This window comes from Callionymus lyra, chromosome 6, assembly GCF_982586985.1.
Source record: "Callionymus lyra chromosome 6, fCalLyr1.hap1.1, whole genome shotgun sequence".
NCBI lineage: Eukaryota > Metazoa > Chordata > Actinopteri > Syngnathiformes > Callionymidae > Callionymus > Callionymus lyra.
This window is the reverse complement of record NC_141823.1, coordinates 11,634,906-11,771,256: the sequence shown is the minus strand read 5'-3', so window position 1 is coordinate 11,771,256 and position 136,351 is coordinate 11,634,906. Positions and strand designations below refer to the sequence as shown.

At 37.1% G+C, this 136,351-nt stretch overlaps 3 protein-coding genes across 4 annotated transcripts in view; all 3 read left to right on the top strand.

Annotated features, from left to right (window-relative positions):
* Positions 1-19,166, top strand: part of LOC148076368 (collagen and calcium-binding EGF domain-containing protein 1-like) — a 46,373-nt gene extending 27,207 nt beyond the window's left edge. The window contains exons 3-11 of the mRNA XM_087793812.1: positions 13,905-13,957; positions 14,713-14,847; positions 14,921-15,058; positions 15,127-15,254; positions 15,328-15,442; positions 16,248-16,387; positions 17,131-17,166; positions 17,323-17,358; positions 17,429-19,166. Of these exons, the coding sequence (XP_087649938.1) occupies positions 13,905-13,957; positions 14,713-14,847; positions 14,921-15,058; positions 15,127-15,254; positions 15,328-15,442; positions 16,248-16,387; positions 17,131-17,166; positions 17,323-17,358; positions 17,429-17,599 (952 nt within the window). The 3' untranslated portion in view covers positions 17,600-19,166. The remainder of the gene's footprint in view (positions 1-13,904; positions 13,958-14,712; positions 14,848-14,920; positions 15,059-15,126; positions 15,255-15,327; positions 15,443-16,247; positions 16,388-17,130; positions 17,167-17,322; positions 17,359-17,428) is intronic.
* A 35,409-nt stretch (positions 19,167-54,575) lies between these two features.
* On the top strand, positions 54,576-60,139 carry cyp1a (cytochrome P450, family 1, subfamily A). Its single transcript, XM_087793600.1, has 7 exons — positions 54,576-54,727; positions 54,992-55,875; positions 56,683-56,809; positions 56,890-56,979; positions 57,048-57,171; positions 58,225-58,311; positions 59,178-60,139. The coding sequence occupies exons 2-7, from the start codon at positions 55,036-55,038 to the stop codon at positions 59,473-59,475; spliced, it is 1,566 nt and encodes a 521-aa protein (XP_087649726.1). The 5' UTR covers positions 54,576-54,727; positions 54,992-55,035; the 3' UTR covers positions 59,476-60,139.
* A 36,606-nt stretch (positions 60,140-96,745) lies between these two features.
* cskl (c-src tyrosine kinase-like) lies at positions 96,746-134,392 on the top strand. Of its 2 annotated transcripts, XM_087793579.1 has the most exons (13): positions 96,746-96,928; positions 120,122-120,198; positions 122,143-122,256; positions 122,524-122,636; positions 125,684-125,903; positions 128,263-128,356; positions 129,424-129,489; positions 129,563-129,662; positions 129,733-129,823; positions 129,892-129,965; positions 131,050-131,245; positions 132,510-132,596; positions 132,737-134,392. In XM_087793579.1, exons 2-13 carry the CDS (start codon positions 120,184-120,186, stop codon positions 132,917-132,919), a joined length of 1,353 nt encoding a protein of 450 aa, XP_087649705.1. In that variant the 5' UTR covers positions 96,746-96,928; positions 120,122-120,183; the 3' UTR covers positions 132,920-134,392. The 2 variants fall into 2 exon arrangements, with proteins under 2 accessions (XP_087649705.1, XP_087649704.1); XM_087793578.1 differs by lacking the exon at positions 96,746-96,928 and having other exon boundaries at positions 120,088-120,198.
* The last annotated feature ends 1,959 nt before the right edge of the window (positions 134,393-136,351 follow it).

Sequence of the window (136,351 nt, the reverse complement as noted above, 5' to 3'; positions counted from 1 at the left end):
TGTAGATCGACCTGCAGATCAGTGCATCGTCTGCATAAATTCTGTCACAAACTGTGAGGTGTGCGAGTGAGAGTCTCAAGCAGAGCACAGGAGATACAATTGTACAATTTAAGAAAGAAAGTCCAAATCTCAAAACACAATTAGAGTCCACAATCCCACACATCAATAAGTAAGTAAATAAGTAAGTAATTTGTATTTATATAGCGCTTTTCTAGACCAGGGTCACCAAGCGCTTAAACAATAAAAAATCTAAAAAATCAAATATATACTGAAAAGATCAAGATAACACCGAGAAAAATACAGGTGTCCGCGAAATCAGGGAAAAGCCTGCACGAATAAGAAAGTCTTAAGATGTTTCTTGAAGGAGTCAGTAGATCAACAAACACAGAGAGAGAGGGAGATCGTTCCAAAGCTTAGGAGCAACAGTCTGGAAGGATTTCTCTCCTCTGGTCCTGAACCGTGTTCAGGAACCATCAGTAGATTCTGTTCCACAGACCTCAGAGCCCGAGCTGGGGTGTCAGGCTGGATCAGATCAGTGATGTAAGGAGGAGCCTGACCATGGATAGATCTGAAAGTAAGAACCAGAATTTTTAAGTTCATCCTAAAAGAAACTTGCAGCCAGTGAATAGATTTAAGTTTCAGAGAAATGTGAGTTCTTCTACTAGAGCGAGTCAGAATTCTCGCTGCAGAGTTTTGTATTAACTGCAGGCGAGACAGATCCTTCTTGTTTAGACACGAAAAATAGACTGTTGCAATAGTCCAGACGAGAAGACACAACATTGTGACAACATTTTCCTAAGTTAAGAGATTTTTTTCACTTGAATTAAAAAGTTTCTGGTCAGTTTTCTACAGTGTTGAATTGAGACATGTCTTTGTCAAATACAACACCCAATAAGAGTACGCAATCTCACACATGAATAAGACTACAAAATCTCATAGTTGAATAGTAGTAAACATCTCACACATGAATAGGAGTACACAATCTCACACATGAATAAGAGAACACAATCTTACACATGAACAGGAGTACACAATCTCAAACGGAATGTCCTAAAACCTAAAGATACACTAACTTCAGGAGCTTTAAAAAGCTCCTGAAGTCAACTGTATCTTCTCATCCTCAGTCATGGCCGGGATCAGGCAGGAGTCGTGGTGAGGGAGCTGTGGCTGAGGAGTTGAAGGACGGGTCCAGATCAACCTGCTTCCAGTGGAAGTGGTTCAGGCCTCATGTGCTCCCAGTCAAAGCGCCCTCTGTTAGTCCAGACCTCTGATGTGTCCCCTGAGGCCAGGACCTGGAAGTGGACTGGCAGAGCAAATAAACACAGAGGAGGTGCCTCGGCTCGCTCGCACAACACCTTCACATGTGTAAACTCACAAGAGTCGCACTCGCAACTATAAGGCAGCGCTAATAATGGAGCTGCTCTCACTCCCTCACACCTCTGGATCGTTGAGCTCTTTAATTTACACTTTCATGAGTCACAATAGAAGAAGTCAGTTGGTTACGCAATAATATAGGCAATCATTGACTCACACAAAGTCACAAAGAGGAACAACACAAAGTTAAAATCACTCACAACTGGAGAGAATTAAACAAAGCTAATCGAACATTCCATCATTATATAAGAATGTGGCGTTGAACCAGGAACCCTTTCATAATTGCTCTTATCAACAGTGTAATTCCTCCTCACACTTCCACAACCGCACAATCGCACAATCACACAATCGCACACCCCTCGACTTCTCTTCCTGATGAAAACAACATGCTGAAGATGTAACACGTATGAGGCACAAACACGAGAGGCATCTTTCAGAAGGACTGGCCCGACAATTACAAACTCTCACACACACACACCCACACAAATAAAAGCACACACCCACACAAATAAAAGCACACACCCACACAAATAATAGCACACACCCACACAAAATAATAGCACACACCCACACAAATAAAAGCACACAAATACACATATAGACGCACAAACACACACATACACCCATGCAAACATACATGTACGTACATACACACACATAGATACACTCATGCATACACTCAGATACACAGCACAAACATTAACACACACACCCGTGTACCTACACACGCGCACATATACGCACATCTGGGGGTTGGCAAACACACATATGCACATGCAAGCACACAAACAGACACATGTACCCACATACACATACACTTAAGCACATACCACACCCATGCATACACACACACACAAAAGAAAACACACTAATGCACACACATACACATAGACAAGCATGCACACAGATATGCACCAATAGACACATGAACACACACTCAGAAAAACGCAAATACACAGAGGAACACACACCAATAATACAGAAAAATGCACACGTAAACACAGACATACACAGAGAGAGAGAGAAACACAACCACATAAAAACACACAACCAAAAACACATACATACACTCAGAGAGAGAAACACAAGCACGTAAAAACAAAGACACAGAAACACACACACACACACACACACGGCAGGTCTGGTGTCCTGGCGTGTCAAGAGGCCGTTGACCTCCACTGAGCTCCACTTCCTGCTTCCCTCCCTGGACTCTCCCGAGAGGAAGAGCCTCAGATGGCAACAACCTCATCCTTGTCTTCAAACCATCCTCCTCCTGTCACTGCTGTCCTCCCTCTTTCTTCACTGCTGGCATTTCCTCTCAGTCTCGCCGTCCAGCTCTAGTTGCACTGAACACAGTTTTTCATTTTATACCAAATGACTCACAAACGTGTGTGTAACTCTTGCACAACAGCCTCTTAGTGAGTCTGTTGTTATTGTTGATTATCAACTTTAAATTAAGTCAAGAATATCTTTTGCTCCCAAGTCCTCTCTGGACAGTAGCTTTTCATCTGGTCGCCATATTGGATGAAACCAAATCTGCAATTCATCGTTCCCCTTTTACAGAGAAAGACAACGGAGCATTATAATAATAATTAATAATACTACAGGTCCTCACAAAGTAATACTAGAGAGCCTTGCAAATTGATACTATGGAGCCGCGCAGAGTAATACCATGGAGCCTCCAGGAGTAATACTACAGAGCCTAGCAGAGTAATACTACAGAGCCTCGTAGAGTAATACTATGGAGCCTAGCAAATTAATACTACAGAGCCTCGCAGAGTAATACTACAGAACCTCACAGAGTAATACTACAGAACCTTGTGGAGTAATAGTACAGAGCCTTGTAGAGTAATACTATGGAGCCTAGCAAAGTATTACTATAGAACCTTGCGGAGTAATACTACAGAGCCTTGTGTAGAGTAATACTATGGAGCCTAGCAAAGTAATACTACAGAACCTCGCAGAGTAATACTACAGAACCTCGCAGAGTAATACTACAGAACCTTGTGGAGTAATACTACAGAGCCTCGTAGAGTAATAGTATGGAGCCTAGCAAAGTATTACTATAGAACCTTGTGGAGTAATACTACAGAGCCTTGTAGAGTAATACTATGGAGCCTAGCAAAGTAATACTACAGAGCCTCGCAGAGTAATACTACAGAACCTTTTGGAGTAATACTACAGAGCCTCGTAGAGTAATACTATGGAGCCTAGCAAAGTAATACTACAGAGCCTCGCAGAGTAATACTACAGAACCTCGCAGAGTAATACTACAGAACCTTGTGGAGTAATACTACAGAGCCTCGCAGAGTAAAACTATGGAGCCTAGCAGAGTAATACTACAGAGCCCCGCAGAGTAATACTACAGAACCTCGCAGAGTAATACTACAGAACCTTGTGGAGTAATACTACAGAGCCTCGTAGAGTAATACTATGGAGCCTAGCAAAGTAATACTACAGAACCTCGCAGAGTAATACTACAGAACCTCGCAGAGTAATACTACAGAACCTTGTGGAGTAATACTACAGAGCCTCGTAGAGTAATAGTATGGAGCCTAGCAAAGTATTACTATAGAACCTTGTGGAGTAATACTACAGAGCCTTGTAGAGTAATACTATGGAGCCTAGCAAAGTAATACTACAGAGCCTCACAGAGTAATACTACAGAACCTTTTGGAGTAATACTACAGAGCCTCGTAGAGTAATACTATGGAGCCTAGCAAAGTAATACTACAGAGCCTCGCAGAGTAATACTACAGAACCTCGCAGAGTAATACTACAGAACCTTGTGGAGTAATACTACAGAGCCTCGCAGAGTAAAACTATGGAGCCTAGCAGAGTAATACTACAGAGCCCCGCAGAGTAATACTACAGAACCTCGCAGAGTAATACTACAGAACCTTGTGGAGTAATACTACAGAGCCTCGTAGAGTAATACTATGGAGCCTAGCAAAGTATTACTACAGAGCCTCGCAGAGTAATACTACAGAACCTTGTGGAGTAATACTATAGAGCCTTGCGGAGTGATACTACGGAGCTTCCCAGAGTAATACCATGGAGCCTCGTAAAGAGTAATACTATGGAGCCTCGCAGAGTAATACTACAGAACCTTTTGGAGTAATACTACAGAGCCTCGTAGAGTAATACTATGGAGCCTAGCAAAGTAATACTACAGAGCCTCGCAGAGTAATACTACAGAACCTCGCAGAGTAATACTACAGAACCTTGTGGAGTAATACTACAGAGCCTCGCAGAGTAAAACTATGGAGCCTAGCAGAGTAATACTACAGAGCCCCGCAGAGTAATACTACAGAACCTCGCAGAGTAATACTACAGAACCTTGTGGAGTAATACTACAGAGCCTCGTAGAGTAATACTATGGAGCCTAGCAAAGTATTACTACAGAGCCTCGCAGAGTAATACTACAGAACCTTGTGGAGTAATACTATAGAGCCTTGCGGAGTGATACTACGGAGCTTCCCAGAGTAATACCATGGAGCCTCGTAAAGAGTAATACTATGGAGCCTCACAGAGTAATACTATGGAGCCTCACAGAGTAATACTACAGGACGCCCTTAAGTTTCACTGACCAACGCAGACACGGAATGATCATATTTTTATATCTTGCGTTTGGAGGTCCATTCATGCATCGATGTTCATATCATCGTATAAAAAAGCTTCTGTCTAACAAGGACGAAATGTTAGAAGTAAAAATGTGAAGAAAAAAAACTTTCCACATACATCACAACCAATTCAACAGTTGTATTGTGTTGAAACACAAAACAGCGGGAATGTTAGTCGTCTTGTACTTGAAACGGTTGAGTGACTTGAACGTGAGCAGAGGCTGAGGAGTCGTCTGTGGAAACTCTCATTCATCTTTCCTGCTGCTCTCAGGGCCCCGGTACTGTCTGGGTCTGGGGTCTTGAAGGGGTTTTCCTCGGGTCCTCTAATGGATTTCCTGTCCTCGCAGTGCATTCCTGCCTGTGAGCGCGCTGATGAATCGCAGCGACACTGGGAAAGAAACCTTAATGGTGAGCATCTCTAGAAACCCCCCAGAAAGAAAAAGCTTGACTTAAGCACATAATGGTGAGTGTAAAGTGATCCAGTGCCAGGCCTGATCTGGTTCCTGTCTCGCCGCCTCTTCCACCCAGTCCACGCCGGTCCTCGTTGAGGCAGACGGAGCGGGGTCAAACAAGGGCCCGTCCAGTCGATGGTTGATGCTTGAGAAACCAAAATCACAGTCTGATACTGATGATGTTCTTGACAAATCATTGGATCTCAAAATGTAATATAACAGTTTAAATATGCATTTTGACTTCTTTGAAGATGACTGGTTGCTTATACATTGAGACGACCTTCATCCTTCCTGTGTGGAGTTTATAGGTTCTCCTGTTCCTTGCTTGGGTTTACTCTGGGTACTCAGGTTTTCTCCCACAGTAAAAAGAAAACACAAAATACAGGGGTATTAAGTATGTCGAGTGCCTGTATGGTTAGAACTTATTGATCTCTCAGGAAGTCTCCTTCTGGAATTTTTTTGTATTTTGATTTGTATACTGTATAGTTGTGTGTCTCTGTGACAGACTGGCAACTAGCTCAAGGTATCCCCCACCAAAGTGACTCCATTCTACCACGACCCTGAAAATGGAATCAGAGGTAGAAAATGAATGAATAAAAAACTTTTTAAGTAGCTTTCTTAGGTGGTGAAAGTAACAAGCAGACAACAATGTACGTAAGGAATGATTAACAATTTAATGAATAACACAAGTTCCAATGGTTCTGTGAAGATTCTCATTCATCCAGGTCATGGTTAACCATATGGTTCACCTTGATGGGTTTCAACCGACCAATCACTTGATACTTGTCTCCTAGCAGGATATAAATGGTAAATGGCTCTTACTTATATAGTTCTATGTTTATTCAGCAGCCAAAGCGCTTTACACTAAGTTACGCATTAACCTATTCAAACACACAATCACACACTGATGGCAGTAGGCTGCAACGCAGCGCGCCAGCTCAACCATCAGGAGCAATCAGGGTAAAGTGTCTTGCTCAGGGACACAACGCCACAATCTCGTCCGGAACGGGGATAGAACCCGCAACCTCTCAGACCACGAGTCAACCACTCTACCATCGGAACTATGACGCTCCTGGCTCGGATGAGCGGTGAAAACATCTTCTTAGAATCCTACACAGTCCAGTTAACTCCAAAAAACAAAAAGTCCAATATCTACAAAAGTTCCAAAAACCAAAGCATTCACCGATAAGGGGAATAAACAGGAAAAAAGGAGAAGAAAGGGGTACCTGGAAACAGAACAGAAAACACGGTATGCTTTGCTTAAACAAGCATTCAGACACACAAAGAAATGTACAAAAAATCTATCGGACAAGAATATCGGAGGTAGAGAATAAAAACAATGAACATCAGCTACAATTCTAGCGAAGGTTGTGGCACACAGGTCTGGACTCAGGTGGTCAAGTAGGTCCAACTGTGTGGAAGTGATAGATAAAATTAAACCAAAAAAAAAGGGAAGATGACATAATTATCCAAAACTTGGTCGTGTTAATAGTAAAAACTGATTTGTATTTAGTATTTCATATGTTTCCACTCCAAGTCATGCACCTTAACCTGTCTTGATCACCTCCAACTTTCCTGCTGCCCTCCGCATGTTCAAACCATCTTGAAAAATAACTTTTTTTAAGGTAACACATAGACAACGTCTTTCATCTTCTCTGATGAAACGATGCAAAAACGTATATTTTCCTGGACTTCTCATCTTCTCTACATGCTGAACTCATTGCCTCTGAAAGTATGTAAACCAAGTCAATCACGTCTTCCATTACGCCCAGAAGAAGCTTGCAAAGCCAGAGAACTCAAGAGAGATTAGGGGCTGCAGGTTGAGCCATAACATAGAACAGAGGGCGACGACGAATGCAGCTGCAAACTATACAATCTCAGCCACAACATCCTGAGTTTTTCGCTACAACGATGCTGATATGTGGACGTTTCCACAACCATCACGGTCAAATATCACGTCGCACCACATTGTTTGGCGCCTGTTTTTACGAACGCTGTTAGGAAAAGAGTCCAGATCGCTCACCTGAAGCCAACTCTGTAAAATAGGAGATGAAATATGTGCACTCCAACGTATGAGTCAGAAGCTGGACATGAATCTGAGTCGTCAGATGACACAGAAACATGTTCAGAAATCAAAGAATAACAAACAGTCATTAAATGGAAAAACGCGCGCTGTTGATAGTGTTTCGCAGACACATCAGTCAGGTTCGTACAGGCGACCTTGATTAAGTGAACTTCAGATCAGGACGTGTGTTGAAATAAAACAGTTGTTTTTGAGAAATATGACTTTTTACGATCACACAGATATCAAGAACAGAAGATCAACAATTTCCTTCCAGAATGTGCGAAACGACCGAGGAGAGTTTTGGGAAGACGTTCTTATCCAAGAGTACTCTTCAGTTCAAATTGTTAAGGATCAAAGTACAGAAACTGAAATGCAAGCAAGCATTATGTCATATTTCAAGTAAAAAAATATCTTAATTGACTTGAAGGATGGTTCATCCAAAATACAAACTTCACAAATGTTCTACTCGCCATCATGTCGACTAATGGTTGGGATTATTTTCAGAGTTAGCTACTAGGCCAGCTTCATCTTCGTCTAAAAAAGAAACACTTAAAAATATCCATACGTCACAATGATGCTCATCTATGATGTCCTTCTTACATTGAAGCCTCGAAATGTGGAATTGTTCCGAACATGATTAAATAAGTCTATATTTTAAGTTTTTGTTTTTACGCTAGGTGCTTAAATCGTACACACTGACACTTTGCCATGTGTTTGAATGAGGAAAAAACATAGGCAGGAACTGAGAGACTTTTTAAGTGTTTTTTTGGAACAAGGTGAAGATAAAGACAACTGAGTTTAAGTCTCTACATTAAAATGAACATATTTTTTTGTCTATAACCTCTAAAAAGAAACAGATTACTCTGAAAATAATCCCAACCCTTAGTCGACATGATGGTGAGAAGGTTGAACTTTGGGTAAACTTTCACTTTAATTAGGATCAAGATTAGATTATTATTATTGTTTTAAGATATTTTGATTTTAAAAATGAAGGCGGATTTATTTATTTATAATATACAAAATGTTTAGTTGGATGGACATATTGAAACATTTTCTGTAATTAAAAGACAAAACTAGAATAACGTCTTATTACAAGAGTCTAAAGTATTTTTTCTCTTAACTTTTACTGTATACATGCAATACATGCTTACTTTGGCTTTTAATTTCTTAAAACAAGTCTTGCCTAGACTTCAATTAATTACCTTTTTCTTCTATGAACAAGACTTAAATACTTTAGTTTTTAAGAGCAGGTATAGGTCTTACTATGGTGAAAGAACCAGTGGAGGGAGCTTCACTGTAAAGTGACGTGTGATTGAAAAGAAAGTGGATGAACTGATGGAGACAAATGAAAAGTTTATTAATAATGAATTTATATTTGTTATAACGGGTTTCCAGTTCAACATCAACAGTATTTATTGGACATTGTGGAATTTAAAGGCTGGAGGTCAAATAAGAACATAAAGTAACTACTTTAGATTTCCTTGATGATCAATCTTGTTTGATTGTTGGCTGAAAATGTTTAAAAAGCATTAGATTTATTTCCAGCTCCGACATTGATGTTGCTTTTGTTCGTTGCCCAGGGAAGTCATGGGAACACTCAAACAACACCTCCAGCATCTCATCCAGAGAAATGTTTCAGTTAAACATTTTATTGCACAGACGAATGTTTTGAAACTAAAATAGCATCAATGGAAACCAAAACCAGCAACTTTACGCAGAATTAGAATGAAAATCAAAACAAACTCAAATCAAACTCAGTGTAGCAGAGCTGATGGTTACCCAGGACTCAACCCGGAGTGGTCGTAACAGATCTTTATTTTTCCTGGAAAATAAAACTACATCAAATCCTACTGACTAATCCTATAAAAGATGTTAGTGCTCTGACTTGTTGGGCAAAGAAAGCGGCTCATTGGTTTATTTTCTTACTTGTGGCTTGTCCAATCAATGACAACTTTAATAACATCATTTTCTGTGACCGTGTCAATGAAGTTGTAAATGTACTTAAGACGATACACCATTAAGACGTATGCCGTGTCCCAAATCCCGCACTTCTGCACTTACAATTTATATTTTGAGTACACAAGTGCGTTCACACTGAGCAGTGTGCGTAAATTGGTGCCGTCTATAGAGCAGATACAGGTGTAAACGTCTCGAGAAAACACTTATTTTACCACAAAACAACACAACAACAATAATAACCCAATGAAACGTAGCTTAATAACTTGTTTCAATTGGCAAAAAGTTATGTCAAGGATCGGCGATATGGTTACAACGGCCGGTCAGCGTTAAAAGGTAGTAGAAGAAGAAGCAGTCGAGTCATTTCTGGTAAGTGTGTAGCGACAGTGTCTGATTTGAGACAGTACTACCCTGTTGAAATTTGAGACCTAGGCAGTGTCAAAAATCGCTAACTTACACTTAGTATTTTGAGTTTACAATTGCGTCCCAATTAGCAGTGTCTGAAAATGTAGTGTGTAATGAGCACTCAATTGGCGCACTCAAATCGCCAGAAGATTGAGTGTGGATACCGGCGAAAATGTCTCGAGAAAACACAAATTTTACCACAAAACAACACAACAACAATAATCACACAATGAAACGCAGCTTAATAACTTGTTTCAATTGGTGAAAATTGCTGTCAAGTGTCAGCGTTAAAAAGTAGTCGAAGAAGAAGCGTTTGATTTGAGACAGTACTGTCTGAAAATCTGAGCACTGGTCAAATATGTGCACTATCTTAATGTGTACTATAAACTAGTGCACTTGGAGAAGTGTGCGATGTAGGACACAGCCCAGTGCTGTGTCTCTGCTTTATTATTATAATTATTTATTTAAGACATATTCAAACAGACATATAGGACTTGATCACTACAACTGCTGTCAAAACTGCCATTTCAAATGCTAAAAAAGTACAAGGATAAAATGTGCAGATAAAAAAATGCACTCTCATTGTTTTTTCAAAAGGCTGCAGTGTGTGAGTTCTAAAAATATTCTCACGATCACATCTGTTAAAGGAAGCAAATCTTCCTCAAACATTTATGTGCGAAGCTTTGATTCTAAATCATTCCTGGTGCTGCTCGAGCTCAGACTCACGTGCTGCCACAGAACTGGACCTCTGTGGCGTCTCCTGGTAGCACTTGTTGTTGTTGTTGTCTCTCAGCGAGGCCAAAGGAAGCCATGTTGATCCTGGAAGAGCCCGGTTTGGAAAAGCACTCCGGTGAACGAGATAGAGATGGAAAAGGCAGAAACCTGGTCGTGGAGTGAAGGTCAGGCCAGAAGCATGTCGACCGTAAATGAGAGGAAGAGAGAGATTATGTCAACAGAGCCATTATGGCTACTGAGAGAATGGTGAGCGACGCATAAACAATAAATCGCCTTCAGAGTCCTAGGGAGTGATGAAGAACCACAGAAGAGGACTCCAGTTGATAAAGCGACCTGACTGACATTAAAAGGCTCGACTGGACTCACTCCCAAACCACACGTTGTCAGAAGTCTTGAAAATGGAATCTTTTATAACAACCGGCGGCTTCAAAGCCAAGAAAGATAGTTCATCTTTCCAAAAGTGCGTTGCAGTCGGCTGTTAAAACAAGTTTATTATTCAGACGCTTAAATGAGTCTCGGCATGAACGTGGTTTCTCCGAAACAGAACGGCAAAACTGTCAATCAAAATTGTGTTTATCTAGTTGGAAACTGACAGAAGCTTGAAGAAGGACGAGAAGTGACACTTTTAAGTTGGAAATGTTCAGAACTTTTTTTTACTTATTATTCACCGAGGCCACAGACTACCTCAGGTTTCAAATGTTGAAGTCTTCCTGTCCAAGATGCAGTAAGTCTCTCTTCATTACCATGTTACTTTATAAAGTTCTTCCCCTTCTGAAATCTGGGCAAACAAGAGGTTATGAGAGCGGAGTCCATTATGACGTAATAATGGCTTCACTCCTCCTCCAGTCAGCTGTAATCAGTTCAGTTTCAGTTTCAGTTTATTTTAAAACTGGCTTTCTTTATACAACGAGTTCCTTGGAGGTGGAGACCTCCGGGATTGGTGATGCGTGGTGAAAGACCTCCATGCTTGACTAATCACAGCCGAGGGGATGTGGTTATGGTAAATAAGATTTAATCTCAGATATGTTTGTCTCTGGGCAATAAATACATGGGCAGTGGTGGAGGTCGTTCACTTTGACCCAGAGACAAGACAAAGGGATACCTAAAACACATTTGTTTCCGGGCCAAAACACAAGGGTTGAAGAATTGAAAACATGCAAACTTTTCCCAAAAAGTTTTTGTTTCCCCTTGTTTTCCAATAAAAGTGATATTTCATAAAATTCTGACAATGTTATATTGTGAATAAATGTGTTTTTAGTCTATTTACGTAATAACTGGAGCCATTATGGTAGAAGAACAGACACTATTTGAGACTCAAACCTCAGAATCGCTACAAAAATGGGTCGCGACGTGTGAAGGATGTGCTTTTGGAAAGAGTATGTGTCCTGGGTCAGAGTTTAGAGACCATCGATCTTCGTAAGTATTCATTAATTATGATAGAAAATCAAGTCAATGGACAGAAGAAGAAGATCACATGAACTTGTCTTTAGTTTGATATGTTTCTGTCTTTTTCTGCTTCCCGTCAGTGGTGGGAACTTTGAGTGACCACTTGACAGCGGATGTTCACTTAGAAGAATTTAAGTTAATTTCCTATGAGAGCCGCACAGAGCTAACTTACATGTAGTAATACACTAGATACACTCAGGAAGATATTTATAATCATATTTCATAGAGGGTTAAACTTAATTTATCTATTCAATTAAAGCTGTGTGTTAAAGAAGATCCTGAAGTTGTATTTGCTGTAAGAAGTTATTGATGGAGTAAAAAGTCCCTGAATAATGTCACGTATTAAAGAGAAGTTAAAAGCTAAAGTCTAAGCAAGTACTTGAGTTTTTTTTTTCACGTAAGAACTCACTGATTAAATTTTACTTGAGCACAAAATGTTTTATTTCAAGATCATGCAGGACAAAAACAAGACTTGAATTGCTTGTAAAGCAATAATAATAATAATCAGTTAGTGTTTTTACCTCATTTGCAGAATGTTTTTACTTTAAACAAGTATTTCAGGCTTCACTTTAGTATTTTAATATCTTAAAATGAAAACCATTTTCTCGACTGTTTAGGTGAATTCAGCTCATTATTAAGTCAAAAAACATTTTTTTTATCTTAAAATAAACATTAAACGTTTGTTGCTGCAGTGAATGTTCAAGAACCAGGAGGAAACTAATAGTTCAACTAACAAAGACAAACATCTCCTGCGTAGATCTTCAGATAGGTAGATCTAATAATAAACGCTCTATGTCGGGGTCCAAACAAAAAACGCTGCCAACGTAGTTAAAACAGATCCGTATGTTCCGGATATTTTGGCTGTTTATGAGGACAAGTTGAACCAGGGTGAGGAAGAGGGCACGAGGGCCCCGGGGACACCAGAGCAGGAAAAAGATCAGATCTGAAAAAAAATGGAGAAAGAACCTTAAAGTATGTGAGAACACAGAGCTGCAAACTGTACCTGCAACTCTTATTTTTTACAATGTTGTTGCAGCTGGAAACAACATTTTGGTTTAGAAAAGCTGCGTCATGTCATTGAGTGTTGCTGCTTAAACGACCACCAGGGGGAGACATTTAACAGGTCGTCTGCTTGGACCCGCCTCCAGATTTTTTTTATTTAAGAATAATAAACTCAGTTTAAATTTAATTTAACAAGACATTTTAAATTTGCGTGCTTTCCACATCAAATAAACATTTTTTATATTTACAAATTTTGGATTAAATGTATGCAAAAGATAAAATACAACATAAAATCGAATCAAAACTTATTGTCATATATCTCTACATACAACATTAGTGGAGTAAAGATGAGAAAACATTCCAACAAAAAGTTCAAAATGAACAAGAGCAGCGAGATTTCTAGTGACATCACCGACCGAAAGTCTGGACATGGTGTAGTGAAATGTGACGAAGACAACAAGTTTGTTTCTTATTATTGGATGATGACTGTCCCTCACCCAGAGTAGCTGGGATCATCAGGCAAAACAGGAAATGCAACCTTGTAACTAAAATGAAATAAATAAAAAAAACTGAATCAAAAACAGTATTAATTGATTTAAGTTTATATAATATTCAGGGATTTTATTTTTTATTATATGTAGAAATCATCAAAAATTAAATTATAAACTATCTGAAAAAATTAAGCAAACATGTAACAAAGTCAAAATATATTCCATTTCCTGTAATACCTTGTTAAATCTAACTTATCCCTCCGTTTAAAATAACTTTTTTCTCAGGTGTTTGATGTCAAACAAGAACTCTTTTCACTCCTAAATGTGACATTTTTGATTCTTCTTTGTCTTTTAGGCGGAAATGCTGTGACGGCTTCAGGTTCGTGATGGGCCACTGCATCCCAGAAAGTAGGTGAACCAACTCTGAGCTCACGTGTTGAGCGTAGGAACCTTCTTGACAGTGTTTGAGTCTAAAAAGATCTGGTCAGACTTTATGAATCTTCACAAACACTGATATCTCTTCTGCACCGCGACACTAGAACCAGTAGAGGGCGGTGCTGTGGCAATATATTTGTAGACGAAACTCTTTCGATTTAAGCCATTGTTTACAATAATAAAGAAGTTTTTCTCCTCATAACGATTCAGTAGTTGCACAAAATTAGTCGTTTAGTTTAATAAGTGAATTTAACGTGATAATCATTCATTTTGGATAATGTTGAGGTATAAATGGATTAAATATGACCACCTTAAGAACAGAACATTTCTTATCTCCTAAGATTTGGACTAAACCTGTGAAAAGTGACTGTGATTATGTGAAGTCAAAATTAAAATATAAATCTGACTGATTAGTTCAACTAGTTCAAGTTAACACAAGTAAATCATATTAAAAATGTTCTACAGTTATTTTATGGTGTATATTTAAATAAAATACATTCTAAAAATGTACAATATTTATTTTTTATAAAGTCATGATTTCAATCTTGGTGTTGTGCGGCAGAGACATTCTCCCCTGATGTCTTTTGACGTATATGTGTAGATGTGTACTGACCACTGCGGATCAAAATCACTCAAACTGACTTAAATGCTACACTGACCTAAACTGACAATAAGATGCTGTTGCTAGGCTGTCGTCGTCGAACTCTAATGTGTGTTGTGTCGTTCAGGCGTGGACGTCTGCGCGGCGTCGCCGTGCGAGCAACAATGCACCGACAACTTTGGACGCGTGGTCTGCACGTGCTACACCGGCTATCGCTTCGACCGCGAGCGACATCGCAGCCACAAGTCGCCGTATTGTCTCGGTCAGTTCACTCGCTCCAACGTTTATCGCGTCTCGACCAACAGTTTCCACACGTGTCGCTCCTGCTCTCGCAGACATCGACGAGTGCGAACACCCGGACGTCAACATGTGCGACCACGAGTGCGTCAACACGGCCGGCAGCTTCCTGTGTCGCTGTCAGGGCGGCTACATACTGGCCCCGGACCAGCGCTCCTGCGTCCCCGTCCCCAACCGTAGGTCCCAAAAACACATGTTCCCTCACCAGACCACAGACCCGTCACGCGTGTGTTGTGACTTGCAGTGGGTTCGTCGGTGAAGTCGGACACGTTGATGAGCTCGGGTACCTGCTCGTTTACCTGTCAGGACTTTATGAGCATGAAGAACAGCCTCCTGCAGCTCAAACTGAGGCTGGGAAACGCTCAGAACCAGGTACAGCGTGTTCACCGTCCCATCAACACGTTTTATTACCTTTATCGTCTTGTTTTTTTCTTCTTCCTCGAAGGTACCGAACCTGGATAACAGCAGCAACAAACCCACGTCAGGGAGGACGGGAAAAGGTCCAGACAGTCCTTGTCTGCAAGGTTTACCTGGGCCTCCAGGGGCACCCGGGGTACCAGGTGATTTATTGTCTATGCTAGAAAAAAATGTGAAAAGGTGTAATTAGCATATTTGAGTTGAAAAACTAATTTATGAAGTAAGAATTATTATTAATTTTTTCAATAATGTAATTCCATCAATTTTATGTCCTGGCACGGTTGTATCAACATTTAAAAATGAATTAAAAGGCTATAAATAAAGAAATATTGAATTTAGAAAGAAATGTTTTTAATTATAGGAATTATTGTATCAAACCCTATGTATTTATTCGTATTCAAATCATGTATAATGTGAAAATAATTAAGCAAAGAAAATATATTTTTTTTATCTAATATTAAAAAAAAATGGTAAATTCTCTTACACATAAAGTTTTAATATTCCATTTCCAATAAAATATTGAAAATAAATCTTTAGAATCCAATTATTTTTTAATTAAAATGCTTTTAAATTCAATGTAAAAATGTTGGTATTCAAATTCAATTATTCATAAAAAACAAATTCACCCCAGAATCTAATAAATATTGAATGAAACTATTCATAAATCTAATTCATTGCTTAACAAAAAATAGTGGATCACATTAACAACACACACAATAGAATCTAGGTTATAGTTCATTTTTCAATCACTATTAATGAAATATAAATTTAGGTAATCTAAATATAAGAAACGACTTAGTGGGCAAACTTTGGCCCCCGGACCCTATTGTTTGTTTACACATTTGCATGTAGTCATAATATTTTGGCTTATTGTTGCTAGTGGTACACATCAGTCTGATTCCACGACAGTTTTCTCGACTTAAATTCATCAAGAATCGTGACCTGCAGGTCACCCTGGCGAGCCGGGAGAGAGAGGAGATCACGGGGACAGAGGACCACCGGGTCCTAAGGGACAGCGAGGAGACATGGGGCCGATGGGCCCCGAGCCAGACCTGAAGCACATCAAAAGAGGGCGCAGAGGGCCGGTGGTAAATTAAATCTTTGTTTTTTTAATTGTACTTTATTGTCACCATGTTAAATATTCTAGATGTGAAGATTTAATACTCAAAATATAAAAAAAGACAAACAGTTACGGTCAATAACAGAGTGACTGCTAGCTCTGCTACTAGCGAGCTAAGCTAACAAGGTTGCTATTCAATTTAAAAATGACTTAACTTTACATCAATATCAATGAATGTCAAAAGCTTTTCAACAATGGGTAACAGATTTAACAGATCAAAGAACCAGAAATAGCAACTAAATCATCAAATTGTCTTATTACTTTGGTGTGACTTAAAGAAACAATGTCTTTGTAATAGACTGTAGTCTACTTTTTACAAATATAGGTAAGTTTAAATGCTTTTTCTACGATGTGCAACAGATTAAACAGATCCTAGAACTGAAAATAGCAAACAAATGATCAAATTGTGTTGGAACTTGCCTGCTTAAGACCTTGGCTCCGGTAGGTTTAAGTAATTTCATTTTCTGTCTCTCGCGTGACTTAAAGAGTGTCTTTGTAATAGAGGGAACAAATCTTGATGTCGATTTAAGAAATGTTGTTTTGCGGCTTCAATTAAATCATTAAAATTGTTGAACATTTGCTTTTAAAATGTTTTTCTAAATCTTTAAAATGTTGAAATAGTTCTTAGTAAAAATGTATTTCACAGACGTTTATTTATGACACATTATTGAGAGCAAACGTCATCTTAACTCTTCAATTCCACGTTCACAGGGACCATCTGGAGCTCCAGGTAGAGACGGGTCAAAGGTCAGTCTTGTTTTCTTGTTTCTCCAAGCATCAAAAATGTATTTTATGAACTACATGACTACAGCGCCCTCTCGCGAATAAAAGGGTTACTGCACTTATAAGCTACATTTAAAAAAAGGAGACGAGTTAAAAAAAGATTGTTTTCATGTCTCACAGGGAGATCGAGGAGCTCCTGGACAGCAAGGCACACCCGTGAGTAGACCTCAGACGCACGACAGGTTAATGACAAACCTGATCTTTGATTGACACCTCTCCTCCTCAGGGGCCGCCCGGCTCCTTCGACTTCCTCCTCCTCATGATGGCCGACATCCGCAACGACATCATCGAGCTGCAGGAGAAGGTGTTCGGGGAGCGTCGGGGTCTCTCGCTGGACGGCCCTCACAACGGCGAGGAGGTGGACCTCGGGGAGTGGGGCTCCGGACAAGGATCCTGACCTCTTGACCTCTGTAGTCACGGCGGGACGGACCCCTGATGCTGCCGGTCACATGGCTCAGTGGATCCACTGGGAACTTCTGGGGACGTTACAAACCGAGAGCAGATCTCGGGGTCACCGCTGAGATCTTTCATGGTGCGTGCAGGACGTGGAGCGAGAGAAACTCTTGAGGTGGAACTTCTTCAAAAGATGAATTTATCGTCGACATCTCGCTCACGCATTGACAGTTTGCCTGCAGGGTTGCTGGTTCAAAGCCCCAGGATCTCAACTGTGAGGCGCCCGTGGAGCCACGAGCTCACAGTGAATTACTGCCAGCATCTCCACGAAGACAGTAAATCTGAATGTATCACAGACTTGGACATGTTCGCTCACTTAACTCTCGTTTTATGGAAGTATATCAATCACAGCAGAATATTGACAATTCAAATGTTGAAACTTTACATTGAGTATAAAAATTGTTGTATTTTGAAAAATATTTTTATTTAATTGATATATTGAAAGGTTGAATTTGTTATTCGTGTAGTAATTCAATTGAATATTTTCTGATTAGTTTTCTAAAAATCAATATTTTTCATACATAGACTTTTAAATTCAGTATTAAAATGTTGACTCTATAAAAAAAAATCATTATTTAATTCAATTATTCAATCAAAACAAATTCATCCTTTCAATACAGAAATAAAATAATTCAAACATTATTTTAATGCAAACATTTAAAATTATATACTTCCACACTTTTCCTGTATTTACATCAGAATATATTTTTATTAAAAGTGTAGATTTAGCGTGTTGGTGTCAGACACATGAGTGACTGTTGAGATTAAAGACATCAAATGATCGAAAACATGTGATTAAATGTCATCTAGAACTGTAACCATGGAGAAGAGCTCGACTTTTGGTTCGGGCACTGAGACAGTGCATACATCTGCCAAGGACACATATTCTACCTAGGATTCGCTTAACTGGGACACACAGAGACACACAACCATTCACACACACACCTATTAATTTAGAGTTCCCAATCACCCACTGTTTTTGTACTGTGGGAGGAAACTGGAGTACGCCGAGGAAACCGGCCAGTCGCTCTAACCGCGTCGCCACCGTGTGCCAAGATTGAATTAAAATGGTTATTGTGCGTAAAAAAGTGTTCATTCAGACTTGTGTCTCAGAGATCTGATGAAAACTTCGACATTAGTGATGTAAGATTTTCAGAATTCTATTTTTTTTAGTGATTCGGTAGTTTGTGATACTGTAGTAACAAGGATATATTTGTAGTATTGTCGAGTACTTGACTCTGGTGTTGCAGAATTTACAGACCACATGACTCTTGACGAAGTCGTAACTGCTTTCTGTAAGGAAATTACATTTGTTTTAGAACCAAAATATGTCCAAACATCAGCTTTAAAAGCTGCTGGAGTCGACTGTATCCTCTCGTCCTCAGTTATCGCCGGGATCTTGCTGGATTTCATTGTTACTCTACCTGCAGAGATCGTAATGACAGCTGCCATCTAGTGGTTGGGTGTATAATTGCAACACGAAAATGAACAAACGCCATGAATGCATGTCAATGTTAAATAAAAATAAATAAATAATTATTATGAACACTTTATTGAAATATCAATCATAAAATAACTATAACTACCTATAAGTATATCCAAAATATTATTTGGATATTTTTTCCACAATATTTTACTTAAATATTATATTCTAGACATTAAATTCATTTTTGAATAATTAAATTATTTTTGTATTGTAATTTTTGTTTTTTTATTGCTTAATTTTTTTTAAATATTTATATATTATTATACCAACTTATTATTATTGAATTTAAAACGCAACAGATGGAAATATTTTTAATTTAGATAATTTGTTTTTGAATTATTGGACCAAGATTATTAAAATCTGTGTGAAATCCTATATTATATTTAAATTATATTTTGAAAATATTCAAATTGATTTATGCAATAAAAAAAAGTTCAACCTTTCCATACACAACATATTTAAATCAATAATTGAATAAAAACAATGTAACTTTTCAACCTACAAACTATTGAATTGATTTGTTTAAAAAGATAAGGTTTCCACAATCTAAATGTAAAATCCCACATCAACATCCTGGTGGCACTGATCGCCCTCCATACAGGGTGCGCTGCAGCTCACATGCTCGGCTTCATTCTTGCATAACTTCAGGTCATTAAAAAAAAGTTTTTTTTCACACGCACAACTAAAGTAAATCACGGCGGCGTTTACGTGCGGAGCTGCTGCCCCTGGTCATTATCCTTCACACGGACTCCTGGAGGTTGCGTGGCGAGGTGTCATTATGAAAAGTGTAGGTGTCAGAGGTCAAGGGTCAGACGCCGTGGTACAAACAGCTAAGGGGATAATTGCAGGGGGGCCGAGGGGGGGGGGGTGAAGCGAGGGACCTGCCCGGACTCGAACCCTCCGCGGAGAAGCGTCCAGAATGTCAGAAATAACAAGTGTTCAAGTCGTCTGGACGTCCTTTCATCTTTATTGTGTGTCAGTGTGTGAGTTTGTACACCTGCTCGGAGGATGTTTGTGTACTCGTGTGCATCAACATTCACTTTAGTTTAGGTTTGCGTGACACACGTGTGAGTGCATGTGAGCGAGCGTGTGCATTAGTGTGAGACGTGTGTGTTAGTTTGTGTTGACTTGTGTCTCTCTCACTGTGTGTGTGTTATGATGTTGATGTTTGTGTCGGGCGGTGTGTGTTTATAATTGCGTGTTTGCAAACAGTATAATTTTGATGAAAATATGCAGAGTAAATCAAAGGTTGTGTGCAACGAGTTGTGTTGTTGTGCGACGAGGTGTTGCGTGTTAAACTCACATTAGAAACAATAAAATCACCAAGACACGTAGTTTGAGGTGAAGGTTAGTTCAAGGTCGGTTGTCAGTAAATCATCTTCTGACATTACGTGTGTGTGTGTGTGTGTGTGAGTCTGCACCGTGCATGCGTGTGTGTGTGTGTGTGTGTCTCTTGACAGGCTTCTCACCTCGCAGCTCCGCCTCCTGTCGTGCGCTCACTGCCCTAAAGAACAGTCGTCGCCCAGCAACCGTGAGGAAAAACAACTTGAAACAATTGAAGAACGGTGTCAGTGTGAGAGAGTGAGAGAGATTAGCTCATTTCCTTCAGCACTTCTCATGCGATTGGTGCGTCTCCTGCCGGCCTGTAGAGGGCAGCAGAGAGGGCTCTCTCACCTGAGATGAGAGGCCGAGTGAAAGAAGTTCTTTTCTCTTTTTGCACCTAGAATTTACTTCACTCATTTGTATTAAATGTAATTTTTAGAAAACAGCAAACAAATTATCAAATTGTGTGGGAACTTGCCTGCTTAGGACCTTGGCTCCGGTAGATTTAAGTGATTTTCAGTCTCTTTCAGTCTCACGTGTGACTTAAAGAAACAGTATCTTTGTAATACAGAGAACAAATCTTGATGTTGATTTAAGAAACGTTGTTTTGCGGCTTCGAATAAGTTAATGAAATTATTCTTTTTGCACCTACAATTTACTTCACTAATTTGTATTAAATGTATTTTTTAGGCGCCTGAAACTCAATTTTTTTAATTTAGAAAATACAAGTTTATTATATTAAATGATGGCACTATTCCCCGTAGGAATTCCAAAAATAATGTCAATAAAGACGTGTCTTTATTTTATTTATAATATTATTACGAAAAGTAACATTAAGTAAATCTACCCATCCATCCATCCATTTAAAAAATATCAAATTAAACTTAAATCAGCAAAAAATAGGATAAAGAAAGGATAGAAATTGAATTATTGAAATAAATAAGAGACGTTTTTCATTTGTTGGACTCACAGCAGCGAGTATAACTACGACCTAATTTGAAGCTCATTAAAATCAGGTTCATCCGTTTTCATTGAGAACTTTGATCATGTGTCCTCAGGCACGAGTGGAATTCCTGCGACGACTGACAGCTGCCAATCGTTTCGAAACATGAATAAGTCGCAGCTTCTGCCTGTTGTTCAGGCGTGAGAAGAGAGTCTTGAGCTCATTGACAAGAGTTTCTTCCAGACACAACATTGTTTATTACAACCAAGTTTAAAAAAGATTTTCCAATGATTCAATACTAAGTTTTAGAATTAATAGAAGTAGAATTTCGATGGTATCAAAAGTAGAAGCGTCAGTTTGAGAATAAAGAAGTATTGATTGATGTAGAATAAAGTTTTCCAAATGTTTTTTGTCTGTGCAAACACAATGTAAATCGTGTTTATTACACTGAAACTATAATAATCCAGATGAATGTAAACAACTTCAATCACGATCAAGAATTTGAAAACATTATTCATAACATTGATATAAATAAACAAAAGTGACATAATAATACTAGACTCACATGCTACTCACGTGACAAACATGATTGAACCCATGACACACAAGGAAGGCTGGAGGCTGAAATCAAGGTGACGCAGAAGGTCCAGAAAGGTACAACCAAGAATGAAGTACCCAAAGGTAAAGGCAGATGTTCAAGCCTGAAGCCTTGGAAACTTCTAAACAGAGATTTCCATTCTTGACCACCTGACTGCAGAAGATATCTAAGCCAGGCGACCAAACCGGCTGTTCTTCAATTAACCAGTCTGTAGTGTATCAACTCAAGAGCTCACCCACCAAGAGCTGGAGACAAGACTGGAAAGACCTAAGGGAGAGGAAGAAGAGTCACATAACAACGATGAACAGGTGGCTGGTAAGTCTTAGAAACAACCACACCAATCTCCATGATCAAGGTGCCGTCACAGTTGCAGACTACCAAGAAAAAGTCTGAGGTAGGAGGAACTGGACAGCACCAGGTTGGGACATGATCCATGCCTACTGTCTGAAGAGGCTGACCTCACTCCATGAATGTATAGCAGTATATCCAAGGGGTTCAAAAGTGAGTCAACTGGAATGAGAGCAAACTGGAATTAAACTGGAGTTCTAGGAAGTTCTGTTCAGGAACAGAAGAAGCTCCTTGGGAGGAGGAGCGAAACGTCTTCTTAGAACTCTACACAGTCCAGTTGACTCACTTTTGAACCTCTTGGATAACCATGACCTGGATGAATGAGAACCTTCATGGACGTATAGCAGTAAACATTCACAGACTGGTGAGAGATGGGACCCACTCAGGATGGCTGACTGTCCATAGAGTCCTGACCTAAAAAGATCACCTGCCGTTCCACGACATTGACTGTCAGGCATCGTAAGTGAACATATCCATCAACTTATGACACAGAAGGACATTGCTAAAAATACCAAGGGATCAAAACACTATCTTCTGGTTGATAGTAAGTAAGTAAGTAATGGTTATTTGTAAAGCGCCTTTCTAGACCAGGGTCACAAAGCGCTTTAACAATCAAAACAATACACAGTTAAAATATATACTTTAAAGATCAAGACCTGAAAACAAACACAGGAGTCACAGAAAAATAGGGAAAAAGCAAAAATAAAAATGTCTTAAGATGTTTCTTGAAGGAGTCAGTAGATCATCAAACACAGAGGGAGAGGAAGATCGTTCCAAAGCTTAGGAGCAACAGCCTGGAAGTATTTTTCTTCTCTAGTCCTGAAGTGTGTTCAGGAACCATCAGTAGATTCTGATCCACAGACCTCAGAGCCCGAGTTCGGGTGTAAGGCTGGATCAGATCACTGATGTAAGGAGGAGTCTGACCATGAATAGATCTGAAAGTAAGAACCAGAATTTTAAAATTGATCCTGAAAGAAACTGGCAGCCAGTGAAGAGTTTAAAGGATCGGGGAAATGTGAGTTCTTCTACTAGAGCAGGTCAGTACAGTTGCTTGAGACAACAAAAACCTGTGCACTGCCTGAATCCAGGAATTTCTGAAACTGTACAACACGATTCTTTGGCCCTCAGTGCAAACCAATTGAGGCAAAAGAAAACCACCCTCCAGGCCAACTAGGCACCAATAGCACAAGTCAGAGACAAGAGGGAGCGAGACATCCATAACTATTTTCAAGACCAGGAGCAATAACAGGGACATGGGAATGTCGTCCTGGTTGGACACAGAGAGAGAATCACACTCTCAGAAGACAGAATTGCAAATGTGGCGTAGAGATACAAATACTTTGGTGCACCACAGCCAAATGGCAACCACAAAGAGGCCACAAGGAAACATGAATCAACAAAATACCTCAGGCTAGAGGCAGATCAATGGCAGTGTGATTTCATTTCTGGCGTAAAGAGAAAGGAGATCGAGTCGTTGCTGTTGTCGAAACAAGAACAGCGTAATTGTTTTGGTTTTTGCCTACAGCATCGGACACCAAATAAAATGATAAAAACGAGAGACGCTATCGTAGCCCTGCCAGTCGAGGACGCTAAAATACTATATTTAATTTTACAAAAAAACTTTTGCAAATTTGTGTGTGTATCTACGAGGCACCACCTCATGAAAGTGTGCTCTGTGCAGTGAACGACATCATCATCACCTTCATCGCCAACATTACTGCATTTACAATCTAATTAAAGCTTTAAAGTCTTCAATGGTAACAATTATATTCACAATTAAGTGTTCATTGAACTCTTTCACTGTTTAAAATGTTGGTAAATTACATTATTAATGAAGCTAACCTGAACTTTACACCCATGATAAACAAGAGAAATCTGTATTATTATTGTTTAATATTATAACAACACTCTTGGATCCGCCATATTGAGCCTCCACTGACATTAGACCTGCCTCCTTTTTAAACTCAGACTTATGTCGTCAGAAACTGAGATGGTAAGTAAGTAATTTTTATTTATATAGCGCTTTTCTAGACCAGGGTCACCAAGCGCTTAAACAATCAAAACAATATTCAATAAAGTATAGTAGCATAGGTGGTGTCGTCATCTGCATAATATTCTAGGTTAGACTTAAAATAAACTCAATTTTCCTCCAGATCTTCTAGGATCTCCTAGGATCTTGACCCACTCTTAATAAGTGCTGATACTTTTTAATTGTGTGCTAAATACTGGGATGTGTGACGCCATCTCTCTGGTTTTGATTTGTTATAGATCTCGACTTAATATCTCAGCCTGACCACTTGAGATATTGCTTCAACTTTGGTTGGCTGAACAAAAAAATCTTCTTTAATTTGTGCTTCCAAAGTTGACAGAAGTTGGAGGAACATAATGTGACCTCGCGACACGTCAACTGTCACACGACGTGATTTTTTTTAGGTCACGTCAGAAAGGCGGAGAGACAGAGCAACGGTTTCCCGATAAATATTTAGAGGTTTCCAGGGCTCCATCAACACGGCATGCACAGGTAAATCACAGGTGTCCATCAAGACGACTCTGGAGCGCACACAGGCACAACCTACTATCCAACATACGAGCGCACAAGTACACACAACCCTCCCGCACGAAAACATGCCACGGAGCACCTGACAGGTGCAGGCGTGGTTTTGCAGCCAGACACGCTATCTTGACACGCTAACTCATTCTTTAATCTGTGTTACGTGCCTGAGGCCAAGTGCTAAGCACACTCGTTTACTCTCCGAAGCCTGCTTCCTCTTCCAGACCTGCTTCTGAGACACACCCTTCTCCCTCTGAAGGCCGACTTCTGTCACTCGGCTTCATAATGGAGTCGCTAAGAGGCCTGAGAATGGCTGCCGCCTGATGAGTAATGGAGTCATTAGCGGCGTCGAAAACATGCTACCATTCCCATCATCGCTGTCTGTTTTTCCGGCAGGTTTCCGATTACAAAGCGCCCGCTCGGTTTTTTCAGAGAGGATTGTGTTACAACTTTCGTCAGACGAGCCAATTGAAGTTTCTGCCAGTGGGCCATCAATTTGGGCATTCCCCCAAAATATCATTTTGAAATCACAGACTTACACGATCAGAGGTGGAACTGCTTAAGCCAATGAAAGGAACCTGAAAACCTTGGATTATTGTCAGAGTAATCTGTGTTTTCTGAAGCATCGGGCAGTAATGTCCATAGAAGTATCTGGTCCAACGCTCACTTTTATTCATCCAAAAAGAAACACTTAAAACATCAAAATACCTCCAGACTGCTCGTCTGTAACATCCCTCTTGCGACATGAGAAAAATGAAAACAAGTCTGTATTTTAAGCTCTTTCGTAACGGAAGATTCCAGGCTATCAGGTTAAATCTCACGTGAGCTCCAGGTTTACGGCTATGCCGGTGAGATTTGCCCTGATATCCTGTGAGCTTTAAATATAGATTAAAAAAAGGGGTTTGTGGTATCCCTTGTTGTCTCTGTGATAATTATTTTAATGTCATGTGAAAATTTTCTGTTTTAGGTTCACTTTACGTTTTTCATGAGATAATTTATTAATGTCATGTGAACATTTTATGTTTTAGGTTCACATTGTGTACGTCATATGATAATTTATGAATGTAATGTGAGCATCGCATGTTTAAAGTGGAGGTCATGCGATACTTATTTTAATGTCATGTGAGAATTTTACATTTTAGGTTCAATTATGTATGTCATGTGACCATATAACAATTTCATGTGTCCATTTTATGTTTTAGGTTCCCATTATGAATGTCATGTGACTATATACCAATGTCATGTGAGCATCTTATGTTTTAGGTTCAGTAAGGTAAGGTAAGGTATGTCATGTGACTTTATATCAATGTCATGTGACCATCTTATGTTTTAGGTTCAATTATGTATGTCAGGTGATCATTTACTAATGTCATGTGACCATCTGATGTTTTAGGTTCAATTGTGTATTTCATGTAAACATCAATCAATGCCATGTGACTATTTTATGTTACAGGTTCATATTATGTATGTCATGTGATCATTTATGAATGCAATGTCAGCATCACATGTGTAAAGTGGAGGTCATGTAATCATTTATTAATATCATGTGAACATTTTATGTTTTAGGTTCACAATTCGTATGTCATGTAGACATCAATCAATCTCATATGAATATTTTAAGTTTCAGGTTCACATTATGTATGTCATGTGATTATTTATCAGTGTCATGTGATCATTTATTAATGTCATGTGAACATTTAATGTTTTAGGTTCACAATGCATATGTAATTTAAACATCAATCAATGCCATGTGACTATTTTAAGTTTCAGGTTCACATTATGTTTGTCATCTGATCATCATCAGTGTCATGTGATCATTTTATGTTTATATGCAAATGATGGGTGTCATGTGAGCAGTATATTTCCATATAAATGATGTTGAAAGACATACTTCTGTTGAGTATGCTTTAAGCTTTAGTCTTTGAAGACCTGCACATGAAGTCACAACGACAAAACATCTCTATCAAGATTGAGTGAAGTTCACCTCGGTTAGCAACAGTTCATCCACGACGTCTCTCAACACCGCAGTGAACGTTCAGCTACACAACGACAATAATGTTGATGCATTATTCAGATTAGGGGAGATTTTCTTGCCGAACATCCTGTTTCAAAACATGCATTTATAATGTAAACAACACATGCATGGCTGGACCGACTCAACGAGCAAAACATCTGCCAACACAGACTTCTGACTTCACAGCGAAGTTTGCACTTGATTGGCATCGTCACGCCACAGCTCAATAGAAGTTTCCGAAAGGGAGGATTAATAGCAGCACGCTGTGTAAACTCCCTTGCCCAGAGGCGCTCGGGCTGCGTACACCTCGGCTTCCTCTCTGGTTTACAAGCTCTTCACATGCACACGGTGGAGGGTGAAAAACCGGACGAGCCAGTCTGCAGCTCCCTGGTCTCATCGGGAGAAGGTGCTGCCTTTTGTTGCGACGTTGCGTGAGGACAACTGCTTCTCCTTTTGAAAGCTCTTGAACTTTGACCCGGCCTGTGGCGCTGAATTTTTCACCACCTTCCTTTGAAAGTCTATCAATCACTTTCAAGTCATCTTTACCAAGATACCAAGTTACTTGGGTCTACTGAATATCAACATATATTAAAACGAAACATTTTTATTTTAATGTATCATGTCATAATAATGATGATAATTATTATTATATTAATAAAATGTATATTAAGAAATCTAATATGGATAAAACAACAATATTGGTGTTATTTTTATTTTTTTGTTATTTACTATCTTTAATATCATTTCAAAATTGTTGTTGATCCATTTTCCCATTTTTTTTTCTCTAAAATACAAGTTTTATTATGAAAAACTTTGAGCTTGTAAGTAAGTAAGTAAGTAATTTTTATTTGTATAGCGCTTTTCCAGACCAGGGTCACAAGGCGCTTAAACAATCAAAACAATATTCAATAACATATGTACTTTAAAGGTCAAGATAACACTGATAACCCAACAGGACTTCCAGGAAATCCCAAGTTTTGCATTTACATGCACTGGCTTTTACAAAGACATTATTTTATTATGAAATATAAAGAAAAACTGTAATTTTTCAAACATCATCAATCCTTAAGTAAATGCTGACGACACACGAGAACTAACAGTCTGGAAAAAACACTTATGCCAGATGTGATGAAAAGGCCTCCAACTAGATTATTTAATAATATGCATCAAAATAAACCGTCATCCTTATGAACCATTAGTGTTTGTCGTCCCTTCATCAAGTCTCTCTGTGCGTCTGCACACAGTCAACAACTTAATAAGCTCTTCTGAGTCCGTCTTGATTCATGATTTCAAATAAAGAATGTTCCGATGACATCTGTTGCTCCAGAGCCTGGTGTTAATCAAAACAAGTGCAAGTTGTAACATCTCCCGCCAATCATGTTGACGCTGCAGCAGTGTGTCATCGCCGCCTGTGAAGGTTTCGGAGGTTGTTGTGTTTTAAATATGAAACCTGTGTTGAACAGCCATTCACTTTGCCCACTGAAGCCAACAATGTGCCACGGAGATCGTATCATCCTTTAAGACGGGCCTGGCAACACTGAGACCTGGCAGTCGACGGGTTTGTTAAAACACATCCTGTCTTTCATAATGATCAGGACAAAAGAGATTTGGTTTATTTAAAAAAAAAAATATCATGATTACGATGACATAATATTTGTTTCGACAAAGAGACACATTGTTATATATTTTTAATTAAACTTGTTGGCGTAAAACCTGTTACTTGTTATGTAAAATTGTAAATTATGAACCCTGATCATGAATTGTACATGTGTATCAAGATTGTAAGACTAGCATTATTTTATTTTTTTATTTTTTCAATTTTTTTATTTTTTTAATTTTTTTTTAGAATCCATTATTATTGGTAAATATGAACCATTAATGTAACAAATAGCATGCATTTTAAATGAGAATCATGAATTGTAAATGTGTATCATGGATTGTAAATGAGTATCATCTTCTTAAGTGTACGATTAATGGTAAAAGTGTACCATTATCGTAATAAATACTATGGATTGTAAATTTGAACCATGAATTGTAAATGTGTATCATGGATTGTAAATGAGCATCATCTTTTTAAGTGTACGATTAATGGTAAAAGTGTACCATTATCGTAATAAATACTATGGATTGTAAATTTGAACCATGAATTGTAAATGTGTATCATGGATTGTAAATAAGTATCATTATTTTAAGTGTAAGATTAATGGTAAATGTGTACCATTAATGTAACAAATAGCATGCATTTTAAATGAGAATCATGAATTGTAAATGTGTATCATGGATTGTAAATGAGTATCATCTTTTTAAGTGTACGATTAATGGTAAAAGTGTACCATTATCGTAATAAATACTATGGATTGTAAATTTGAACCATGAATTGTAAATGTGTATCATGGATTGTAAATAAGTATCATTATTTTAAGTGTAAGATTAATGGTAAATGTGTACCATTAATGTAACAAATAGCATGCATTTTAAATGAGAATCATGAATTGTAAATGTGTATCATGGATTGTAAATGAGTATCATCTTTTTAAGTGTACGATTAATGGTAAAAGTGTACCATTATCGTAATAAATACTATGGATTGTAAATTTGAACCATGAATTGTAAATGTGTATCATGGATTGTAAATGTGTATCATGGATTGTAAATGAGTATCATCTTTTTAAGTGTACGATTAATGGTAAAAGTGTACCATTATCGTAATAAATACCATGGATTGTAAATTTGAACCATGAATTGTAAATGTGTATCATGGATTGTAAATAAGTATCATCATTTTAAGTGTAAGATTAATGGTAAATGTGTACCATTAATGTAACAAATAGCATGCATTTTAAATGAGAATCATGAATTGTAAATGTGTATCATGGATTGTAAATGAGTATCATCGTTTTAAGTGTACGATTAATGGTAAAAGTGTACCATTATCGTAATAAATACCATGGATTGTAAATTTGAACCATGAATTGTAAATGTGTATCATAGATTGTAAATGTGTATCATGGATTGTAAATGAATATCATCTTTTTAAGTGTACGATTAATGGTAAAAGTGTACCATTATCGTAATAAATACCATGGATTGTAAATTTGAACCATGAATTGTAAATGTGTATCATGGATTGTAAATGTGTATCATGGATTGTAAATGAATATCATCTTTTTAAGTGTACGATTAATGGTAAAAGTGTACCATTATCGTAATAAATACTATGGATTGTAAATTTGAACCATGAATTGTAAATGTGTATCATGGATTGTAAATAAGTATCATCATTTTAAGTGTAAGATTAATGGTACATGTGTACCATTAATGTAACAAATAGAATGCATTTTAAATGAGAATCATGAATTGTAAATGTGTATCAAGGATTGTAAATGAGTATCATCTTTTTAAGTGTACGATTAATGGTAAAAGTGTACCATTATCGTAATAAATACCATGGATTGTAAATTTGAACCATGAATTGTAAATGTGTATCGTGGATAGTAAATAAGTATCATCATTTTAAGTGTAAGATTAATGGTAAATGTGTACCATTAATGTAACAAATAGCATGCATTTTAAATGAGAATCATGAATTGTAAATGTGTATCATGGATTGTAAATGAGTATCATCTTTTTAAGTGTACGATTAATGGTAAAAGTGTACCATTATCGTAATAAATACCATGGATTGTAAATTTGAACCATGAATTGTAAATGTGTATCATGGATTGTAAATGAGTATCATCATTTTAAGTGTACGATTATTGGTAAATGTGTACCATCATTGTAATAAGTATCATGCATTGTAAATGACAATCATGAATTGTAAATGTATATCGTGGATTGTAAATGAGTATCATCTTTTTAAGTGTACGATTAATGGTAAAAGTGTACCAGTATCGTAATAAATACCCTGGATTGTAAATTTGAACCATGAATTGTAAATGTGTATCATGGATTGTAAATGAGTATCATCATTTTAAGTGTATGATTATTGGTAAATGTGTACCATTATTGTAATAAATATCATGCATTGTAAATGTGCATCATGATTGTTAGTCTATCATTATTGGTAAATGTGTATCATTAATGTAACAAATATCATGCATTGTAAATGAGAATCATGTATTATAAATGTGTATTATGGATTGTAAATGAGTATCGTCATTTTAAATGTACGATTCATGGTAAATGTGTACCATTATTGGAAAAAATCTTATAGATTTTAAATGAGTAACACAAGGTGAAAAATAATGAATAGTTAATGAGTGTCATAAATCGCTATGTCATAGTTTATCACAGATTGTTAATGTGTGTACTCAATTATAAATGTGTTGCATGAATTGTGAATGTGTATCATTATTTTAAATAAGTATAATAAATTGTAATGAGTATCATTATTGTATGTGTACCATAAATTGTAAATATGTAGCATTAACGGTAAATGTGTACCAGGATTGATATAAATGTCATGAATTGTAATCGAGTATCAACCATTGTAAATGTATATCACAAATTATAAATGTTTATCATAAATGTGAACCATTATTGGTAAATGTGTCCCATTATTGTAAAAAATACATATATTGTTCATAGGAATCCAGAATTGTAAATGTGTATCACAAATTATCTATTGTGATTGTAATTGTAGCATTAATTGTAAATTAAAAATATTATATAATTAATTAATAATATATTTGATTATGAATTTGTATCAATAATTAAAAATGTGTTTTATTGATAGTAAACATGTAACATAGAAATGTGTAATAATAGTGTAAATAAAAATCATGGATTGTAAATAAGTATCATGATTGTAAGTTTAGTATTAATTGTTAATGTCTTTCATGGATTCTAAATGAGAAACATGATTGAAAGTGTTGCATTTATAGTAAATGTGTCATTATTGTAAATGAATATCATGAATTGTAAGTGTAGTGTCATGTATTGTAAGTGTAGCATTAATTGTAAATGTGTATCATGGATTGTAAATGAGTATCATGATTGTAAGAGTAGTATTCATTGTAAATGTGTATCATGATTGTAAATTAGTATAATGATTGTAAGAGTGGTATTAATTGTAAATGTGTATCATGATTGTAAATGAGTATCATGATTGTAAGAGTAGCATTAATTGTAAATGTGTATTATGATTGTAAATTAGTATAATGATTATAATAGTAGTATTAATTGTAAATGTGTATCATGGATTGTAAATGAGTATCATGATTGTAAGAGCAGTATTCATTGTAAATGTGTATCATGATTGTAAATTAGTATAATGATTGTAAGAGTGGTATTAATTGTAAATGTGTATCATGGATTGTATATGTGTATCATGATTATAAATGTGTATCATGATTGTGAATGTGTATCATGATTGTAAGTGTAGTATTAATTGTAAATGTGTATCATGATTGTAAATGAGTATCACAATTGTAAGTGTAGTATTAATTGTAAATGTGTATCATGGATTTTAATTTTAGTATTAATCGTAAATGAGTATCATGATTGTAAGTTTAGTTTTAATTGTACATGAGTATCATGATTGTAAGTGAAGCATTAATTTGCAAAGTATCATGATTGAAAGTGTAGTATTAATTGTAAATGTGTATCATGGATTGTAAACGTGTATCATGATTGTAAGTGTAGCATTATTGTAAATGTGTATCATGGATTGTAAATGTGAATCATGATTGTAAATGTGTATCATGATTGTAAGTGTAGTATTAATTGTAAATGTGTATCATGATTGTAAGTGTAGCATTATTGTAAATTTGTATCATGGATTGTAAATGTGAATCATGATTGTAAATGTGTATCATGATTGTAAGTGTAGTATTAATTGTAAATGTCTATCATGATTGTAAGTGTAGCATTAATTTTCAAAGTGTCATGATTGAAAGTGTAGTAATAATTGTAAATGTGTATCATGGATTGTAAATGTGTATCATGATTGTTCCTGGTTGAGCAGTGACTTCATCATGACTTCACTTCTTACTCACACTAATAAAGGTCGTAGCTCACAGCATTAAAGAGCAAATCTAAGTGCATGTTTGCTACACTTAACGTTACGAGCCCCGACTGATGCTGTAATGAGCGTCTCATAAAGACTTGTGTGGTAAACATGTTAACACACACGCGTGCTGACACACACACTACACAAAGCGCTGGTCTGGTCCAAGCACACCGGGGGGGCTGGCACGGCGCTGGTTTCGATAAAAGTGGACTTTCCAAGTGGCCAGGCTTGAAAAAGAAAGGACTGATAATTCAATTAGAGTTTGGCAGCAGTGGTGGCGTTAGGAAGAGACTCTGAGCGTAACAAAGCTCTTGCTTTGACAGCAGCTGGTAGAAGAGTGACCTGCTGTGAACTTATGTGCAGCTCAGTCAGCAACTGTGAGGGACACACAGAGAGAGACAGATGTCCATCTACTGCACTTCTACTGGTACTAGTACTAGTATTACTTAAGTTATTACCAACCTGTCTGCTGGAAGAAACAATACAACAGTTCTTGCCTCGCCTGATGACTTTTATTATGTGATCATAATAAATCATTCAAGACTTATTTATGTTGTTAATTAACAAAGCTGAACATTTGGAATCCATGTTGAGAGAAAGGGTGAGAAGCTCGGTCGTCCTGGAGAGACTCAGAGTAGAGCTGCTGTTAAGAAGAGTCAGTCAAGGTGTCTTTGACGATTCAACTGATATCTTAACTAAACTAAACAGCAGTTTTCAACTGTAACCAAACAATTTTCAACTGAACTCAAACATTTTTTAACTATAATCAACAAATCTTAAACTGCAATTGAACAATTTTCAACTGTAATCAAACAATTTCCAACTATAATTTAACAATTTTCAACTGAAATCAAACAATTTTCTACTATAATTAAACAGTTTTCAACTATAATCTAACAATTTCCAACTACAATCAAACAATTTTCAACTGAAATCAAACAATGTTCAACTATAATCAAACAATTTTCAACTTTAACAAACAATTTTCAACTACAATCAAACAATTTCCAACTATAATCAAACATTTTCAACTTTAACAAACAATTTTCAACTACAATCAAACAATTTTCAACTACAATCAAAGAATTTTTAACTGAAATCAAACAATTTTCAACTATAATAAAACAATTTTCAACTTAAACAAACAATTTTCAACTACAATCAAACAATTTTCAACTATAATTTAACAATTTTCAACTACAATCAAACAATTTTCAACTACAATCAAAGAATTTTTAACTGAAATCAAACAATTTTCAACTATAATAAAACAATTTTCAACTAAAACAAACAATTTTCAACTACAATCAAACAATTTTCAACTATAATTTAACAATTTTCAACTACAATCAAACAATTTTCAACTACAATCAAAGAGTTTTTAACTGAAATCAAACAATTTTCAACTATAATAAAACAATTTTCAACTTAAACAAACAATTTTTAACTGTTATCAAACCATTTTCTACCGACCCAGTACATGCTGGCCTGGAAACGAGTCGGGGATCCTGGACTAAGAAGCTCGGGAGAGGAAAGTCTTGACCTCCCTGCTGAGGCTTCAACCCATCTCTGGATACATGAGCAGAATAAAGAACATTTAAATAAAGGAAAGTAAAAATCAAGCTTCAATCAAGTAACAACAAATTGCAACCTATACTTACAAAGAGAAAGAAAACCTCTACTGGCAGATTTCTAGTGTTCAATGTACTTCTTGTGTGTAAAGGCTGGTGTGCGTGCGAGTGTTTGTCTGCAGGGACTCCAGGTGGGAGAATCAACCGGGAAAACTTTCCCCACATAAAACTACTCCACACTTCAAGGGATTTTTTTGTTCTTCATCTTTCCGATTCATCCTCACAATTTTTTCCCCCGACACAGTTTTAGTTTTACCTTTATGAAAGATAATTATTGTTATTGTTATTGAAAGTTCTCAGGACCTCACGCTGTCGCCGTGTCACGAGAAGCCGCTCAATAAAAAAAGCCCAACGTGTAATTATGGCGGCGTCGGTATTCACCTTCCTGATGTATGTTTCATTCATTATTCCGCCGACATTTTTTTCTCTCTTGCATAACTGTGAATCATCCCGCATTCCTGGTGACTCAGATTTCTGAAGCCCTCTCCTGAGAACCGCCGATATATCGCATCAATGAAAACGCTGAGGGGATAGTTTGTCGCTGTCAATCAAAAGAACGACCGCGAAAAGTGTTGAAAAACTGCGTTTTTTTTGACGCACTGTAGTTGCAAATCGAACAAAAAGTTTGTCTTTCGTGTCCGTCTTCATTTGCAGGTGACATTCCTGAAGTTGCAGCAACAAAGCGGAGCGTAACCACAACAAAAGCACTTAATATCACCATGTCCGCGGGCAGGCTAGCTCTGACTTAGCACATATTGTTTGGACGAGTCATGCCAATACCACAGCCCCGCTGGAAGATGACATAAAACCAGTTGGTTTCGGCGAGCGGCGCCGCTCTGGCTTGTCGTCGGTCACTGTCGTGAAAAGTTAAAATGGTTCAGGACTCGTGAGTCGACAGAAGAGCCGCGTGACGAGAGCGGCTCCTCGCAGTTGACAGGCTGACAGAAGTGTTATTCACAAAAAAGAGATTTCATTCATGGGCTCTTGGGTGTGTCGCCTGGATGTTTTGTCGACGGCGTTCAAGGCTGACGAGAACACAGAATGAATGTGTGAAACATGAATGGGAACTTTTTGAAGCTGATGTTGATGTGAATTACTGCAGAGAACATGTCATTTTTCTGTTATAATGCAATTGTTTATTCATTGTTTCGATCTCAGCTTGTCCTTGACGTCAGTTTTGGTTCATTTATCATTTATTTAAAAACATTTTTAGATAAACAATGGTATACTTTCAGTCTAACTCACGTACGATTGAAGTATTTTCAACTGAAATCTAACAATTTTTAACTGTAATCAAACAATTTTCAACTTCAATTAAACAATCTGTAAATGCATTGAAACAATTTTGAACTACTATCAAACAATTTTCAACTTTAATCAAACAATTTTCAACTGTAATCAAACATTTTTAACTTTAATTTAACAATTTTTAACTTTAATGAAACTATTTGCAAATGAATCAAACAATTTTGAACTACTATCAAATTATTTTCAACTGTATTCAAACAATTTTCAACTTTAATCAAACTATTTTCAACTGTAATCAAACCATTTTTAACTTTAATTAAACAATTTTCAACTTTATTAATCAAATTCCAACTTGAATTAAACAATTTTCAGATTTAATCAAACTATTTTCTACTTTAATTAAACTATTTTCAACTGTAATCAAACATTTTTAATTTTAATTTAACAATTTTTAACTTAAATGAAACTATTTGCAAATGAATCAAACAATTTTGAAGTACTATCAAATTATTTTCAACTGTATTCAAACAATTTTCAACTTTAATCAAACTATTTTCAACTGTAATCAAACCATTTTTAACTTTAATTAAACAATTTTCAACTTTATCAATCAAATTCCAACTTTAATCAAACAATCTTCAACTGTATTCAAACCATTTTCAACTTTAATTAAACAATTTTCAAATTTAATCAAACAATTTTCTACTTTAATTAAACTATTTTCAACTATAATCAAATACTTTTTAACTGTAATTAAATAAGTTTCAATTTAAATCAAATAATTTTCAAATGTAATCAAACCATTTTCAACTGTAAACAACCCACATATCTCTAATTTGTATCCTTTTTTATTTAATCTGTAGACTTTAGTCCGGTCATCCCTTCATCTTCTTCCTTTTAATCCAAAATCCAGACAAACTAATACAGAATATCTTCTCACTTGTGATTTACCCCCGAGGACCCTCCACTGTCACGGCCATCATTTGATAGATGTGTCAACAACGGTGGCTGGCAAGTGAAAAACAAATGAATAAACTCAGTGCAGAGTATGTTCTATACTTTATGTTCTATAAAAGTTCATTGAAAACTCCATCATCCCCAGGATCCAAACCTGGATACTGACCACACCAAGAATCCTCCCTGCATCCAGGGATGGATAAATATTATTTGTATATGCTAGCTCAACCTGTTCGCTAATGATATCTAGTCACTGGACCAGTGTCAGCTCATCCTTTCAGAACCCTGCTGAAGGTGAGTAATGATAATAAAAAGCAGATATGAAGTTTCATGTGCTCATAAAGATCAAAGGAGACGCTGCGGCGCGATAACCCGAGGCGCAGCAGTGACATATTAGCCATGTTGCTTCAGATTTTGCCGGGGTTATGATCGGCCATAAATCAACGATCCGAGAACTGGCTTCGGATCAAATCGGAAAAAGAAGTCTAGCGAGGTTAATGGCTCGCTGGCACGTCGCCGTGCAACCTTGGTTTGTGTGAACGCTGTGTTCTGCTGAGCCTTTCGTCGTCTCGTATACGTCTCTGCGAAAACACCAGGATCTGCTGCTTTTTACAGCTAAAGCAATAGAAACTAGTCACGTTTGTGTTGTTTACAAGACACACACTTCCCAGAGAAGGGTGGATGACAGGCAGCCCTGCAGTGATTGAAATTTATTTAAGCCCAGCTACACCCATTTGCAACAATTACGCTCTCTCTCTCTCCGTCTCTCTCTCTCTCTCTCTCTCATTCTCACACACTCTCTCCGGCGAACATTCCTTCCTGCAGTCGTACCTGCCGCGTGCAGCGACCGGTGTGTGTCAGGTGTGGTCGCTGCAGTTGTCGTGATCTCCGTGACGTTCCCCATATCATGATCACCATCTATATAATCTGTTGTTGTGTGAGACCAGCTGACACGCTGCTGGATTACTACCTTCACACACATGCACCTCTAACTCCCCCTCCGGACCCTGCACTACACTGCTCTCTCCATTCTTTCCTCCCTCCTTTTTCCCTCCTTCTCGTATGGACTATATCAGTTTATTTTCGTGTCTAAACAAGAAGAAGCTGTGTCGCCTGCACTTAATACAAAACTCTGCAGTGAGAATTGTTACCTGCTCTAGTAGAAGAACTCACATTTTACCGATCCTTTAAACACTGTATCGGCTGCCAGTTTCTTTCAGTATCAACTTTAAAATTCTGGTTCTTACTTTCAGATCTATTCATGGTCAGACTCCTCCTTACATCAGTGATCTGATCCAGACTTACACCCCAGCTCGGGCTCTGAGGTCTGTGGATCAGAATCTACTGAACACATTTCAGGACCAGAGGAGAGAAATCCTTCCAGACTGTTGCTCCTAAGCTTTGGAACGATCTTCCTCTCCTTCTGTGTTTGATGATCTACTGACTCCTTCAAGAAACATCTTATGACATTTTTATTTGTCCTTTTTTCCTAATTGTCTTGTGGCTGTTGTGTTTCTCACCATGTTGTGTTGACCTTAGCATGTATTTTAACTGTGTATTGTTTTGCTTTGTAAAGCGCTTTGTGACCCTGGTTAAAAAAAAAGCGCTTTACAGATAATACTTACTCACTTACTTCTCCCTACCTGTTGTTCACAGAAGAAGATATTCCGCACTCAGTCTGGTCCTGCTCGAGGTTTCTGCCTGTTAAAAAGACGTTTTTCCTTTTCCTGTCGTGCATGTAACTTTTTAAAACTAGTTTTTCCATCTCTCACACAGTGTTTTTTTAATTGTTTTAAATTACTCTGTTATAAAAATCAAATTGAAACTTCGCCGTCAACGACTACTTTCTCCGATTCACTTTTGCTTTTGATCTTTTACGACGACGACAAATATCGTTTGATTCCGTCGGCTGCCACGCAACAGCTGTCAAACCCTGGGTTATTAAGTCATAAAGTCTGAGGTCGCTGCAGGAGAATCACCAGCTGGCTGAGATTATTTTCTCTTGTATTCATGTAAGGGGAAGTTTTGCCTTCAGGTTTTTGGCCAAACAGGTTCTTCCTCCTCGCAGCTAGATAAACACGGATTTAGGTCAAATAGTCGTATTAAAATAACAAAGAAGATAAATGTAATGTCAGCAGTGATTGATACGTACAATATTTTTTTTCTGGCTATATCCCTTTCTTCTTGATGCATTAAAGCAGGAGTTTCCTTACATTTCCAGCACCACAGACATTATATTGAAGAAGGAAACATAAAAAAAACAGATTTTATTTCACTAACTTTGACTATCTTCCAGGTTTATTTTGGGGTGTAAAGTTGACTGGAACAAGAGTCACGTGCTAATGTCACCGGCCCCCCAGAATCAAGCTCACTGCAGTTCCCATTCCAACGACCTCATGCCATCATCCCACTTGCGACACCATTTGGAATAACAATAAGCAACCCTGCACCTGAAAAACCATCAGGCTCCTCACATTCTGTTGGCATGTGTCTTCGACTGAGTCCTTCTAAAGATCCGACTTGTGACCCGGTGCTGTGAGAATCCACCTGCATCTCAACGCTCCGAAGAAAGAGGGTACCTTCCTGACTTGTAGACCTGATGTGGGTCGTAAAGAAGTCCCTAAAAATGGATGCACTTCCTGTGTCAGCTTTGGAAATTCCTACTCCCACGGTTGAGGCTGGACCAGTTCTACACCGCCATTGTTAGGTACATATTAATGATGGGTTGTTTGGTGTTTACTACGACTAGTACTCTTGTGTAACGCTGACGTTGCTTCCTGCTATGAGATGTTGGAAAATGATCCTAATGTTTTTTTTTTCTACTTAAACCACTGAACATTAGTCGACGGTACATTTGTAACTGTCGCAAAAGAAAGTTGTCATCAATCACATTTTTATGTCAATTTTGGAGGAACAAATTACATTTATTTAGAATTATATATATATATGTACATGTATGTTGACCAACCACCTGAGCTAATATTTAACAACACAACACACTATGAACTTTGTTCTTACATGACTTTACTTTGTTGACTTGCACTGACTGAATAATAATTCGAGTCACTGAATTACAACAATTCATTAAACTAATGCAGCCAAATCAGCTGATTTGATTGACATCTCTCTGATACAATTATATATGTATGTGCCTGGACGTAATGGGTGGATCTTAGGATAGAGAAAGCAGCTCATTGGTTCATTTCCCAACTTGTGGTCCAATCAGCTGGACCTTCTCTAGCATTGTTTTCTGTGACCATGTGGTGTCAATACATTTGTAAATATACTTATATTAAGAATAAACTAGCACAGTCAAAGGTCAACAGACAAACGGTCTCAACTCTCTGGACATAAAACACATTTTAAAGTTGAGGGTTAGTGTCATAAAAATGCCTCTGACTGGCTGTCAATCAAGTGATAGGATGATATCTACCCACAATACCTTTGATCCACCGGTAGATCAGGATCAATCATCGTATCGATCGCCCCTGATTTCCTGGAACTCACTGTGGAAACTTTGCTCCTCACGAAACCATTTTATCGCCATCTTGCATAAAAGAAGGTCACGTTGCGAAACAGAGGGTCCGATGTTTGACAGACGGACGGCAGTGAAACACACGCCGCCGCCCGAGCGCAGGAGTCGTGCTCGCGCCTCACTGATCCCACCAGGTAGTGCGAGGATGATCACCTGACGACAGAAAGGACTGATTAAGAAGATAAAGTTTGGCACACGATACACTCGCAGCTCACGTAAGAATTTGTGCCGCGACACGCGATAACTCACCTCAGAGAGCAGCGCTCCGGATTATAACTCAGATTAGGTTCATAAAGCCGGATTAAAGTGAGAATCATAAGAATGAAAATGAGTCTTAAACTGAAAAATAAAGGTTTCAGGGACTCGTCTTGTTTTGATATTTGCTTCATTTCTTTGACAACTTTCATTGTGATTCTCAGCCTCACATCTTGCAACACAGTTTTAAGAGCTGCCACAAGTAAGAACATGAACGAGGGAAGTGAACAGATGAAGCAATTTTCTCAAAGCAAAATCAAACACTGTGTGGCTTTAGTAGTTTTATTGGTTCACTGGCTCAGCTGGACCTTCAAATACATTGTTTTCTGTGACCGTCTAGTGTCAATAAAGTTGTAAATTTACTTGTATTACACAGAATTAAATACAAAAGTCAAAGGTCAACAGACTGAAATGTTATATTTTGTAGGGATGTTGACTTCATGAGCACTTGTAGAGGATTCTTATAATCTTACAATCAACACAAACATCAATTGAATTATTCATTATTGTTGTTTTACTTTCAGTATGATGATGGACGACTGCAAGCAAGTGTCACACGTCTATGACTATGACATTTTTTAATAATAATTTACTTTGTTTTTATAGTAAAAACAAATGTTCTTGTTGAATACATGGAAATGAAAAAGCTACAAAGTAAAAGTTTTATGACAGAAAGACATGCAATTACAATTTAGGCATTCTTATAAAAAAGTATTTAGCAATCTTAAGCAATATTAATCAACCTTTACATTAAACTATATTCTATTACCAAACTTAATATATTGTCATTGTATCTTAACTGTAAAGTGGTTCATTTATTTATCTCTTTTTCAAAATAAAATAAATGCAATTTTAATCCAATCCTAGATGTTCTGAGTAACGTTTCACACATAATCAAATTGTAGCATTGTTTAGTGGTTTACATTCCAATTAAAAAAGCCAAAGTTCAATGAAAAGGTGATCTATGTATGACTTGCGTGCAGGTTCTAAAAGCGCTGAAGTTTGTTTTGATAAAGAAGGGTGAGCGACACGTCCCTCTGCTCGTTCTGTCCACAACCTTGCGACCCTTGGCTCTGTACGAGCAAACACAGTCTGCACGCAATGCACAATGATTAACCCGCAGATCCACTATTGAGGGAGCGATCACTCAGCAGCCAGAAAAACCCAAAACACTTCCCCAAGTGCAGAACCAACTTTGACCGTGACCCTTGAGCAAAACTCTCAAAGCTGACTCATGACACTTTTATTTATCCAAGATCAGTTGGAAAAAATAAATGTATTCTTGTAGTGCTTTGAATTTAACATGAAAAATGTATTTTAAGAAAAATGTTTTTCAAGTCTTGACAGTATTAAATAATTGTTTATTTATTTGATGGATGTTCAGTACTACTACAACTTCAACCACTACTAATACTACTAATTTCGCTTACATTTTACTTCTTATGCTCCTACTACCAGTATTATGACAATAAGTACTTCTGGAAAGTATTGTTTACTACCACTTACACTGCAGCTACTTCCACTACTGCTATTACCACCACTACTACTACAGCTACTGCTACCACTACTACCACCACTACTACTACTACTTCTACTACTACTACTACTACTACTACTACTACTTCAACTACTACTACTACTACTAATAGAAGTACTAGTCTTGCTTGTATTGTCAAGATTCTGCTACTTCTACCATTACTATAAATACAACTAGCTATAGAAAATATATATATATTTACTACAGCTACTTCTACTACTAGAACTACTACTACTGCTACCAACACTAGTACTAGTACCTACTATCTACTACTAATTATACTGTGTATATACACAGTATAATTAATAGTAGATGTATAGATTTCTAGAAGTACTATAATAATATGCAATAATAATGTGTATTATACACATTGTTAAGCCGTATTAAAAATGTGTATATTACAATATATATAAATACATATATACTTTATAAATATATATATATATATATATATATATATATATATATATATATATATATATATAATACTGAAAATTATATATAAACATAAATATATATATATATATATATATATATACATATATATAATATTATATTACTATATAGTCTTATGTATACTGTATATAAGAATGAAAATTATTATAGTTTATATATATAATGTGTGTGACATTTTGTTGCACTTTAAAAAATTGACAGTTCAACCCCCAAAAGTTATGAATTAACAAAAACAAAATATTTTCTTAAACCCGATGGAAGCAGAAACAGAGTGAGAGCTCTTTACCGAATTCAATCTATGGATAAAGCTATAGATTATAGGCTGCAGTCAGTTTGCAGTGCAGAGAGAAAGAAGGTTGTGGTGGGGGCATGTGTGTGTGTTGCTGTGTGTGTGTGTGTGTGTGTGTGTGTGTGTGTGTACATACAGGGGGCAGAAAAGGTTAATTTGTGTCATGCATGACTTGTTTTGCGTGCAAAGCTTATCGGTTTCTTATTTCCCTCCAGACAAAAAAGGCTACTGGTCAAATTCCACAGGAAAGTAATTGTATGTAAAGATCCCAGGACGATGATAATTGGATGTAATGGAGGCTGCACTGTGTACATACATGACATCAGATACTGCAACTACCACTTGTTTGTCCAAGGAATAAAGGCTTATTGTTGTCTTTTTCCTGATCAAATACTTGATTTATTTAGATTAAAGTTGAAAATAAGTAGACCTTTGATGAAAGAATAATAAATCTGTTAGATTTTAATTAACTCATTGGTTTAATCAAAGATAAAATCCAGACTTTATGAAACATTAAAACCATCTTTTTTGAAGCAACAACACTCTTCGATGGAGTCAAAGATGCTGATGGTAACTGTCATGACTCACTCGGACTTAAATGTTGATTAACGGTTGAAAACATATTTCTGGAGACGTAAACATGAAGCTTGGCGCCAGCAAGTAGCCGCAGCCAGACGCTTAAATGGGGTCGCGACCCGAATTCACTGGCTCACTTATGGGCCGCTCGTAACCTTTTGACATTTCGTCCCTTGAGAAGAACTTTTTTTGGTCATTGAGTTCTGAATCCATGTTTGAGTGACAGGTCAAGAGCTGCTCTATTATCATTGACGTGGACTCTGGAAGAGACGCAACCATTATGAAAGAAAACTGGAAAAATAATAATAACCTTATGTTTGAAGTATTGTGACAAAGTTTTTAAGTGTTCTACGACTACTATTATTACTCTAACTTGAACTACTTTCACTACTCCCAATACTAATACAGCTACCAATTCTAGAATGGTACGACAGTTACTATGATTTAAAACTTGTGCTTCTCTTATTACTGATATGACTACTATTACTCTCAGTACTTCTACTGCTGCTCCCGTTACTACTACTATTACTACTACCACCAATAATAATATTAAAAACTTCTACCACTTTGTTTACACTACAGATACATCTGCTGTTACTTCTACTAGAACTTCAACCACTACAACTACTTTCTCTAGTACTGTTCCTTATCTTACTACTACTACTACTACCAATACTTTTGCTTACATTTTTACTACTTCTAGGTTTACATTTTTTTTTAAAGAAACTAGCATCCCAGCTAATATTATGCTAGCATGAGCAACATGTGCTAGCTTATGCTAGCATCCCAGCTATTATTATGCTAGCCTGAACAACATTTGCTAGCCGATACTAACACCCCAGCTATTATTATGCTAGCATGAGCAACATGTGCTAGCTGATGCTAACACCCCTGCTATTGTTACGCTAGCATGAGCAACATGTGCTACTTGATGCTAACCTCCCAGCTATTATTATGCTAGCATGAGCAAAATGTGCTAGGTGATGCCAACATCCCAGCTATTATTATAGTAGCATGAGGAACATGTTCTAGCTGATGCTAGCATCCCAGCTATTATTATGCTAGCACAAGCAACATGTGCTACTTGATGCTAACACCCCAACTATTATTATGCACGCATGAGCAACATTTGCTAGGTGATGCTAACACACCAGCTATTATTATGCTAGCATGTGCAACATGCGCTAGTCTATGCTAACACCCCAGCTATTATTATGCTAGCATGAGAACATTTGCTAGCTGACAATAACACCACGGCTATTATTATGCTAGGATGAGCAACATTTGCTAGTTAATGCTAGCATCCCAGCTATTATTATGCTAGCATGTGCAACATGTGCTACTTGATGCTAGGATCCCAGCTATTATTATGTTAGGATGAGTAACATGTGCTAGCTGATGCTAACATCCCAGCTAGCCTCATAAAAATATCATCACCGTAAAAAGAAAGTTGAAACAGATTTACTTGAATGAATCACGACATTTGCTTTGTCTCTGCTACTGAATTAGCGGAAGTGGTAAAGAAACATTTATGGCCTCCGTGAGCATGTTTTATTTTCCAGCCACACTCGGCGTCTCGGGGCCAACAATGACTCCGGGGCCGGCGGCCTGTCAGCGGCCGTGTTCTCCGAAGACGAGTGTGGGTCACGACTCTCTGCAGACACGCACCTTGATAGGATTTGCTTTTATGATCCTGACCCGCCGGGCCATTCATTCTGGGTTCTGACACCTTCGTGCTGCGCTGGAGAGGCAGAGGTGACAGAAAGATGGATGACCGAGATATTTCCGCACGCAACTATTGTTGCGGCGGCGCGAGAGCTGGCTTACATGGCAGCAGAGAATAGAGGGAGGCGAGGAGGAGGGGGAGCCATTAGCTCAGTTACTAATCTGGTATTTACACCGGGTCAGGAAGAGAAGGTGATCCACGATCCCCCCACACCCACAAAAAAACACACACGCATACAACACACAAACGCACAACCAGGAGCTTTTCTTATGCATTGATTTGACCCTCAGGCTTCCGCTGAACCCCCGGTGACCCCCCTACCAGACTCAATATTGACTCGTCAGCTGGTTGTGTTGAAGTCTAGTCCTTGTTATTGTGTTTTAGATTCTCGTTCAACTGACCTTCATGACCTGCAGAGTCGTTGAGTTTCCTGTGTGTATTTTGTATGTTCGTTTTTAAATACATGTGGTCTCGGATCGACCGGCAACCTGTTGAATTCCCCTGCAATGCCAAGGAGCAGGAGATAAACCAAACTTTATTATTTTACGTAATGTTTGTGAAGTCATCCTTAATGGAAACGAAAACATGTTTTAGTCAAATTCACTAAGAACATTAACTCATTTTACTTGTCAAAAATGTTCCACAATTAAATATATTCTTTCTAAACGTAAATCCTTTAGCCACATTTTTAATATTTAATTTATTAAATTAGAATTTCTAGTATGAAACTTTTTGATTTGATCTGTTTCGTGTACTGTTCTTTTTATTATGAATTAAAGGTGATTTTAGTCGAGATTTTTTGTTTTGTTTTGTATTTTATTTCGTATTTATTTATTTATTTTAGTTTATTTTTTCAATATTTTCCATGAGTTTCAATTGGATTTCAAACAATTGTAAAGTGTTAAAAACTATTATGAAAAGACAATTATTTAAAAAATATGTAAATATTTCAGTGTCCAAAGCTTTACTTTGTAAAGTCAACAGACATTCCAAAAATGTATTATTGTAAATTTAAATCCTTGAGCCAAATTTTGATCATTTAATTTTTCATATTTTATTTTATTGTACAAAATATATATATTCATGACCATTATATTATATAGTATATGTACATATGTATGTCATGATTTAGTTGTTTTTTTTCATTATGAATTAAAATGGATTTTAGTCATTTTGAAATGGAAGGAAATTGCAACCAGTTTGTTGTTTTTTTTTAATTTAATATTATAAATAATTGCATTTCAAACCAGTGTAAAGTGTTTTAATAGTGAATTTAAAAAGAATTAAAAAGAGATTTGAGTTTTATTTTGTAAAATCACCGGACGCACTTTACTTTTATCACTTATTTCCTGTCCGAACCATCCCATCAACTTAATGCAGCGACATGACGCAGATTTATGTTTTGTGGATTGATGTGTGATTTTTGACACACAAACAAGGTTTAAACCATTTAAAACCAAGTGAGTTTGCTGCGTCTCACTGCTGTAAGTTTGTATTAGGTCATGACAACATTCATGCGGGGGTGTCAAGACAAGCAAGTCCACAATAATCCTATTAAGGTTTGCCTGATCTGCCACACGCAAGGACTCGCGTCCTGCTGGTCTCGGTGGCCGCAGTCGAAGTGAAGTTATTTTAAACTACTGTACAACAAATGTTTATCTGTTGCCAATGTAAAATCACATTTTGCTGGTGCATGAGAAAGTATTTTTTAAAACCCAAGTTGAGTAATTATGAAGGCAAAAGTTCATGTAAAAGTATAAATACCTTGTTTTTATTCATCTTATTGTTTTCTAGTCTAGTTACACTGTTTGAAAATATACAACTTCAGCTTTACTTTTATTGTTTTACCAAGAAAACTGTATTTATCCCTTGAAATATATATACCACTACTAGTGCAGCTACTTCTACTGCTATTGCTAGTACTACTTCAACTTCAACTTCAACTTCAACTTCAACTTCAACTTCAACTACAACTACTACAACTACTTCTACTTCTACTACAACTACTTCTACTACTACTACTACTACTACAATATCTACTACAACTACTAGTACCACTACTAACACTACTACTACTACTACTACTACTACTACTACTACTACTACTACCAGTACGACTACAACGTCTATTACAACTAATACTACTACTAGGTTTGCTAACATTGTTAATATTGGACGACTACTATAACCAGTACTATTACTACAACTACTTCCAGAATACATATGCATTGGTGAAGGTACTTTACTCTCCAACAACTCAAGGATAAAAGTAGAACTGCTTATATTTTGTGATTAACGTAGAAATATTGGTAAGAACTGGAGGTAAACTGGAGCAATAGTTACCCTCGGCCTCGATGAAGTTTACATTAAATTAAATTAATTAAGATTTGATCGACTGTTTGCTCACCTTTTGTTTTGTTCTTGAAAATTATCCAAATTGAATAACAACCTTAATTGTCGGCCTTGTTGTAGTTGTAGGCGTTTGACCTTTGTCTTCATGTTGCAGGAATTAATGTGAGAGGAATTAAAGATTTCAAAGTGAATGATCATGACGTCTCAAGAACACTCTTGGATGAGAAGATCTTCCCAAAACTCTACTCAGTCCAGTTGAATCTCTTTATAGAAAACTAACATATCCTGACATTCCTGTGTTCAGATGTTTTTAAACATTTCTTCAGAAATGATGAAGAGAAACACAAAACTTCTCCGTACACACCTGCACTGGAGTGTGTGTGTGTGTGTGTGTGCGTGACAACTGATCCGACAGCCTTCACAGTCATTACACCTGCTTTTATGTCCAAGAATTCCTACAGACGTGCATGGCTGTGGGCAAAACATGTTTTTCTTTTTTCTCCTTTTATTTTGACACTTCTTTCCTTCCTGGCTGCGTCTGATGGACACAGGAAGCTGTGCCGCTCACTCCTCCAGGCCAGACTCCAGCATTCCTGCACATCCCGTGCGTCCTGATATTAGCGGTGACACGAGTCACATCCTGTAGTAGTGTGTGTTCATGTTGTGTTGAAATGTTGGTGTTCTTGCTGACTTTCATTTCTCCATTAAAAAAAAAAGGTGAAGAAGCAGAAACTGTGAGTAATCAAGTTTAAACACTCAAGAGGGAGAAACGTCATGTGTTTGCTCTTCTTTATCTATATTTATAAGATCAATGGGATGACAGGTATTTTGTTTTGAAACTCTCTTGCTGAAGAAACACAGAATAACAAGCTTACACTTCGTTTGGCTCAGAGAGACTGATGAATCCTTTAAAGGTTTTGTAGATCCTGATGGTTTAGTGATTTTTTTTTTCCTTTCATTCTCTTTTATCAGTTATTTTGCTAACATACAGATGAATAAACACTAACATCTGCCTCAAAATAACATTCATCCATCCACCCATTTATTCATCCATCCATCCATCCATCCATCCATCCATCCATCCATCCATCCATCCATCCATCCATCCATCCATCCATTCATTCTTTTATCCATCCATCCATCTATCCATTCTTTTATCAATCCATCCATCCATTGATCCATCCATCCATTCATTCTTTTATCCATAAATACATCCATCCATCCATCCATCCATCCATCCATCCATCCATCCATCCATCCATCCATTCATTCTTTTATCCATCCATCCATCTATCCATTCTTTTATCAATCCATCCATCCATTGATCCATCCATCCATTCATTCTTTTATCCATCCATCCATCCATCCATCCATCCATCCATCCATCCATCCATCCATCCATCCATCCATCCATCCATCCATCCATCCATCCATCCATCCATCCATCCATCCATCCATCCATCCATCCATCCATCCATCCATCCATCCATCCATCCATCCATCCATCCATCCATCCATCCATCATCCATCCATCCATCCATCCATCCATCCATCCATCCATCCATTCATTCTTTTATCCATCCATCCATCTATCCATTCTTTTATCAATCCATCCATCCATTGATCCATCCATCCATTCATTCTTTTATCCATCCATCCATCCATCCATCCATCCATCCATCCATCCATCCATCCATCCATCCATCCATCCATCCATCCATCCATCCATCCATCCATCCATCCATCCATCCATCCATCCATCCATCCATCCATCCATCCATCCATCCATCCATCTATCCATTATTTTATCAATCCATCTATCCATCCATCCATTGATCCATCCATCCATTCATTCTTTTATCCATCCGTCCATCTATCAATTATTTTATCCATCCATCCATCCTATCCATACATAAACATATCACACGATATATATAATGTTTGTATAATAAACATAATGTTCATATGACAAATTGTTAACTTGCAGTCGAACATATTTTATTCTAGTAAAAAATATATATGATTGTACGTGAGTGATAAATACAGAACAAAAAGTCTTTGACTTGACGTGTAGGATTGTTTAAAAACATACACAACTGAATAAATCAACAAATAATTGAATTATTTCACCAAAACAAAATCCATTTGTCATCTTGATGTGTATTTATATCAACATTTACTGTGTGATTAATATAAAAGTACATGTAGAATATAAAGTTAAAAGAAAGATTTATGTCTATAAATGACTTAATTAAAAATTAAAAAAATGTTTTTTTAATAATCAGTGAAGTAATATGACTATATTTCAGACGAATGTAAACGTATAAATATTACTTATTCATATGAATATCTTGCTTTACTTCGCTGAATCCATCCCCGGACATCTCGTGACCTCAGCACAGACTCTGGAGCGATGCGTGACACGAAGGTGAAAAGTTCAACTTGTTGTTTTTTTTTTGTTGGAGTTTTCTACCGTGTTTTGCAATCTGGTCCTCGGTCGTGTAGAGGCGGTGTTGCATGACTGGATGAATGAAGGCTGAGTGACACATTGCATGACTCCAAAGCTGCGAGATCTCGCGCGTTCGCATGCGCGTGCACGCTCATGGAAAAGGGAGAGAGAGAGAGAGAGAGTGTCGCGTCCGCGCGCTTTTGTTCTGCAAGTTTAAGACCCTTGTGTCTTTTCCAGTGGCTGCCGCCTTCGCGTGACTTGACCGAGCAGATTTAGGATTGTCCAGGAGTCCGAGACCCTCCCCTCTGGACTGCAGCTCCGCTTCTCACGCAACCTGCTGCACCAGAGGCGCAGCGGAGAGTCTCCAGAGACCAGAACCTCCTGCAGCGAGGAGAGCCACGCCAGAGACCATGAGTCCATCAAGAGACGTGTGTCCATCATGAGACATGATGGCTGTATCCATCAGAAGACATGTGTCCATCCAAAGACGTGTGTCCATCATGAGACGTGTGTCCATCATGAGACATGAGTCCATCATGAGACTTGTGTCCATTAAAAGAGATGTGTCCATCATGAGACATGTGTCCATCATGAGACTTGTGTCCATTAAAAGAGATGTGTCCATCATGAGACATGTGTCCATCATGAGACTTGTGTCCATTAAAAGAGATGTGTCCATCATGAGACATGTGTCCATCATGAGACTTGTGTCCATTAAAAGAGATGTGTCCATCAAAAGACATGTGTCCATCATGAGACATGTGTCCATCATGAGACTTGTGTCCATTAAAAGTGATGTGTCCATCATGAGACTTGTGTCCATTAAAAGAGATGTGTCCATCATGAGACTTGTGTCCATTATGAGACTTGTGTCCATTAAAAGAGATGTGTCCATCAAAAGACATGTGTCCATCATGAGACATGTGTCCATCATGAGACTTGTGTCCATTAAAAAAGATGTGTCCATCAAAAGACATGTGTCCATCATGAGACATGTGTCCATCATGAGACTTGTGTCCATTAAAAGAGATGTGTCCATCATTTGACTTGTGTCCATCAAAAGACATGTGTCCATCATGAGACATGTGTCCATTATGAGACTTGTGTCCATTAAAAGAGATGTGTCCATCATGAGACATGTGTCCATCATGAGACTTGTGTCCATTAAAAGAGATGTGTCCATCATGAGACATGTGTCCATCATGAGACTTGTGTCCATTAAAAGAGATGTGTCCATCATGAGTCATGTGTCCATCATGAGACTCGTGTCCATTAAAAGAGATGTGTCCATCAAAAGACATGTGTCCATCATGAGACTTGTGTCCATTAAAAGAGATGTGTCCATCATGAGACATGTGTCCATCATGAGACTTGTGTCCATTAAAAGAGATGTGTCCATCAAAAGACATGTGTCCATAATGAGACATGTGTCCATCATGAGACTTGTGTCCATTAAAAGAGATGTGTCCATCATGAGACTTGTGTCCATTAAAAGAGATGTGTCCATCATGAGACATGTGTCCATCATGAGACTTGTGTCCATTAAAAGACGTGTGTCCATCAAAAGACATGTGTCCATCATGAGACATGTGTCCATCATGAGACTTGTGTCCATTAAAAGAGATGTGTCCATCAAAAGACATGTGTCCATCATGAGACATGTGTCCATCATGAGACTTGTGTCCATTAAAAGAGATGTGTCCATCATTTGACTTGTGTCCATCAAAAGACATGTGTCCATCATGAGACATGTGTCCATTATGAGACTTGTGTCCATTAAAAGAGATGTGTCCATCATGAGACATGTGTCCATCATGAGACTTGTGTCCATTAAAAGAGATGTGTCCATCATGAGACATGTGTCCATCATGAGACTTGTGTCCATTAAAAGAGACGTGTCCATCATGAGACATGTGTCCATCATGAGACTTGTGTCCATTAAAAGAGATGTGTCCATCAAAAGACATGTGTCCATCATGAGACTTGTGTCCATTAAAAGAGATGTGTCCATCATTTGACATGTGTCCATCATGAGACTTGTGTCCATTAAAAGAGATGTGTCCATCAAAAGACATGTGTCCATCATGAGACATGTGTCAATCATGAGACTTGTGTCCATTAAAAGAGATGTGTCCATCATGAGACTTGTGTCCATTAAAAGAGATGTGTCCATCATGAGACATGTGTCCATCATGAGACTTGTGTCCATTAAAAGAGATGTGTCCATCATGAGACTTGTGTCCATTAAAAGAGATGTGTCCATCATGAGACATGTGTCCATCATGAGACTTGTGTCCATTAAAAGAGATGTGTCCATCAAAAGACATGTGTCCATCATGAGACATGTGTCTACCACAAGATACAGTATGTGTCAATCAGAAGACATGTGTCCGTCAAGAGACATGTGTCAATCAAGAGAAGTGTGTCCATCATGAGACGTGTGTCCATCATGGGACATGTGTCCATCAAGAGACATGTGCCCATCATGAGACATGTGTCCATTAAAATAGCTTTGTCCGTCTAGAGACATGTGTCAATAGAAATCAATGAATTCAGCTGGAAAATGAAAATGTAACTTATTTTATGATGCATATTCAAAACGTGGGGTCAGCTATAGTGTATTTAATTTCATCAACTTGATAAGCTTTATATATGAATTAAAAAAATACATAATAATAATAATAATTATAATAATAATAAAAAATAGAATGTTGTATTTATGTTTATCGATGAACACAGAGAAAAATATAAAGTATTGAGTTATGAAAACTATCATTAATTATGATAATATTCATCAGAACATGTGTCTGTTCCCAGCTTCTCAGGAGAAATACCCTAAAATAAATAAATAAACAGAACAAGGGGATGGTTAAATATTTATATAAAAATAAAAAAAAATTAAATATTGATAACATTTTGAATTGGTTTAGTTTCAATAAGTGTGAAATGCTAAATGTTTAAAAAGTGCTTTAAAAACGTACAACAACATTAAATTCCTTATAAATTGCTTTAAATGTTTGATTTTACTTTCATTTGATTTTAGACACAAGTTATAAAAATCATAAAAACATACAATGAATCTATTTTAAATGACCTAATTTATATATGAAGTAAAACAAAGTTGTGTAAACTTGCTGAATGTTATATTCCAACAACAACAATATTGAACTTATCTATCTTCCTGCCTCCCCCCCCCCTCCCTTCTCTCCCCCCTTTCCCAGCATCCTCTTGAAAGGGGAGGTGAGGGTTTGATCGCTGCTCTCACGCAACTGGTCAATGTTTAACTCCGGCGCAGAACTAACAGGTACAAGCACGCAATGGCATCTGACTGCTTGATCAGGACTTAAACCTGCCTGGGTGGTTCATGTCACTAACTACTGTTCTCACCCCCGAGTGTCACCTCCGTGCATGCGACACCGATCCGTGCACACATGAAGGGATTTGTCACCGAGTGTGTTGTGTTTGAGTGTGTTGTGTTTGAGTGTGTGACGCTACAGTTCCTGCAGTTCCTACTAAAATAACAACTGAACCGGTGTAAAGGTCTTCACCGAAACTTCAAGAACACTCAAGTAAAAATGATTGTAAAGATCATGAGTTTGTAAATATATATAAGAATCAAGACACAACCATAGATTGATCAAAAGGGAAATTAATTCAATTTAAGCATCAAATAATTAATAAGGTGAATATATTTAATATAAGTCACATTATACAAGAATACATTCTGCTCGCATGACACCCATACATGATCACATGACGTAAATCAATTCCATAAATGATGAAAAGTCAATAATAAATCAATTAAATTACTAAATATAAGTATTTAATTGAAATATTTTGTTCAGTAAAATGAAAAAAGTTTGAATAAGAGGCGGAATTAATAAGAACTGATCCAGTGAAGTTAAAGAAAATATGAGATTTTGAATAAACATATGAAGAAAAGTGGTAGAAACTCGAGACATTGGACGGTTGGACGACTTCTTGAAGCTATAGATGCATCGTAATGCATGATTCCGAACACCCGCACAAAAAAATACACAACAGACACAAAAAGTGCTCACAAACATAAGCATACACACTTTAACACGATTTAAAATGAAAAAAACTATATATAAGACAACTAAGAACTAATGCAACACAAAAATATACGTTAATTTACACATACTGTTGCAGAAGAAGAAAAACTAAATAAAAATATATATTTTTTAATAACACACAAGAATCACATGTACTTTTGTAATAAATAAAACATTATTATTATTTTATATTTAATAAAAGTAAACTACAATCCATGCATTTGTGTGTCTGTGTGTTAAAATATACTTGATCAATACACATTAAAAACGCTTCATAAAAGTACACACAACTCCATCTGATGACAATAATTAATCATGAGTGTGTGTGTTTCATGATTGCAGTCACACACACACTCACACACACGCACAGTATTTACAGGCTCAATAAATCACTTATTTTCGAAGAACGTCACGCAGATCTTTGTCCTCACTCTCAGACACCCACACCCACGCACGCACACACACACACACCGACACACACCCACACACACTCACGCACACACACCTTTTTTCTCTTCATTCATGAGTGAGGGAGAGAGAGGACGAGGGAGGGTTACATCATGAGCTGCAGCCAATCAAGCTGCAGGAGCCGCTATAAAGCAAGAGCCCATTCTGTGTTTTGGGAAGATCCGAAGTAAACGCAATCATAAACAACCTGTCGGTTCCTGCAGAGCAACTTTCTCTTCTCCTTCCACTTTTCTGGATCACGGTAAGCTCAGAGTTTTTGCTTCCAAGTTATTGTTATTCTTAGTCAAATCTGTCAGTTTGGATTGTGCAGCTTTTTTTTTTTTAGTTTGGATTTTTAAACGATTGCAGATTTAAAAAGTTGATATTTTGACGCACAAATAAATGCACGATCAAAGCGTTACTTTCAGAATCTGAAGCAGTTTCGTCTTCATTGTGCATGAAGTCAACATGTTGCACAACACCTCCTGCGATCAATGGCTTGACGCTCCTCCTCTTTAATTTCCAGGTTGTGAGGAAGCAGGTGAACAAAAAAAAAAAAAAGTAGTCATCATGGCGCTAATGATCCTGCCGCTCATCGGATCGGTGTCGGTGTCAGAAGGTCTGCTGGCCCTGACAGTCCTGTGTCTGGTCTACCTGATGCTCAAGATGTTCCACACTCGGATCCCGGAGGGTCTCCAGAAACTCCCCGGTCCCAAACCCCTGCCCATCATCGGGAACGTCCTGGAGGTGGGCAGCAAACCCTACCTGAGTCTCACCGCCATGGGCAAGCGCTACGGCCCGGTGTTCCAGATCCAGATCGGCATGCGTCCCGTGGTGGTGCTGAGCGGCCTGGAGACCCTTCGACAGGCCCTTGTCAAGCAGGGGGAAGATTTCGCCGGTCGGCCAGACCTCTACAGCTTCAAGTTCATCAGCGACGGCAAGAGTCTGACCTTCAGCAGCGACCAGGCGGGGGTCTGGAGGGCCCGCCGGAAGTTGGCCTACAACGCCCTGCGCACCTACTCCACTCTGAACAGCACCACGCCGCAGTTCTCCTGCATGCTGGAGGAGCACATCACCAAGGAGGCGGAGTACCTCATCAAGCAGCTGGACAAGGTCATGCAGGAGGAAGGCGCCTTCGACCCCTTCCGCTACATCGTGGTCTCCGTCGCCAACGTCATCTGCGGCATGTGCTTCGGCCGCCGCTACGACCACCACGACCAGGAGCTGTTGGGCCTGGTGAACCTCAGCGACGAGTTCGGACAGGTGGTGGGCAGCGGGAACCCGGCGGACTTCATCCCGGCCCTCCAGTATTTACCCAGCGCCACCATGAAGAAGTTCCTGTCCATCAACGACTGCTTCAACACTTTTGTGCGGAAGATCGTGGTCGACCACTACAACACCTTCGACAAGGTAAACGCTTTGGCTGATCCCGTGTTAGTTACGACGAGGTTTGTCTGGTTTTGTACCAGATTTCTGCCTCTTTGGTCACATGGTCTATATCTTTTATAAGTGTCTTGAACTTTTGGGAGCAATGTCCAACTGTACCGTCAGATAGTGTGTTGCACCAGATCCATGTTACATGATACATGCATTTTAACCACTTATTCCTTAACCCTACTGTTAAATGTGTTTGTGGTATCCCTTGTGTTGTCTCCTGCTCAAGGTGAACGTCCTCCCTGGCTTCCAGAAATACATATGCAGTGTTGGAGGTCGTTCCCTTTGACCCAGAGAAAACATAAGGGATACCTCAAACACATTTGTTTTCGTCCCTCCGGGTCACCTTGACCCAGAGACAACACAAGTGTTGGGGATTAGGGGGGGTTGAGACTATCCCAGCTCCCCAGGGTGAAGGAAAACTTCGACAGGTCGCCAGCCTTCTAAACAAACATTCATACACTATTGACAATGTAGTAATAAACTCTGTTTGGTGAAAACCTGAACCTACACAAGCATGTGTTGGAAATGTGGGCCAAATGCCACCGTAAAAGAAAGACCTACCATCCGTGCTGACACCCCAATTTTCTTTCTGAACTGATTGAATCCAGTCCATACGTCCGTCATCGCCACCCCTTAAAAGTCACTGTTTCCATTTTACGACCACATATATATATGCCCTCGTACTCAAGTCCAATATCACAATTGTTCTTTTTTTCATCTTTAATCTCCAACATGAAGCAACAAACTTTAAATGAACGCCGTCTTTTTTTTCTTCTCCAGGACAACCTTCGTGACATCACCGACTCGCTCATCGATCACTGCGAAGACAGGAAGCTGGACGAGAACTCCAACATCCAGATGTCGGACGAGAAGATCGTCTGCATAGTGAATGACCTTTTCGGAGCAGGTGAGCCACCTTCATTTTTTATCCTTCTGGTTCCGTCTCGTCCTCCTCGTACGTTACTCATTCTCACGATTCCTCCGAAGGCTTCGACACCATCTCCACCGGCCTGTCCTGGTCGTTGATGTATCTGGTGGCGTATCCTGACATCCAAGAAAGACTCTATCAAGACATCAGTACGTGGCTCTTACCTGGTCTTGAAAACATCCTGGACAACAAAACTCATTCTACCTTCTGTGCACAGAGAGTGTGGTGGGAACCGACCGGCTTCCTCGTCTCTCCGACAGAGCCAACCTACCCTACCTGGAGGCCTTCATGCTGGAGCTCTTCCGTCACTCATCATTTGTGCCCTTCACCATCCCTCACTGGTGAGTCTCCTTGCGTTGATTTAGGCTTATATTTAAGAAGAAATATTCAGCTGTACCATGTAAGGATCAATACAAGAGACTTTACTCTAGTCCTTTTTTAGCAACTCCTAATATGTTCAAGGTACAAAATGAATGTATGATAATATTTTCGTCCATTAAATAGTCCAAAGCATGGTCAAAAGAATTCTTTCAGAGAAGGTAATTTCCATATAAAAATATTATAAATTTTGGAAAAGTAATTTTGATAACAGACAGAAAACGACAACAAAAACATGACCTCCTTGGCAGAGGCAACATATGCATGATTGACACTAGCATACATCAATTAAAATGTAGTTTTAATGATAAAAAACAAGTTTACGAATACAAACAATGTGGAAAGCTACCGCAGTTTGATGTCTTCTAGAAAGAATCAGATTATCAGTGGACTTACTCAGATGTCTGCCTTTGTTCTTGACTAGCTGGCACCATCGAGAGATTGTTTTGTCTTTCTCAGAGTGTAGGCTTGACCTGACCTGACGAATAGCTTAGCGAGTGGATTCTAAAGAGAGGCAATGATTATTTAATATGAATTAAATATGAGAAAGAGTTAAGATTATCAGGTAATCAAGTGATTATTTGAAATGTGTGTTAAATCTAGATTATCGATTACAGTGAAGTTGTCATATTCTTACAGTATAAAACAGACAATGACAAATTAATATATTATATATATATATAGAATATATTTTGAGAGAGATTTTATATCTCTTGACGCATATAAAATCTCAAATATATATACAAACAGTAGTCAGTAGTCACAGGAATATACAGTTTGATACTCGTAGAATTTCAGTTTCAGTTTTGTCTTGAAGAACATTTTCAGTTTCTTCAATGAATGTTTCAATGTCAAAAATTCAAGTTGAGGGACGCATAGACTTTAATGACATGCTCCAGTGTCGTAGACGCGCATAAAAAGATACATGAAAACGTCTCCATGGCAACCACAAGAATTTAAATGAGAGACTTGCCTGAATGTTTCCTCCATTGAAGTCGTTCTCATTTTTCTTACAGCACGTCAAAAGACACGTCTCTGAACGGCTACTTTATTCCAAAAGACACTTGTGTTTTCATCAATCAGTGGCAAACCAACCACGACCCGTAAGTACATGTTTGTCGTACACATTGATCTCCTGGTTCAAGTCTGGTTCTGATCCAGGCTTTTTTTCGCATCTGCCCAGCTTTAAAGCATTTGTTTCTAGTCTTGAAAACTGTTTCTAGAAGCCGATCATGTGAGAACAAACACTGATTTACTAAAGCAAAGTGTTTATTATATGTCGTTAACTTATTCCGCTTCTTCCACTTATCTGGGGTCGTGTCGCGGGGGCAGCAGCTTCACCAGGGAAGCCCAGACTTTTCTCTTTCCGGCTATTGTGAACGTAGAGGAGGGTAGAGACGTAGTTCAATCAGTTATAAGGAAAATTATATTCAGTATTTGATGTTTACTTTCCTTTTTTTTTCTAGTCATTTGAGTAGAAATTATAAAATATATGTAAATTAATATACGGTGGACCTATGTGTATCACCTGTTTAAATTAAGAACATTTATTTATTTATATTTTTTTAATTACTATTTATTTGAACTTGCAAACTCAACATGCAGTAACATCCTTTTAAACAAGCAAAAAAGACTATAATGCTTTGCCGCCCAGCAAACCAGTCACAACTGTTGATCACTTATATATTTATAATCATTTAAATAAAGTATTGTAGAGACCAATCTTTAAAATAAAGAACATTTGTTTTGACTTAACATTGCCATCCTTCCCAACAACCCTCCAAGTAGCGGGGACCAGAACAGCTCCCATGATGCTTTGCCGCCCAGTCAACCAATCATAGCTGACGACCACTTATGACATAGCAACACAAATGTGGGATTTAAATATATTATTCTAGCAACTTATCAGCTGTGACTAAATCTTCATTCAAATTGACTCATTAAAACATTTTTTTAATCCTTATTTCAGTGAAATCTGGAAAGATCCAAACTCCTTCAACCCGGACCGCTTCCTGTCCGCCGACGGCACCGAAGTCAACAAGGTCAAAGGGGAAAAGGTCTTGATCTTCGGCATGGGCAAGCGGCGCTGCATCGGCGAGGTCATCGCCCGCAACGAAGTCTACCTTTTCCTGGCGATCCTCATCCAAAGCCTGCAGGTCCACACTCTGCCCGGGAACACACTGGACATGACCCCGGTCTACGGGCTGACCATGAGGAACAAGCGCTGCCACCTCACAGCCACGATGAGAGCACAGAGCGAGCAGTGAAGCGATTTTTTGTTTTTTTTTCGTATGAGTCACGTGCTGGTATTTAATGACTCAAACCGTGAGTCAAAGAGCTGGTGAGTCATTCCGTTTGCTCAGAATGTATGGCACGGGATGCCAGATCCACAAAGCTTAAGGCCTTTGCTCATGAATGTTGGATGCTGTCAAGTATTTTTGAGGCAATGCTAACGCTCCACATGTTTGGAGCTCCTCAGTGAAGTCAAGGGAGTCCCTTAAGGGTCTCCTGGAGTCCAGTCTGTCTGTCAAACCTGCTCAAATTCAGAAGGTGTTGAGTTCAACACATAAGCTTTATCATTTATCTGTGTTTTATCCTCATGAATCTATATTTTCTAGCATAAACCTTATTTTAAGTCAGTCCAAATGTGGATGTAAGACATTGAAGCTACGTTTGTATGCCAGAATGTGATCTTATATGTATATGAAATATGTTGTTCTCATTTTTGTAATGGAATGTCCATGTGCCTACTGTTTGTATATATATTTTTGAAGTGACAAAAAAATAATTTTTATCTTAATGATTTAACTTGACTGCAGATGATTCTGGAAAAAACTATTTTGTATTTTTTAAACGTATCAATGAAAGTTTGTATGGGCATGTGATCAAAGCAATGAGACACAGAATAAATAAAAAATATCTTTAAAATAACGACTTTTGATGAATTCATTTATAAAATGTGGATCATTCATAAAGATGCAGTAGCACTAAAAAAACATTTCTCAATTCTTTCAAGTTCATTTTATTATAGGTTCAGAAAAGCTGTCTGTATGCTCGTGTGTATAAGTAAGTACGTAAGTATTTTTTATTTATATTGCGCTTTTCCAGACCAGGGTCACAAAGCGCTTTAACAATCAAAACAATATTCAATAAAGTACATACTTTAAAGGTCAAGATAAAACTGATAACAAAACAGGAGTTCCAGAAAATCAAGGAAAAGCCTGAACAAATAAAAACGTCTTAAGATGTTTCTTGAAGGAGTCAGTAGATCATCAAACACAGAGGGAGATCTTTCCAAAGCTTAGGAGCAACAGCCTGGAAGGATTTCTCTCCTCTGGTCCTGAACTGTGTTCAGGAACCATCAGTGGATTCTGATCCACAGACCTCAGAGCCCGAGCTGGGGTGTAAGGCTGGATCAGATCACTGATGTAAGGAGGAGCCTGACCATGAATAGATCTGAAAGTAAGAACCAGAATTTCAAAGTTGATCCTGAAAGAAACTGGAAGCCAGTGAAGAGTTTTAAGGACCGGAGAAATGTGAGTTCTTCTACTTGAGCGAGTCAGAATTCCCGCTGCAGAGTTCTGAATCAACTGCAGACGAGACAGCTCCTTCTTGTTTGGACATGAAAACAAACTGTTGCAATAGTCCAGACGAGAAGACACAAACGCATGGATTATAATCTCCAGATCATGTTGTGACAACATTTTTTAAGTTTTTAAGTTTAGAGATTTTTCTCAGTTGAAGGAAACAGTTTCTGGTCAGTTTTCTGCAGTGTTGAACTAGAGACATGTCTTTATCAAATACAACACCCAGGTTTCTCAGGCTCAGTTTGATAGACTGACCTAAGTCACCCAAGTACTGACTCAACCCGGGAATCTTATCATCAGGAGCAATAACCAGAGTTTCAGTTTTGTCCACATTTATCAGTAAAGTGTTTTCACTCAACCATTGTTTGATTTCTAGCAACCATTGACTAAGCTGTTCAGCCTCCGGGGCTCAGTTGGATCAAAAGAGCAGTAGAGCTGGATGTCATCAGCAAAGATGTCATAAGAAACATCAGGAAATCTCTAAATGATTTTACCGAGGGGAATCAAGTACAGCAAAAACAATAAAGGACCCAGAACAGAACCTTGAGGGACTCCACACAACAGATCTGCCGATTCAGACCTCATTTGATTGGCAGATACACTGAAACTTCGTCCAAAAAGGTAAGATGAGAATCATTCTAACACAGACCCAGACAGTCCCACTTCATCCCTCAGTCTTCTCAGCAGGATCTGGTGATCAACTGTGTCAAAGGCTGAGGACAGATCCAAGAGAACCAGAACAGTGTATTGACCCGAGTCAGCCGACATCATGATGTCACTGGACACTGTCAGTAAAGCTGTCTCCGTAGAGTGATGTTTAGAGAAGCCAGACTGAAACTTCTCATAGATGTTGCTCTGATCCAGGAACAAAGACAGCTGCTCAAACACCACCTAATCAAATAATAGTAAAAATATCAACCAGTCAATACAATTTGCGCCAAAATTAACTGGATTCGGATCAAACTATTTATGTTAAATGTAATAATTCATATATTTTCTACATAAGCAAGTTAAATACTTATGCTAACGATATGCTATCTGTCTACAAGTGCACTTCTAATGCTAAAAGCTAACGGGCCTACAATGAATCTATCAAGTCAGTTCACATCAAATTTATATTACGACCAAACAAATGAAGAAATATTTCAAGTACCTTTCACAAGCATTTTAGCTGTGTGTTGCTCAGGTGTGACGTCTGCGATATTTTTAGTCTTTTTTTTTGACTGAACAATGAGGATGCGTCTATCTTTAGAAAGTATCGTATGTTGTGAAACTATATTTGTCATTTCCAAAACAGGCAAACAGTTCATCCTCGTTGTGCAACATCACCTATTTGAGGAAACACATGACAGATAAAGAACGTAGAAGGTTGTAATTGTTTACTCAAGGATGCGTCACACGCACTTTGTTTCCTTCTAGTAATACATAAAAGGTCACAGTGATTTTTAGGTTTACACAATCATCCTCGCAACACAACAAGCGTCCATAGTCATAATCCATCTCATTTTACCAAGAAATACCAAACGGAAAATCTGGAAAAATTATTCACTGTATTGAATTTCACATTTATCACGATCAAGCTAATTTATATTAACTATTAGTTAACCACTGCATCTTCTAAGAATGGTTTATCTCAATAATGTTTTTATTTTTGAATACTAACAACAAAAGTATAGCTGATTTTTAAAGGCTATCCGTCCATCCATCCGTCCATCCATCCATCCATCCATCATCCATCCATCCATCTATCCATCCATCCACCTGTCCGTCTATCCATCCATCCATCCATCCTTTCATCCATCCATCCATCCATCCATCCATCCATCCATCCTTTCATCCATCGATCCATCCAACAATTAACTGGCAACTAGCCTGTGAGGTTACCTTTTAACCCCATTGTTATCTCTGGGTGGCCCAAAGACAAATGTGTTTTGAGGTATCCCTTGTGTTAAGGCCATTCACCTTGACCCAGAGATAACACAAGGGTTTAAATGTTGTGCTGTGTCTCAAAATGCGAACTTCTCTAAGTGCACTGCTGTGAGACAGTACACTTACTTGTGCAATGGCCAAAATTTTTGACAGATTCGTTCCACAGCTTAGGAACAACATTCTGGAAGGATTTCTCTCCTCTGGTCCATCAGTAGATTCTGATCCACAGACCTCAGAGCCCAAGCTGGGGTGTAAGGCTGGATCAGATCACTGATGTAAGGAGGAGCCTGACCATGAATAGATCTGAAAGTAAGAACCAGAATTTTAAAATTGATCCTGAAAGAAACTGGAAGCCAGTGAAGATTTAAGGATCGGTGAAATGTGAGTTCTTCTACTAGAGCGAGTCAGAATTCCCGCTGCAGAGTTTGTATCAACTGCAGGCGAGACAGCTCCTTCTTATTTAGTCACCAAAATAAACTGTTACAATAGTCCAGACAAGAAGACACAAATGCATGGATCACAAGCTCCTGATCATGCTGTGAAAACATTTTCCTAAATTTAGAGATTTTTCTCAGTTGAAGGAAACAGTTTCTGTGTGCATGTGCATGAGCATGGCACTATGGTGCTGCATCAGATAGGTCAACATCCTAATCGATGAGACGATCTCCACCTGCTGCATGCCTGACACATCTGTGCTGCTGCGAGCCGTGACCCTCCCCAGTGGATTCTCCAGACAGAGATGGAACGCGATGTCAGAACACGATCTAGGAAATCTTACCGATCTGTGGACGCACGCACAGTGGCCTGTCTTGACTCTTCATGATTCATGTCTGAGTCCTCTATGCATGTGTGTTGCATTCAAAGTCACAACTTTATTTATATAGCCGATGATATATTGGCTCTCTATTCTCTATTCTAAATTATAGATTTTATTCAATAAGAAGAGGAGAACGAATCATGGAGTCGGTGAACGTTTTTATTTGTTCAGGCTTTTCCTTGATTTTCTGGATCTCCTTTTGTGTTCTCAGTTTTATCTTGCCCAAATAAAAATGACTTACTTACTTTAACATCAGGATTCCTTTTCTTGTGCTTTGTACAATTAACTAAAACATAAAACTATAATTTGTGATAAACTGGAAGATTCGAATAGAAACCACCGTTTTGCAGGGACAACTCTTTTACTAACTGAGGAGATCACACACTATTTTCCACTTAAACTGACAACAACTTTCCCCATAGAACATTAATCATTTTCATGATTTAAAACCACCAAAATGATTAATTTTCCTGTTCAAATTTTCTGAAATGTATTATTCAAGACATTACATTATCGGCTATATAAGTCGTTTTTTGTATGTTACGCACACCTTCAAATAAATCACTGATATCCCAGATTGTTTACTGACAATAAAAACATTTTTTGTCATGGTTGCCATAAAAACATGGCAAAAAAAGTAACCAGAAAGTACTCAGTAACCATTTGAATCGATCAGATTTAAAATAGACTTTAACACACATGTTGGGACACGTACACTTACTGTACGTCTCTCCAAAGTGTGCATCACCATCATCCGAGGTTTTCAATAGCAACACTTTAAGAGGAGTGAGTCAAACAGCCCGTGAGCTGAGCCAGTAGGGTCCTCCATGATGTGTGGGTTTCCATCTGCGGCAGAACAGTTCCAGCAGTGATGGAGTGGCTGAGAACACCCTCCGCCACACGAAGATGGAAAGTCCGGGCCGCCTCGAGTGGAGGCAAAGTGTCATAAATTTCATGAGCCAGTTGCAAAAGAGAAATGGTTCACATGAGCGACAGCAACTACTTAAGAGTTACTTAAGGTAAGAGTGTGTTGTATAAAGTGCAGAACTCCCACCCAGACTGACGCTCAGTTTCCTAATGAGTAACAGTCTCTTCTTAAAGTGTATGATCATTTTAATGTAGCGACTGGAGCTCAGTTTGTCTTCATCTCTGTCCAAAAAGACAACATCCAAAAATCTCCATTGGAATAAATATCACGACAATTTGGACGAAGAAGTTACAGTTACTGTGAAAATGTTGGAAAAAGATGGGATTTAGAGGCCATTTTTTATGCCCGTCCATGTGTTCTGAGGGGTTGTTTTCTCGGAAGGTTGCAAAAATACACTTGTACTCCATAAGTACAAGTTATTCAACAACCTTGGATGTAGAGAATCAGATCTTCAGACTCGAGGAGCAGCACTGATCCGAGTGTTGCTCAAGCTTCCTGATTAGATAAGAGTTAAAAACAGTCATTTCCACTCATTTATATCCAGTCAGCAGGAAGTGTGCTCCAACTTATTTGGCCGCTGTCAGTCCGTTCACTTTCACACTCAGGATCCCCAAACAATGGAGGAGCGAAAAGGTCAGCAGATTCGTCCAGACGGACATTGTAATATTGGAAAAGCATCGTTGTAAAAATGGCCTCCGCTTTTCCTGTTCGTGGAAGATAAAGCTTGCACAACAGGATGGGGCTCCCGTGACTGTTATTCTAGCAGAGTTGATATCTTCATTACGCTACGTTTTTACACCTCGTCCACGCTCGTGTGCACGGCTTAAGTCCCGCTTAACTCCCGCGAGTCTTGTTATGGTTCTCATAGCGTGCCAAGGACCAGAGCCAAAGTTCCTCTTTACAATACGTGTGTGACTAAGATCAATAAACACCCCCTCCCTCTTCGAAAGGTTATGCAAAGCCTGGATTTTTTGTCTGATTACCCTCCTGTCTGCCCCCCCCCCCCCACCCCACTCCCTCCTTCCCACCGGCTTCGCACAGGAAACCCGCCCTCCCCTCCACAACAGGAAGCCACGTCGTCCCAGTGTGCTCAGGGAAGGCTGATGCGATATCAATTGTGGAAGCAGTGTTTACCTTCGGAGTTTATAATTTAATCTGGAGCGCTCAGGCCGGCGGCCAGGGAGCTAATGCCCAAATTGCACAATGCTTGCGACGCTGAGTGGTTTGGGCAGGGCCGAGTCTTTCACACGCGATGCCATGCACCCTGGAAGCCCCCCCCCCACCGAGGCAAGAGCAGGGTGGGCTGCTGCTGCTGATACAGTACCACGCATTCCAGGAATGACTCCAAGTATCTATCTTCGATCTTTTCCGGGAGAACCAGACGTCAGGGCCTGATTTGCTCGCGAGTGATGCCGCGAAAAGCAGAGACGGATTCCATGAGACTCAACGAAGCTCATGAAACAACATGGAAACGGCTATAAAAGTCAAAATGGTTGTTGCATGCACAGAGAGTCGTAAACATTTACACATAACAGGAAACGCTTTCATTCGTTTATTCGTGTTCTTGCACGGATGTCTTAGGAGGGGGGATTATCCCAGCTAGTTCGGGCACGAAGCGAGGGACTCCCAGAACAGGTCAACACTCATGATTAATTGGTATGTTTTTGTGGGAGGAAACTGGAGTACCCCGGAGTTAACCCGTTTTCAGAACTAAAGAACACAGATTTATTGTGAAACAATTCGTTGTCGTTGGGAAAGTTGACCTAATTTGACCCTAACATTCAGCTCAAAGAAGGTGAAAATGTTTGAAATTAAAATTAATAAACACTTTTCTTGGAGTCCAACTACATGAAGGAATTTAATAATATCCTCGAAAGAATTTTAGGAAATTAAATGAACATCATTAAAAATGTGGGGGAAAAAAATCCACCTGGAAAATGTCCCAAGTGAGTGAAAAAAAAAACCTTCAGATCTTTCCTGAATCCAGATGGAACTAGAAAACAACAGTAAAATTAAATCATCTGTTTCTTGTCCCATTATTCGGCAGTTCCTGAAAGTTTTCTTTCAAATAGGTTCAGAAGTTTTTTGACTTACTTTGAAGGACTGACTATAAATCACTGAAAACAACTCGCAGGGTTTTCTTGGCGCAGCAGGTGTGACTAAAAGTTGAATAAACTACACTTGTCATGAGTACTACTTTTTTTTTAACTATATTTTTGTTTTTCCAAGTGGGTGGTTATGTAGAGACACATCTGTCCATCAGAAACTTCAAAGACTTTTTGATCGTGCAGAATGTTTTTATTGGTTTTCCCACAAAAACAAATAAAAATACTAATATTACAAAGTAAGATCAAGAGACTTGGATGCTCTTGGATCGATTAAAAACACAATTTCCTAAAATGGTTCGTTCTACTTCAGATAGTTAATTAACTTTCAACACTTGTGTGTTTTTATCACTCATCTGTGTGCGTTACTTTTGTTGTATGTCTCAAAAACTACACAAAGTGACCAGTAGTTAAAAAATGTAACCCGCACTAAAAGATGTGTTCAGATCACTCCCATTATTTTTGTCAAATATAACATTTTTGTCTGTTGACCTTTGACTTTGGTATTTTATTATGTTAATGTAAGGACATGAACAACTTTATTGACACCACACGGTCACACAAAAAAAACTATATTTTTGAAGATCCAGCTGATTGGACCAGCTTCCCCCCCAACAAACAAAAATGAACCAATGAGCCGCTTTCTTTGTCATGAGCTCCGCCCAAAGATTTCATTGGATGAGCCAGTTGTCAATCAAAACAGCTGATTTTTTTTTTAAAGATTGCTGGATGAAACTAACAAACTGTTGTGTAGAAATGAGATAGTTAATTAACTTTCAACACTTGTGTGTTTTTATCACTCATCTGTGTGCGTTACTTTTGTTGTATGTCTCAAAAACTACACAAAGTGACCAGTAGTTAAAAAATGTAACCCGCACTAAAATATGTGTTCAGATCACTCCCAGTATTTTTGTCAAATATAACATTTTTGTCTGTTGACTTTTGACTTTGGTATTTTATTATGTTAATGTAAGGACATGAACAACTTTATTGACACCACACGGTCACACAAAAAAACTATATTTTTGAAGATCCAGCTGATTGGACCAGCTTCCCCCCCAACAAACAAAAATGAACCAACGAGCCGCTTTCTTTGTCATGAGCTCCGCCCAAAGATTTCATTGGATGAGCCAGTTGTCAATCAAAACAGCTGATTTTTTTTAAGATTGCTGGATGAAACTAACAAACTGTTGTGTAGAAATGAGATAGTTAATTAACTTTCAACACTTGTGTGTTTTTATCACTCATCTGTGTGCGTTACTTTTGTTGTATGTCTCAAAAACTACACAAAGTGACCAATAGTTAAAAAATGTAACACACACTAAAAGATGTGTTCAGATCACTCCCATTATTTTTGTCAAATATAACATTTTTGTCTGTTGACTTTTGACTTTGGTATTTGATTATGTTAATGTAAGGACATGAACAACTTTATTGACACCACACGGTCACACAAAAAAAACCTATATTTTTGAAGATCCAGCTGATTGGACCAGCTTCCCCCCCAACAAACAAAAATGAACCAATGAGCCGCTTTCTTTGTCATGAGCTCCGCCCAAAGATTTCATTGGATGAGCCAGTTGTCAATCAAAACAGCTGATTTTTTTTAAAGATTGCTGGATGAAACTAACAAACTGTTGTGTAGAAATGAGATAGTTAATTAACTTTCAACACTTGTGTGTTTTTATCACTCATCTGTGTGCGTTACTTTTGTTGTATGTCTCAAAAACTACACAAAGTGACCAGTAGTTAAAAAATGTAACCCGCACTAAAAGATGTGTTCAGATCACTCCCATTATTTTTGTCAAATATAACATTTTTGTCTATTGACCTTTGACTTTGGTATTTTATTATGTTAATGTAAGGACATGAACAACTTTATTGACACCACACGGTCACACAAAAAAAACTATATTTTTGAAGATCCAGCTGATTGGACCAGCTTCCCCCCAACAAACAAAAATGAACCAATGAGCCGCTTTCTTTGTCATGAGCTCCACCCAAAGATTTCATTGGATGAGCCAGTTGTCAATGAAAACAGCTGATTTTTTTTAAAGATTGCTGGATGAAACTAACAAACTGTTGTGTAGAAATGAGATAGTTAATTAACTTTCAACACTTGTGTGTTTTTATCACTCATCTGTGTGCGTTACTTTTGTTGTATGTCTCAAAAACTACACAAAGTGACCAATAGTTAAAAAATGTAACACACACTAAAAGATGTGTTCAGATCACTCCCATTATTTTTGTCAAATATAACATTTTTTTCTATTGACCTTTGACTTTGGTATTTTATTATGTTAATGTAAGGACATGAACAACTTTATTGACAAACAAAAATGAACCAATGAGCCGCTTTCTTTGTCATGAGCTCCGCCCAAAGATTTCATTGGATGAGCCAGTTGTCAATCAAAACAGCTGATTTTTTTAAAGATTGCTGGATGAAACTGATGAGCTGTTGTGTAGAAGTGAAGCGAGACTGTCATCTTGTCGGGATGTGTCGCTCCGAGTGTGTGTTAATGATGAAGTCACATTACGAATCAAAAGTGATTTAATGTCGGCAAATTAATAAAAAAAAAAGTTTTAATTTGTAAAATTCTCGGGATTGTCTTTGGTCCAATTTTCCAGATCACGAAACTAACTGTTACGAATCCTGTTCGTCTCGAGTCGAACCAGGAGTCGCGTGGTTCGGGTATAAATCACCGATGTTCCGTAATGACTTTCCGAGCGATTTCTAGAATAACTTGGGTCAGTGTGAAGGATTCCTGGCTTGTGCATCTGCTGTGACTGGCGATGATTTGTCTCGCTCATTGTCTGTCTGTGTACACTTCTGCTATTCATTAAGCCTGTTTGACTTGGAGCCGTGCCCGGCTCGTTCAGAGATTTTTGATTCATGGCATGACAAAACACTTCCTTGTAAATAATCACATGTAGCTTTTGTGGTAAGAGAGAAATGACACAAGCTTTCATCACTTCCAGAACAGAAGAATATTTCACGGTCCCTCGTTCTCCGAGTAAACTTGGCCATTTCTTTCTGTGTCTCTCCGGAGTAAAAAAGGTTGAATATCCTCCAATGCTTTCGGATGATGAGTTGCAGCCGCGGCACCATTTGCGTGATCCATCCTCCCTGCAACAGTGAGCACTTTGGCAAAAAAAGCGTCAAGGATGCTTGCTTTAGACGCTGATTAAAACTTTAGAAGAATGAAAACGATGCTTTGTTTGCTTTTCTTATGTCATCCATGCATCTGTGGAACTCGACTTGCACAAATGAGTAAATGAATTATAATTTTGCTGCGGTGAAAAACGCTAAATTGCATTTTTAATCCAAGCGACTTTTCTGCAAACGATTGCAGGCTCGTGACGAGTCACTCCAGAGTCAACAAAAAGGTGTGTGTGTATGTTTAGTCCGAGGAATCCTTCGGTCGATGAGCCTCAGGCAAGAGATGCTTCACTGACCGAACCTTAAACACCAGAACTTGAATCAAACTGGAAAATCATTCATAAAAAAACATGTTCAAGTGTGAATGACTTGTGTTAGAAAATATATAAACACACTCTGCTCACATGACAACGTTTAATCCCCACATGACAAACAAAGAATAACATAAATGTACACGTGAAGTAAATGTTATGTTCGGTGAAATAGGAAAGTATGAAGTTCTTTTTTATCTCTTTAATGTCTTTTTTAATCAACAGTTGTTTAATGACGGTTGAATTTTTTTTAATTTTAGTTGAAAATTGTTTGGTCTCAGTTGAAAATTGTTTGATTAAAGTTAAAAATTGTTTGGTTTCAGTTGAAAATTGTTTGATTATAGTTGAAAATTGTTTGGTTTCCATTGAAAATTGTTTGGTTTCAGTTGAAAATTGTTTGATTAAAATGAAAATTATTTGGTTTCAGTTGAAAATTGTTTGATTTCCATTGAAAATGGTTTGATTATAGTTGAAAATTGTTTGATTACAGTTGAAAATTGCTTGATTTCCATTGAAAATGGTTTGATTATAGTTGAAAATTGTTTGATTACAGTTGAAAATTGCTTGATTTCCATTGAAAATGGTTTGATTATAGTTGAAAATTGCTTGATTTCCATTGAAAATGGTTTGATTATAGTTGAAAATTGTTTGGTTTCCATTGAAAATTGTTTGGTTTCAGTTGAAAATTGTTCGGTTTCATTTGAATTTTTTTTTCAGGTTGTAAATTGTTTGATATTAGTTGAAAATTATTTGATTACGGTTAAAAATAGTTTGATTATAGTTGAAAAGTGTGTGGTTTCAGTTTAAAAAAAATGGTTTGAGTAGAAAATGGTTTGATTAAAGTTGAAAATTCTACAATTGTACGTAAAGCGATGTATAAAAAAACAAAATGCGTTTGACTCGAACTATACAATTGTTTAATCTTCCAGATTGACTGAAACGGAAGTTAAGAACATTAAGAGATTAAAACAAAAATACTTTTGAATCAATGTCTTAAGGTGTAATTCACAGGCGAGGTGAGAAGAGACTGTGTGTCGTTTCTGGACGATTGCGAACACAGCAGTCAGAGTGTTTCGTACGATACCAAAGGTCCACGTTACGGTGTCTGGACCAGGTTTATTGAGTCGGTCCCTGACTTTCTATGAACAACTGAGCCACCTTTTATCTAGCGTGAGAGTCCAAAGTACCTTCGCTGTCACGCTGACAGTAGCGTGCGACTGTGCCTTTCTGTCTCCTGGTTAGCGTGAGAGCCGTGGATGGTTGGCCAGGTTTTTCCAGTTTTTTTCTTTCTGTCTTTTTTGTTCTCTGCCCATATTGTTTTGTTTTTATTGTTTGTTTGTTGATACTTGTATGTTAATTTTACAGAGACCTGCTCAGTTTTGACTAGATTTTTTTGTTTATCGACTTTTGTCCATAATCGCTGGACACCAATGAAGGAAAAATGATCCTTCTGCAACATGAGTGGAGGGAAACTGGGTGAGGGCGAGTGGACACCCTGGAAAGGTCTATCAGGCAGGACTTGAACTAGAGACAACTTGATATCTTCAGCAACAACTGTCTTCAATCAGCATCATAGTACGTTTGTGGGCAGAAATGAAAAAACAAAATAACTTTGCAAAATAAATTTGATCTCAGTTGAAAATAGTTTGATTACAGTTGAAATTTGTTTGATTTTAGTTGAAAATTGTTTGATTATAGTTGAAAATTGTTTGATTATAGTTGAAAATTGTTTGATTTTAGTTGAAAATTGTTTGATTATAGTTGAAAATTGTTTGATTATCGTTGAAAATTGTTTGATTTTAGTTGAAAATTGTTTGATTTTAGTTGAAAATTGTTTGATTATAGTTGAAAATTGTTTGGTTTCATTTGAAAATGTTTGATTATAGTTGAAAATTGTTTGATTATAGTTGAAAATTGTTTGATTTTAGTTGAAAATTGTTTGATTATAGTTGAAAATTGTTTGATTATCGTTGAAAATTGTTTGATTTTAGTTGAAAATTGTTTGATTTTAGTTGAAAATTGTTTGATTATAGTTGAAAATTGTTTGATTATAGTTGAAAATTGTTTGGTTTCATTTGAAAATGTTTGATTATAGTTGAAAATTGCTTGATTTTAGTTGAAAATTGTTTAATTATAGTTGAAATTTGTTTGATTTCATTTGAAATAATTTTGATTACAGTTGAAAATTGTTTGGTTTCAGTTGAAAATTGTTTGATTTCAGTTGAAAATTGTTTGATTTCAGTTGAAAATTGTTTGATTATAGATGAAAATTGTTTGGTTTCAGTTGAAAATTGTTTGATTATAGATGAAAATTGTTTGATTATAGATGAAAATTGTTTGGTTTCATTTGAAAATTGTTTGATTTCAGTTGAAAATTGTTTGATTTTGGTTGAAAATTGTTTGATTATAGTTGAAAATTGTTTGATTTCAGTTGAAAATTGTTTGATTTAAGTTGAACATTTTTTCGTTTCAGTTGAAAATTGTTTGATTACAGTTTCCGGGTTGTTTTTTATTATTATTTTCAACTGAATCTCAGGGTGAGTGGACACCCTGGAAAGACAAGACAAATTCATATCTTCAGCAACAACTGTTTTCAATCAGCATCAAAACAAGTTTATTGGCAGAAATTAAAAAACAAAATAATACTTTTTCAATTAATATCATTGTGGTGTTGGAAACACATAATAAAATAAGTAAATATAATAAAATGAGTTGAAGAAAAGTCACTCGTAAACTAATAAACACTAAATAAATCAACAGTAGAGAGCAGCTGGCGTTAATGTGGGATTCCTTGTCTGGTGGGTCTGAACATTATTGTGGGGTGTTCATGATCCGGACGTCAGACCGGCTCTTTTGAACCCTTGCGTTATCTCAGGGTCAAGGTGACCCGCAGGGGTTATTGTGTTTGTGCTATCCCTTGTGTTGTCTCTGGTTCAAAGTGAATGACCCCCCTGGCTTCCAGAAATACATATGCCGGGGCGGACATTTTTTTTCTCGGGGCCACTGGGTCACATCGACCCGGAGACCATACAAGTGTTTAATGCTTTTTTTATGAGTAAACAAAACTTAAATGGAACGATTTGAGGGAACCACAACTTGTTTATTACCAACAAGATAAACAGAATATGTCGGTGCTACATGTGACGAGGCTGCTGATTGGCTGAAACGTATTTAACTAAGAAAGAATTAGCTTGAAGTAAAGTCCGTTTATCAACAAGACAAGAAGAACAATAAACATGTAAAATATAGATTCAAAACAATTTTTTCTGATGAATCGAGACTGGTTTCATCATCCTCACTTTTGGAGTAGAGTTGCGGCTCTACTCTGAGTCCCTCCTGGATGACCTTCATTCACATAAAGCAGTGTGTCATCTGAATAGTAGGGTACCAAGGACTGACCCCTGGGGGACCCCGTATGTGTATTTAAGTGGGAAGCACCGAGGGAGATGTATTCTCTCTGGTTTATCATTAAGATGATTCCTGCAAATGAGTTTACCTGAAATAAGAAGTAAAAATAATGGAAGCTCTTTGTCACCAAGACATGATTTAAACACGTATTATTAATTCAGGCTTCTTGAGAATCTTACATTTGTAAACTCTGTTCAACTTCTATTAAATTGTATTGAACTGATATAATACAATTAACAACTGTAATCAAATCATTTTCTGACAATAGTCAAACAATTTTAAACTAATCAAACAATTTAAAACTGATATCAATCAAATTTCAACTAAAATAAAACAATTTTCAACTATAATCAAACAATTTTCAACTTTAATCAAACGATTTTCAACTATAATCAAACAATTTAACTTTATATATTCAATTTTCAAACGTAATCAAACAATTTTCCACTATAATCAAATGATTTTCAACTGTAATCAAACAAGGTTTATTTACTTATTGTATGAAGCCATATTTTAAGCCATATTTGGAAACATTTGATTGAAGCAGTCGTTGATATTCGAGGACGTCACACGATGTGTTTCTAATTCAATGTCAGCCACTAGAAGCATGTTTGTGGACCAGAGTGGTTTCTTCCCAGAGCTGTCATCATAATCCCCTGCACTCTGTAATTAGCTGCTCAGTCTTACGTAAACAGTTCTTCAACATCAAACCACACCGTTGTTGACCTGGAATCTTTGCCAATAATCATATCAACCTGTGGAAGAAAACAAACAAATTAAAATGTTTGATGATTGACAGGTGTGAGCTGAGCTGTCAGGTACATGTTAAGAATTTTTGAGATTCCACCTTTTTTTTTTCTCTTCATCTTAAAAGTTGAATAATCAACAACAACAACCAGAGTAATAATCTGATCACCTCATGATGCAGGTCCACAGATACAATATATAATATATAATAACTTCTTCCTTTACTATCCTAAGTGGTTCAATAGCTGTTGATATGATTGTTTCATTGTGTCCATGAGCAAGACACGGATTGGACCAGGGGTGAGCAAATCATTTCCTCAGGGGGCACATTTTAAACAGTGTTTTAAGAAGACATTGAGCTAAAATAATAGAACAAAACACTTGAATTAAATGGGCAAAAAAAACAAAAATAAATAAATCTAAAATTAGCCTAAATAATGCTTAAATTATTATTTCATTGTATTTTCGACATTTATTTTTCACCTGGTATAAAATAACCTTTTTCCAATTTTGTTTTTTAATTGTTACTTATAGCAGCTATTGGTAGTTTTGGTTACATTCATATTCTTGTACTAAATGGCTCATAAACCGTGACTTGAGGTGTTTTGTGCAATTTTTATTTTCACTGTATAAGTTCTTGGGGATGGTGTGAACATGCTACATATCCACTGGTTGTGGTGGGGGGGGGGGGGGGAATTACGGAACAAAAAGAAATTTAAAGTTATGTTATTTACAAAGACGTTATATCATATTTAATTATCCACAATCTGATTCATTACCTCATCAGTATCATCCTTCATTCAAAAAATGGTCAAAAGTCTGGAAACAGAAAATTCGTCAACTGCTACAAACATGGCAACTTTTGCGACGTTGAGCGAGTGCTCATGGGAAATGTGGTCTCCGGTCGGGCTAAAAATAAATACAATGAAATCATTTCCAACTGAAAATCCAACAATTTTCAAATGTAATCAAACAATTTTCAACTATAACCAAACAATTTTAACTAAAATCAAATCATTTCCAACTGAAATCCAACAATTTTCAACTATAATCCAACAATTTTCAACTATAATCAAACAATTTTCAACTGTAATAAAACAATTTTCGACTGTACTAAATGATTTTGAACTGATATCAAACCATTGTCAACTATAATCAAACAATTTTCAACTGTAATAAAAACAATTTTCAACTGTAATCCAACAATTTCAACTATAATCAAACAATTTTCAACTATAATCCAACAATTTTCAACTGTAATCAACAATTTTCAACTGTAATCAAACAATTTTCAACTATAATCAAACAATTTTCAACTATAATCCAACAATTTCCAACTGTAATCAACAATTTTCAACTATAATCAAACAATTTTCAACTATAATACAACAATTTTCAACTATAATCAAACAATTTTCAACTATAATCAAACAATTTTCAACTTTAATCAAATAATTTTCAACTATAATCAAACAATTTTCAACTATAATACAACAATTTTCAACTATAATCAAACAATTTTCAACTATAATCAAACAATTTTCAACTTTAATCAAACAATTTTCAACTATAATCAAACTATTTTCAACTATAATCAAACAATTTTCAACTATAATACAACAATTTTCAACTATAATCAAACAATTTTCAACTATAATCAAACAATTTTCAACTATAATCCAACAATTTTCAACTTTAATCAAACAATTTTCAACTATAATCAAACAATTTTCAACTATAATCAAACAATTTTCAACTTTAATCAAACAATTTTCAACTATAATCAAACAATTTTCAACTATGAGCCAACAATTTTCAACTATACTCAAACAATTTTCAACTATAATCAAACAATTTTCAACTTTAATCAAACAATTTTCAACTATAATCAAACAATTTTCAACTATAATCAAACAATTTTCAACTATAATCAAACAATTTTCAACTATAATCAAACAATTTTCAACTAAAATCAAACAATTTTCAACTTTAATCAAACAATTTTCAACTATAATCAAACAATTTTCAACTGTAATCAAACAATTTTCAACTATAATCAAACAATTTTCAACTTTAATCAAACAATTTTCAACTATAATCAAACAATTTTCAACTATAATCAAACAATTTTCAACTATAATCAAACAATTTTCAACTATAATCAAACAATTTTCAACTTTAATCAAACAATTTTCAACTATAATCAAACAATTTTCAACTGTAATCAAACAATTTTCAACTATAATCAAACAATTTTCAACTTTAATCAAACAATTTTCAACTATAATCAAACAATTTTCAACTATAATCAAACAATTTTCAACTATAATCCAACAATTTTCAACTATAATCAAACAATTTTCAACTTTAATCAAACAATTTTCAACTATAATCCAACAATTTTCAACTATAATCAAACAATTTTCAACTATAATCAAACAATTTTCAACTTTAATCAAACAATTTTCAACTATAATCAAACAATTTTCAACTATAATACAACAATTTTCAACTATAATCAAACAATTTTCAACTATAATCAAACAATTTTCAACTATAATCAAACAATTTTCAACTTTAATCAAACAATTTTAAACTATAATCAAACAATTTTCAACTATAATCAAAAAATTTTCAACTATAATCCAACAATTTTCAACTATAATCAAACAATTTTCAACTATAATCAAACAATTTTCAACTTTAATCAAACAATTTTCAACTATAATCAAACAATTTTCAACTATAATCAAACAATTTTCAACTATAATCAAACAATTTTCAACTAAAATCAAACAATTTTCAACTTTAATCAAACAATTTTCAACTATAATCAAACAATTTTCAACTGTAATCAAACAATTTTCAACTATAATCAAACAATTTTCAACTTTAATCAAACAATTTTCAACTATAATCAAACAATTTTCAACTATAATCAAACAATTTTCAACTATAATCAAACAATTTTCAACTTTAATCAAACAATTTTCAACTATAATCAAACAATTTTCAACTGTAATCAAACAATTTTCAACTATAATCAAACAATTTTCAACTTTAATCAAACAATTTTCAACTATAATCAAACAATTTTCAACTATAATCAAACAATTTTCAACTATAATCAAACAATTTTCAACTATAATCAAACAATTTTCAACTATAATCAAACAATTTTCAACTTTAATCAAACAATTTTCAACTATAATCCAACAATTTTCAACTATAATCAAACAATTTTCAACTATAATCAAACAATTTTCAACTTTAATCAAACAATTTTCAACTATAATCAAACAATTTTCAACTATAATACAACAATTTTCAACTATAATCAAACAATTTTCAACTATAATCAAACAATTTTCAACTATAATCAAACAATTTTCAACTTTAATCAAACAATTTTAAACTATAATCAAACAATTTTCAACTATAATCAAACAATTTTCAACTATAATAATACAATTTTCAACTTTAATCAAACAATTTTCAACTATAATCAAACAATTTTCAACTATAATCAAACAATTTTCAACTATAATCAAACAATTTTCAACTATAATCAAACAATTTTCAACTTTAATCAAACAATTTCCAACTATTATCAAACAATTTCCAACTATAATCAAACAATTTCCAACTATTATCAAACAATTTTCAACTATAATCAAACAATTTTCAACTATAATCAAACAATTTTAAACTAAAATCAAACAATTTCCAACTGAAATCCAACAATTTTCAACTATAATCAAACAATTTTCAACTATAATCAAACAATTTCCAACTATAATCAAACAATTTTCAACTATAATCAAACAATTTTCAACTTTAATCAAATAATTTTCAACTATAATCAAACAATTTTCAACTATAATACAACAATTTTCAACTATAATCAAACAATTTTCAACTATAATCAAACAATTTTCAACTTTAATCAAACAATTTTCAACTATAATCAAACTATTTTCAACTATAATCAAACCATTTTCAACTATAATACAACAATTTTCAACTATAATCAAACAATTTTCAACTATAATCAAACAATTTTCAACTATAATCCAACAATTTTCAACTTTAATCAAACAATTTTCAACTATAATCAAACAATTTTCAACTATAATCAAACAATTTTCAACTATAATCAAACAATTTTCAACTTTAATCAAACAATTTTCAACTATAATCAAACAATTTTCAACTATGAGCCAACAATTTTCAACTATACTCAAACAATTTTCAACTATAATCAAACAATTTTCAACTTTAATCAAACAATTTTCAACTATAATCAAACAATTTTCAACTATAATCAAACAATTTTCAACTATAATCAAACAATTTTCAACTATAATCAAACAATTTTCAACTAAAATCAAACAATTTTCAACTTTAATCAAACAATTTTCAACTATAATCAAACAATTTTCAACTGTAATCAAACAATTTTCAACTATAATCAAACAATTTTCAACTTTAATCAAACAATTTTCAACTATAATCAAACAATTTTCAACTATAATCAAACAATTTTCAACTATAATCAAACAATTTTCAACTATAATCAAACAATTTTCAACTTTAATCAAACAATTTTCAACTATAATCAAACAATTTTCAACTGTAATCAAACAATTTTCAACTATAATCAAACAATTTTCAACTTTAATCAAACAATTTTCAACTATAATCAAACAATTTTCAACTATAATCAAACAATTTTCAACTATAATCCAACAATTTTCAACTATAATCAAACAATTTTCAACTTTAATCAAACAATTTTCAACTATAATCCAACAATTTTCAACTATAATCAAACAATTTTCAACTATAATCAAACAATTTTCAACTTTAATCAAACAATTTTCAACTATAATCAAACAATTTTCAACTATAATACAACAATTTTCAACTATAATCAAACAATTTTCAACTATAATCAAACAATTTTCAACTATAATCAAACAATTTTCAACTTTAATCAAACAATTTTAAACTATAATCAAACAATTTTCAACTATAATCAAAAAATTTTCAACTATAATCCAACAATTTTCAACTATAATCAAACAATTTTCAACTATAATCAAACAATTTTCAACTTTAATCAAACAATTTTCAACTATAATCAAACAATTTTCAACTATAATCAAACAATTTTCAACTATAATCAAACAATTTTCAACTATAATCAAACAATTTTCAACTAAAATCAAACAATTTTCAACTTTAATCAAACAATTTTCAACTATAATCAAACAATTTTCAACTGTAATCAAACAATTTTCAACTATAATCAAACAATTTTCAACTTTAATCAAACAATTTTCAACTATAATCAAACAATTTTCAACTATAATCAAACAATTTTCAACTATAATCAAACAATTTTCAACTTTAATCAAACAATTTTCAACTATAATCAAACAATTTTCAACTGTAATCAAACAATTTTCAACTATAATCAAACAATTTTCAACTTTAATCAAACAATTTTCAACTATAATCAAACAATTTTCAACTATAATCAAACAATTTTCAACTATAATCAAACAATTTTCAACTATAATCAAACAATTTTCAACTATAATCAAACAATTTTCAACTTTAATCAAACAATTTTCAACTATAATCCAACAATTTTCAACTATAATCAAACAATTTTCAACTATAATCAAACAATTTTCAACTTTAATCAAACAATTTTCAACTATAATCAAACAATTTTCAACTATAATACAACAATTTTCAACTATAATCAAACAATTTTCAACTATAATCAAACAATTTTCAACTATAATCAAACAATTTTCAACTTTAATCAAACAATTTTAAACTATAATCAAACAATTTTCAACTATAATCAAAAAAATTTCAACTATAATCCAACAATTTTCAACTATAATCAAACAATTTTCAACTATAATAATACAATTTTCAACTTTAATCAAACAATTTTCAACTATAATCAAACAATTTTCAACTATAATCAAACAATTTTCAACTATAATCAAACAATTTTCAACTATAATCAAACAATTTTCAACTTTAATCAAACAATTTCCAACTATTATCAAACAATTTCCAACTATAATCAAACAATTTCCAACTATTATCAAACAATTTTCAACTATAATCAAACAATTTTCAACTATAATCAAACAATTTTAAACTAAAATCAAACAATTTCCAACTGAAATCCAACAATTTTCAACTATAATCAAACAATTTTCAACTATAATCAAACAATTTCCAACTGTAATAAAACATTTTCGACTGTATTTAATGATTTTGAACTGAAATCAAACAATTTCCATGTGTAATCAAACCATTTTTACTAAAATCAAACAATTTCGAGCTGAAAAAAAATGAAATATAATCCATTTCAAAATGATTCAGAAGGAAGTTTCCTGAGTATGATTTTTAACTTCTATTTTTGCCTTTTGATTCAAGCATTTTAACATATTTATGTTAGTAATTCTTCTCAATTGAACACCAGGTGCATTATTTGTTCACTTGGATGACGATCACTTCTTCCCAGCAGACTGGAGGGCGTGAGGCCCGTGAGTGAAGCGTGTGCGAGACATGTGGCGGTTGCGTGTTAACATCACAGTCTCATGAAGACGCTCACCTGGTGAGAGTCATTAGCTTCTCACTTCCTCGTACCGTGAGGCTCCAGGCACTGGTTTGCATGACAAGAGGCAGTTGTCGAGTCAAGTGTCGAACCCGGCGGGTCTGAGGAAAACCTCAGCAGTCTCTGGGCCTCGGCTGGTGTTTAATCGTGGAGGGAACTCAAGACCACCTTGAGATCAGTCAGGGTTTGATTCCGTCATCTCTGTTTACACACTTATCTCATAGAGGCTGTGTGTGTGTGTGTGTGTGTGTGTGTGTGTGTGTGTGTGTGTGTGTGTGTGTGTGTGTGTGTGTGTGTGTGTGTGTGTGTGTGTGTGTGTGTGTGTGTGTGTCAGCGATACACACTTGTTCAGAGCCGACATGATGTTTGAACAGCAGCTTCTTGTTGGTGCGAGTCACTGACCCGTGAGTGACCGGGTCAGACCTGAGGGTTCGTGTTCTCAACAGCTGATCCTCAACTTTTATTTCTGGGCCACGAGCAGCTTTTCAAAGTGAGTCGTCCGAATCAGGTCCACGTCTTTATAGCGTTTTCATAAGACATTTGAATTAAAACACATTTACAAAATTAATTAAACACATTTGAAAACTTGTGAAACACAGTGACAAACAAATAAAACACATTTACAAACTAATGAAAATTATTTACAAACTCATTAAAACATTTACAAACTCATCAAACACATTTGAAAACTAATGAAAGACATTTAAAAACTTGTGAAACATATTTACAAACAAATGAAACACATTTACGAACTAATGAAAAACATTTAAAAATTCATAAAACACATTTACAAACTCATGACGCACGTTTAAAAATTCTAAAACACATTTGTAAACCCATGTAGCACATTTATAAACTGTTCAATACATTTACAAACTTGTGAAATACATTTACAAACTCATGAAACACAGTTAGAAAATAATGAAACACATTTAAAACTTGTGAAACACATTTACAAACTCATGAAACACATATACAAACTCATTAAACACAGTTAGAAAATAATGAAACACATTTAAAACTTGTGAAACACATTTACAAACTCATGAAACACATTTGAAAACTCATGAAGTAAATTTATAAACTCTTAAATACATTTACTAACTCATGAAACACATTTACAAACTCATGAACAACATTTATAAACTCATGACACACATTTACAAATTCTGAAACACATTTGCAAACTCATGAAGCGCATTTAAAATACATTTAAAAACTCCTGGAACACATTAACAAACTCATGAAGTACATTAATAAACTGTTAAATACATTTACATACTCATGACACACATTTACAAACTCTGAAACACATTTACAAACTAATGACACATTTACAAACTCTGAGAACATATTTTAGAACTCATGAAACACATTTACAAACTCTGACAATTATTTACAAACTCTGAATCACATTGCAAACTCTGAAACACATTTACAAATTCTGAAACACATTTGCAAATTCATGAAGCGCATTTATAAACCGTTAAATACATTTACAAACTCCTGGAACTCATTAACAAACTCATGAAGTACATTAATAAACTGTTAAATACATTTACATACTCATGACACACATTTCCAAATTCTGAAACACATTTGCAAACTCATGAAGCGCATTTATAAACTGTTAAATACATTTACATACTCATGACACACATTTACAAACTCTGAAACACATTTACAAATTCTGAAACACATTTGCAAACTCATGAAGCGTATTTATAAACTTTTAAATACATTTACAAACTCATGGAACACATTTACAAACTCATGAAGTACATTTATGAACTGTTAAATACATTTACATACTCATGAAACACATTTACAAACTCTGAAAGACATTTACAAACTAATGACACACATTTACAAACTCTGACAATAATTTACAAACTGAAACACATTAACAAACTCTTGAGACACATTTACAAACTCTGAAACTCGTTCAAAAACGCATTAAAAAAAATGTATAAAAAATGTATTGATACAAATTAAAACTCTGAAAACCATTTAGGATATTGGGAATTTGTAACTTTGTTTTAAGACTGGTGAGTCACGTCGAGGAGCGGTCGGCCATCTATGGCGCAGACCGGGCGGGGAACGTCCAGTCTATCCAGGGGAATGTTAAGGGAAAGGGCGAAGTCTCGGTCAATGAAGTTGTCGTCAGCGCCAGAGTCGATCAGAACAACCTCAGCTGTCGAAGTCATGTCAACAGTCAATAGTCCAGGTAGAGTGATCCGGGGAGTGGGGTCATGAGTTTTAAAATGTTTAAAATTGCACTGCTCAGCCACCATAGGGACCAGCCAGAGAAGGGCTTAAATATTGTTACATAATGTTATTGTAATAAGCGTTTTACATTCAGACACTTTTCCAATTTTTTTTTATTCATGTGATCCTTTATTTTATCAATTTTACTTTTGCGCTCTTTTTCAACACTTTGTCAAGTGTTCTGGTTGACCGGAGGGGGAGCTTGAGTTTTCCACCACAGCAGTAGATTTTCCTTTTACAAATATTAAATCAATTAAAAAAAAAGATTGTCAATAATAAATAAATGAAAACTCTTGCTGTGAAACACACACGAGTGGGTCTATAAACACGGTGACCTGCATCAGGCCCCGGATGTTTGCTTCAAAGCCGCGGGATCACAGGTGCAGGTGTTCACACGTACACCATGTTTTGGTCCCGGACTGTCACGCGAGCGCACGTGTGTTTTGACTGCGCTCGCCGCCACTGTAGGGGCTTGAAGCCCCTTCCCACAACACCAGAGTCCGGTCAAGAAGCGTGCGAGGGGTGCGTGTGAACCCGGGGTCCGTCGGGAATAGGCGTCTCACTCTCCAGTGTGCGGTGTTTTGAAAGAGCTGCCAATCTCCCCTTTGTTGCCGCGCGCAGCAGCGACCAACACGAGGGGGAAACGGAGAATCTTCGTGATGGGAATGAGATCAGGTCATGAAGGGTTTGACTCAGGGGGGCGGGGGGTCTGGGGGCACAACTACAGGCCATTTGTCCTCAGCTCAGAGGTCAGGTTTCTGAGTCCAGCTGTTGTTTTTTTCAAGTTGCAATAAGGAAGATAGATGAAGGAATGCTCACTGAGATCAATCACTTGTCGGACACTTGTTGGCCTCACAACGCCGGACCGTCCTCATGAAAATGTGCATCGTTTACGATCAGATTTCAAGACTTTTTCCTGCAGAAGTCATTGTCCTGCGAACACAAGCGATTATTTAACACCTGCCATGATCCTTCCTGCCGCTGAGATGACAGATTGCAGCCCCTGTTGTTCTTTCTTACCTCATGGCTGTTGCACGTTTCCTCTCGCAGATAACCATCGTGTGGGTTCAAGTCCTCGGGGGATTCTTTAAAGTATCTGCGAAGCCCTCGAGCAAAGCGTTTGAGTGCACGATGAAGGTGACGCGGTCCAGACTTTTGAGGCCCATTTATCAAGTGTATATATTTAGATGGATTGTTGCTGCTGGTTGTTGACGTTTGGAGAGGAATGATGAGACAACAACACATCAAAGATAACATCAGTGTTAATGGAGTAACGTTCAAATGTCTTTAAAAACATCTGTTGTTTAAATAATTCCTAAATGCTTTATTTTAATTCATAATTAATTTATAACTATTATTATTTGGAACAAATCTTCTCTAATTAAAACGACTTATATTGTTTATTATATTTATTTTTATTATAATTGCAACATGCATGTATCAATTCAGACATATTTCTGCATTATTTAACAATCACAGTTAAAATATATACTTAAAAGATCAAAGTGCACCAGATAGACACAGAAAAGCAGGGAAAAGCACAAAAAAAAATGTCTTAAGATGTTTCTTGAAGAAGTCAGTAGATCATCAAACACAGAGGAAGATCGTTCCAAAGCTTAGGAGCAACAGTCTGGAAGGATTTCTCTCCTCTGGTGCTGAACTGTGTTCAGTAGATTCTGATCCACAGACCTCAGAGCCCGAGCTGGGGTGTAAGGCTGGATCAGATCACTGATGTAAGGAGGAGTCTGACCATGAATAGTTCTGAAAGTAATAACCAGAATTTTAAGGTTTATCCTGAAAGAAACTGGCAGCCAGTGAAGAGATTTAAGGATCGGAGAAATGTGAGTTCTTCTACTAGAGCGGGTGAAAATTCTCACTGCAGAGTTCTGTATTAATTACAGGCGAGACAGTTCCTTCTTGTTTAGACATGAAAATAAACTGTTGCAATAGTCCAGACGAGAAGACAAACGCATGGATTATAAGCTCCAGATTGTGTTGTGACATAATTTTCCTAAGTTTAGAGATTTTTCTCAGTTGAAGGAAACAGTTTCTGGTCAGTTTTCTGCAGTGTTGAACTACAGACATGTCTTTGTCAAATACAACACCCAGGTTTCTCAGGCTCAGTTTGACAGACGGACCCAAACCACCCAAGTACTGACTCAACCCTGGAATCTTGTCATCAGGAGCAATCACCAGAGTTTCAGTTTTGTCCACATTTTGCTGCAAAGTGTTTTCACTCAGCCATTGTTTGATTTCTAGCAAACCATTGACTAAGCTGTTCAGCCTCTGGGACTCAGTTGGATCAAAAGAGCAGTAGAGCTGGATGTCATCAGCAAAGATGTGATGAAAAACATCAGGAAATCTCTGAATGGTTTACCCAGGGGGATCAAGTACAGCAAAAACAATAAAGGACCCAAAACAGAACCTTGAAGGACTCCACACAACAGATCCGCTGATTCAGACTTCATTTGATTGGCAGATACACTGAAACTGCGCCCAGCTTTAGGATGAGAACCACTGTAACAGAGACCCAGACAGTCACACTTCATCCCTCAGTCTTCTCAGCAGGATCTGGTGATCAACTGTGTCAAAGGCTGAGGACAGATCCAAGAGAACCAGATCAGTGTATTGATGTCACTGGACACTTTCAGTAAAGCTGTCTCCGTAGAGTGATGTTTACGGAAGCCAGACTGAAACTTATCATGAATGTCGCTCTGATCCAGGAACGAAGACAGCTGCTCAGACACCACCTTCTCCAAGATCTTGGACAAAAAAAAGTAATATATAATACAACATTAAAGTTGTATAAAAATATATATTTATTTTAAGATTGAAGTCGTATAAAAATATATACTTTATTGAGTATTGTTTTGATTGTTTAAGCTCTGGAAAAGCGCTCTATAAATACAAATTACTTACTTACTTACATTTATTATGAGATTAAAGTCCTATATAATACATTAAACACAAGATTAAAGTTGTATAAAAATATATATTTATTACAAGATTAAAGTTGTTTAAAAACATATTTATTAAAAGATTAAAGTCGTATAAAAAAAAGTTGAATGCAAGATTAAAGCCGTATAAAAATATATTTATTACAAGATTAAAGTCATATATAATACATTTATTACAAGATTAAAGTTGTATAAAAATACATTTATTACGAGATTTAAGTTGTAAAAAAATGAATTTATTACATGATTAAAGCCGTATAAAAATAAATGTATTACAAGATCAAAGTTGTATAAAAATACATTTATTAAAGTTTAAAGTCGTATAAAAATAAATTAATTACAAGATCAAAGTTGTATAAAAATATATTTATTAAAGTCGTATATAAATAAATGTATTGCCAGATTAAAGTCGCATTTAAAAAAAAAAAGTAAAAATAATGTAAAAATAAAGTTTCATGACGTCAGTGTTAAATTAAAAGGAAAGGTGCTGGTTGTGGAATTCAAATGAATTAAGGGGGAATTTCCGGTGTAAGAAAAACAGCGCAATATTTCCTTGTGGCATTTTTGACAATAAAAAAATACCCATCTGTCGAAATCAGCTGCACGAACACATTGTTGCGTATTTAAGAGAAGACTGATGTTGACAAATATTCCGAAGCGAGCAGCTCAGACAAACACTACCCTCGTGTGGACAAACTGTGTATTACGTCGTGGGCGCAGTGTATTTGTAATACAATGTTGTAAACAAGTCATAGAATATTATGCAATTCTGGGAATTGAACAAAACAAATGTAAAAATTCCTGAAACAAATATATAAAGAGTGATAATAAATTACTTTTGCACTTGTTATGTTTACTCCAATAAATATTATTCAACGCACATACAAAAATCACCAATAAATACTGCATTTTTTTGTTACTATGAAAATAAGTCAAAGCTTATTCGATTTTATTCTTAATAAATGCATGTCCACTCTCACAACAGACGAACGAGTCGTACTTGTTTGAAACTTGAAGCTGATTCAACTGTGCTTGAGATATTTCAGTGATGCGTTCAGTGGTCACACTCGCTCCAGAAAGTATTTGCGTACGTGAGTAAATGTGATACCAAGTATTAAGCTTTATAAAAACAACGTCTCTCGTCTGGCACACAGATGATCACTGAGTCACTTTATCACAGAGCTGTGGGATTATGTACATACAGAGATGGTTTAAACCTGTGGAGAATACTTTCTATGGTGTACTCTCTCGGTGTGTTGCTATGATTCAGCATGAATCACCAGGTGTAATGTAGTTTTAGCATCGGGAATATATACGTTTGGATGTGAAGGATGTTTTTCATCATTAATACAGTGTTTTTTTAACGACTCCGTCATAAACATGTTACGATTGAATAGTTTCAAAGTCATATTTATAGTCATCTTTTTATTCTTCCAGGTCGTTAAACAAGTTGAATTTGTTAACATTTTGGTAAAGTATATATTTTTAATCAGAATATTTTTATTCTCCAAATACATCCTGTCTAAACTGTAAACCCCCAAAACATGCCGGAAGTTATTTATAAAAGGATCAAACATGTCAAGAAAAGTGTGTTGATTGATTTATTCTTCACTCATCGAGGAAATAAGTTTTCACAGAAGTTCACAAGAAAGACTAAACATTCATACACTTTATATTTAGACATTATTAGAAGAAAAAAAAATGTTTAAAAGATAATCAATACACATAATAGTATAAACAATATTAAATAAATAATAAATATGAATTATTGTAGAATAATAATAAATAAAACCATAATATCCTAATCATGAAATGATAAACACAATAATATATTAAATAATTATAAATGTATCAACAAAAATAAACGTAGTAAATGTGAAAACACTACATAAGTCTCTCAATGTCATTGCAAATATAAATCTTTACTTTTCAAGTCATTTTCAGAAAGACAGTTGATTGTTGTTTGTCTGGAAATTCTCAGAGACACTCAAACCTTTGCAGGAGCCAAGTTCCAAAAATATTTGATATGATTTATTTACTCTTCATGGTAGTTAGACGGGGTCAGGTGAACTCACTCAACTACCCTCTGACGCAGTGGTCGGCAATTCAGTTTCGTCAGGGGCCACTTTTCTTTAGTGGCTGTTCTGAGGGTCCATAAAGCAAATAAAGTAGGGATTATTATCTTTTATTATTTTATTGTATTTTCATATACTTTTTTCCAAAATATTATCTATATTTACCTAAATATTGAGAGGAAATACATACTCACTAAAATAACAGGGCAGATACGAAAGACCACATGTATTCACTCGAAGGGCCAAATGTATTCATTCGAAGGACTACATGTATTCATTCAAAGGGCCACATGTATTCATTCGAAGGACCACATGTATTCATTCAAAGGGCCACATGTATTCATTCGAAGGGCCACACGTATTTTCTGGAAGGGCCACATGTATTCATTCAAAGGTCCACATGTATTCATTCGAAGGGCCACATGTATTCATTCGAAGGACTACATGTATTCATTCAAAGGGCCACACGTATTTTCTGGAAGGGCCACATGTATTCATTCAAAGGTCCACATGTATTCATTCGAAGGTCCACATGTATTCATTCAAAGGGCCACATGTATTCATTCGAAGGGCCACACGTATTTTCTGGAAGGGCCACATGTATTCATTCGAAGGGCCAAATGTATTAATTCGAAGGGCCACACGTATTTTCTGGAAGGGCCACATGTAGTCATGCGAAGGGCAATATGTATTAATTCGAAGGGCCACATGTATTCATTCGAAGGGTTACATGTATTCTTTCGAAAGGCCACATGTATTCATTTGAAGGGCCACATGTATTCATTCGAAGGGCCACATGTATTCATTCAAAGGGCCACATGTATTCATTCGAAGGGCCACATGTATTCATTCCAAGGGCCACACGTATTTTCTGGAAGGGCCACATGTATTCATTCCAAGGTCCACATGTATTCATTCGAAGGGCCACATGTATTCATTCAAAGGGCCACATGTATTCATTCGAAGGGCCACACGTATTTTCTGGAAGGGCCACATGTATTCATTCAAAGGTCCACACGTATTCATTCGAAGGGCCACATGTATTCATTCAAAGGGCCACATGTATTCATTCGAAGGGCCACACGTATTTTCTGGAAGGGCCACATGTAGTCATGCGAAGGGCAATATGTATTAATTCGAAGGGCCACATGTATTCATTCGAAGGGTTACATGTATTCTTTCGAAAGGCCACATGTATTCATTTGAAGGGCCACATGTATTCATTCGAAGGGCCACATGTATTCATTCAAAGGGCCACATGTATTCATTCGAAGGGCCACATGTATTCATTCCAAGGGCCACACGTATTCATTCAAAGGGCCACATGTATTCATTCGAAGGGCCACACGTATTTTCTGGAAGGGCCACATGTATTCATTCGAAGGGCCAAATGTATTCATTCGAAGGGCCACACGTATTTTCTGGAAGGGCCACATGTAGTCATGCGAAGGGCAATATGTATTAATTCGAAGGGCCACATGTATTCATTTGAAGGGCCACATGTATTCATTCGAAGGGCCACATGTATTCATTCGAAGGACTACATGTATTCATTCGAAGGGGCACATGTATTCATTCGAAGGGCCACATGTATTAATTCGAAGGGCCACATGTATTAATTCGAAGGACTACATGTATTCATTCAAAGGGCCATATGTATTCATTTGAAGGGCCACATGTATTCAATCGAAGGGCCACATGTATTCATTTGAAGGTCCATGTGTATTCATTCGAAGGGCCACATGTATTCATTCGAAGGGCCACATGTATTCATTGGAAGGGACACATGTAGTCATTCGAAGGGCCACATGTATTCATTTGAAGGGCCATGTGTATTCATTCGAAGGGCCACATGTATTCATTTGAAGGGCCACATGTATTCATTCAAAGGGCCACATGTATTCATTCGAAGGACCACATGTATTCATTCAAAGGGCCACATGTATTCATTCGAAGGGCCACACGTATTTTCTGGAAGGGCCACATGTATTCATTCAAAGGTCCACATGTATTCATTCGAAGGGCCACATGTATTCATTCGAAGGACTACATGTATTCATTCAAAGGGCCACACGTATTTTCTGGAAGGGCCACATGTATTCATTCAAAGGTCCACATGTATTCATTCGAAGGTCCACATGTATTCATTCAAAGGGCCACATGTATTCATTCGAAGGGCCACACGTATTTTCTGGAAGGGCCACATGTATTCATTCGAAGGGCCAAATGTATTAATTCGAAGGGCCACACGTATTTTCTGGAAGGGCCACATGTAGTCATGCGAAGGGCAATATGTATTAATTCGAAGGGCCACATGTATTCATTCGAAGGGTTACATGTATTCTTTCGAAAGGCCACATGTATTCATTTGAAGGGCCACATGTATTCATTCGAAGGGCCACATGTATTCATTCAAAGGGCCACATGTATTCATTCGAAGGGCCACATGTATTCATTCCAAGGGCCACACGTATTTTCTGGAAGGGCCACATGTATTCATTCCAAGGTCCACATGTATTCATTCGAAGGGCCACATGTATTCATTCAAAGGGCCACATGTATTCATTCGAAGGGCCACACGTATTTTCTGGAAGGGCCACATGTATTCATTCAAAGGTCCACACGTATTCATTCGAAGGGCCACATGTATTCATTCAAAGGGCCACATGTATTCATTCGAAGGGCCACACGTATTTTCTGGAAGGGCCACATGTAGTCATGCGAAGGGCAATATGTATTAATTCGAAGGGCCACATGTATTCATTCGAAGGGTTACATGTATTCTTTCGAAAGGCCACATGTATTCATTTGAAGGGCCACATGTATTCATTCGAAGGGCCACATGTATTCATTCAAAGGGCCACATGTATTCATTCGAAGGGCCACATGTATTCATTCCAAGGGCCACACGTATTCATTCAAAGGGCCACATGTATTCATTCGAAGGGCCACACGTATTTTCTGGAAGGGCCACATGTATTCATTCGAAGGGCCAAATGTATTCATTCGAAGGGCCACACGTATTTTCTGGAAGGGCCACATGTAGTCATGCGAAGGGCAATATGTATTAATTCGAAGGGCCACATGTATTCATTTGAAGGGCCACATGTATTCATTCGAAGGGCCACATGTATTCATTCGAAGGACTACATGTATTCATTCGAAGGGGCACATGTATTCATTCGAAGGGCCACATGTATTAATTCGAAGGGCCACATGTATTAATTCGAAGGACTACATGTATTCATTCAAAGGGCCATATGTATTCATTTGAAGGGCCACATGTATTCAATCGAAGGGCCACATGTATTCATTTGAAGGTCCATGTGTATTCATTCGAAGGGCCACATGTATTCATTCGAAGGGCCACATGTATTCATTGGAAGGGACACATGTAGTCATTCGAAGGGCCACATGTATTCATTTGAAGGGCCATGTGTATTCATTCGAAGGGCCACATGTATTCATTTGAAGGGCCACATGTATTCATTCAAAGGGCCACATGTATTCATTCGAAGGACCACATGTATTCATTCAAAGGGCCACACGTATTTTCTGGAAGGGCCACATGTATTCATTCAAAGGTCCACATGTATTCATTCGAAGGGCCACATGTATTCATTCGAAGGACTACATGTATTCATTCAAAGGGCCACACGTATTTTCTGGAAGGGCCACATGTATTCATTCAAAGGTCCACATGTATTCATTCGAAGGTCCACATGTATTCATTCAAAGGGCCACATGTATTCATTCGAAGGGCCACACGTATTTTCTGGAAGGGCCACATGTATTCATTCGAAGGGCCAAATGTATTAATTCGAAGGGCCACACGTATTTTCTGGAAGGGCCACATGTAGTCATGCGAAGGGCAATATGTATTAATTCGAAGGGCCACATGTATTCATTCGAAGGGTTACATGTATTCTTTCGAAAGGCCACATGTATTCATTTGAAGGGCCACATGTATTCATTCGAAGGGCCACATGTATTCATTCAAAGGGCCACATGTATTCATTCGAAGGGCCACATGTATTCATTCCAAGGGCCACACGTATTTTCTGGAAGGGCCACATGTATTCATTCCAAGGTCCACATGTATTCATTCGAAGGGCCACATGTATTCATTCAAAGGGCCACATGTATTCATTCGAAGGGCCACACGTATTTTCTGGAAGGGCCACATGTATTCATTCAAAGGTCCACACGTATTCATTCGAAGGGCCACATGTATTCATTCAAAGGGCCACATGTATTCATTCGAAGGGCCACACGTATTTTCTGGAAGGGCCACATGTAGTCATGCGAAGGGCAATATGTATTAATTCGAAGGGCCACATGTATTCATTCGAAGGGTTACATGTATTCTTTCGAAAGGCCACATGTATTCATTTGAAGGGCCACATGTATTCATTCGAAGGGCCACATGTATTCATTCAAAGGGCCACATGTATTCATTCGAAGGGCCACATGTATTCATTCCAAGGGCCACACGTATTCATTCAAAGGGCCACATGTATTCATTCGAAGGGCCACACGTATTTTCTGGAAGGGCCACATGTATTCATTCGAAGGGCCAAATGTATTCATTCGAAGGGCCACACGTATTTTCTGGAAGGGCCACATGTAGTCATGCGAAGGGCAATATGTATTAATTCGAAGGGCCACATGTATTCATTTGAAGGGCCACATGTATTCATTCGAAGGGCCACATGTATTCATTCGAAGGACTACATGTATTCATTCGAAGGGGCACATGTATTCATTCGAAGGGCCACATGTATTAATTCGAAGGGCCACATGTATTAATTCGAAGGACTACATGTATTCATTCAAAGGGCCATATGTATTCATTTGAAGGGCCACATGTATTCAATCGAAGGGCCACATGTATTCATTTGAAGGTCCATGTGTATTCATTCGAAGGGCCACATGTATTCATTCGAAGGGCCACATGTATTCATTGGAAGGGACACATGTAGTCATTCGAAGGGCCACATGTATTCATTTGAAGGGCCATGTGTATTCATTCGAAGGGCCACATGTATTCATTTGAAGGGCCACATGTATTCATTGGAAGGGCCACATGTATTAATTCGAAGGACTACATGTATTCATTCAAAGGGCCACATGTATTCATTTGAAGGGCCACATGTATTCATTTGAAGGTCCATGTGTATTCATTCGAAGGGCCACATGTATTAATTTGAAGGTCCATGTGTATTCATTGGAAGGGCCACATGTATTAATTCGAAGGACTACATGTATTCATTCAAAGGGCCACATGTATTCATTTGAAGGGCCACATGTATTCATTTGAAGGTCCATGTGTATTCATTCGAAGGGCCACATGTATTAATTTGAAGGGCCACATGTATTCATTTGAAGGGCCACATGTATTCATTCAAAGGGCCACATGTATTCATTCGAAGGGCCACATGTATTCATTCGAAGGGCCAAATGTAATCATTCGAAGGGCCAAATTGATTAATTTGAAGGGCCACATGTAGTCATTCGAAAGGGCCACGTGTATTCATTCGAAGGTCCACATGTAGTCATTTGAAGAGCCAAATTTATTAATTTGAAGGGCCACATTCGAGGGGGCACACTTTGACCAGGTCTGCTCTAACACTAAATTTAATAGAGAAACTTGAGGAAACTACAAACTGAATTATAAACTTGACCACACCAAGGATATTTCAATCATTGAAAGACTTATTATTTACTTTATTTTATGTTTATTAATTATTTACATTTCATTTTAAGGTAATGCATCTTATTTTATTTCAATCTATTGTATTTTATTACCTTCTTTTTTTCTCTCTCTTTTTATTCGATTCGCATAATTTCATTTATTATACTTTAATAAACAAATAAAAGTTTTCTGAAATTCCAAACCTTTTATTTCTATTATCAAATTGAAGAAATTGTTAAAATGGGGAAAATACTAAATTAATTCAATATTAGGATTTAAAGATGGAATCATCACTTAAAGTTAAGATGTATTTATCTGCGAAAATAACACTCAAGTAGAAGAACTCACATCTCTCTGTCAGGACCAGAGGAGAGAAATCTTTTCAGGCTGTTGCTCCTAAGCTTTGGAACGATCTTCTCTCTCTTTGCGCTTGATGATCTACTGACTCCTTTAAGAAACATCTTAAGACGTTTCTATTTGTTCAGGCTTTTCCTTGATTTTCTGGAACTCCTGTGTTGTTCTCAGTATTATCTTGATCTTTAAAGTATGTACTTTTTTTGAGTATTGTTTTGATTGTTTAAGCGCTTTGTGACCCTGGTCTCGAAAAGCGCTATATAAATAAATATTACTTACTTACTTACATGGACGACAATAATGTAACATGTAAAAATGTGTTTATTACAAGATTAAAGATGTAAAAAAATACATTTATTACAAGATTAAAGTCGTATAAAAATACATTTATTAAAAGATTAAAGTTGTATATAAATATATATTTACTAAAGGTTTATGCCAAAGAAAAATACATTTATTACGAGATTAAAGTCATAAATAATACATTTAACACAAGATTAAAGTCGTATAAAATTACATTTATTGCCTTTTATTTCTATTATCAAATTGAGTAAATTGTTAAAAACGGGGGAAATACTAATTTAATTCAATATAAGGATTTAAAAATGGAATCATCACTTAAAGTTAAGATGCATTTATCTACTTTGTGCGAAAATAACACATGGGCGACAATAATGTAACATGTAAAAATGTGTTTATTACAAGATTAAAGTCGTACAAAAATACATTTATTACAAGATTAAAGTCGTACAAAAATACATTTATTACAAGATTAAAGTTGTATATAAATATATATTTACTAAAGGTTTAAGCCAAAGAAAAATATATTTATTACAAGATTAAAGTCCTATAAAAATATGTTTATTAAAAGATTAAAGTAATATAAAAATACATTTATTACAAGATTAAAGTCGTATAAAAATACATTTATTAAAAGATTAAAGTTGTATATAAATATATATTTACTAAAGGTTTATGCCAAAGAAAAATATATTTATTACAAGATTAAAGTCGTATAAAAATATGTTTATTAAAAGATTAAAGTAATATAAAAATACATTTATTACTAGATTAAAGTCATAAATAATACATTTAACACAAGATTAAGGTCGTATAAAAATACATTTATTGCCTTTTATTTCTATTATCAAATTGAGTAAATTGTTAAAAACGGGGGAAATACTAATTTAATTCAATATAAGGATTTAAAAATGGAGTCATCACTTAAAGTTAGGATCTACTCAGTGCGAAAATAACACATGGACGACAATAATAAAGTTTATGTTTAAGGCAGGAAGACTTTTTATTTTAGCAGATGAAATTTAATGTTATTTTTCCACTTTCTTTATTTTTAAGACATCTGTAAAAAAAAAAATTATATGGGGAAAAAAAGCTTTTACTTAAAAATATAAAATATATAAAAAACCGTATAATTATATAATTAATCGTATTTTAAAGTGAGAGTTGTATTTTTAAATCTCAGTAACAAGTCAACCATCAGTTGACTCTCACTTGTTGACCACGTCACCAAGTATATTTTAACCATCGCAAGACTAATTATTTACTTTATTTTATGTTTATTCATTATTTATGTTTCATTTCATGGTAATGCATCTTATTTTATTTCAATCTATTGTATTTTATTTTCTTCTTTTTTATCTCTCTTTTAATTCAATTCCTATAATTCCATTTTTATACTTTAATAAACAAATAAAAAGCTTTGGATTATGAATCCAATTCTGAAATTCCAAACCTTCTATTTCTATTATCAAATTGAGGAAATTGTTAAAACGGGGAAAATACTAATTTAATTCAATATAAGGATTTAAAGATGGAATCATCACTTAAAGTTAAGATGCATTTATCTACTCAGTGCGAAAATAACACATGGACGACAATAATGTAAAAATGTGTTTATTACATGATTAAAGTCGTACAAAAATACATTTATTACAAGATTAAAGTCGTATAAAAATACATTTATTACAAGATTAAAGTTGTATATAAATATACTGTATATTTACTAAAGGTTTAAGCCAAATAAAAATATATTTATTACAAGATTAAAGTCCTATAAAAATATGTTTATTAAACGATTAAAGTTGTATAAAAATACATTTATTGCCTTTTTATTATTATCAAATTGAGGAAATTATTAAAACGGGGACAACACTAATTTAATTTAATATAAGGATTTAAAGATGGAGTCATCACTTAAAGTTAAGATGCATTTATCTAAAGCAAGAAGACTTTTTATTTTAGCAGATGAAAACGAATGTTATTTTTCTACTTTCTTAAAAAAACAATTATATGGAAAAAATATATATATATTTTACTTAAAAACATAAAATATATATATAATTTTATAATTAATCGTATTTTAAATAGAGACAGTTGTATTTTTAAATCTCAGTAACAAGTCAACCATCAGTTGACTCTCACTTGTTGACCACGTGGTCGCGCTCACGCGCCGCTCACCCCGTGGCTACGCGCTTCCTCTCGCGCATGCGCACTGCGCCCCTTGAGCAGGGACCATTTCCTCCTCCAGCAGCGGCAGCAGCAGCTCCAGCGTTAGGCCTCTCTCTCTCTCACGCACGCAAACAAACACACATATGCTCCCGCGGCCACGGCGTCGGACCGTCCACCGTAAACCTGGAAACACAACCCCACCCCACCCCCGAACCGAACCTCTAATGGACCGTCATCGCTAGACGAGTGAGACCTTCTGGGGTGAGTGTCTTCTTCTTCTTCTTCTTCTTCTGCTTCTTCTTCGTTGTGTGTCGCTGGTAGCGTTAGCTTCGGTCCAGAGTCTACGCGCTAAAGTCAAGACGCCCATCCGTGTTTTGGACCCGAACCCTTAAATAAAGATGTATATAAACCCCAGAAGCGAGGGAAAGGTTCTGAACGCGAGTAGCGGTTTTTGGGTTGTTGTGATGCTGGGCTCAGACCAGAAACCTCCCGGTCGCCACCCTTCGCCTTGCCCTGGTTCCATTTTCGGACAAGGTGGTCTCAGCTGCATATCTGGCATTTTTTCCTGACTTGATGTTTTCTATTTAAGTTTCTCTTAAACGGATCTAACTGTGTCCATGATAGGAACGAACGCCCCTTTTTCTTTTTAAACGTGTGCAACATGTATTCATGCAGAAAATAAACAACAACAATGGACTTTTTTAATGTAAACAAAACCTCATTATCCATTTAAATAAATTTATATCATGGATGTTGTGTTTGATTCTTACTTGTTTTACATTATTCAACCTTGACAGTTTATTTTTTTAAACCAGAACTATTGATTAAGCAAACATGCCAGGTTAAATAAACCATATTTACTTAGTGCCTCGCCTGTCAATCATGTGCTTATATCGTTTCATTTACAACTACTTATAATAAAAGTCTTTTATATGCAGACTTGCCCCTGTAGCATAGTTTTGTTTTTTTTTCCTTCAAAACTTGACTCTCTGAAGTGAACATACCTCTGCAAGCTGTAGCATGACTGGTGGTGATGTGGTGTCTACTTTGGGTTTTAACTTCATAGTTAGGTCATTGAGTCACCTCTTGTTTTAATGACTGTTATTAATAGTTTATTTATTTTCATTTAGACCTGTGGTGCTCATGGTCTAGATCAGGGGTCACCGACACAGACACTAAAGCTTTAAACAAACATTTTTTTTAGTATAAATACAGGTCCTTTTTTTTCTTGTTGACCTAGTGGTTATTATTGAAGAAACAAAATGTGATTATTTTATAATGGGAATATAGTTTATCGTCAGAGGTTATTTCAGATGTTTCTACCAAACTGATGGAAGCCCTTCATGTAAAGCGGTTGCATAAAGTAGCTCTCAGTTGCAAATTAAGTTGTCCAGATGTATTGTACTTTATGGATCCTTTGGGAAAACTTATTTGGGGAATTTAAGTGCCAGTCATAATTTAAAAAAAACTCGAATAAAAACAAAATTCAACACAGGTTAGTAAGATCATGAATAAAAACAGTGTAAAAGAATATTAAGTACAAATCAGAATGTCAATTGTAGTTCAAGTATGTCTTATAAATCTAAGTATAAGTACATTCTACTAGTTGGGGATGTCACAATACCAAAATATCAGTATTGATTCTGCTATACCATGGTTAAAAAAAAGTCTTTACTTTGACTTTATTAAATAAAGAAAAACCAACGATTGATTGATTGTTGATAACATTTTTTCCCATATAGATCCAAAAATAAACAAAACCAACAACTATTTTACAATCAAAACAGTGTTGAGCAGTCCACAAGTATAATAACATTTGTCTTATAAATGTGCAGATAAATAAGAAAATCACAACAAATATTATACTTTCACACAGTGGTGATCAGCAGAGATAACAAGCGTTGGTTCCTCCAAGAACATTCCGGATTTACGGTACAAAAACAAGCTGGTGTCGTTGTATTTTTTGTGATTGGTACCGATGTATCGGTTCTTGCGACAACTCTACTACCAGTAGATAATGACATTGAATTATAGACTTCATCCTCTCATCTGTCAATATCTGCGTGAAATCGTCCATCATTGCCCTGAATAGCTTATGTTGTTCTGGATATTGATTTTTCTGACACCCTAATGAAGGTGACAATTCCTATATGGACACCTTTCAGACCCTTAAGGTAAATTGACTAATGTGACTTTCCTTTTTTTTTTTCTTCCGAAAGCGCCAGAGGAAGAGTCTTAATTTAGCTAATAAATCAATAGCGTTCTAATGACTATGTTTATTAGAAGCACAATGTTTTTGTTTTTAGATATTTTCGCTTATAAATCGGGGGTTACGAACCTTTTTTTGCAACATGAACCGGTTAAATGCTGGGACTATATTCACGGATTGACCTTCAGATTTAAAAGGAAAAAATAAAATGGCATGACCGGAAGAGAAATGAACAATAAGTGCATGAAAATTTCATCTCACCGTAACACTGAACCAGCAAAGATCTCTGGTCTTATTTTTCTGCAACAATATTTAGAGTTTTAGACTTTATATTTTGCTCATTTCTTCGTCTCACAGCAAGAATGTTGCTGGTTCGATTCCAGGCCAAGACAACCTTTCTGTGTGGAGTCTGTATGTTCTCCCGGTGTTGCGTGGGTTTACCCCGGGCACTCCGGTTTCCTCCCACAGTCCAAAAACATACAGAGGTTGATTGAGAAGTTTAGGAAATTGTCCGTAGGTACGAGTGTGTGTGTGAATGGTTGTCTGTCTCAGTGTGCCCTGCGACAGACTGGCATCCTGTCCAGGGTGTCCCCTGCCTCTTGCCCTATGATACTGGGATAGGCTCCAGTCTCCCCGCGACCCCGACCCCGGGATAAAAGTAGTAGACAATGAATGAATGAATAAACATGTTGATGTTTTTTTATAATCTTGACTGAAACAAGCGTCATGACATGTCAAGAGTCAAAGGCTAATGTCAGTTTCCAGTTCCTGGACCAAGGGTTGGAAATCCCTCTGACACAAATATTAGGAAGCAATGTCTCATCAAATAGTCTTCCTTTTCTGTTTACCCCCTTTTTCCTGCTGCTTTCTCCCGCTCTGGCGGGCTGAGTGATGGCCGGGTTGAAGGGGCTGTATTGATGCAGACTTTGACAAGGACTAAAGGTGACAGAACAAGCCTATCTACCTGTCGGCTCACCTCTCTCCGGCCGTGAGTAATGTGAAGGATAGAAAATCTCTGTCTCGTCGATCCCCCAAAGCTGCGAGGAGCTGAGCTGTGTTACAGTCTTACGCTAAGCTCTGAGTCTGGCTTATGTGCTCAGCAGGGAAGTAATGGCTCCTCTGTCTGTACACCAAACATCTCATTGCACATTTGAAGTCCGTCCAAAAAAGCTCTGCTGACCACGACATAATGAAAGTGTTTCCGTTTTTTCTCTCCTCGCACAACTTTCTGCTCTCTGTGTCTTTCATTACTGTCTTCACGATGGATTCAAGATGAACTGTGTAATGTTTAGAAACATCTGTAGTTGATGAACGCTACGCATTAACATATTTTATTGTATTTATTATGAAGATGTACAATACACTGTTATGGTTAAGTATTTGAAAGAATAACGATACGGATACAGGGGAACATTACGATATATTGTGATACTGTAGGAAGAAGGAAATATTTGTATTGGGCTGCAAGATATTGTAAATAAGTGCGATATTCGATATTGGTGTCTTGAATTGCGATATCGATATATATTCTTTCACCTAAAAATATTATAGAGTATTGTAGGGCAGGTCCAGGGGTTTAAATAAGGAAAACGATGCCATATTTTCCTTTCGTTTGTTTCCGCGCTTTAGTGCTGACATGATCAGAGAAGAATTATCACTACTAACGCTCAGTTTCGCAGGACTTGCATCGGTTCCCTGCGAAACTGAGCGACATCAGAGAGGAGCCGCCGGCGCGTCGCGATATCACCAAATCAATAACATATCCCACCTCCTTGTACACACACACACGTATAACAGTTCATAAATGACCTGACGCTAACAACTTGGCTCATTAGCATACGGCGAAGACGGACAGGTTTACACTTGTTTGGAAGTTCACAAGCTTATAAAAACGCTAAAAAAGACGAGACGAGATGAAAAGTACTTGCGATATGTTGCTTTAGCAAAGGAGGTTGAGTGACTGGATCACCCGAGTTTGAGTAGAGCTCATAAATTAGTCTTACTTCCGGCAAGATGCGTCGCCATAACGACTGAGCCTAGCAAGCTTGCGCCGCACAGCTCACTGACGGACAGAGACGTATACGACAACGAGACATAGAAGTACAATTTGACAACTTTACAGAAGTGACACTGATTGGTCAAAGTGCGCATTTAAGAAATGCTTGATTTATACAAAAACTATAAATTATCGCACATGTTTTCGATATGCATATCGCACGTGCCAATATCACGGTATCTATATTTTTTCCGATATATCGTGCAGCCCTAAAAAAAAATGTTATTGTTATTAATGGTTTTGTGTAGCACAATGTTACAAATCTTGTCTTTTGGAAGTTATAAAACTCTCCGTCCAACTCATTGTGCAGTTCTACTTCTGTTCTAGTGAGTGAACGAGTTCAAGACTGGACTGTTTTTTTCAACATAAAGGTTTTCTGCGGAGGAAGCGATTGTTTGAGCTGGACTTGTTCCACTGTACACTTCACGTCTCTTAACCATGAGCAAAGAAGATGATTGATATACGAGCGCATACATCTCAGGTCTTGTTAAACCACAGAAACGACTGCAGGTGTGTTGTTGATCTTCATCATGTAAACGAGTGTGTCAGCAGGAATCATTCATCACAATAATCTCTCTACCAGCGTCAAAGCAGTTTTGTTTGCCAGAATTTGAATGTATTGATCTAATCTCATAGATGATGTCAGTTCCCTTGGCTACTATTATTTCCCCTTTTCTTTTTCCCAAGTCGTTGGTCCGGGCTAAACATTTGCCTATTCAAATCATGAATAACTTTCTATACAACTCGGTCCCATTAATCAAATATATCATTTTTGTCGGTTAACACAAGTTAGAAAATGAACCAATGGGCTGCCCTCTTATTCATACTGGTTCATGTGGTGATTCAAGGTACACCAAAATACATTGAATGTATAAATACTTCTTAATAGATTTATAAATGAATGTATGTTTAGTGACTTTGGCCTTTGACACATCAGTAAACGTCAGTAAAATGTAATGTTGTTTGTTAGAAGATTGAGAGTTGGAGTTGAATATAGGTTAGAGTTGAGTAGACAGACATTTTCTTTTAGCACTAAATAAAGCTTTTGTGCTTTCTACTGCACTTAAAACTCCTTTTCTAAAAACTGCATATAGCGGTGTACCCTGCTATTGAATGTTCATTCAGAGACACCATTTATCTCTAATGTTACGTTAAAAAAATGTAAGGAATTTGTTGTTTTTGTTGCGGTATTAAAATTTAAAGTTGAGAAAACGAGTAGAAGGGTGAATTGTTATTCCAGTTTGTTGTGTTTTTAGCTCCGAGTGAATCCCAACTGAAGCGTGTTTGTGCCTCTTCTGTGCCGTGTGTACCAACCACACACTGCCATCCCTCCGAGTGGTCATGAGGCTTCTATAGAATAGTGTCATTGTAGCTGCCATCTTGCACGCAGAGTCCGTCCAGCCTGTCCATCTGGGCGGCGTCTGGTCCGGTCAGGGAGCTTGTTGAGAGAAGCGAGGCTTCACCTGCCAGGAAAGATGCTCAGCGTGAACAAGTCTTATGCACGACCGCTCGCTCCACGCTGCGAACAATTTCACACACCCATTGTGGTGTTTATCTTACATTTATGTTTGTTGTTTTTTTTAGTCTTGTGGTCGGCCCAGAAGCTTATTTTAAGATGCATTGAGTTATGCGTTCAGTTTCACAGTCAAACGTCTCTCCAGTGTTTTTTTCACAGTATTACACATAAATGTCGTTACGATTTTGGTGCTTATTAATATCTCACAATTTCAAACTGTAATGTAGCGTAATTATTCAATGGCAGTTGAATATATCAAAGGTTATTTTTTATTTCAATATTTATTTTCAAAAATTGAGCATAACTTGAGACATTATACAGATAAATACATTAAATAAAATCCAAATTCCGACAGAATTTTCAAGTTTTAAATTCCAAGCAAACACAAAAGGGACCATTAAATATGTTTGATATACTTTTTGAATTGTTTGCATGATTGTGCTTTTTACTTCAGAAGATAAAAGTAGTGTATGATTGTGGACAATTGACTAAAGTTTAGTTTTGTTGTTGTTGTTGTATTAGAAAACTATGATACTACATGAGGGATGTGTACAAAACATTTTTTTTACATTTGAAGTTTATGATTACATTAATCAATTAAAAATATTCTGAAACTGATATTTTTGAGAGGACAAGATGAGATTAAAGAAATGCATAAAATAAATAATAGTTTTTCATTGTTGTTTGTTTGACATGTATAATTTATACCAAATTCTAGCAACGTTTTTTTTATCCAGTAACATTTACAAAAATGTTTTTAAATCATTTTGCAGAAACATGGGCATACATTTTATAAAACTAAAGAACTGAAAGTGTTGCTTCCGTCTAAACCTTTGGTGGTTCACAACAGCGAAGTGAAAACACTTTGCAGCTAAATTTAGACAAAACTGAAACTCTGGTTATTGCGCCTGATGATAAAGTTCCAGGGGTTGAGTGAGTACTTGGGTGACTTAGGCCAGTCTGTCAAACTGAGCCTGAGAAACCTGGGTGTGGTATGTCTCTAGTTCAACACTGCAGAAAACTGACCAGAAACTGTTTCCTTCAACTGAGAAATATTTTTAAACTTGGGAAAACAATGTCACAACACGATCTGGAGATTATAATCTATTTGTTTATGTCTTCTTGTCTGGACTATTGTAAGTTTATTTTCCTGTCCAACCAAGAAGGAGCTGTCTCGCCTGCAGTTAATACGAAACTCTGCAGCAAGAATTCTGAGCCGCTCTAGTAGGAGAACTCACATTTCTCCAATCCTTAAAACTCTTCACTGGCTGCCAATTTCTTTCAGGATAAATTTTAAAATTCTGTTTCTTACTTTCAGAGCTATTCAAGGTCAGACCTTCCATCAGTGATCTGATCCAGCATTACACCCCAGCTCTGGGTCTGAGGTCTGTGGATCAGAATCTGTTCGTCTTAGGTGTCTTGGCCTTTTATAGTATATAGTTTAAACTGTGTATTGTTTTGATTGTTAAAGCGCTTTGTGACCCTGGTCTGGAAAGGCACTTTAGAAATAACCAATAATTACTTACTTACTAACATAATTTCCAAACGTATATCAAGTATATGATTCAACAAATCTATCCATATTATATCTTTCTGTATGTGGCCACCACAATTAAACATCAATTATAGATTTTTTAAGGATTTTCATAATTTAAAACAAGACTAAAGTACATAAATACGAAATACTAGCAATTATTTTCATGAGATGCTGGTAAAAAAAGAGTCACAAGACATTGTTGTTCTGACATCAAGAGAACATTTTAAGTATCAACTAAAGTAAGTAATACTGACAAGTTAGATCTATCCACGAGCAAAGTAGCATGACGTCATTGGCGGCTAAGACCATGTTACACAAACATGTGTTTTTTTTTATGATCACAATCAGAATATGATCAACACAAAAACAAGAAATGTTTGTCGGAATAACTTTTTTTTCCTAAAGGGGGGTTTTCTTTTTTAAAAAGATGCTTTCTGCATTATTTTAGCCCGGGACTTCAAAAGGATCCGTGCAGTCTCTCTCACTGTTTATCCGGCGAGGTTTGAAGCGGTGTGACTCACAACAAAGGCGACACCCCACTGTGACCCAGCAGGAAGCAGGGGGTTTGTTAGCGAAATGACTATTCGTGTCATGCCATCATTTTTTGGATTTTTGTTGTCTCTAGTTTGGCTGACTTGAATTAATGAACATAAGGGAAGTTTTCAGTTCAGGGAAGAAGTCGCTCACTTCCTCGTCCGTGTGGATCCATGCTGAGGAGTCGAGACCAGAAGCATCTGCCTCGCTGACGGTGAAATGATGTTCAGTTCATAAGCAACTCTGATGGTTTCAAACGTTAACATTTGGGGAAAAAAAGGCTGCACAGATGAAGGCACTTCCATCGTTTGTGCATTGACAAATGTTGCAGTAGAGAAGCAGAAACGCTAGAAATGGGCTACGAAAAGGTTTTACAAGGGTGTCATAAAGTTTTATATCTTACAACACCACTGTTACAATTGTTTTTTTATTGTACTGTTGGAGTAAATGTTGAAATGAAAGCACAGCAGAATGACACTATTATAACCTAGCAGGAAGCATCGTAGAGATGATGGCTGCTGGTGAGCCGTCGAAGCTGGACCCAGCAGGCTGAAAAACCTGTTTATAAATAGAGGTATGTCGAGGTTCTCGGCGCATGAAGGCTCTAAATAATTGATGTACCCAATCTTGAGTTCTTCAAGAGTCAGCATCCCAGATGGATCAGTATGGATCACGAGGGACAGCCGATAAAAGTAATTTCAGGTGTCCTAACGTGTCCAAAGGGAAATAGTTTTGTATTTTGTTTCCATATAATCTCTTGCTTTACACTAGTTTGAGTATATTGAAACGGTTTTTATACAATCGTACACTTCGAAGCCATGTCTGTACATCATCGGAATACAATTGTAGAATTTTCAACTACTTTTGCATTTTCATTTGCATTCCACCAAATTGTGAATGAAATCAAACAATATACTGTAAACTAACCATTTTAAGCTGATCAAACAAGATATCTCTATGGTGTCTTGACCGTTAAAGTGTGTATTTTAACTGTATTATTTTGATTGTTCAAGTGCTTTGTGACCCTGGTCTAGAAAGGCGCTTTACAAATGATTGTTACTTACTTACATAGATTTAAAACTTGTAGATAGAAGAAAAGTTTTTTTAAGTTCTGCCTCTTTTCATACCTTTCTATTTCACGGAACAGAATATGTACTTAAAACTCGCATGTATTAATCTGTTTATTTATTAATAATGCTAAACAAGGCTGTGTCTTTCTACGTTATATCATGTAATCATTTAAATATGTCATGTGAGCATTTATGTATTTCATGCGAGTACTATATTTACAAATTAGTGGTCTTTATAAGATACCACAGTGAAGTATACATTACTTCAAGTTTAAGGGTCAAATACATCAAGTTGTTTGTTTTTAGGTGATTTAGTGTTCAACACTTTAACTCTTTTTACTGAGTCGTAAATCTGCTAAATTGAGTTGTTGAACTGTGTTCATTGCCAGCAGTTTGTGGATATTTTAAGGGATGTATTGTGACAACTATCAAAAGTTCTTCTCTGCATTTAATGGCTGAGCCAGCCGTGGGTCTGAAGTGATGCCACCCGTCTCATGTTTCTGCCATCCTCCTTCAAGTCTGCCGGGAACACAGGAATGTGCCCACCACTCCGGCCGCACCCCTACGTGTTCCTTGACTTGCTTCAGCATTAGCCTCATTGTGTCAATTAAAGGACGTCGGCCGTAGGTTATTTTTTTTCATCTGGTGGAGATTGCCAACTTCCCTGCTAAGACTGTGGGATTACACCATCGCACTCAGATTGTTAGGAACATGTTGAAAAATAGTGTTCAGAGTTATTCAGTCCAAGAGAAGGATTTGGTCTGACATGTTCGGAACAAAGCTTAATATGGATTGAAGAGCTCATATTCTGAGTGGTTGAGGAATAATTTATTGGTGACCAAACCCTGAACTCGCACCAAATACAGTGTGTTTTGTCCAAAAACTAAATTATAATACATGACACAGACAAATGATCATATGATACGATTAATGTGTACATAACAAATAAATTTCTTACATAACATATGTACTGATCACATGACACGCGTAAATGATCAAAAGGACGTTGGTTGTCACGTTACATTAATTATTAATAAACAAAACAACAAATACAAGTCTGAAGTAAATGTAGTATTCTGTGAAATAGAAAAGTATGAATTATAGGCAGAAAAAATATAGTTTGATCGACTTAATATTGCATAAGCGAGTAAAATATACAAAACAAGAATGTGTTTTCCAGTAAGAATTGCAAATTTACTCAAACCGATAAAGTACAAGATGAGATTGAAACACTCATATATTTGTAATAAAAGATTTGAGGGTGTTTGTTAGCGAAACATTTTTGTGGTCTCTTCCAATAAACCCGCAGCTCCATCACATCAAGTGAAGTATTAGTTCCGACTGCTCTTCAACAGCTCATCCAGGATGCCAGTAAAAGCTCGGATGAACCTCATTGTGCTTCCTTTGTCGGTGCACATTAAACAAGTGTGTTTGTGTTTTTGTGCATATTGTGTGTTGGAGCCTTTTTGTGAAGCGCTAGTGCATCCCCAGCGTCCCACACTGCAGGCATGATTTGCCATTTCTTCCTCTGCAAACACCGTTGCTGCGTTTGCACAGTCTCTCTTCTTCATTCCTGTGATGCGTTTACACCGTCTTCTGGGGTTTCTCTCACCCACACCATTAGCGTCACCTTACCACCTAATGTTCTCTTCCTGTCCGTGCAAATAGGCTCTAGACTTGCTGTCCAAATACACATTTTTTAACTTGCATAATACTCCCTGAAGAGCAAACATGCACACGTTCAACTGTTTCAATGCAACTGTGTGTGCGACGCTTTGGGGTAGATGTGTTTTATAATCGCATTGTACAGCATTTGTTTTGTTGCCTTTCTAGACTGAATCACTTGTTATACAATCTTTGTGTTTGAAATATAAAGTAGACATGAATGACGATTCCGACTCCCAGAGAAAGCGGTTGTTGTGTACTAAAGGGTGTAAGAAAATAAATTGATACACGTTAATATTACAATGATTTTACACTAAACTTTATACTATTTCGACAATCTGTTATTCTTTTTTTTTGCTTTCAAATCGTTTTTTATTTTTATTTTATGATGGTACTTTTATGGTTTATATTTCAAAAATATAAACAATATTATATTTTTTTAATTGTATTTATTTGACAATTAACATGCAAATAGTCACAGCATTTATTTATTTTTTAAACCTACAATAGATGGCAGCAGTCATTATGTCCTTCGCTGCTAAAGAACAGTGAAATCCTGCGAGATCTCGGCGATAACTGGGAACAAGAGGATACAGTTGACTCCAGCAGTTTTTAATGCTGATGTTTGGAAGTATTTTTGTTTTCAAAACAATTCAAAGCTGTTACAAATTCATCAAAAGTCATGTGGTCTGTAAATTCCGCAAGTACTCGGACAATACTACAAATATACCCTACAGTATCGAAATATGTCGTATCGATGCCCCTGTATCATGAGGCGCATTGCAATCGACATGTTCCTGCTAATACATACCCGTAATGTTTATGAAATAATGTAAAGTATAAAGTGATTTACCATCTGCAAATGTTTAACTTCTCAATAAACCGAAAACAGATAAAATGGACACCAAACCTATTTTTAGCGGCGTGACGCTTTCGTAAAACACTCCTCTTGTGAGTCCTCCAGTGGATTTTCCAGGCAAGATGAGTCGTGGACTTTCAGACACACATAGCCTCCAGACTCGAACATTCACTAGGATTATAAATAGTGAGTCTATCGACATCACTGAGTTACATCTGTCAGCCAGTTCTCTGTTCAGCTAATTAGGCTACATTTCCTAAACTTAGCCCGTGAAAAAGAAATTGGCCTAGTTAGCGTTTTCCCGGGGGTTCACGCTTTTGTAGTCGAAAAGTCAACCATTAACCGACATTATTCATCGAATATTGTTCTTGTGGCTCATCCTGACATTTCTGGCGCGGCTGATGTTGCCGTGGTCTCGCGGATCCAGAGGCGTCTGTCTAAACACGGCGCTGTGAGGAAGTGACTCCATGCTAAGAGGTTCTTCAAGGAGAAAACCCGCCTGAGGTCAAACCTTTCAGAGGTGCTGTTGAATATGGATGCCAGGACATGCGTGGATAAAAACCATGTGACTACAAGTATGAGTGGGCATCTGGACCCCGCTGTGAGGAGGCGCCCCGTGCTGTGTGCTAATGCAAGACTGTGGTTGTGCATTAATAATTCAGAGGGCTGTCATGGCTGGGTGGAGCGTTCATTATTCATGCTTCAGCATCAGAACTGACTGCTGGTTAATATTTAGGATTTGGAGAAACTACATCCTCGGCCATGAGGTGCTTCTGATGCTCGTGATGTATCTCTGGACAAGAGTGTAATCCACCAGTCGATCAAGGCAATGTTGGTAGATCCTCATGACCTTTAGGAAAAACAGACATCGGCCTGTCATCCATCCCATCAAATGATTGACATGCAGAGTCAGATGATATCTTACTTTTTCTGACAATAACCCCGGACTCAAACCAAAATATATATATATATGTAATTCGTTTTTATAGAGCACTTTACTAGACCAGGGTCACAAAGCTTAAACAATAAAAAAAAAATACACAATATAATAAATACTTATAAAGACCTCAGAGCCCGAGCTGGGGTGTAAGGCTGGATCAGATCACTGATGTAAGGAGGAGCCCGACCATGAATAGATCTGAAAGTAAGAACCAGAATTTTAAAGTTGATCCTGAAATAAAATGGCAGCCAGTGAAGAGATTTAAGCTTCAGAGAAATGTGAGTTCTTCTACTAGAGCGGGTCGGAATTCTTGCTGCAGAGTTTTGTATTAACTGCAGGCGAGAGAGTTCCTTCTTGTTAGGACATTAAAACATTAAAACTGTTACAATAGTCCAGACAAGTTCAAGTTTAGAGATTTTTCTCAGTTGAAGGAAACTGTTTCACGTCAGTTTTCTGCAGTGTTTAACTAGAGACACGTCTTTGTCAAATACAACACGGTCACTGTACATATAAAGTATTCTCGAAATATTTATAATGCATAATTTGGTTATTTTTGATGAAGCTACATTTTGACTTTTGACACTGCTGATATAAATGGCGCAACTGTTACAAAAGGGAATTCAACTTTGAAACGGGAAGTTGTGGTGGTTCAAACCAGAAGTGATTTAGATGTAAATGAATCAAACTGCTTTTGCCAGCTGGATAAGAATGAAGCCCTTTCCTAGTTGGACTAGTTCTACTGGGAGACACTAGGTAAATAACATTTTATTACAGTTCAAATGTAACAATCTTAGCTCCAGAAAACAACAGGGAATTTACCCAATGCAACACTTTATCAACATGGACATAACAGTGGTAACCATGCATACTGTAGATCAAATACACATTTAAAAAAAATGTTACCAAAGAGTTCGCCCCATTTTTTTTCATGTTGTACCACTTCATGTCTCCTGTTTAGTTAACTCTGAGGTGAAACAAACAGGGTCTTGTATCAAATTATCGAGGTTTTGGTGGAGGCTCCGGAATGATTCCACACAAGTCATTGAAATCAAGTGGGAACAAAAAGAAAGACAAACGTACGAACCCTAAACGAGTCAGAGGACATTCATGTCTGCCTTTTGTACATAACACTGCAATACACTCACTTGTGAAAGTACCAGGAGTATAGTCTAGATAAGCTGTTTTTAAAACTGATTTTATAATGTTTTTCCGCAACTTGTACACTTGTAGTATTTGGAAAATTTATAGTAAATAATGAAAATAAGTGGGGTTTCAATGCAAGTCACTGAACCCTTTGTACATTGTCTGTGAAGCATTGCTTAGTTATATTGTACATAATAGACATAATAAAACAGGCGCTTTACTGCTCCTTGAAACGCTCGTACCGTATTTGCTCACATTTGTTTAAAAAAATGAGTAACTTAAAAACCAAAACCTTGATGACACTTTTAAGATTTAAGCAGAGGTTGATCATTTTTTTCCCGGTCTTCTGTTTCCTTCTCGCTCCTCTCCAAACATGCCTACCATCCACGTCACTCTCCATATTCTCTTCCTCTCGGCGGTGTCGCTGCCACTGCCGTCAATGCCTTCCTTTCTGAGGGAGATTTGCAGCTCCAGTCACCATTAATGCTGCTGCCATATTGTGCCCGCACCCTGCTGTGGATGCTGCTAATGACATCCTTTGTGTGTCCCTGCCCTGGCTTTGCCACCCATCTTCTCCTCCTCCTCCTCCTCCTTCGACTGCTCGGGTCTGAATGGGTAAGTTGTCATGTGCTGCCGTCAGAAGAGGAGTGGAGGCAACAATGGCAGCAGCTTCTTCCTCCTCACACATTCTGTCACCTCCTGGGAAGCTTCGCCGTCTTCGGCACGATGGCATACATCAAGCTGTTGATGAAGAATGGTGATGATGATTATGCTGAACATCTGCGGAGTGCAAAGGTTCAGGGGCTTTTTTTAATTTAAGAATTGACGCTTTCTTGGCTGGTTAAGACTCTCAATAAGTCCAGGAGAGCGTTGACATGCTCTGTTCACCTGTAGATGCTCTTTATCATCTTGTTCTTTACATCACTTCATCATAGTACATTTGTTAGTTTTTAAACAGTCTTACACTTTGAGTCAAACACATACTACATTTGTTTGTATTCATCAATCATGGAGAAACATATATTTTACAATCAAATAGGGATGCAACAATCTGACTATTATGGTCCAGATAATTTAGAGTATTGACGGATACTGATCCAATACTGATGTTAAAAAAATTACGCTCTTGCCCTACTGTTAGATAAATACCAGTCATGCTTTGAATAAAAAGCCATTACGGGAGTGTAGACGGTTCTAAATATTCAACAAGGCGACGAAACCACTCGTTTCTAAACCACTTGAAAGCCTCTTTCATACTCTCGCCCGGAGGTGTCTCTCGTCTTTGCAGAATAGCAGAAAAAGTTTTCAAACTTCTCATCTTCTTTAGCGTGATGCTTGTTTAGATGTTTAATTCGGTTAGTTGTGTGGAAACTTGTGGCGAGACTACTTCCCTCGATACATCAACCCTGCAGAGAACCTGCTGTCGGCTCATGACGTCAGCACTAACGTAGAGCAACAGTACATCGGCTTAGAAGTGTCATGTGAGCATTTAATGTGTAACGTGAATGCTCATGAAGTCATTCAAACTACTTATGTTTTTAATATTAGTTGCGTTCTGAACTCTGAAGCTCTTTTTCTGAAGTGTTAATCTGCCTCATAGTAGTTCCAACATGTCTCTTATGCGTCATCATAAGGTGATTAAATGTTTTTTTTAATGTTTATATAACTGTTAGTAAAACTACTGTATCTCTTGCTGTATCAGAGTTGACCTACTTACAGTAGATTGTTGAGGATGCAAAAAAAAATGTAAATTAAAGAAAGTACTGAACTACATTTTGTTAGAGACTATTGTCTCTTACTGCTCGACATTGAGGTTCCAGCTGAAGTTTCGACCTTCAGCAGATATTTCCTCTCACTTGCAGCGACCTCATCCAATTCTTATTTTCTTCATTTGAATATTTAGACAGTATTTTTCGTCGTCTTCTATTTTGTGCTTGGTGAACATGAACCGTATCCCAACAAAACCACTCAAAAGTGACACATTGGCCCGTTTTTAATGCCATTGGTGAATTAAAAAAAGACCTGTATACGTAGAATAAGAACCACACAAAAAGGGTGATGAAAACTACACCACGTCATATGTGAAAATAAATGGACTATAACAAGAGTGATGTTTTAAAACTAAGCTTAACATGTAATTTAATTGTATATTATTGTATACATATATTAAAATATATCAAGTAGTTTCTCGCTTTTATTTGTTAATTTTGAAGATGTTTCCTTTATTTGCAATTTACTCTGACCCATTATCCAAAGGGCCACATACATAAATAACCCAAGCCTCACCATGCCTAGCTCTGTCCTTAACACATATTAATAATTCATCAAGATGACTCATCTTTTGTGTTATACCGACTGTCAGGAAGCTCTTGTTGTACGTTATCCTGCTTTTATCACGGCATTGTGCTCTCAAGTTTCTTGTGTGGACCATTATGTCGAGAGTTGATGAATCCTGCTGCTGTCCAATATTGACAAAGTACAACATGAGTAGGCGACAACGTTATCCATATGTCAACCCATACGATTAACAGAGATGTTCTGCAAGATAGACAATGTTCCTCTTAACAGGTCAGTTTACACCAGGTTTGTCGACACGTTTTCATCTTGTAGCTACAATGAAAATGAAAAACCCAAAGGTTATATAAGTAATATTCAGCATCCTCTAAAGTGGTTATGTAAATTATACTATTTAACTTGTTAGCCGCTAAAATCAACATTAACAATAATATTTCAGCACATTTTTTGTCTTTGCTGCAAGGTTACTATGACTTTGATGTTTAATTGTCAGCGGTTGTGTTTACTACTTCTGTCACTGCCTTCAAGCAGCGCTTTAGAGCATAGTTTGCTATATTCTTTCATCATTTGAAACATGTGAGGTTAAAGAAATGGTCGTGACTTTCTATCAGCAAATTCTGATGCAGCAGTGTTTGATTCCTGGGATGGATTTTCTATACTATTGTATTAAAACTATTTTCTACTTTGTTTTCATCGTCAGAATAAATTGAAAGCTTTGTTTCATATTAATGTTTTATTATTACTTTAATTGAGTTCCTTATTTTTTCATTAAAAGATGATTAAACTATCAAAATTAATTGTCTTTATAACAAGTTGGCACATACCAAAATTTACAATAAAATTGTAATGTTTGATTTGTCAACTAACCTATAAAACACATGAGCCAATATAGCACAACTTAATTTACTATAGACATTTGTACAATTTACCACGTACATTTTACTCAAGTGTAATTTTGGTTAATTGTCTAACTTGTGGGGAGGGGGGTTAACCAATCATCTGGACCATTACAAACATGGTTTTCTGTGACGATGTAGTGTCAATATAGTTGTACATGTATTTTCTATTAATATTAACATAATATATTGCTATGGTCAAAGTTTAGGCTGGCGTCCCTCGTCTATATTTTGAAGATAAATAATTTAACTTTGTAAGAAAATATAGTGTTACAATATTAGTTTGGCTATCTGCAAAGGTCAGCCACGTTTATACCACAAATGTAAGATGACAACAATTAAGTAACAAGTAACAGGTTTATGAGGATAATAACTAGAGGTGTGTATTGGAAAGAATCTGGCAGTATGCTACATATCACGATACAGGGGCCAGGACCGATGTATTGTGATATTGTAGGAACAATGATATATTTGTAGTATTGTCGAGACTGTGGTGTTGCAGAATTTACAGACCACATGACTCTTGACAAAGTCGTAACTGCTTTCATTTGTTTTAAAACCAAAATATTTCGCTTTAAAAGCTGCTGGAGTCACTGTATCCTCTCATCCTCAGTCATTGCCAGGATCTCTCTGGATTGTATTCTTTCTATATCCGCTAAGGACATTGATGCAAAATTGCAACACAAAAATTAACGAATGCTATGAATATTTGTATGTCAATCTTGCATTTAAAAAAAAAAAGCTAAGTATTTGTTACTTTTCTAACTTTTGAGGAGGGGGGTTAACCAATCATCTGGACCATCACAAACTTGGTTTTCTGTGACCGTGTAGTCTCAATTTAGTTGTACAATTATTTTTAAAATGAATATTTACATAATACATTGCTAAGGTCAAAGTTTATACCAGGCTGATGTCCCTGGCCTATATTATTAAGATAAACAATTTAACTTTGTAAGAAAATATAGTGTTACAATATAGAAATGTTATTTACTGCTACAGTTCTCATATTCAGACACAGTTGTTCTCTTTCACCGCTGCCTCTTTGAAGCATGAACCCCCCTGTGATTTAATTCTTAACGTGCGCCTCTATAAGAAGAATATCCTGCCAACGACTCCCGACATTGTCCAAATATAAACGGGGGATTCCTGCCGCAACAAAAAAAAAAAGACACAATCCCAGCAGACGGGGCTCCTGATTCCAGCGTCTCTATAATGTATGTGGTGATGAAAGCGAGCGCCTCCGCCTGCGTGGATATTGAGAGGATATAAATAGCCGGGCCTGAATGAGTGTGCGGGGACCAGAAGCGCTGCACACAGCTCTAACAATAAACCGCTAACCCTTTCCGCCTTTCTGCTCCCGTCGGCCCCAGCAGCACTCCCACTGTTCTGGACTCTTTCTGCCCTCTTCCTTTCTTTCTCCCACTTCCTGCCCCTCTCTCTCCCTCTCTTTCTCTTTCTCTATCCTTTCGTTATCTGTCATCAGCAGCGAAGCCGGAGCTGCTCTGTGTTACGTCAGAGAGAGAGATTCAGTCTATCAGTCTGTAGTGTCGCCCTGCTCTAGTTTTCATGCCGCTTGATAGATATAGGGGGCGACACTTTCTGGGTGAGACACGAACACGAGGCGTATACTCGGAGCTGTGGATTTCTACAAGTCTTGTGTTGTTTTTTTTTACTGCCTTGTCAACATCTTCACAAGCTTACGTTCTATTTAAGGATCATTTTACCAGCTTTTTAACTGTAACGAGATATTGTGGGTGGATGTAAATAAACCAAAACACGGATAAACTTCCAAATATCTTTTAAAAACACTGTATGGAAAATAATCTGTGTAAATTACTCTTGACTCGCACTTCTGTCCAAAGATAATGATTTTTACATTTCAAAATCAACATCAACACAAAAAAAAAATTGGATCAGGATTCAGAGGCTGCGATTAAAAAATAAAAAACTCTACAGTAGGTGGCGCCAGAAAAAAAAGCGGACGGATTATTATTCTTGTACTCACAAGTGAAAAACATATGTTTAAATATATTTTTAGTTGTTTTGCACTCAATATAATTGAAATCTGTAATAAATAACCATAATATACAAAAAAAATAGTTTTATATGTTAAACTATACAATTGTACACTTATATTAGTAGAAAAGAACCAGAAAAAAGTACCGGAGCATGCGTTTTTATTACTAGAAAAACACATGCTCAATCAATATTGTTAAAAACAAAAACATTTTATAACCCAAATCGTTCAGCCCTACCAGAAAGCGATGAGACTGCACACTAGATCTTAATATTTGACGTTCAAACTGGGAAGTACAATATTCCTGCCGGTGTCAGTGGCAGCAGGAAGGAAGCACAAATGGTATCTTTTCTTAAATTCCGTGGACTTGTTTATACGCCACCAGAGGAGCTGCTCACTCATGATAAGTTGAGAAGGAAACTGGAATAGTCTCGATGACAACAAATGGGGGAATTAAGATTGTAACACATTTTCTTTTAGACTGATAAACAGACTTACTTGTTCAGGGTGTTCCTCACTTATGATACATTTTTTCATCTGTTGTAGTTTCCCTAAAACTGCAGACTTTAAGAAAAGTGTCAAACGTCATTGTGTTTCGTCCGGAGGCATGACAATTGATGGGAATGTTGTTTACAAGTGACCAAAGATAATGAAGCTCTTTGTTGAAGTGTGTAGCAGGAGCTGTGGTCCAGCGACCACTCCATGAATGCAATTTCCTTCTGGACAATTTATGGAATTCAGTTTAGATCCGACATGTTAGCCAGTGTTGGACTAAATATCCACTTTTGTAAGCGGCCACAGATGCAGAGCTTGTTGGCTGCTAATCTCCTGATGACTCCACGACTCAGGCATTTGTCACAATGACTTTCTTAGTTCGGCTATCTGCAGAGGTCAGCCACGTTTATACCACAAATGTAAGACAACAGTTTAGTAACAAGTAACAGGTTTATGAGGATAATTACTGGAGGTGTGTATTGGCAAGAATCTGGCAGTATGCTACATATCACGATACAGGGGCCAGGAACGATGTATTGTGAGGTTGTAGGAACAATGATATATGTGTAGTATAGTCCAGTACTTGACTCTGGTGTTGCAGAATTTACAGACCACATCACTCTTGACAAAGTCGTAACTGCTTTAATTTGTTTTTAAAAACAAAATACTTCCAAACATCCGCTTTAAAAGCTGCTGGAGTCACTGTATCCTCCCGTCCTTAGTCATCGCCAGGATCTCTCTGGATTGTATTCGTTCTGTAGTCGCTGAGGACATAATGATTAATGAAAAATTGCAACACAAAAATGAACAGATGCTATGAATATTTGCATGTTAATCTTGCATTTTAAAAAATCTAATTTTATTTTGATTCACACTTTACTTAAAATATAAACCGTAAAATAACTTTGATGAAAAAACAAAATGAAAAAGATAAGTTGCTGTACAATATTTATATGATACCATAGAAAATATCTTTAAGTTTAAGATATTTTCTTACACATCATTTTGTTACTGTGTTCTACAATAAAGCTGGCATGAGGTGGGATTGTTGACCCTTGTCTACAAAATCTTCTCTCCTTACTTGTCCCATCCATTGACCAGAAGCCCTGCAGAACCCCACGTTATAATGAATAATCTGCAATATAATTTGATGTAAATTAACCAGATATGTAATGTTTGTATTTACATTTTTTCAACATTTTAACCAATCATTTGCTTGTAGGAATTCTTTTTTCATTCTGATCCTTCAGTACATAAAATAAAGTCAGTTGTTTTTCTAGATTAGTTAAAAAATAAATCTCAGTGTAAAGCTTGATATATTATTTAATTCAACGTAATCTAATCTTGGTTCTTATGAACCCGGAATAATCAGAAAATGTAATTAAAATGCCAGACTTTATAGAGCTCTTTGTTTTTTATTATGCCATTAGAGGATGAATCGCCGTACAAATCAATGACAAAGCCACTATAAAAGAATTGCTGTGTCGAGAAACACAAGTTTAGTGCATTTTGATACGATGATATCACCTTTTTTTTTACTTTAAATCTTGTCAACCATATTGTGATAATAATACGTAGACTCAATTTAACAACGTGATACCTTCGGCTCGGGATGGTAACCAGAGATTAAAATCCATCAATCTCCAGTGGATGGATTTTTCCATTTGAAAAATGAGTCACTTACAGGAGCCGAAGACTTGCTGTTGTTCAATATTCATGGCCTGAAATAAAGTGATAAAGAGGAAGGTTGTCTTTATTCATGGCCATGAGTCATAGCAAGTCCAGTAGAAATTAAATTATTATAGTCAAAGAGCACCAGATATGATCAAAATGTTGACCTTTTTTCAAGTAAATATTTCAAGTTAAGTTATGTTTTAAGTTCACGCTCGTCCATCAGATCCTCGCGTCAACATTACTTCACAACCGACGCGTGCACCGACACATCCCTCCGCGATGATCATCTTGCTTCACTTCTTTACAACTCAATGGGCTGATCTATCAGCTAGATCTTCACAAACACTGTTTTCCTGTGACTGTCTAGCGTTAATAAAGTTGTAAATGTACTTGCATTAAAAGAATAAAATGGAAAAGTCAAAGGTCAACAATAATAATATAACTTGAGTGAATTAAAGTTAATTAAGTAAAGTAAATTAAAATGGTTTGAAATGTTGTGTACACTGGTGTCATATTTAACCTTCTGTCCGCACACAAGCGTTTTCCAACCGGCCGTCAGTGTCAGCGCTGAACTGATGCCAATGTTGAGGATCAGCAGTGACTAACACAAAGCAGATTAAAATCAAATCTCTCCCTCTACTGTGTTTACTGGCTCGCTTTCATCATACTCATGTACGCAGTTGAAATGGATCACAATTCTTGGAAGCCATGAGTAACTTTAGTCCACGATGAAAGCCCAAAAAGCCCCTAAATAGTTAATGAAATTATATCGAAACCTAACTTTTTGGATTGACTAATATTTGGTTTATGTATTTGGTATGTTTCTTGTCAATAATACTATATCATAACTAGATGGTTTCACGTTTGTACTGGTGATTTAACCACTTCTGAGTGCGACCGGAAGTCAATAAAACAATCCCCCTCTTGATGCTGACGGAGAACCACTTGACTGTAGCGGCGCGATGCTGGCAGGCGTTCTCTGCTCGGAGCTGCACTGAGATAAGAATAGTCTTCATTTGTCTCCCTGCCATCGGTCCACTCTGTGGGTTTTGTTTGCTGGATGTGAAGAATGGCAGCAGAGTAAAGCGCGAGCCCTCAGCTTGCTCGGGACCGCAGATATATTTGTCTCCCGGTTTTTTTCTTTCATGCAGATCCAAGATGGCCTTCAATTAGTGCAACACTGTGAAGCATGTGGTCTCAGTCGGTATATTTAGTATATCTCCTTGTTTTTTTTGCTGCTCATTGATCGCTTGTGTGTAGAAAGACACTGACCAGGCCTCGTACTGGCCAGAGAACCACCCCCTTCCGAGTACCCGGCTATGGAAAATATGTGTCAGCTACTTCCTCCTTCTCTTTCGCCCTCCCTCCTAATTTCTACTTCCTGTTCTCCAGACTTATCGGAAGCTCATCGCTTCGGTGTGTGGCTTCAGCTGCACTTCCACCTACATGCTGTATCCTGCTTTATTGACGCTTCTGAAAGGCTGAATCGTGCCAAAGTACCCTTTGCTTTATAGCACCAATCCATTTGACGCCTTTCTAATTTATTCCAAGTGTTCTACGACCAAGGATGGGCTGAACGTGACTTGAAAATGAAACCCTTGGTTATAATCGTGCGATTACACGCGTGTTTCTTATGCTTTACAAGTGTCATTTTCTGTGGTTTACCATTATGGACAATCATAGACGGATACTTATAACAAGAGTAAAACTGATCGATTTGTCAGAGATATTTAAGGCACATTAAGCCTCAAAGATTAAAAAGACAACATCACTACAAAACTCATACTTCCTGTTACAATTTGGTAAATATTTATTTTGTTTAGCCCTTTACCTCGATTGATAAAATATTTTAGCCAATTGCGGGAAAGACTTGCACACTGTTTTTTTGACACCTGAAGTTTAAACCTTCTCGTCATCCATGACTTTATCAAAATGGCTGCCAAGCTATCTCCATGTTGAGTTCATGACATTGATTAATACAATAAGTTCCATATCATCTTCCACTTTTTCTGAGTGACATTCATGCGTTTGTCTCGTGTATTTCCTGAAGAGGGCAGCAGATACACAAGTGATTTAAACTGTCGCTCTGATTTAAATTATTATGTATTTTCTCTTTGATGTAATGCAAATGTTGGTCTTGAACTCTAATAATCCAAAGGTAAAAGATGGTGATGATGTCACTGCGACTTCTTGTAAAAACGACTGGGAGTAAATACAGTATTTTTTTCTGTTGTTCAGCGAAGTGAGCCATCCCATAATCATCCTCCATTAATCATCGCGCTGTTCAAGTCATGGGAAAACTAGATTGTTTCAGCAAAAACCCTCCCCGTGGTTCTTGCGGTCATTAATATTGGCACAAGAAACCGTGTTAAGCAGCGTCTCGGATGCATTTATTAAGACTGTTGTTGTTCAGATGCTCCAGCAAAACATGTTGTTTTTGTTGAACAGCGATCTTTTCTACTCTCACATGCTGAGTTGATTTTGTTTGGGTCTCGCGCCTGCAGCTTGTTGTGTGTCTAATGTCCTTTTTTTTCTCCCTCTATTGCAGATCTGATGGTACGAGCTGATCGCTGACCGCTTCCCGCCTGAGGACGCCTGATTCCTTTCATCATGTCTGGAATACATGTGAGTGAATATGGATTATATTTTCCCTCCTAATCTCTGTGCTCTTTGGATCAGGATGACCACATTACAACCAAATGATTCATGGAAAGATTTAGCTGCGACTGCCGTCAACACAGCTGACAATCAGAAAAATACAAATATTATTTAGATTTATTTGTTTGCTTCCAGTGTGAGGAAACCTGTGTCTTTTCTGATGAGTTTGTGTTTTCTCCCACACTTCAAAAACATGTTGGTTTGGCAGGTTGATTGACATCTCTAAATCATCTTCGATTTTTTTTTTTTTTACATGAAAATAAGTTCTTTAAACTAGGGATGTGTAAAAATATCCATACACTTAAATAAAGCAATATTTTTCTCACGACAATGTATCAATATTGAACAAGACTGTATCTATTTAATTTATTTATATCTATTATTTTGTGGCAGGTTCAACTTGTGTTATTTTTATCATCATTTTATATGGTTTATATTTCAATAAACTGTGTACTGTACTTTAAAGATGAACATGCAAATGTTCAGAATCAGAACATGTTTTTGCCAGCGTTGTAAACACAACACGGGTTGTTTTTTTTGTGGTGATGACAACGAGGCGTATGTTAATTTTTATGCCGAACTTAAACCTCCGACCACTGGATGGCAACAGTCATTGCATCCTTCCCCACCTTAGGAAGAACAAAATCCCGCGAGATCCCAGTGTAAGCGAAGAATCACAAGCTTTAGGTAATTGTTAAAAAAGATTTATTAATAAAAGTTTTTTTCATTTTACTCATACAGAGTTTCAAACACTTAAAATAGTTATATTAGTATTATTCATTCACAAGGCGTATTATTATGGATCCTGGCTGAGTTATACTGCGGTGAATTGTGTATTAAGGAAAAAAGGTGTCCCTTATGATGGCTATAATTTAGGAGGTATTGAAGTTGGTCCACAGGTCTATATATTTCTTTCTCTGACTAATGGAAGGGCTTTGCTGTAAGTTTTACCTTACCTTAATGGGACTAAGAGGTGTTTGAATGGAGAAGGAACCCTCTAGTGGTTATATATTGCAACAGTTTGTAATCGATAACATGACTGTTACCCCCCTCATGTCACAATGTTGCACCTACTTTCCACCAAGGACCTTCATTTCTGCTGATGTTTGTTTACATTCACACTCAAATAAAGCCAGACACTAAAAATTATGAAGAATAACTTTGTCTCTGTCGGACGGAGATTAAATGTTGCGGACAACAATAACCCAGAACAGAGTCAATAATGAACAGCAGGAAAACATTCCATCCTGTTAAACAGCAGGTTCAGACCTGTGCAGCATGTTTCCAAAAACCCTCAGTGAGGTCACTTCACAATCCATATAGAAGCAGAAAAATATTTTTTGTAAAACAACTAAGACTAAAAGACTTCGCTGCTGTATCTCTTACAATGTTCACATGTTGACAACATTAATGCTTTTTACCAAAGCTCTGTGTTATGATGGCTAAAAGATCATTCTGCCATATTAAACTAGCACTACAGAAGATTAAAACTCTTGTTTCTGGCTCCCCCCAATGTTACATCAGTGGAACTACAGCAGGGTAATAAGGTCTCGGGCTGCTACAGTCATGGTGGATCGGTTTACAAAACAACATAAAAACTTCCTGTTTTCTCTTCCTGCGAACTTCAGAAAGTACTGTTCTACAGCAATGGTGGAAATGAATGCAATTACCATCTCCAACCCACTGGCAGTTTGGTTGTCTGTCAAAATTGAGAAGCTGAAGTTCCACTGAGCCACCATTGGTCAAATTTGAATCAATTATTAGAGGGATGAGAAAACAGAATAAAGTTCAAATTCCATTTTTAACAGATTTTGATTACATTATTGATGACTATGAAAACATGTTTTAAGAAGGGCAACAGGCGGGTCATTTTGACCGAGACTGATTCCAGCGTTCTCTCATCCGACATAGGTGCCGTGGGCGACCGGCACAGAGTGTGTGGCCAAGTACAACTTCCAGACGGCCAATGAGCAAGACCTGCCCTTCTGTAAAGGAGACGTTCTCACCATCATTGGAGTCACAAGGGTAAGAAAACCTTCACACATGTGCAAAGACTAGTGTTTTAAAACGGGTTGATCTTCACCTTCATTGGGCTAATCCTGCTCCCAGAACAAACATGACATCAAATGAAGCAAATAATGATTTTTAATTTGTCCTAAAACTCATAGATTAGTTATGTCTATTCAAACACACATCCAAGTCAAAATGAAATGTACATTTTTCTTCTATAGTAACCTTTCTGTTTGGAATCGGCTTTAGAAAAATACTACATTGTATTTTCTTTTTTTTCAGGATCCCAACTGGTACAAAGCCAGAAACACGGTGGGCAGAGAAGGAACCATCCCAGCAAACTATGTCCAGAAGAGAGAAGGCGTGAAGTCTGGAGGGAAACTCAGTCTGATGCCGTAAGTCACAGAAAATATTAACTGTCATCATGGGCCTAAACATCGATTTTTAAACCACACAAAAAACAATATCACCCCACACACCCCATTATGTGTTCACATTCCCTCCATGTTACAAAGAAACAATACGAACAAATGATCGTAAAAGTTAGTTGTGAGCCACAACAGGGACAAAATAAATGTGATGTACAAAAAAAGGAAGAGTCGATGAACATCTTGTAGCTGTTACTGGACTTGACTTGCATTCCTGCTGGTTGAACTTCCTGTTTGCTCTGTGCCTCGACATGGAGCGTGAATCAGGAGTAAGTCAGACGTGTGTTGTTCACACATGCAGCGATGGATGCTGAGGACGTGTGAACCGAAGCATGTCAGAGTAACTGTGATATTGTTAAGCAAGAAGGTAGAAAGGTATTTGTGTGTGAACCCCCCACTGACGATATGCAGCTCAGGCGCTTGTGTTAGATATTCTGCACATGTAGATGGAAAACGACAGTGTGACACGGTGAGAAGTTCTTACACCTGCTCACTTTGACAACACGTTTCAAGTCGGTGCTGCGAACCGTGTGTGCCTGAGAGGTCGTGTTGAGTTCCTTTTTGAATGAGGCTCCTCAGCCCCCTTCAGGGTGTGTAGGATCATCAGCTGAGGTCTGTTGGGATTGATCGAGAATCAGATGTTTCACATTATGGTGCTCTCTGCTGCCCCTCTGTGGCTGCACCACGCTACTGCACCAACAAAAGGAACAAACCTGCTTTTGCGCGTGCATATTTCTGTTTTTTTAACCATTTTATTTGATTTGCCTTCATGTGCATGTGTGTTAATATGCATGTATGTATGTATGTATGTATGTGTGTTTAGATAGAAATTTGCATGTTTATTTGTGTATGTCTGTGTTTACTTGCATGTGTGTTTATTTGCTTGCCTGTTAATTTGCGAGCATTTTTGGATATTTGCATGTGTGTTTATTTGAATGTTTGGTTATTTATTTGCGTGTTTATTTGAATGTGTGCTTATTTGCATGTGTGTTTATTTGAATGTGTGTTTATTTATTTGCGTGTTTATTTGCATGTGTGTTTATTTGCAAGTGTTTGTGGATATTTGCATGTGTGCTTATTTATTTGCGTGTTTATTTGAATGTGTGCTTATTTGCATGTGTGTTTATTTGAATGTGTGCTTATTTATTTGCGTGTTTATTTGAATGTGTGCTTATTTATTTGCGTGTTTATTTGAATGTGTGCTTATTTATTTGCGTGTTTATTTGAATGTGTGCTTATTTATTTGCGTGTTTATTTGAATGTGTGCTTATTTGCATGTGTGTTTATTTGAATGTGTGCTTATTTATTTGCGTGTTTATTTGAATGTGTGCTTATTTATTTGCGTGTTTATTTGAATGTGTGCTTATTTGCATGTGTGTTTATTTGCAAGTGTTTGTGGATATTTGCATGTGTTTGAATGTGTGGTTATTTATTTGCGTGTTTATTTGAATGTGTGCTTATTTGCATGCATGTTTATTTGCAAGTGTTTGTGGATATTTGCATGCGTGTTTATTTGAATGTGTGCTTATTTATTTGCGTGTTTATTTGAATGTGTGCTTATTTATTTGCGTGTTTATTTGAATGTGTGCTTATTTGCATGTGTGTTTATTTGCAAGTGTTTGTGGATATTTGCATGTGTTTGAATGTGTGGTTATTTATTTGCGTGTTTATTTGAATGTGTGCTTATTTGCATGCATGTTTATTTGCAAGTGTTTGTGGATATTTGCATGCGTGTTTATTTATTTGCTAGTGCTCATATGTATTTGCATGTGTGTTTATTTGAATGTGTGTTTATTTCCTTGTACGCCTGTGTGTTCATTTGCACTTGTGTATTTGTGCGTGCGTGTTTATATGCAGCCGTGTTCATTTGCAAGTGTGTTTGTGGTTATTTGTGCATGTGTGCGTGTTTATTGCATGTGTGCGTGTTTATTTGTGCATGTGTGCGTGTTTATTTGTGCATGTGTGCGTGTTTATTGCATGTGTGTGCCTGGGCTGCAGGATTAGTGGGAGTTAAGAAGCGACCGTCAATCGCAGAAGTCGTCTGATCTAATCAACTCGACCCACGTTAAGCTGCTTCACCACGAGTGTCTCATGAGTGACAGGCGACCAATAATTAAAACGATCTGTACGGGACGAGAGAAAGTCCGCTTGAAAAATGTTTGGAGGAAACATCTTCAAATACGCCTTTTTATCTTTCAGTGGAATTACATTTTAACTCCACATTTGTTATACGATTAAAAATAACTTTCCCCCTCAGGACGTTCAATGAGTGTGTAATCCTCCATCAGCTTCCTATGGATGTTTCAAGTGGAACATATGGTCGCTGCAGCTGAGCTGCTCGTCCATCAGGACGTATGGATGTATACCTGCTTTGATGTTCGTCACACTCAAATCTCTTTTCCCCGCTGAAGTATTTTTAGATCAAGCACACCTGGACGGAGTGCAGCTCAGAGGCCTCATGCAGCCTGGATGTACTGTTTGTGGCCCTCATGTGAAGGAAGATTTTTGTTTATGATACACACGTTTATTTTGTCTTCTTATAGCCGTCACAAAAAAAGTGAAGGTGCCTCATGAGAGCTCCGTTGAGCTCAGTCTACTTGTCCTGGTGCTTCATGGGAGTTTTAAAGTTTCACTGAACACAGTTTTTGCTTCATTGATTCACAAATATAACTATAAATATACATGTCACGTGAACATTTAATGTATCATCATGTGCACATTATCGATATCGTTTTTTTGGAGCTTACAGAGACGAACATAAAGTCACTTTTTTACCATCCCATAATCATTTTCACTCGCTTCATTCAACCCTCATTTGGGCATTTTTTGCATCTTCCTGTTATTGCCGACTGCTCAGCCTCCAACCTTCCTCCTCGCAGCGAGTTTCCTGTTATTTGTTGTCGGGGTTTCTTTCTCACCGAGCCCCTCTCTTGATGCCAGTCTAGCGCCCCCTACCTCCCCCTGTTTTAGTTGCCAGAGTCGCACGTCTAATCGGCCTCTTTCTTCCCCTCCAGCTGGTTCCACGGCAAGATCACCCGCGAGCAGGCCGAGCGGCTGCTGTACCCCCCGGAGACGGGCCTGTTCCTGGTGAGGGAGAGCACCAACTACCCCGGCGACTACACGCTGTGCGTCAGCTGCGACGGGAAGGTGGAACACTACCGCATCATCTACCACAACGGCAAGCTGACCATCGACGAGGAGGAGTACTTCGAGAACCTCATGCAGCTCGTGGAGGTGAGCGTCGCCCCGGTGTGACACCTGCAGCCTTCTCTGCTGTAAAACTATAAAAAAAAACTATTATTAATGTATGTATGTTAAGTATTTCAGCCTTGTTAGCTTTAGTTTATTTAAGAAATGGATTTGAAATTATTTTCTAACTATAACTGTGTTTATTTGAAACATATTAAATATATCATTAATAAATAAAATAAACCAAAATACACCAGGTTGGCAAGTATATCATCAGAACATTAAGTTGAATTTACTATTTTAAAATACATGTTTTTTGTATTAATATTATTATTTTAAATAATTGAATTATATCTATATTTTTAGGTTACATTCTTTTTATGTAAATTAATATAGGTAAATACATAATAATGTTATTTATTGAAAGGTTGCATTTGTTTTGTTTTTTTAATGAATTTTTTTTTTATTTACAGATAGTTTGATATTTCAGATCCAATCATTAAAAATTCAATTTAATTTCTAAATTCAATATAATTAAATACAATATATTTAGCAGTAGTAGTATTAGTCTTGTGGAACTTTTTTACTAATATTTTTTATATTGAATTTAAAAGGCTACAATTTAAAACATAATTGAATTTAGAGTATGTATTTCTCCATTTTTAGAATACCAAACTCTATGAATTCATTTAAAAAAAAATATTCAACCTTTAAATGTAGAAATTATTAATGATAATTATTCAATATAAACAAATCAAACCTTTCAATACATAAATTATGGAACTATTCCCCCCAAGAAATAATGAAATGCAACCAACGTTCATTTCTCATAATTGAATGGTTAATTTTTAACATTAGATTGACTTTATTAATCTAATCTAATGTTAAATTCAACTGTTCAAACGATCCGGGGACACTTGGTACTTCAGTACCAAATATTTTTCCTTGTTTTCGCTCACAAACGAAACAAATATTCCCTCGCGGTCTCTGCTGGAATGTTAGTGCGACACATCTGTCAGAAGGAAGTACTATCTTGAAGCTGAATCACAGACAGTTTAGAGAAGATCGGAGGAAACTCTTTCATCTCCACTCATCATGAGAGACGCTGCTAATTGGACGGTCTCTGGCCGACAGGGCAGCTCGAGTGGACCCGGGATCTGCCAGCTGGCACCGAGGCCGTCAAGCTTCCTGTGTGGTTATGATATCAGCCCTCGCTGTGACCTCTTAATCCTCCTCTCTGCATCCTGAGCTGGTTCTCACCCTCCTCACCCTCCTCACCCTCCTCACCCGCCTCCCTCTCCTCATCTGTCTCCGCTCGTACGTCTTTATTGAGAGGATTCCTCACATTCATCTACACCTCACTCTTGGATCTGCCTCCAGAGAAACATCTGCATTAGTCTCTCGTGTCAATATGTGGAACCTTTTTTGGTCCAGTTCAGTCAGGACCACTACATTATGACCGGCTGTCATTTTGCTGCATGTTGACACAAACAAGGTTTAACATGTGGTTGTAACGTTATGGCTCCTTTTTTTTCCCTCACCATTATCTATATTTTTGTAATAAAGATTCAAACAAGACATTCATACAACATTGGATGTGCATTTTATAACGAATGTGAACAAAGGACCATGTGTTCAAAGGTGAAAAAAAAAAAGAGAAAATGCTTTTAAATTCGCTTACACCAATAATAGAACAAATACACAGAAAAATAAAGTAATTGGTCGATTTTTCTGTAGCACTTTTTTAATTTATAAAGAATTTCTTTCTTCTTTCTTTTCTCGCATGTGAAGCCAATATGCTTTTGAAATTACGTCACAATTTATCCATCACAGTGGATGGACCGCGTTCTTCGTAAACCTTTGTCGCCCTCTGGTGGCGACTTGGGTGACTTGCTGAACTATTCCGTTTATTTCAAATGATTTGTAATAGTTTTACTTTGTGAATAATCTGACCTTTAACAAAATGAATTCCTATGCACGCAAAATGACATTTATATGTATATAACTAAAATGTATTTATACAGCTATATTTAGGTGGAACAGGTTTCCAGTGAATCCTTCAACATTTCGTCTTAAAGATGTGAATACATGATAATTCAGATTTCTTTTTCAAATATGATTTTGTTTTTTATTTTATTTTTTAACTTTGGTTGATGGTCAAGTTGGTCCTAATCTTTATTTTGATTTTATAAAATAAGTACTTTAACGTTCCTTAGGCTTTAGGAACCCTTTTAAAAGTCACGAATGATACATTTTTGTTTATTCAAGATTCTTTTCAAAGTTTTCTTTTGACTCTGCTATAATCAATGATTACTTTAAGGCCAGTGGTGTGTCAGTCAAGGACATGTCAATCAAATAAGATTGAGACATAAACTTGAATTCAGTTTGTTTGTCTGTCCTGCAGCACTACACCAAAGACGCAGACGGCCTCTGCACCAGACTGATGAAGCCCAAGCTGATGGAGGGCACGGTGGCGGCACAAGACGAGTTCTCCCGCAGTAAGCAGCGCTCGCAGTGATTCACTGAACGTCGGCTCACAGCCGAGTCATCATCAGACGCCACAGTCTCATCCCTCGCCGTAATAGCATTAAGGCTCAGAGGATAATTAATCTGGGAGTCGAGGGACTGCGGAGACTCTCAAGGTCCTCGTGTCTCGGCGCGTGGACCCGTCCGACCCGACTCGGGTTTTCGAAAATAAAAAAGGACGGTTCGGCCTTCATCACTCCAGAGCTTTCAGTTAAAGATGTAATCTAAAGTATTCCGTTAGTTTCAACTTTGTTCTAGTGACACCATCGTTTACTCTCACTGCAGATTACTATATCGTCCGCAAACATCATAGTGCTCGGGTCAAACTCAAGGCCGGGGGGCCAAATCCGCAAAAGTAATTAGTCGGCCAGATATTTGTTAAAATGGATATGGTGACCTATGAAGAAAATATCTTTATTTTAGAGGGAGATTATGGATTATACAGAGATTCCAACAAGAGTAAAACTTATGTTGAATGACTTTGGATGTTTTAAAAAATATATATATACTGTATATTTTTTTACATCAACTGATGAAAGATTTTGGCCCCTTTTGTGATTGAGTTCAACACCTCTGCTGTAGATAACAGATGCCAAACTAGGATATTATTTTCTCTTAAAAAACAAATCGGACTAATATGCAAATGATTGAAAAAAGTTTTTTTTTTTTTTATCTGTCTTTATCGACAACTGATCTGATGTCATTTTGTGCTTCTCTATAAACGTCCACATAATCAAAACGCAAAACATTAATCTGAAAAAAATTAAACTTAAAAAGGCACTGTGCGGGCGCAGACCTCTGCCAAGTAGCTAATTTACACCCACATTTAAAATATTATCTTTCATTTTATTTTACTCTACATGTATCGTATACAAATAATCTTTTATCCAAAAACAACATTGATAGCACTGAGCTAAGTTGAATAGCAGGTGGTGGTACAGCTAAACCCCACTAAACACATGACCTCCTTGGCAGTGGTAACAATCCTAGCTTCCCTCAGCGTGAACTAAGTGTGTGTGTGTGTGTGTGTGTGCTGCAGGTGGCTGGGCCTTGAACAGGAAGGAGCTGAAGCTGCTGCAGACCATCGGAAAAGGAGAGTTTGGAGGTGAGAGTTTTTTTTTTAGTTTTTTTTCAAAGTTAACGTCAGCGATCTGATGGTGACCTCGGCTCCTGCGCAGACGTGATGGTGGGCGACTACAGGGGGACCAAGGTGGCCGTCAAGTGCATCAAGAACGACGCCACGGCTCAGGCGTTCATCGCGGAGGCGTCTGTGATGACGTAAGATCACGTGACTCCTCGGGAAGTCTGGTCGACGACACTAACATCAGCGCTTCTTCTTCTCCGACAGGCAACTGAGGCACAACAACCTGGTGCAGCTGCTGGGCGTGATCGTGGAGGAGCGAGGCAGCCTCTACATCGTCACAGAGTACATGGCCAAGGTCGGTCTTCTCCTCTTACTCCTCGTTTTCTTCAGTGCTGACCAGAACCTCCATCTTGTCTGTCACAGGGCAGCCTGGTGGACTACCTGCGCTCTCGAGGGAGGACCGTGTTGGGAGGAGACTGTTTACTCAAGTTCTCCCTGTGAGTCTCTTACTCTAATGTCTACTCAATATTATATTTTAAATATATTTTACCTTGACTCGCATCAAAAGATGATGTGTGTCCACCATCACTTCTTTACTCTTATCTTATAAATATATAGTTTTTGTCTGTCATCTATGACATTTTATTCTCCTAATTTAAATACATTTACAACTTTATTGACACACTATGTATGTGAAGCTCCAGCTGTTTGGACCAGCCCCCCTCACATGTTAGAAAATGAACCAATCAGCAGCTTTCTTTGTCAAAAGATCCGCCCATCAAGTAATAAACTATTTAATTGTCCACCTGTCAATCAAAACTGCCAAAATATAACTCATGAAATGTCAGGATCCAGGGTTTTTTAAGAAAATACACTTAAATGATAACGCAATATTTTCTTTCATGATAACATTTAAGTGTTAAACATAACAGTATCGATATGAAAAATAAAATGAAACTTTTTTTGTTTCCTTTTTTAGTGGCTTTTAAATTATTCTTTTTGTTTATATGTCGATACATGTGTGTATGAAACAATTTAATTTACAGTTAAAATAATCGATTTTTTGTGTTGCAAGTTAACTTGCGGCCGCTAGATGGCAGCAGTCATTACGTCCACCTCAGAAACGATTTAATCCTACAAAATCTTGGGGATGACTGAGGATGAGAGGATACAGTCGACTCCAGCTGCTTTTAAAGCTGATGTTTGGACATATTTTGGTTTCAAAACGATAAAAGTAGTTACGACTTCGCCAAGAGTCATGTGGTCTGTAAATTCTACAACACCAGAGTCAAGTACTCGACAATACTACACATATATACTTGTCACTACAGTATCACAATATATCGTATTGTTTCCCTTGTTTCCTGATGCGTATCGTGATTCCTAATAAACACGCGCAGATGTGAAAAAATCAAGATCATCATGAATGGACGTGTTGGTTATGGAGTCGTGTTATGAATTAAAAGTAACGTCTGCTAATGTTTTATTCTGTAACTTCACCAAATAACATTAAAAAACAAGTATTTTCCTGCGAACTGCTCTGTGGTCAGCAGCTGTTCACACCTTCTCTGTGCTCCTCAGTGACGTGTGTGAAGCGATGGAGTACCTGGAGGCCAACAACTTCGTCCACAGAGACCTGGCGGCTCGTAACGTGCTGGTGTCGGACGACAACATCGCAAAGGTCAGTGACTTCGGCCTCACCAAGGAGGCGTCCTCCATACAGGACACGGCCAAGCTGCCCGTCAAGTGGACTTCACCAGAAGCTCTGAGGGAGAAGGTGAGTCGTCTTCCAACACGCATGTAAATGTTTGTTTTCAAAAATCTGATGGGATAGTTCACACAAAATTCACTATTTTCTACTCACCCTCATGTCCACTAATGGTTGGGATTATTTTCAGAGTAATCTGTTCCTTTTAGAGTTAAAAATGTTTGTTCATTTTAATGTAGCGACTGGAGCTCAGTTGTCTTCGTCTTCATCTTCGTCTAAAAAGACAAACTAAAAACCAAATTCCTGTATCACCATACGGGGGCAATGTTATGATATATGGCGATACTTTAGTAACAAGTATATATTCGTAGTATTGTCCGGTACTTGACTCTGGTGTTGCAGAATTTACAGACTCTTGATGAAGTCGTAACTGCTTTCATTTGTTTTTTAAACCATAATATGTCAGAACATCAGCTTTGAAAGCTGCTGGGGGCGACTGTATCCTCTCGTTCTCAGTTATCACCAGGATCTCGCTGGATTTAATTGTTTCTTTGAACTTTGGGTAAACTATCACTTTAAGGATAATATATATGTATTTCAATGTATTTTTTTCTCTTGGTTTTCTGATTTAAACGAGTAGTTTTCTTTCTAAAATAGAGCTTGGAATGGATGTAAAATGTTAAACAGATGATTCAAGATTTTAATTCAATAATTTTATGAATACCAGCAAAAACTTCCCTATTTAAGAGAACAAAATAAATGATACAAATTCTTACTGTTAAATCCATGCGAATAAAACCTGGATCAATGACCGTAAAAAAACAGAACAGCTATTTTTGTGTGATCTAGCACAGTTGCTATTAGCATCGACTGGGCTAACATCCTGTAGCATGTTGCTAATAGCTGACTATCAAAAGTAGATTTTTTTTAACAGTCTCAAGCATGTTTTACTTCCTGACCTTAGTCAAGGGGCGGGGTCACACATCCGTGATTGACAGGTGTTGTTCAAATATTGAAACGGACGTTGATGATTAAATTAACTTAAAAAAAATCAACTTAAAACATCATGAAACATCTTAAGTGCCTCAATGTTTAGTTTATCTTACGCTTTACTCCATACATCTTAAGATAGTAATGAAACCTTTTAAATGTATTTATTATGATAAATTGTAAACTGTTGTGAAAATGTGTTGCTGATCTGAAATTAACACTAAAACTATTTTTTTTGTATTTTATTGATTTTATTTAAACACACGAATAATGACCAGACGTCAGGACAACAAAATAAAAAAAGAGATAAAAACCTTGAAATCCTCTTGTTTTGGTTCTCCAGAGGTTCTCCACCAAGTCGGACGTGTGGAGTTATGGAATCCTCCTCTGGGAGATCTACTCCTTCGGGCGCGTGCCTTACCCTAGAATTGTGAGTAGCTGCAGTTAGCGCGTGTGGCCAGCAGAGGGCGGGACTCGGTTCTACACTCTCACCAGTGTGGAGTCCATCACTTCTGCCTCCTCTCCTCCTCACGTGGAGTCACATGACCTCCCTCTCTCTCCCTCTCTCAGCCGCTGAAGGAGGTGGTGCCCCGCGTGGAGAAGGGGTACAAGATGGACGCCCCGGACGGCTGCCCCCCCGTGGTGTACGACCTGATGAAACAGTGCTGGACCCTGGACTCGGTCGTGAGGCCGTCCTTCCGCATGCTGAGGGAGAAGCTGCAGCATATCAGGGCCAAGGAGCTCTACCTGTGAGGGGGGTGTGGGGGGTCATCGGGGGTGAGGGGTCATCGGGGGTGCACGGACACTGAGGGAGGACGAGAGGGACCACAGCCCCCCTGACTCCCCCCTCTCTCTCTCTCCCGCCCCGAGACCTCAGAGCACCTCCTGCTTCAAGACTGTTTCCTGTTTGTGTTGTAAAGCTTTGGCCAGAATCTTTCCTCTCCTCCTTCCATCACCCCTTCATTTCCTCCTCCTTCCATCACCCCTTCATTTCCTCCTCCTTCCATCACCCCTTTTATTTCCTCTCCTCCTTCCATCACCCCTTCATTTCCTCCTCCTTCCATCACCCCTTCATTTCCTCCTCCTTCCATCACCCCTTTTATTTCCTCTCCTCCTTCCATCACCCTTTTATTTCCTCTGCTCCTTCCATCACCCCTTCATTTCCTCCTCCTTCCATCACCCCTTTTATTTCCTCTCCTCCTTCCATCACCCTTTTATTTCCTCTGCTCCTTCCATCACCCCTTCATTTCCTCCTCCTTCCATCACCCCTTCATTTCCTCCTCCTTCCATCACCCCTTTTATTTCCTCTCCTCCTTCCATCACCCCTTCATTTCCTCCTCCTTCCATCACCCCTTCATTTCCTCCTCCTTCCATCACCCCTTTCATTTCCTCTCCTCATTACATCATCTCTTTCCTCTCCCCCATCAATCTCCTATTTTATTCCTTCTTCCATCCCCTCTTCCCTCCTCCCTCATCATCCCCTCTTTTATTTCTTCCTCTTTTCGTCACCTCTTCCCTCCTCCCCCATCCATCGCCTCTCTTCTTCCCTCCTCCTCCTCCTCCTCTCCTGAACATGACCCAGAGGGGAGGCTGGTCTTTTCCTCCATGTTCTTTGGTGCTCTCTTCCTCCTTCTCCCCTCATCCTCACACCTCTCTGTCATTCCATCCCTCCTTTTTTCTCCCTCTCCCCTCGGTGTCAGGTGTGGGGCCTTCGCTCTGTGCCAAAGTGCCTCCAGTCCACAGAGACTTCCCTTCTTCTTCTTCTTCTTCTTCAGTCGGACTTTTTTTTAATCCCCCTTTTCTTTTTTTAAGGAATCTTTTTTTATCGCTTCTTCTTTTCAGGGAGATTATGGAGCACTGCTCTCCCTCATTCCCTCTCTCCTCCATCCTCCTTTTCTCCTCCGCACATGTCCGATGAAAGGGAGCAGGAAGGGAGAAGATTCCGGGGTCCACGGGACCAGGAAGTGGGGAGAGGAGGTTCACAAACATGGTCGACTCATCGTGGGCTTGTTTTTATATCAAACTATATTTAAAGGATAAAAAAAAACAACAACAACAACCGAGCGGCGCAGAGATTTAAAGATAGATTTTGAGAAGAGACTCTGGTTTAGGAATATTCCGTGACTCTGTGGCCGCTGAGGTGGTGCATGCTGTGTGTGAGAGGCCTTCAGTTCTACTGTCAGTGCTTTCAATGTTGTTTTACTATGAATAAATCATTCCATCAGAGCCACTGGTCTTTACTCTTTCTTTTTAACTCCATTACCGTTTCTTCTTCTCTTTTACTTCTGTTTTCTCTCTTTCTTTTTAACTTCATTCTCCTTCGTTTCTTCTTCTCTTTTACTTCTGTTTTCTCTCTTTCTTTTTAACTTCATTCTCCTCCGTTTCTTCTTTTCTTTTACTTCTGTTTTTTCTCTTTCTTTTTAACTTCATTCTCCTCCTTCGTTTTTTCTTCTCTTCTGTTTTTTCTCTTTCTTTTTAACTTCATTCTCCTGTTTTTTCTTCTCTTCTGTTTTTTCTCTTTATTTTTAACTTCATTCTCCTCTGTTTTTTCTTCTCTTCTGTTTTTTCTTTCTTTTTAACTTCATACTCCTCCGTTTCTTCTTCACTTTTACTTCTGTTTTTTCTCTTTCTTATTTGGTTTGTTCTTTCTTTATTCATTTTCTTTAACTAATTTTCTTTGTTTTCCTCTTCTGCTTTTTTCCTTTTAATCTGTTATTTTTCTTATTCTCTACCATTTATTTTCCCTCTTCTTCTTCATTTTATTTTTGCTTATTTTATTTGGATTTGTCTTTATTCCTTTTTTATTTTACTACATTTTTCTTTCACTTTTACTTTTGTTTATTCTTTTCTTTTACTAATCGTCTTCTGTTTCCTCTGATTCTCTTTCACTTTTCCATCTAATTTTTCTACCTTTTTTTTTCTCCTCAATCCTCCATTCTTATCTTATCTTATCCTTCCTTTTGTCACATTGTTCTTCAAGTTTTTCTGATTTCTTCCACAATTTTCTCATTTTCATTCCTTACGTTCTCTTTTTTTATTTCAAACCTTTCATTAACATCTTTCTTATTGTGTTATTTTTCACTTCTATGCCTTTTATTTATTTTCTTCTCATTATTGTTGCCCATCATTTACCTTTTCATCATAATCTTCTCACCTTCCTTTTGCCTTTTTATTTTTCTCATTCTTTTCGTCTCTTCTTTCTCCCTTTTAATTTTACTATCATCTTACTGCCGCTTTTTTTGACCTTTTAACATCCTCTTTTCTTATCTTTCATTTCCTTTGCTGTGACCTCCATCCTTCTACTTCTTCACTCATCAACTTCTTCTCCCTCATTTACCTCATTTTCGTTTACTTCTTGTCCTCTTTCTGCCTCTTTTTTTCCTGATCGATCAGATCAATACTAACAATCAATTTGTCCTGGTGACCAGTCACAATATTTCCCTCCGACCTCCTTGACTTCCGATCGACTCGAGTCGTCGTCGTCGTGAATTCAAGCTTCTGGATTTGTGGCGAAACAAAAGTGTTCTTTGTCTTCCTGTCGTGCCGTCAGTGGCCTCCGTCCGGTTCTGCTGCAGCTCGACCCGTCGCTTCCCTCACGTGACCCTCGTGCTCAACAATGGCTTCTTACGTAACGTTCTGATGCTCAAGGCCGTCGCTGAGCTGCTGTCGAGACCCGCGACGTTCTATCGACCATGTGATGGACGCTGACCCGGTGCAGGGGGTAGTATTGACACGAGTGTGACGAGACCATATATGGTGATACTGCAGTAACGAGTGTATATTTGTAGTATTGTCGAGTACTTGACTCTGGTGTTGCAGAATTTACAGACCACATGACTCTTGACAAAGTCGTAACTGATTGAATTTGTTTTGAAACCAAAATATGTCCAAACATCAGCTTTAAAAGCTGCTGGAGTCGACTGTATCCTCTGGTCCTCAGTCATCACCGGGATCTCGCAGGATTTTATTGTTGCGGAGGGCAAAATGACTGCTGCCATCTAGTGGCCAGAAGTTTAATTGCAACACAAGAATGAACAAACGCTGCAAATATGTGTGTTAATTGTAAAAGTAAAATAAAAACGATTTTATTTATTCACAGTTTACTAAAATATTAAACATAAAATAACTGTTAGCCAAAAGTAAATTGAAAAAAATCTGTATTTATACAGTAAATATTCAAACAGT

Bases quoted from the DNA above. Each gene is read 5' to 3' on its own strand.
- cyp1a (XM_087793600.1), top strand. From the start codon at position 55,036: ATGGCGCTAATGATCCTGCCGCTCATCGGATCGGTGTCGGTGTCAGAA. The intron at 56,980-57,047 runs GTACGTGGCTCT...TTCTGTGCACAG, and splicing joins AAGACTCTATCAAGACATCA to AGAGTGTGGTGGGAACCGAC. The intron at 57,172-58,224 runs GTGAGTCTCCTT...TTTTTCTTACAG, and splicing joins CCCTTCACCATCCCTCACTG to CACGTCAAAAGACACGTCTC.
- cskl (XM_087793579.1), top strand. The intron at 122,637-125,683 runs GTAAGTCACAGA...CTTCCCCTCCAG, and splicing joins GGGAAACTCAGTCTGATGCC to CTGGTTCCACGGCAAGATCA. The intron at 132,597-132,736 runs GTGAGTAGCTGC...TCCCTCTCTCAG, and splicing joins GCGTGCCTTACCCTAGAATT to CCGCTGAAGGAGGTGGTGCC.